At 39.0% G+C, this 123,184-nt stretch overlaps 3 protein-coding genes across 8 annotated transcripts; 2 read left to right on the plus strand and 1 right to left on the minus strand.

The window, feature by feature from the left end:
* The first annotated feature begins 1,105 nt into the window (after nt 1-1,105).
* On the plus strand, nt 1,106-53,540 carry znf704 (zinc finger protein 704). 2 transcript variants are annotated; one of them, XM_057354317.1, is made up of 9 exons: nt 1,107-2,085; nt 5,670-5,899; nt 32,541-32,644; nt 34,317-34,558; nt 38,560-38,660; nt 41,178-41,436; nt 42,705-42,815; nt 43,194-43,291; nt 44,984-53,540. In XM_057354317.1, exons 1-9 carry the CDS (start codon nt 1,840-1,842, stop codon nt 45,096-45,098), a joined length of 1,506 nt encoding a protein of 501 aa, XP_057210300.1. In that variant the 5' UTR covers nt 1,107-1,839; the 3' UTR covers nt 45,099-53,540. The 2 variants fall into 2 exon arrangements, with proteins under 2 accessions (XP_057210301.1, XP_057210300.1); XM_057354318.1 differs by lacking the exon at nt 42,705-42,815 and having other exon boundaries at nt 1,106-2,085.
* Nucleotides 53,541-54,699: 1,159 nt separating this feature from the next.
* Nucleotides 54,700-84,393, minus strand: tpd52 (tumor protein D52). 5 transcript variants are annotated; one of them, XM_057354025.1, is made up of 9 exons: nt 78,827-78,844; nt 68,326-68,374; nt 60,243-60,367; nt 59,935-60,083; nt 59,576-59,677; nt 58,117-58,143; nt 56,871-56,912; nt 56,468-56,516; nt 54,700-56,389 (listed from the first exon to the last, which is right to left on the minus strand). In XM_057354025.1, the coding sequence occupies exons 1-9, from the start codon at nt 78,827-78,829 to the stop codon at nt 56,267-56,269; spliced, it is 669 nt and encodes a 222-aa protein (XP_057210008.1). In that variant the 5' UTR covers nt 78,830-78,844; the 3' UTR covers nt 54,700-56,266. The 5 variants fall into 5 exon arrangements, with proteins under 5 accessions (XP_057210008.1, XP_057210009.1, XP_057210004.1 ...); XM_057354026.1 differs by lacking the exons at nt 68,326-68,374; nt 78,827-78,844 and adding an exon at nt 84,219-84,393; XM_057354021.1 differs by lacking the exons at nt 68,326-68,374; nt 78,827-78,844 and adding an exon at nt 65,507-66,120.
* A 1,135-nt stretch (nt 84,394-85,528) lies between these two features.
* Nucleotides 85,529-105,965, plus strand: zbtb10 (zinc finger and BTB domain containing 10). Its single transcript, XM_057354020.1, has 4 exons — nt 85,529-86,895; nt 92,150-93,056; nt 101,981-102,156; nt 103,216-105,965. The coding sequence occupies exons 1-4, from the start codon at nt 86,206-86,208 to the stop codon at nt 103,507-103,509; spliced, it is 2,067 nt and encodes a 688-aa protein (XP_057210003.1). The 5' UTR covers nt 85,529-86,205; the 3' UTR covers nt 103,510-105,965.
* Nucleotides 105,966-123,184: the final 17,219 nt, after the last annotated feature.

The raw sequence follows: 123,184 nt of genomic DNA on the forward strand, positions 1-123,184 counted from the left end.
ACCGAGATTATTTAGACTTGTCATGATCCTGCCTCACCTTGATTTTCTAGTCTTGTGGCAGGGTCATGACAGTCCCACGTGTTTTGTGTGGAAACGCATGATCATTGTTTGTTTAGGATGGTCATGCGTTCTCCGGTCTCGTCTTTGACCCCGCCCCCTCGTTTAGCTTCCCATCAGTGTTTCATTCCCGACACCTGTCCCTTGTTATATAAAGCCTTTGTATTTTCTGTCTTGTTGCAGTTTGTTTGTTCTATGCCTGGAAAGACGTAGCAGCCTTTCCATGTCCTGGAAAGCTTTGTGACCACAGCAAGTCTAGTCAGTGTAATTTTTGTGAAGTGGTGTCTTAGTTTAGTGTTCCTGTTTAGTCTGTGTCATTATATTCCCCTGTTTTGTTTTACCCCCTCTTGGGTTTTTGTTTGTGTTGTTTAAATAAAGAGTTTTTTGTTCTATTAACCCCTTGTTGCCTGCAATTGGTTCTCTCCGTACCCCGCTTGTGACAAGACTATTAACTATGTTTTTTGATGTTTGATTCTTAAATTATAACATTTGATCCAATTAATTCCTCAAATGTAATTGCTTAAGGATATATATATATATATATATGAAGCAACTTAATCGTAGAGAAAAATGTTTTTCCTCAATATTACAAATTCAGAATCAGAATTGCCAATGTTTACACACACAAGGAATTTGACTTGGCGACAGGAGCTTAGTGCAGAAGAAAGTGTACACATGGTGCAAATATACATTAAGATAGAAAAAATTAGAAATTAAATAAAAACAAAAATGCACTATATACAAAAAGTGAAAAAAATATAGACAACCTTTTTTTTTACAATTTGCACTATGTTCAAAGTGACTGTATTTTTTTTTAAGGGAGTGAGTCCGGCACCTCGAGACCCTTGGGAATCCCTCCCGTGCCGCGTGTCATTCATTTCGCATTACTCTCTCCCGTTTCTCTACGGGATTTTATCACCGCTTTCGGTAACGCTGGTAACAATAGCCAACATACCAAAATAACCACCTCGCAACAATCTCTCGTCATCCTTGCGTCATTGTTTTAATCTGAGGAGCGTTCTGTGCTCGTGTTTGGAGGGAAGCTGCAGCGCGAGCGAGTGGAGGCGTGTGTGTCGACAGCCAATCCGAGTTTACACTGGCCGCGCGAGCGCACATGTTTACAGGCGACATTCCGCCGGTACAGCTACTGCATCTGGAAAACCCGGATAGATTTCACGAAGCGGACTGTTTTTCGTACGACATCCGATTTGCGGCAAACGAGGATAAAGTTGCACATTGCAAACACGCACACAACGGTGGATGCGATAGTTAGTTTTCCCAGATTCATCTAACTTCTCCGTGTTTAATCGTCGTCGGTTTATCGCGTAAATGTCCGCGGTTTGCATTGTGCAAGAAACATTACGTTTGTCGATCCGAATCTCGCGCTCCGCTCCTCGTTTTCCACAGCCCGCCAGCTTTAAGGGAACGGCAAGGAAAACAAACAGGTCGACAGAAGAAAGATATCGGTTGCCGGTCGGTCGGACGGACGCAGAGGTTATCAAGAATAAATCGCTCGTTTGTATGTTGTAACGGTGCACCGGTCCCACGTCCTGAACGTGCAAGTGCACGCCAGCGCGACCGTACATGAACGCGGATCAAGCGGTAAAATACGCGGATGCGCTCCAGATCTGTGAAAATGTCGTATTATTCGTTCGTTCGACGCGTGATCATATTTGCAGAGAGCAAGGTCTGCGCGTTCGCGTTTTGTGACATTTCCTGTTTCTAAATCAACATTGCTGCACAGCGTGATAATACTTGGAGGATTTCACTGATACGTGAACTATGCATTCTCGGCGACTGGTAAAGCGCTCGGTTATTGGGAGCCGCGTGTACGCGCCGGGTTTAACGGGAGACGCGGCAACGCTCACGGGAGTCATCCAGGCTGTCAAACAGGACAACAGAGATGCTGCAGCCGGTCATCGGCGCAACGTGTACACGGTTCTTATGCAAGACGGCAGCTTGAACGAGTACACGGAGGAGGAGATCGCGCAGATGACTGCGAAAGCACCACTAAAGTCGAGTTTAAAGGTGCGTTTGTGTGCTCAGCTGGGTTGTTGTTGTTGTTGTTGTTGTTGTTGTTTGAGGCAGTCCATGCATCACTGTCAAACACAAACACACAGCATTGTTTACTGTGCATGGTGCGATTGTTTGTTTCACGGCATGGGCTGTGCACACAGTTTGAGAGATATTGTGTGCGAGTGGATATTGCTGTAATGACACTGATAAAGAGGGCCTGTGCTGTTTATCTGACTTTAGTGGGTGGATAACCGTGGCAAACAAACACTCTCTGCAGCATTCACACGCCAGCAGATGCATCTGCATGCGTGTGCGCGCGCGCCGGCTCTTTTTTTAGTACCGATTACACAACATTGTCGGCATTCATTGTTATTACAGTGATTCTGTTTTGTGTAAACGTGCACTTTTGTTTAACAGTCCTGTTTAATGTTTTTCTTAAATGTTAAATGAATGAAACTGAGCTCTGGATAGTTGCACACTTGGGTGAAATAGTTGCATGCGCGTAATGCAAAACACAAAGGATTTTTTATATTGACCTAATTGCAGTCATTATTAAGTTATACAGCCTGAGGTGCCACATCAAGAGGGTCAAAACGACACAAATCCACCAATTTCATACATTTTTTTTGGATTCAATTTAATTTCACTGTTTTGATTACTATATCTGTTATCAAAGTAGTGAAATTAAATGTAATCCAATTGTATTAATAAGTTAAATTTATTTAGTACAATACGCAATATTCTTTTGTTTGGATGTTTCTTTTTATTTACCATTTTATTTGCGTTTGTTTGTTTATTTATTTTGTCGCTACACTCCAAACCAAGCAACCATTTAATTAGCATTTAATAATAATAAAGTCCACTTTGCAAATTCAGTTACAGCAACTGCTACTGCAAACGTAAAGGGCAGGTTCATATCGTCTCTGGTTGCAAAGATGAGTAAAAGTTCAAATGTATAGCCATGCAAACAAAGAAGTGTTAATATAGGATGTGAAACTAGGGTACATGATCCCGTTGCAGCTGCTCCATAACAACAACAAAATGAAGCTCTAAAGAGGGTCATGCTCATAGAATCTGGGGCTTTGGCAGGCTGCCTGGAATCTCGAACCAGTGCCATTCGGCTTGGGAATGCCACTTGTTGACTTGTTTCATAGGGAGGGGCTTTGTGTTTAGTGGCTTTACAGTGTGGGTTCTCCAGACAAAGGCAGATTGGATTTTTCTGTCCCCTGTTGTTTCCACCGCTTAATATCAACATTTAATTAACAATCATGGCGTCTAGCTCTTTATGTACAAGGCTGTGATGCTGGTTTAAACTTCATTCGGCACAAACGCCTAACGATTGGGTCGTGATGGATGAAGTGCGGTACTCAGACAAGCAGCAGATGTGTTTGTTGTTGTTTACCAAGAGCACGGTAGTTACTTTTTGTGATACCTCACATCTTGAGTGTGTCTCACTCATACATAGTGCCAGTGTTCGTTTTGCTTATGAATATTCAAGTATAAATAAATAAATAATTTGTAGATAATTAAATCTGTGTGCATTCAGCTTTCAAATTTAATGAATTCTGTTATTAGTTCAGTTTCAATCAATTAAAATCCCTAACTTGTTGGCAAAATCTCATTCCAGTAGTTTGATTGACACATAAATTGCGACCCATATTAGATCAGTGGAGATGCTGCGTGCTCCACATGTGGCAAGGAAGCCGTGGCCGGTTTTAAAAAACGCAGTGTTTGTTATGGTGAGCTGGAAGAAAGAAACCTAATAGTGTGTGAAATTTAAACGTGAACTTGTCAAATGTGCATTTTTGATTTGTCGCTTGAAAGTATTGCACAACATGATACCGGAACAAATCTGTCTTCATAAAACCTGGCAGTTATCTCTTATTTACGTGAAGTATTATTATTCTGTCTCTGAGGTTTAAAGTAGTTCACGTGAAAACAAATATTCTGTCATTACTTACTCGCCATTAAAACCCATATGATCCTACTGTTCTATTGTTTACATGAGTAAAAATATTGGAAAAAGATTCCTGTGCAAAAACTCTAAAACAGACAGAAAAACAACACGCATAAGCACCAAAAAAGTACATCTGTGACTCTACCACTATAGCCATAATTAATTAAATGACAAAACCTGTATGTGACTCTTTCTTCTGTGGAAGACAAAAGAAGATATTTTGAGAAATGTCTCAGTAGTTTTGTGTCCACACAATGAAAGTCAGTGGGGGACAATGTTTTTGGTTACCAACATTCTTCAAAATTTCTTTTGTCTTTTGCAGAAGAAAGTCATAGGTTTTGAACAACACAAGGGTGATAAAATAATGATAGAATTTTCATTTTGGGGTGAACTATCCCTTTAAGTTCTTTACTGATACTCTCGAGCTTATCCCAAAATGGCAGTAAATCTAAATAAGAGATTCAGACTTGAAACAGCACACAAGTTATATGGAGTACTTTTACGTTTTTTGTTACCTGTTTGAATTATCACTCTTTGGTAAGCACTGAAATATTTTTTTTACATTTCTTCATTTGTGTTACATTGAAAAAACAATAGACTGCCGGTTTCAAATGTGGGCAAGTAATGACAGAATTTGTATTTCTGGGTTCGGTTCTATTAAAGGCAAAGTTGAATTTCTGCATCTCTAGCATCACAAACATTTTTTGCTGATTGATGAAAATTGATCACTGTTTGCAAACAGGTTCCCATGGTGGCATTGGTCAAACAGACAGGTATCTCACACAAAGCTCACGCTGTTGAGTGCGCCAATGTTGCAGTCTCTAGCTGATCTGGATGCTGTAGTGTTAAAAAGACCCGTAGTGAAAAACAACTTGCAGCGATCTCTGCATATTAGTTCATGCATATTAACAAGAAGTTGCATATTTCACCTTCTCTGACTTAAAAATGTTCCTAGTTTTAATACCTCCTTTAACCCATAGCCAAACACAGCCAATGCACAGATAATGTAAAATAATCCATCTGTTTTAAATTCATTCTAGTCAGTAACCTCACAGATGTTCAATGCTCTGGGTGATAAGCGGTTACTCCCTCTACCCGTTCGAACTAATCGAGTTACGGTAAGAAAATGATCTGGATTGTGCGTTGCTCATTGTTAATCACGCTGTCTGCTGCTGCATGCGGTGACGTGCGTCATCTTGGCCCCTGTTTGCCCTCTCTGTAGTGTGCGGTGTTTAGCGGTACGCAGCTTTAGTCACAGTGTAATAAAAAGACTATGCCATGTAGATGAGAACAAGCTGCTCGTCTTTGCATCAGTGTGGTCACGAAAGGTGGCTTTTTCTGCACGCTTGGGGGGGAAGTGACAGAGCGAGGGGGATTTATTTTTTCTTCTTTTGTCAGCAGTAGAGATCTAAACAAATAGGCCGGCTGATCAGCGAATGAGATTTCATGATCCAGATCATTGTGCTGGTGTTTATTTTGACCGATGTGTTAATTGCTAACAGCTTAAATAGTGTAGTGTTTAATGGTTGCATGCAAATAAGCTTCGACGTAGGAGTCCTGCAGTAAAGTAATCGTGGGAGCCACATGCAGAAAAGACCGGTTACGTGGTTAAGAAACTCAAATGTGATTTTCTCTGCAGAGCACCTGTAATGGTGGCCAGCGGGACGGGCCCACGGGAGGTCAGAATGGAGGAGTGCAGAGGGGGGAGGCGCCCTGTCTCAGTCCCGAGAGCGTGGAGGAGCCACGGTTACTGGAGCACAAGCGGACGGGACGAGCGATGGAGCAAGAGAAGGAAACTACCCGCTCTGTTTCTCTGCTGGAGCAGAAACGAAAGGTGGTCTCGTCCAGCATCGACGTACCACAAGTCAGGTAAGACTGCTCTGCAGAAGAGTGCCCCCTACAGGTGGAAATGAAAACTGATTTGAAGATTCTCATAAAAAATATATTGTTGTTGTCCTATGTCTTTTTTTTGTGCATGTTGTAGCCCTACATCCTAAAAAAGAGAGCCAAACTTTAGTGTTGGTAAGATTTTCATTGTGACGGTATGAAGTATGTCCAACATACACTCACCTAAAGGATTATTAGGAACACCATACTAATACGGTGTTTGACCCCCTTTCGCCTTCAGAACTGCCTTAATTCTACGTGGCATTGATTCAACAAGGTGCTGAAAGCATTCTTTAGAAATGTTGGCCCATATTGATAGGATAGCATCTTGCAGTTGATGGAGATTTGTGGGATGCACATCCAGGGCACGAAGCTCCCGTTCCACCACATCCCAAAGATGTTCTATCGGGTTGAGATCTGGTGACTGTGGGGGCCATTCTAGTACAGTGAACTCATTGTCATGTTCAAGAAACCAATTTGAAATGATTCGAGCTTTGTGACATGGTGCATTATCCTGCTGGAAGTAGCCATTAGAGGATGGGTACATGGTGGTCATAAAGGGATGGACATGGTCAGAAACAATGCTCAGGTAGGCCGTGGCATTTAAACGATGCCCAATTGGCACTAAGGGGCCTAAAGTGTGCCAAGAAAACATCCCCCACACCATTACACCACCACCACCAGCCTGCACAGTGGTAACAAGGCATGATGGATCCATGTTCTCATTCTGTTTACGCCAAATTCTGACTCTACCATTTGAATGTCTCAACAGAAATCGAGACTCATCAGACCAGGCAACATTTTTCCAGTCTTCAACTGTCCAATTTTGGTGAGCTCGTGCAAATTGTAGCCTCTTTTTCCTATTTGTAGTGGAGATGAGTGGTACCCGGTGGGGTCTTCTGCTGTTGTAGCCCATCTGCCTCAAGGTTGTGCGTGTTGTGGCTTCACAAATGCTTTGCTGCATACCTCGGTTGTAACGAGTGGTTATTTCAGTCAAAGTTGCTCTTCTATCAGCTTGAATCAGTCGGCCCATTCTCCTCTGACCTCTAGCATCAACAAGGCATTTTCGCCCACAGGACTGCCGCATACTGGATGTTTTTCCCTTTTCACACCATTCTTTGTAAACCCTAGAAATGGTTGTGCGTGAAAATCCCAGTAACTGAGCAGATTGTGAAATACTCAGACCGGCCCGTCTGGCACCAACAACCATGCCACGCTCAAAATTGCTTAAATCACCTTTCTTTCCCATTCTGACATTCAGTTTGGAGTTCAGGAGATTGTCTTGACCAGGACCACACCCCTAAATGCATTGAAGCAACTGCCATGTGATTGGTTGATTAGATAATTGCATTAATGAGAAATTGAACAGGTGTTCCTAATAATCCTTTAGGTGAGTGTATATTAAAAATGATTTAAACCTTGTATCTCCAAAAGTGCCTCTTTGTTTACAGGAATGTCATTTTTTATAATTAAAGACTGTGTTGTCAAAGTTGACAAGCTCTTTTTAACACTTTTTATTGGTTAAATATGTGCAAAACCAACAGACAAACATGAAGAGTGACCAATAGAAATAATTTATGAAAAATGGAGATACAAGGTTTCAGTCGGACAGCGACTGACTAAATATTGCAATATATTGTTTTGTATTTATTAATATCTGTTAATGTTAAATACCAGTATAGTTTATCAATGTTGTTTCATTACACATCAATTAATGTTAACGCATACAACTTCAGATTTTATAAAATATTGTAACATTTATGTTATGGTATAGTAAGACAATGCAATAATATTTGATAAAAAGTGCTCTAATTATCAATGTCTTTTTCAGTTCTTTAAGTTTCATTAAACTCTTATATTATATACTATAGAGTAATAAACACAAAGTTCCTGTGAATCGGAAGTTGTGGTAGTTTTCACTTCCGTATTCTTACACCGGATGCGACAGGCGTGGCGTGACATAACAACCGGCTTGTTCTTAATGGGTTTGTCGCACCGCATCCAGTGTGGACAAAACGTAAAATTATAATGGGTTCTAATGCGTTTCCAACGTCTTTTGTCTTGTCGCATCGCGCCGGTCGCGTCCGGTGTAGACACGGTGTTACGCATTTACATCTGTATGACATATCGCTTATTGCTCCCTGAACTCTCTGTAAGTCGCTTTGGATAAAAGCGTCTGCTAAATGACTAAATGTAAATGTGCAAATGACACAGAATATCGAATGCTTGTGTTTCCATTGCGAAATAATTGGATGTATAAAAACAGACGTTTTTTATAAAAAACGAGTTATCTGAGGCTCCGCCCAAGCCGTCTGACTGACGCCATTGGAGATGGATAGCCACTAGGGCGGATGAGCATTTTTAGATTTTGCCTGAAGATTATGAGGGCACATGAATTTTAAAAAGAGAATGACCCACACTGATAAGCTATTTATAATAAACACTGCAATACTCCATGAAAAATAGGACTGTTATTTTTCATTTCACAGGGACTTTAAAATGCATTTGGGGAAAAACTCAGCTCCCAAGCAAATAACAATATTACATTTTAGCTTTTGGCAAGTTCCACTCCATGTGCCTTTATGGTGATGTTCTTATTGTAGGTTTTTATTGTTTCTAACAGGATCGTTTTAGCATCAACACATTGACTGTTATAACATCATCAGTATTTTTTTTTCAATTGCATTGAATTCCCATGTAAGAGCAATGTACATAATTATACATAATTGATAATTGTCAATATCAAAGTACCATGGTATTACAACAGTTTATGTTGTTGTCTTCATGAGGTGTATTTTGTATTTGTGTCTGGTACACTGAGTGTGAGCACTAGGGTGGTGTGTGGTATTTGAGGCCTCGCACCTTACAGCATTTGCTCTTTGAAGATCTCTTTCTGACACCTCTCAGATATGTAGCAAGCATCTCACAGCAAGACAAACATCTTAAAGTGTTATTTTTCCTTTTTCTCACATGTAATTGGTATGCGCTCATCTATTTTAGCCTAAAACCTAACTTGAGTAACGTCAGACTTTCTCTTCTTTAGATCCCAGAAATCAATTTATAGCTGTGTGAAGTAGCCTACCATATAAAGCAGTCGCCATGTGATAGCTCTATAACTACACACAGGCCTGATAATTACAGAATATTTACATGTTGATGAATTATTGATCCCCTTGTAAAACTCGATTCTTCCATTCAGTATAAAAATTCATTTCGGTCGTTTAAAGAAGGTTGATCTTTTTTATAGCTGTTTATTGCCTACGATAACTTTTTTGTTTTGCTATTGGTTGACTATTGATATTGGCGGGTGTTATATCGATTCGCTCAGCGTTTCTGTATGGATGAAGCTCATTATTTTTAATGCTCGTAGAAAACAACGATTTATCCTCGATGTACAACAAATGATGTAGTTTGTCTTACTACCTCTACATCCTGAGAGATTGCACTGTCCAATACAAACAGTTTTCTGAATAAACAGTGAGGCTAGCGATTTATCATTACTGTACCCTGCTTGAATCCTCACAGATTTCCTTTAGATTTGTGTGTTTGAGTTGATTCAGTCTCACAGCGCATTTGTTGACTTGCGTCTGTGCTTGCTCATATATTTTATTTTCTGTGTTTCTTTTGGACGGCACATATCTCAAAGCACGTGTACACTTTAGGCTCTGAGGTCTATTAGACACAGAGAAGCACAGCGTTTAAATTTTCCAAAATAAGTGACTTTCGTTTGGCAGGGGTGGTCAGTGTAGACAAACACATGCAGAGGTCTAAATTGCGCGGTTTGGTTTCTTAAGCATGCTTCTTCAGAAAAATCTATTCAACTTTAGGCTAGATTTGCAGTAGGGACGGGTCACCATGGTTGACTAGTAAACTAGCTTGGCTTCCAGTGACTGACTAGTCGAGTAGTGATGTTCAAAAGTTATTTGTATATTAAATTGGTAAATTTAAGTTGAAATAAAGTTCAAAATTAAGTTTTGCATTCATTTTTACACAGTTTGTAGGGTAAAGCCACCTTTAAGACATCACCACTACAACGCATTTGGTTACTCGTTTGGGCAAATCCATGCAAATGTCAACCTTAAAAACAACAACCTTTCTTACTCCAAGGCCTCCCATTTTCTTCAACAATATTCAAAGGCCTCATTCCCAAAACCTCAAAATTTCTACCCAATGAAATATTTTAGAGCTTGACATTAACTGGAAAAACTTTATTTATTATATAAATGGCTGTTAAGAAATATCTTTGGTTTTAAGTTAATGCTCATTTGATCATTTATGCTCTTGAGTATGAGTATGTGTGCTCTACCAGACCGTCAAGAGGGAAGCGCTGAGTCGCGTCATTCACAGACCCACTGCAAATTAATGATAGAGGAAGTCATTCGCCATTGCAAACAATCAGAGCAAACAGCAAGACAACAAGAATGACAACCAAACGGTATGGAGAAGGATATGCTTCTTAACTTACTGTTCCAAGTTTCAGCGTGTTGGTTTTGTATCATTCTTCTTCGACAACGGCACACTGCACACTTTCTGTGTGTGTATTGACCCCTAGTGGACTAGTGCGCCTTTCTCGCGCATACGCTGTTGTATGCGTCACGTCCGCGCGGTCTCAGAAAATGGGCTGCACGCAGACGGGTTGTGCGGACGACCGCGGACCCTCCTGATGACGGAAGTTACGTCATGCGGGCGGACGCGGACGGCCAGACCATACTTGCGGCTTTAGTCACACATCCCCATTGAGCAGTTTGTGGTGCGAAAAACATCAGAATTAGCTTCATTGTGTCATTCTGTTATGCGTGTTTTCAGCACTTAAACTAATGAACACAGAGAGCACAGTGACAAAAGAAAGAATCGCATATAGATTCAACTGCTTTGTGTTTAAAGTCTGAAGTATCCTCTTAAGTGAATATGACCATGATTACTCTCAAATTGTGATTCATTGCTTTGAAACACTCGCTGGATCTATCTTGATGGTAAAGGATGGCATGTGAGGGAGACAATGGAGTGTTTAGGGCTACATCTCTGTGATAAATGAGCCAAGATCATATCTCTTGCTTTAATTGTCATGCGAGACCAGGCCACACATTCTTGATGTTTACTTTACATTTTGTCAGAGACTATTATCATTTCGATCTACTTTTCATTTAATTCTGCACTCTTGCGGCTATTAAGTGGTGAAAACCCTTCATAATGCAATTATAACATTGTAACAACGTTGTTTTTCACCTGCAATGTAAAATGCACCCACACAGTTAACACTCTGTCTTTTTGATGCACATCTGTAAACCGTCAAAAAATGACTTTTTTAAATCAAGTTGAAAACCGGTTGCACTCAACAGCACGACTTGGATGTAGCAACTCTTTGATATCACTTGTAAGAAGCCTCTTACTTTGTGTTTGATCAGCGTCCTGTAGAGAGGTGGTGTTTTGGGGTTTGGTGACCTGCAGGTCTTTCTTGTCAGCTGTTTAAATGTTCATTATTGGACGCAAAATGCCTTAGCTCATCATATTTGTTTTTACAGAATTACACCACAAGCATTCTGTAACTTGTATATTAGTTGACCCAGCATGATTATTGACCTCTCTTTTCCCCGGCCTCCTTGCTGAGAGGGAAGTTTATTAAACGGTATTAAAATCTTGCGTCTTGGTTCCTGTTTTCATAGGTATACAACATGGAACTACAGCAACTAGCAAGTAGCTAACAAGAATAGTCTGATCAGAGTCTCCGGACTGCAAGCAAGAAATTTGGTTTTGTTGGGTTTGCGTATCGCTGTTGTCCTTCTGAAACCTCATATATCCATATTTTGTGATTTTAATTAAATTATAATTCATTATTATTAGTCATCTTTTATGTTTGTCACTGCGTTTTGCACATATATTACCAATAAAAAGTAAAGTAGTCAACACAGTATTTAATCATTTAAAAAGTACATTGTTTTTAAAATGTCCTGAAAAACTGAATATGGACATACAAGGTTTCGGAAGGACAGCGACGGTATCCAAGTTTACAACATGATTGGTCACTTTTAGGTCAAACTGTTATGCGGACTGCATTTCAGGTGTATGTTTGGAATTTGTGTGCATCTAGCAGGTTACAGTTGAGGCTTGAAGGCGTTATAGTTTTTGTGCTTTTGAGGAAATCAACCTGCAAGTTGCTTACTTGAGTATTATCACATCATGTTTTCACAATTATACACATCTTTAAGCCTTTAAAATAAGAAGTTAGGTTGAATCCTAAGTCGACCATTGTGAGTTTTTTGAGATATGCCAATACCTAGTAGCAGGCTTGAGTAGTAGATTTGAACACATGAAAAGATACACACTCAACACATCACATTAATCATGGACAGTAAAAAATGGTGTATACTGGATAAAAATATATAAGTTGTATTGTTATTACTATTTCTTCCATACAATGTATTACACAGTAAATGATGACTGGTCATTTTACTGGTTGTTAGATGCTGGCTTTACATCTGAATGACTTTTCTCTAGGAACAAGGTACCAATGCTTTATAAAGCGAAGGAAAGGAATCATTGGCCAAATGTACATTGTAAAAATACCTGAAACCCCCCCGTAATATTCAGGCAGCTTGGGTGCCAGAAAAAAAGGGAAAAAAATGTTTTCTTGGAAATTACAGTTACATAAAAAATACGTGAAAATTCTGTAAAGTAAAACAATAAAATTCCGTACATATTTGACAGTTTATTTTTACAGTGTAAAGGCTTATCGGTCGATGCCAATAGTTAAAAAATTCAGAATATTGGCTGATTATATTGGTATGTTAATAGTTTGTCTGAAATATAGAGAAATATATAGAGTCCTTGAGAATAAGCCTCAGCATTACTATGGTAAAGCAAAGGACATAAATGGAAGCAAATTACTAGGTATCCTATAACTTCTCGGACCGCTATATTACTGTTTTAAATATGGGCGTGACCTTGCTGTTGCCTTTTCTACAACAACAAGATTTTTCCTTCCCTTTTCCCCCCTGTTGATCCCTTGTCTAAGTGGCGGGTGAATAAAGAGAGGGAGCTGCTCGGGTCGAACAGTATGCTTTCTCAGAAGATCAGCTATAGCTGCCAAAGAAAACAACGTCCCTCAGAGAGCGGATGGTGGTTGGGCTGCAACTTTAGGGAGCGTGTGATTACCATCTGAAAAGCTCCACTCTCTGCTGAGGCTGGACTTCTGTGATGCTGGACTCTTTCCAGTGGTCTCACACTAAACTTCTCTCAAGTGCCTGCTGTTGGTCCTGGGTGAATTATCACACTGTACACAGCGTTTTTTTTCTTTTTCTTTTCTTGGATTTCCCCGAACTTCACGACGATTGAAATAGTTTTGAGGTGCCTATCTGATTGGCTGAGCATGCAGCAAGCTAAAATGCATGCCTGAATGTGTGGCATGTTACTAGAATGGAAAAACACACTGTGTTAAACTAGTTTGCGCTTGTGTAGCTGTCAGTCAAATCATGTAGTCCTACTGGGAGGCAAATAAGATTGATTGATTTACAAGGCAGTTGATACTTGCCTAGCTTGTTACATGTTATTTCGTTTAACAGCAAACTTCTGTGAAATAGTAAACAAGGTTCCAAAAGTTTAGTTGCTTAAGCCAGTTATATACATTATTATTTTGTTTTCTGGTTAAAATAAAGAAATTCGTCTAATTAAATGGTGAAATGCAAGTGCAAAAATATTTCACTTTAAAATCAGTGTTCTGGAAATTAAGTTAAGAACGGCCATTCGTCAACAGTTTCTCTTTTATTGTCTAACAATAAAACCCTCCTCTACTGGAATGTGTTTTATGCAAATTTGTGGCTTAATTAAAACCCTGAAAATCAGAGAGGGGGCGTGGCCATGAATGCATGATGTCTTTCAAAGCAGTAATACAGGAGCTTAAAGGGATAGTTCACCCCAAAATAAAATTCGGTTATAATTTATGCACCCTCATGTAGTTCAAAACACGTGTGGAACACAAAAGAAGATATTTTGAGATAAGTGGTTTTGTGTTGATTCAATTGAAGTCAATGGAGGCTAAGGTAGTTTGGTTACCGACATTCTTCAAAGTATCTTCTTGCAGAAGAATGAAAGTCATACAGGTGTGAAATGACATCAGGGTGAGTAAATGATGAAATATTTTTCATTTGTTGGACAAACTATCCCTTTAAATTCTTAATCGCTGACTGAAGTTGCTAATGGAAAGGGCAGAAAAGTCGTCTGTGTAGATCAGAGCACAATCCCATTAGCATTTTATTAGAATTAGAATTATATTAGAATTTCGATTCAAGCATACTTCCCGTCATTTGGTTATGACGACCCCGATATAATTCCACCACGCTAATGTTGAAGCTGTCAACACAAGTCTGTGTACATTTATTAATGCTGTAAATACTGAAGTATCGCCTCGTTTTATGAGTTCAAACGCGTCTATACTGCAGTCAGGGGAGTAGGAACAAATGTTTCGCCTTCGTAACTTTGGAAATCACGTAACTGTAGATCATTGTGTAAATCAGTCAGCAGTGACAGCGGCGCTTCGGATGTAATTGCACCATAGCTCCTCATTGCGTGGTGCCTGTTTGAAGGTGTATTAAGGGTGCCTGTGGCATTCTTTGCAGCACAACAGAGAATGTAATATATGGTGACCTCTGTCACATCAGTAATGAGATCATATGCAATGCTTTTGTGTTTAAATTGTTGTTGGAGGCTTTGAAATGGGACGTCTCGCAGGCTGCAGCTGAGATGAGCGTGTGAGCATGAATTGATTACATTGACAAATGTGCTGTATGTTAAGTGTCATACAGAGAAACTAGTCATAATGAAATCAGTGTCAATATTATTTTTACATTTTTATTTTTAAATTAAAAGGATGTAATATGTCTTTTTAAACTACTAACATTTTTGTTCCAAAGCAAAAGCAAAAAATTGAATAATGCAACACAAATGCACCATAAGTATACTGTATATATAAACTGTATATCGTCGCTGTCCTTCTGAAACCTCACATGTCCAAATTTGCCATTTTTCAGGAAATGGCTTTTTTAATGATTGAATACTGTGTTGTCATAGTTGACAAGTACTTTATATTGGTTAGATATTTGCAAAACCCAGTGGCAAACATAAAGGGTGACTATAATAAATATGAATAAAATCACAAAATATGTAGATACAAGGTTTCAGAAGGACAGCAGCGATATACTATATAAATATATAGTTTTACTTTTTATTTAGGTTACCCGTCTCTTCAATCTGTTCTACAATCTTTAACTTTTTTTTGTCAAAACAAGTCATTTTTTGTTTAAATAAATGTTATGTTTAAATACACAGAAGTCATTTATTAAACAAGTACATGTAATCATTATTATATATGATTGATTATTATAATTACAACAACAATTTTGAGGGAAATATCAGTTTGATGAAGGGCTGTCAAATGATTAATTGTGATTAATCACTTCCAGAATAAACGTTTGTGTTTGCATAATATATGTCTGTGTACTGTGTATAGTAATTTTGTATTGATAAACACATACATGTATATATTTAAGAAAATATTAAAATGAATAAACGTTTACATAATATTTTCAGTTATTATTAAATATAAATGATTACATCTAAATATCGTTTGACAGCCCTAGTTTGATGTCATTCAACATCAAACCACATGAAGTACATAAAGTCACCTGCAGTTTTAAACAGAGGTGGCGATAGAGAGGCAAAAGTTACGGATTCTAGCTTTATAGGAAGTGCTCCAGGTTGAGATGCAGGTATTAAAATCTCTTTTGTTGAAATGTTTTGTCAGCTAACTGTAGTCTATAGTCTTCTCCCGATACCCCATCCTCTTGACGCCACTAAAAGGAACTAATTCTGCTTGAGGCGTGGTTTTTGGCAAAGATTCCCTGGCAGGGCCTGTCATGATGTTAAGATACTCAAGTGTGTCCTATTAAAACAACCCTGCATAACATTTCCTGCATTTCTAATTCAGTTTTGACAGCATAGTTGAGAACATAAATTATTGATCTCTGTCGAGCCGAAAGACTTTATTAATTAAAATGGAGATGTACTACTTACGTTCTCTGCATGGGGGCGTCATAATTGTCTTCAATTTAATTTGGGTGGCACTCATCAGTTTTGTCATAGTTCAGAGGGATGACGGTGGAGGTGGACTCCAGGGCAGATGTGGCTACAGATACCCAGGCGAGTAACTGGAGCAGTTGGGCGTTAATGAGATGCAATGTTTATCATCATCAGTCAGATGCTTTTTCTCTTATGCATGTTTGTCTTCAAATGTTCAAGTTGGCTCAAAATATAAATAAATAAAAATGGTTGCATAATTTAATTATTGACGGTTTACAACTGTACCCTTTCAAAATTATTTTCAGTTTTTCTGAATTTACTGTTTATGTGTTTAGGTAAAATGATCATTTTTGTTTCATTTTGTGAACCACTAACAATATTTCTCCCAAAATTCAAATAAAGATCTTGTTTCTATTTGCATTTATTTGCTGAAAATGAAAACTGGAGAAACAGGTCAAAATAACAGAAAAGATGCTGTGTATTTTTCAGCCCTAAAATACTTAAAATAAAACAAGTTCATAACTCGAATTATTCTGGAAACACAATGACTTTATTCTCGAAATTGATTGAGTTTATTCTCAACATTTTATTTCGACTTTCCCCCCCGAAAAACTGCGGGTTTAATTTCGCATTATAATGACTTTAATCTCAAAACGGTTTTATATATTTTTTATTGCTTGGCCCTAATACTCTTCCGTACATATTCACTTTTATGCAATACAACAGTAATATTTGTTCACGTGTCTGGTCATGCTGTCAGTCCTTCACATTTCATTCTGCTGCGTATACGTTTCTAAATGTGAAAGAGATAAAAAATGAATTAATTTTTATATTCATCCCTTACAACTGCTACAGTATATCCCCCGCCCAGCTTTAGAGCCAAGATCACTGAGCGTAAACCAGTGTAAGGATTACATGATTTTGATAGATTCCTACATATTGTAATATACTGTTCCATAATTCCAACTTTATGTGTGATCTTTACTGACAACAGACATTTGACTTAGAGAAGCACTTTAAAAAACTGAACTGCTTCTTTGATTTAGGTTGGTCTATGATATTCTTGGTCTCATGCACACTTTTTCTACTAAAGAGAAAAAGTTGTAGATGTTTAAAGAATTCCTGCTGGAAAACCACTTGTATTAAATGTAGCCGAACAGCCTGAGGTTTCTTTATATTACTCTGTAGGTCCAGAGGATGATCACTAGCTCTTAAGCTTTCAGAATCTGTAGCTTTCATGTCACGCACAACAACGCTGCAAATTTGCTTGTTAATTCCTAAACTAATTTAAATATTTAATTTTATTTAATTTTATTCTCAAGCGGTTTACAATTACACTTGATTTGATTTTGTGTCTCGGCTTCCAAGTCAGTTCTGCTGTAGGGATGGGTCATGATGGTCGACCAGTCGGTTACTGTTTGTATGAATATTTTATCTAGATTGTTTTTCTTTTCGTTTGGTTGCTGTAATGTTTTTCAGCAGCTGTATTTAAAAGAGGATGAACCGGCAACCTTTTGAGGGGGCTTTAGAAACATTCAAAATCTCTCATTTTTAAATTCATCCCATTTTGTGAGCAATGTCCCTCATATTGTGCATAATCCATGGTTCTCTGTTTGTTTGTAAGGATGATATTGGATTTGTGCCGTCAAGGCTTATTAATATTTTGTATGTTCGTTTAAAGGGACAGTTCACCCAAAAAATAAAAATTCTGTTATTTGTTCAGTTGTTGTTCAGTTACCAACATTCTTCAAAATATCTTCATTTGGGTTCAGTAGAAGAAAGAAAATCATTCAGGTTTGAAAGTGAGGGTGAGTAAATGATGACGGAATTTTCATTTTTAGGTGAACTATCCCTTTAATAAATCCTATAGATCCTATAGTGCCTTATCAGAAATGTATTTCTCAAATCTACATTCGCTCGTAATGCTGTTGAGTTTAAATCAATGCTCAGAAAAATATATATTTGAGTGAGTGAAAGGTTTTGATCCCGAGTTGTTTTTATGAGCTGCTTGTATTGTCATCGTCTCGCTGATCGTCACATTTTGTGCTCCGATTGTACTTCAGAGCTGTGGAGCCCTTTTCTGTCTATTCCTTTTTCCCTTTGTGGTTGTGACAACAGGTGAAGTCTCCCTCAACCCTCCTTCAAGGGACATGTGGGCTGTGTTGTGTTTTTCTTCTCTACAAAGACTTCACAGTGTTGACAGAATGCCTGTGGCTGGAGCTGTGTGCTGGAGTAAACAATAAGGCGGTCACGTGAGGGGCAGCGCAGCGGGTCTGCAGCATCTGTGGGAGAGGCTGCGCTCTTCTCGCAGGCTCTGAACTTTACCCCATTTGGAAGGACGCCGACCGACACTGCCAAACCCGAGAGGCTGCTCCTCCTCTCTCTGCGCTCTGAGACTTGTGTGCGCGAGAAAGTCGCTGTGTAACTCGAGGAGCTGTGAAAGTGACGGGTTAGTTAGCGCTACCTCACGCGCTAGGATACTGACAACGTATTATGTTTTTATATGTGTTGTGAGAAACGTGTTTGCCCGACAGCTGTGTGTGCCGATCACCTTTATGCCATTTGGATGAGGTGTTGGGTGTCAACCAGTGGTGGAAAATAAAGCGACCCCGCATGACTATGCTTTCACAATGCGTTTCGCCGGTGATAAAATGCACCTCGGGCCCTCAGAGAATCTAGTGGCTGACCTTACCCCCCTTTCATCAGTTAGCGGTGACTCTCAGGCGGGGTAGAGCGGTACGTGACTGCCATAAATGCAGCAGCCACTCGGAAACAATGAGTGCGCTTAGCTCCGCCCACTCTCTCTCGCCCTCACTCTGTCACTTCCTCCCTCCCTCTGTTTTTCCTTTACTTCCAGGTGCTGAGTGGCCGAAACCCCTCTCCATCTCGGTCTCTCTCTCCTTCTCGTTTCACTCTCTCGACCCCTTTGTCTCCCTGGCTCACTTGTTTTTCTGCTCAGTAAGAGAGAGATGTTCGTCCACCGCTGTGCAGTGCATTGTGGTACGTTGCCTATCGCTTTCACATTTACATAAGGAACAGTAGCTACCATAACCAGAACATCTGCCGCTGTTTACAAAGCAAACATGCACTGAATCGACATGCACCTCGTGTTCGCCACAAACGAAGACGTATTAGTTTACATGCTGTTTAAAGTGAACTGCTGTTATTAAGATGCCAGATGCCAGTCTCGAAAAGAGGTGTTGCTAGATTTCAATCTAGAAAAGATAAATATATACAGAACATTAGTTTTGTGCTTGCCTGTGCCTCTATGATGAGAGAGTGTACTTGGTTGCCAGGGTGTTGCTATGCAGTTTATAAAGTGGTCTGAGTGGTTTTTGGTGTGTTGTTGAATTGCTATGATTTTTGAGTGTTGGCTAATGGCTCAAGTCCCTAGATATGTCTTAGGCTGGGTGGCCAAATTGGGACAACCTCGTACCTCAAGAGTCAGTTCTCGGCTCGCAGATGGAATTGCATTATGCCTCAGGCGACAATATTTCAGGACTCTGAAAAACAATGGCAAGTGTAAGGTCCCAGAACAAAGCATATCTGACGAAATGGCTAGAAAATTTTGTCAAATAAAATTGATCATAAATTACAATTTTCTACCGTATGTTTTTTTTTACCACCATTTAAACCCTGGTTGTTATAATTAAACCGTGGTAAGTTCATGGTTTTGCTACGGCAACCATACTTCAACCATGGTATTTGTGGTAAAACCTTGTTTTAAGGGTAATCCATTCGTCGCCTTGAAATTATACGATTGTATCTGCGATCTGAGCAGTTTTAACATATTGAGCGTTAAAGTTTTTGCATTCCATTTGACTTTGTAGATAAAATCTTTTTTGTTTTCTAAAAAAAGGTCTCAAAATGTACACAACGTAAAAAAAACCCATCACATTATGTTAGTAAGTTCAGAGAATAAGAATGTTTTATAACTCAATTTTGACGAACATCTCCGATAGAACCTTATAATTCCAAGGTGATGATGTGGCACTGCAAAATAAATAAATCAAAATACCACACTGCACAAAATGATTTCTTTTAATTTTTTTGTCTTGTTTGCCAATACAAATATCTAAACATTTTTAAAGTGAGATAAATTTACTTGCAAAATGACTTAAGATACTAAGTATTGTTATCTAAATATATGTATATTTTCTCAGAAAGTTCATATATTTAGAGTTAATATTTGAAACAAGAAAAATATTTGCCAATGGGGTAATAAAAATAAACTTATTTCAAAGGGAAAACAATATTCTTTTTCTTACCCCATTGGCAATTGTTTTAAGCACTAACGTAAACAATTTTATTTTTTCAGAAAACAAGGTTGAATATCTTTTTCAATAAAATTGATCGCGATTTAAGAATGTTTCGAAAATCTTTTTTTTGTTGCAGTGTTTACCACTATAAGAAAACCATAGTTAATCATTTTCTTCAGGCATTGTCTTAATATGGACCACCAGGTGGAAATCGCAAGACCAATCGATTAGAAAACTAACAAAACACCTCTCTTGAATAAGCCATGCCGTTTAAAGTAACATTGATATTCACATACTTTACAAGCTGAAGTGTTCCTCAGACGTAAGCTTTGTATTGAATACGTCTGTGATTATTGTTGTTCTACAGGCTTTGTTTGTCTGTGGGGAATGGCTGAGATATGGCTGCATATAATGCTAGTAAATGAATCACGTGTTAATAGAAACACGATCCTTTGAGGTTCTACCCACAGTCATACTCTCGCACTTAACCAGGCAGCTGCCAATTTTATTATGTCCCTTAGGCTAGTCCACCGTAGACTCGCCTCTGTAGAAACCAGCGTAACTCCTCTAATAAGAGTCCAGAACATACACACAAGTGACAGGGTCTTTGTCTTGCCCCGAGGCAGTTAGAAGATGATGTTCAGTGGAAGACCACTAACAACCTCTTCCACATCCCCACCCCCCAAAAACACACTTTTACCCATCAGTCCAGTCTCATAAAGGTTTTTACGAGGTACTCCTCACCCCCCCCACACGCACACAAACACGCAAAGTAAGACTGGGAACGTCTCTGGCGTTCTGATGGGTCCTTTGGGAACTGCAGATATTGGTGTGGATGGGGGGAGGATGAGGACCATGTGCCGCTGTGAGGGATGGTGGACATGACAATATATACGGGACATCTATTTCGTATGCTTGGCGGGTTCACTGTTATTTTGACATTGAAGAGTTGACTTTGAAAGGTACATTGTTGCCCGTAAATCAAAGTTTGGGTGTCTGGTAGGTCATTCACTTTGGCTAATGTGGAGGAAAGAAGGCGAGTCAACTTTACCCTCACGAGACGGAGGTACATATGTACGCTGGCACTCGATTAGAATCACATCTCTGCTGGTAAACTCCCGTGTGATTTGTACTATAGACCAGAAAAAGTGTTTTGCTGCCTTCAAGTCCCCCTGGAAATGTTCTGCTTGGGAGTTCAGAAGTTTCTAGACGTGATGCATTCGGGTGCTTTTGGTTGGAATAAAACCAAATGAGGAGCGCTGTATATTTGTGTTATTATTTTATCATTCATGTACTTCCATGGAAGGATGGGAAATGTTTTTATTGCACATGCTATTAAATTAGCTCAAGTTCAGCGTTGAGGTGGGAGTTTACTTGAAACTCGCACCCAACGATAGCGTTGTTTATTTCTACGCACGGTCTGTGTTGTTTTAGCACCCAATTCACTAAAAGAATTATGCAAATGAGATGCGTCACGAACACACTCTGTGAATTCAATTTTCCCGTCTTGCGGACCAGTTCTAAGTGCTTTGCGGACGATAAAGCAGACTTTACAGGGACCATACAGCGCATTAAAATGTCTTCATATAGGCTTTAACCCGCTTCTTCATCATTTGATAAATTACGACTGCCGTGATTAACAGAAAACATCCACAGACATCTCTCTTCCGTTCATCTGCCGGGCGGTAAAAGCCTAATGTTAATTGCATCAAGTACGACTGACGTTTCGTGAATAGAGTGCAATCTATAAAAACAGTCGTATGTAGAAATGAGGCGTGCTTGCTCTGAAAAGACTTTATAATGCCGCTGTAGACTTCAATGACTCACTCGACTGCTGCGTTTTTTCACATGGTTGTCGTACTAGCTTACTCGTGTTTTTCTTGAGAAATAAAGGAGTGAATTGCTTACAGCAGAAATGCGCAGGCTTTTTCCATCGCTCATTAGGTCAGACAGAAACATCAATTCTGCCCGAGTCTGTCAAAGCAGTTGCTAATGGCCGCATCACGCCGTGGCTCTTAAACACCCAGCGCTGGTGCTCTGTCACGCCGTCCTCTATATCCCTCTCAGCTGGAGCATGTGATGCTCTTTATAGGGCAGGTGTTTTATATTTTGGTATATCTTGAACATTTAGACATTTTAGTGACGTAAGCAATAAGGCTGTGCTTTATCGTGACGTAAGTCACGGCTGAATGCCGTTGTTAGGCACGACGCAGTGTTGCTAAGGATGCATAGAGATACACAGAATCACAGGCGAAGTGGTCATAGCTGGGTCGTATTGGAAATAAAGTATGTGTAACCCTTACTATTAGGTTATTTAGCTAAATATATGATAGGTCAACAAATGTTGAAATTGTTGAATAACTACACAATTAATAACTAAAACAATTGTAGTAATGTATACTTTAATTCCTTAAAGATATTTGTTTATATATATATATATATACACTCACCTAAAGGATTATTAGGAACACCATACTAATACGGTGTTTGACCCCCTTTCGCCTTCAGAACTGCCTTAATTCTACGTGGCATTGATTCAACAAGGTGCTGAAAGCATTCTTTAGAAATGTTGGCCCATATTGATAGGATAGCATCTTGCAGTTGATGGAGATTTGTGGGATGCACATCCAGGGCACGAAGCTCCCGTTCCACCACATCCCAAAGATGTTCTATCGGGTTGAGATCTGGTGACTGTGGGGGCCATTCTAGTACAGTGAACTCATTGTCATGTTCAAGAAACCAATTTGAAATGATTCGAGCTTTGTGACATGGTGCATTATCCTGCTGGAAGTAGCCATTAGAGGATGGGTACATGGTGGTCATAAAGGGATGGACATGGTCAGAAACAATGCTCAGGTAGGCCGTGGCATTTAAACGATGCCCAATTGGCACTAAGGGGCCTAAAGTGTGCCAAGAAAACATCCCCCACACCATTACACCACCACCACCAGCCTGCACAGTGGTAACAAGGCATGATGGATCCATGTTCTCATTCTGTTTACGCCAAATTCTGACTCTACCATTTGAATGTCTCAACAGAAATCGAGACTCATCAGACCAGGCAACATTTTTCCAGTCTTCAACTGTCCAATTTTGGTGAGCTCGTGCAAATTGTAGCCTCTTTTTCCTATTTGTAGTGGAGATGAGTGGTACCCGGTGGGGTCTTCTGCTGTTGTAGCCCATCTGCCTCAAGGTTGTGCGTGTTGTGGCTTCACAAATGCTTTGCTGCATACCTCGGTTGTAACGAGTGGTTATTTCAGTCAAAGTTGCTCTTCTATCAGCTTGAATCAGTCGGCCCATTCTCCTCTGACCTCTAGCATCAACAAGGCATTTTCGCCCACAGGACTGCCGCATACTGGATGTTTTTCCCTTTTCACACCATTCTTTGTAAACCCTAGAAATGGTTGTGCGTGAAAATCCCAGTAACTGAGCAGATTGTGAAATACTCAGACCGGCCCGTCTGGCACCAACAACCATGCCACGCTCAAAATTGCTTAAATCACCTTTCTTTCCCATTCTGACATTCAGTTTGGAGTTCAGGAGATTGTCTTGACCAGGACCACACCCCTAAATGCATTGAAGCAACTGCCATGTGATTGGTTGATTAGATAATTGCATTAATGAGAAATTGAACAGGTGTTCCTAATAATCCTTTAGGTGAGTGTATATATATACTGTATATTCATTGTTTAATAAATAATAATAATAATTTCCTGATTTTTTATGAATAATTTTCATTTTGTATAATAAATATCTTAGTGTTTTGTCCATTTTGTACCATATATCCCATATTTTTAATATAACACGAGAGGGTATTAAAGGCAAATACTGTATAAATATACTACCACCCGGACATCAATTTTGGCCTCTACTGTATGCATATAGATGTATGTACACTACTGTTCAAAAGTATAGGATAATTTATTCATTCCTTATTCATAATCCTTATTTTCTAGATTGTAGAATAATAACCTCATTAAAACAACAAGATGATGAGAATTATGTTGTGGCCAAAGAAAACTAAAACAAATCAAAGTTATGTTATGTTTTTGTGTATTCAAAGTAGCTTCTATTGACTTTAAATTTGCACAGTTTGCATTATATATGACATTACATGCTATTGAAATCGTTTCCATCTATGCTGGACTCCTATTGGCTGCCCTTTTCTCATTATTTACTCCGAAAAATATATTTAAAAAAACATTTTTTATTTTTCTAACGAAAGAAGTTATGGTTTCACAATTAAAATTTTGTCTATAGAATAATTTCAAATATATAAGCAAATGCCTTTAGATGAAGTGGTTTATAAGATCACAAAATGTACATTTCAGTCAAGTGATCCTAAACTTTTGAACAGTAGTGTATGTGTATAGTAATACTGAAACACTGATATTGGCCACTATAATCTCTTTTCTTTCATGTTTTTGGTTGCTGTAATCCTGTCATATTTATTACCTGGCAGAATGAATGGATTTTTCTCAGCGTTCTCGCTTTCATGATTTCGCACGCTGCCTTTTTACAGTGCCAGCGTGTGGTGGTGTCAGATAAAGCCTCGCTTTATATTTCCCTCCTCAAATACTGCTGCAAATGAGCCCCGTCCTAAGTTTGATGTCGGCTGTAAATACCGACGCTCTACCCAGCATGTTTTTAACAGGAATCCAGAACTCTCCCTGTGAACGCATTTACCCTCCACGCATTCATGAACGCTCTTGAGCGCTACAAGGAATTGTAAAAACTCGACACACAAGACCATGCGGGCTGGGGACGCTGTAAATGGTCGAGTGGCCGGTGTAGCACTTTACAATAAGGTGCTATTAGTTAACATTAGTAAATGGATTAGCGAACATTAGCGAACAATGAGTTTTTCAGCATTTATTAGTCCTTGTCAATGTTAGTTCATGTCAATACAGTTATTCATGTTAGTGCATCAACTAGTGACGTTTGATTTTAATAATGTATTAGAAAATGCTGAAATGAACATGAATTAATTTTAATAAATGCTGCAGAAGTATTTTTCATTGTGAGTAGCTAATGCATTAACTAATTGTTAACAAATAGCAGCTTATTGTAAAGTGTTACCGCAGAAACACTGCTGTATTTTGTCCCGTCACAGATTAACAAGTAAACAAGGATATCCAGTATTAAGAGGAATCATTGTTTGGCTCCGGCTTCTGGCTGCAGGCCAGGTTTCACAGGCACAATGTTTATGATTTACTGCGGTGATCTGGGCCGCGTGTGTGAGGTAAAGTTGGGCTGGGTTTGGCCCGTTGCCAACCGCTGGGATTTCTGGGCCGCCTCAAGCGTCCCTGTGATGACCGACAGTAACCCCATCGGGCCCCGTGCAAGTGCTCGGCCTGCGAGCGTTGAGAAAACACCTCGGAGCGGATGGGATGAAATGAGCATGTGTTGGGAACATAGAACATACAGTACGTGTGTCGATGGCCCGCTCGACCTGTAATAATACAAACTAATAGACAGTGAATGGATTAATCTTGGCTTTAATCAAATTAGAAAGAGTAAATGTGCGCATCCCAAGGTTAATCACCTTCCCAGTGGAGCGTTCTGCAAGTTTGCGAGAGAGAGAGAGAGAGAGAGAGAGAGAGAGAGAGAGAGAAGAGAGAGAGGGAGAGAGAGAGAGAGAGAGAGAGAGAGAGAGAGAGAGAGAGAGAGAGAGAGAGAGAGGCTACCAGATCAGTTCTGTGTTAGAAACAAACTTGATCCATTTTTTGGGATGATGGATAAGGTATTTCGGTACCATTCATATTGCACTATATTCATGATAAAAAAAACTTGCATTAAAACACTCAAAGTAGTAAAGGTTGAATTCTGTATCAATGTAAGTTGCAACCTCCAAGAATATGCATGTGCACCAAGCATTGTAATAACATTACACAGGAAACTAAAAGAAAACAACCCATATACGCTTACGCTCTGTTATCTAGTTTTAACGGTCTGTTGGATTCATTTCATCTGAATGTTGCCATAAATAAACGCAGGACCGCATCTGATCACTATCACACGGTCTCCTATCTCAGTCGTAGCGCTGCTTGTTTAGAGCAAGTTACCATTCATAACATCCTAACGTGCATATTTGTCCCGTATCCTATGCAGATTTTTACGTCTCGGGTGGCCAGACCGTCCCGTGTGATAAGAGAGAAGGCTTGAGATGTGTGTGATTTAGAGGCCGTTATTCCGAAGGAAATGAGCATCGTACTGTAGTGACTGTAATAAACGATGGGCGGGCCCGGCTTACGGCAGCATCAAAGCCGCTCCGCTCATCCTCTTGTTCTCTGTGTTTGGGACGGGACGGGGAGGGGCTGCATGGGGAGGAGCCGCATGCTCGGGTTTTTCGGGGAATTCCCCTGCCCTTCTGAAACCGCCCTGTTGTTTCACAGATATCTGTGTTTACTGATGCTGAGATGCAGTTGTTGAAGCGGTTGTATTATTTTGTCAGGCTGTTTTTTTGTGTGCAGATCTCAACAGTAAGGATTTGTTTGTTTGTTGTTGTTTTTTAAAGGAAGGGAATTTTAAGATTTATGGTTATATTTATTATAGCGTTACTGCTACATTAAAAATAGAAAAAAAATCCCCCTCATGTCATTTCAAACCTGTATGGCTTCTTTCTTCTGCAGAACACAAAAGATATTTTGAAGAATGTTGGTAACCAATCAACACGGACCCCCATTGACTTCCACTGTATGGACACAAAACCACTGAGACTTTTCTCAAAATAGGCTTTTTTTGTGTTGCAAACAGGTTTGAAATGACACGAGTGTGAATAAATAATGACAGAATGTTCATTTTGGGGTGAACTGTCCCTTTAAATGAGCTATGTTATGCATCTGCATACAATGTGCAACCCCATGTTTCACTCTGGACTCGGGCCATTCGCATTGTTAAGGGGTTTCGTGTTTTGGCCACTACTGCCGGACACATGATAAATGCGTTTAAACGGTCCCTCATTGATTAAATCGAAGTTGACAGACATTGGCTTGGGAAAATGTCTGTAATCCAATGAGTTGTTATTATATCCCCTTAACCCCTGTTTTGTTTGAAACTAGAAACATCTCTGCAGTTACGTGCCAGTTACGTGGGCGCAGAACCTCCTCAAAAGACTCATTAAAGACAAAGGTCCAGATGTCTGGGAAAGGTATCGATGGATAGCCTTTCTCTAGCCACCCGCTCGCTCATTTGTCTTGCAGGTCTGGACAGCTACAAAAAGTTGGCACATCTGTCCGCTGAATCGCAACAGATGTCGACACACCGCCTCCCCCTCCTGGCCGGCCGCCATCTCACCCATTTACCTCTCTGACCAAACGGACCAAATGATGTTTGGCTTCCTGCAAATGACGGTGACCATGGGAAAGATTACAGGGCATTAGTTGACCCTTAGATCTGGGTAATTCAAACCCAGGCTTATTTTAACCAGAGGGTCATTCATTTCTATCCGTCTGCTTGGAAATGAACAGTAAGAGAGCACATTTATATGGCTCTCTCATTTCGGGTTGGAGTAAGAATTCAAGACGTCAGCCGGGTTCCCGTCAGTGAGATGGGGATGAGAGTTAGCCAGAGTCAAATGAGAGACAGCAGTGGATTTATTTCAGAGCAAAGCATCTGTTTGTTGAATCTGTTTCTCTTAAGGAAAGTAACTGGATATACAGCTGCGGAAAAATTAAGAGAGCGTTCCAAATATTTTTCTGGATGTATTGTGTGTGTATTGTGTAATATTGTGGCCATTCCTGTCCAGTTATCTGATGAATTTGAACTAAATCAAACCTCAGGAGTGGCATAAATTCATCCAACAGCAATGTGAAAGACTGACAGCATGACAAGACACATAAAAACTGTGATCAAATTTGAGGATATCACATAAAATATACATGTTTAACTTTTCCTAAATACATGTACACATATTACTGTTGTATTACTTAAGAGTGAATATGAACTTGTTTTCTTTGCAGTATTTGAGGTCTGAATTCCCCCCTTGTTATTATGGCCTGTTTCTCCAGTTTTCATTTCCTGCAAATAAATGCAAATAGAAACAAGATTTTTAAAGTATGAAATATTTTTAAAATCTAAAAAAAAATTCCAGAGTGGTGACGGAAATGATGGCCATGATGTATCTGTGCAAGTGCTGCTTTTCTGAAATCACTGCGCTATAAAACCGGAGTATTCAAATTAAAGGAAAGAAGACCCATTTCTAAATTAAAATTAAAATGTGGTTTTGGCGAGTATGTTAGACGGATCACACATTAGGCCACCCAGACAAAATTATAAGGAATGAAATGACAGTGGGTTTCGATGTTTTGTGACAGAGAAACTGAGGCTCTCGGACATGTAAGTGTGGCGAAAAGTTAATTTTGGACCTGGGTTATATGCCTATAAAATTAAATTTGCTCAATTTGCACATTTCTAGAAAAACAATCATTGGCAGCTTTGTACTTTAAATAAAAACGTGAAATAATAAATGCTGAATAGTAATTGTAACTAATTAGCAGAGATTGCTTATTTAGCCCAATAATAATCACTAAATATTACATTCAAAATCCAAGTTCAATTATTTAAGTTAAGGGTGTCACAATACCTTTCTGCGGAACTCAAAAGAAGATATTTTGAGACATTTCTCGGTGGTTTTCTGTCCATATAATGGAAGTCAATGGGGGCAAGTGATCTTGAAAATATTATTTTTTTTGTGCTCTGCAGAAGAAAGAAAGTGATAGAGGATTGGAATGACATGAGTGTAAGTAAATAATGAAAGATTTTTGGGTGAACTATCCCTTTAATGTTACACATATAAAATATCGCACACCTGTTTAAAGTTTTGCCTTAAAGTCGCAGTGAAATTAAAAATGACAATGCCCATTTTTTCATGAAATATTGCAGGGTTTATTGTAAATAGTTTATCCATGTGAGGTCATTCTCTTTTTAAAAATCGTGTGCCCTCATAAACTTCAGTAATGACTATCCATCTTAAATGAGACGCCTTGGGCGGAGCATCCATTAACTCCTCCCCTTCAACTGTCAGTCTGCTGCCAGTTCCATTTCAAAATGCAACGGCTGTTTTTATACATCCTATCAAATCGCAGCGAAAGACGAAAGCCACACCCACTATTTTTCTCATTCAAAGTTCCATTTCACTCAGAAATGCGTCAAAATACGGAAGTAAAAACGATCCCAACTTCTAGTTCACGGGGACTTTAAGAGTCACAGTTGTTACAAAATCTCACTCTGTCCTCCCAAACTCATTTTTATTTTGTGTAAAAATCGCAAAATAAACCTAATTTAAGTTGAATTTGACTGGTAGAGGCATTTAATATTTTTAAAAACATTTTAAAGAGATATTGTGATAATATGGTTATTGTGAATCATTTTGATAAAATAAATGTGTTCAAATTAATGTCTGTAGTTGTTTTCACAATGTGAGTCACAAAAGAAAGATGTCTCGCAACCCTCAGCGGGTAGTCCGTGGCAAATAAAAATCACTCTCACTGGTTGGTATTATAAGGAAATGTGGGTAATTGGGCAAACGGGAGAAGATTATTGGAGAAGATTATTCTGAAGCGTCTCTTCGCTGGGCTGTTGCCATAACATCCGGTATGTCTTGCGTGCACGGCAGATTCATTGTTACCCATGACTATAATACATGACGTATATTCATTCACGATAAACGATTAGCGGTCCAGGTGAAAACCTATTTGTTGGATCAGCCTGTGTGTATTGTGTTTGTGCGTGGCAGCTGGGGGGCAGTTAGTCCTCGCCGGTTCGATGATGCATCTACACACGCCACTTTATCCCCTGTCAGATGCATGTTGCTCGGCTGAACGAATCATGCACCCTCTCGTATAATTACCGCTCATAAACACAGCAGCGCTTCACTCCTGTGAATTGCTAAGGACACTAGTTAATGACTAATGCGATTTGGGAGTTCACTTTTTTCTGGAAGACTGGCAGTACATCACATGTTAATTACATACGATCGAATGCGTTTCTCAAAACGTACAGTATATCACCGGATAAAAGATGTTAAAGCTCTTAATTAGACGCTGTCCAGGAGCATCCAGCGTGGCATTATCTAGAAGATCCTTCACACCCGATGCGCTCTCCCAAGGTGACCAGGAAGTGACTGTAATGGGGGGTCCTGGGAAATGTAGCATCGGATGGGACGGCTGCCTGCTGTGATTTATCCCAAAGCCGTAATGACATCATTCTCACTTGAAACATAAATTAGGCTCCATCTAATGGAGGTCCAGGATTTCTTTGTCAGCCAGAGGTCTCTCTCTTTCTCGCTTATGAGATTTCCCGCTGTGCCATGAGCAGGGCATCTCGGATTTTCTCAAGCTGACAGCTGGAAAGATGTATTACACTTTCCGCACATCAGTGCACATCATTCTCAATCCTTCAATCACAGTGAGGAAATGGCATGTTCAGATTTTTACACATGCCCTTAGCTGTATAAGAACAATGACGCCTTATTCATGTTTGAGTTTTTGGTGTTTACAAATGTGTAACGGCTCAGTGCTGGCTTGGTGCCGTTTTTTGCGGACATGGATTGCGTCGATGGCTTTCGTGAAGAAACTTGGTGTTTCACTACGTCTCCGTGAGGTATGAGAGCATCTGTCAGGGCAGATGTTCCTATTCTGTCCATCATATGAACACTATGTGATGCAGGTTCACATAGTGAACACGCTGTTGTCTGAACAAATGTTTTGTCTTGTTTTCAGTAAAACATCTACATATTCTAAAAAGTAAAAAAGTTCCCATAAGTTTGATAGGTGACACTGTATAATAAAATATTTAGACTTGTTTGTAGCTTTAAAATAACATCATTACATTTTGAGGCATGATTGTTTACTTGTACTATTTTAAAGGGACAGTTTACCCAGAAATGAAAATTCTTTCATCGTTTAGTCACCCTCAGATCATTTAAACCTATGACTTTCTTCTGCAGAACACAAAATGAAATATTTTGAAGAATGTTTGTAACTGAACAACGGCGGTACCCATTCACTTGCATTGATTTTGTGTTCATGCAACAGAAGTGAATGTGGGTAGTTGACAGACTAATATGCAAATTTGTCCTAATCCTAATTTGTCTCTCTTATGCTATTTTATTTGATATATATAAATATCAATAATATAAAGCAAAGTAATATTAACAGTTTGTTTTCTAAATTCTGCTATTCGTCAACTACCCATGTCAAACTGACATTTCCCTTGAAATCGTACGTGACAGCGCAATTTATAAATTATAATAAGCTGTGAATTGGGATAATCGGACAATGTTTTCACCACTGTTTTTTATGTACTTAAATTTGTTTTTTAAACCAAAATGTTATACAGATTTTCAGTGCCAATCCTAGACGTTTGGGGGCCCTAAGCAAACTTATGAAGGGGCCCTTGTACAAATAATTAACATTAGATATAGGCCTAAACATAACTGTAAACTATAAAAAATAAATCAATAACTCGATTAACACACTTAAACGAATGAAGACTGAAAGAAAAAAACATTGAACATTAAACTGGGGTTAATTTTTTACTTAAGTATAAAATTAAATTACAATTTTGATTGACCTAACACGAGGCTCTGGAACCATCTAGCAACTTGCAAACGCTGTGTTTTTACCACCAAATGAGTGATTTACTTACAAAAATAAAGCATGATAAATACAGTTTTCACATCAATAATTCTCTAAATGTGATGGCACAAACTAAAAATGACATATTAGGGTCTATCATGGGCAAACGAAATATAGTGGACAAATACTGAATTTGTAAATCTGTAACGTACTGGAGAATTGTTTTGTAATTCATTATTCATAATTTGGCAAAACTAAATAACACTTTAAGATAGTACAAAAACACATGCCTTCTTGTTCTTTTGCTTCACGTTGCTCCCATTTTTTTCTCCGCCCAGAAGGATAGCTCTGTATTAAAGCCATGGTCATATGTAAAGACGCATATCAGCACATCATGCGTATGTCATTACCTGCTGCCCACTGCATGATATCCGAGTACAGTATGTAACAGTAATTAAATCAAGTATTAAAAAGGAAACTTCCAAATGATTACTTTAAAGTTTAATCTGCAAGTTAAAATAAAAATAGTGTCTTTTTTTACAATAGTTTTTAATTCGGTACTCAAGGGGGCCCCCTGGTGGTGCAGGGGCCCTACGCAACCTACGTAGTCTGCGTATAGGAAGGATCGGCTCTGCACTTTTTTTTGTAGATTCCGTTTTTTTCTGGTCTGCATAATATTGAAAGCACAGTGATGTCTCTTGTTGTACCTCACAGGAAGTCAGAGGAGGAGGTTGATATGGACAAGGTGACAGCTGCCATGGTGTTGACCAGCCTCTCCACGAGTCCTCTGGTGCGCAGTCCTCCTGTAAAAGTCAGCGGTAAGTAACTTCACCGTGATCACAGCTCTCGTGACGTCATTTTGACACTCTTGTCTCTGAGCAACAGAAATGTCACACTAGCATGCACTTAATCGTTTCCTGTTTTTAGTTGTTACATGCACATGAAAACTTGCATGAAAAAGAAGTGCACTGGTTCCACTGGCAGAAGAAGATCATGCTTTTTAACTTATTTGTTGTTATTTACCAATTATTTAAAGACTTTTAGGGGTGATTATCACAAAATCTTGGTTTCAAGATGTCAAACATAACTTTCTTAAAAACACATCAACACATTCCATTTTAATTCATTAAAAACAAGGTTTGACATGTTTAAAAGCATTCATTTAAAAACGTTTATGACAGTTTAACAATTTTGAATCATTTTTACAAAAAAGACCTTATACTTCATTAATGCCTTTTTATGTATGACTAATAAAAAAGTTTATTTTAATAGAAAATCATACATGTAACATTTTTCAATGACTGACAGATTGCAAACTGGCTTACAAATCCGATTCCATTTTGGCAACGCCCAATTTTTAACCATCCCAATCAGTACTCGAACAAAATCAAGTCCCGCCCTAATTTTTTCTCATTTCAGATGTTGTTTCACTTGGATATACGTCGCGATATGGAAAAAAAGACAATCGCTACTTCTGATTCATGCCGACTTTAAAAATATTACGGAGGATGAGAATTTCAGTCACGGACACTTCTTTTTTCCCACTATTTCCTTATTTTAAACAGTAATATTCTGTCAGTTATATTTTGTTATTTTTGCCATTTGAGAACATCTATTCTAGAAGAACGTCCAATTGTATTTCAGAATATTACAATTTTACTCTGTATAAACTACAAAATATAATGCACAAATTGGGGCGTTACTGTAATGAGAATTTCAGCAGAAAAGCTATAAAATACGTAAATAACATTTAAACACTCCCATGTTTAAATTATGCTTTGTGCAAGGTAGAGAACACAATTGTTTATTATGATCATTTTTGTGTAACCAAATTGTGTGTTTTATAACTTTTTTAATAGCATTATTATTATATTATTATATATTCACCCTGAAGTTGTGCGAAATCTACAGGGTTGTTTATACCCATGGTTGGGTAAAGAATGGACAAACCCAACTGCTGGGTTTAAATGAACCTGTTCAAAAAGCTGGGTTGTTAAACCAATGATTGGGTCAGATTTGGGCGTTTTTAGGTTCATTTAAACAGTTTGTCTATATATTACCCAACCACAAGTAGAAACGACCCGGCATGTTTCTTAAAGACAGATTTTTACGCCTTTTTAAAAATTCTTTCTGGCCAAGTTCATATGCAAACATGGATTCTCATATTTCAATATACTCAAGGCTATGTCAACCTGTTTTATGTGGTACTGCCTCTTTAAGACCTTGATAAAGAATGGTTATATCCTCAAAGTGCTTTTATATAGTATTATAACTCTGGCTTTTAAGTAATACAACAAGGACTTTAACTTCAGAACACTTTCATGATACAGGAGCACAGCACAGTGCGAGTTCTTTGTTTCAGCACTTTAATGTCTGTTCACTCCTCATTACACTCAGGTTTAGCGTTTTATAATGCTCTATGTATCTTAATGATGATGGGTATTGCAACGTCTCTGTTCGCCCTCAATGTGAACTGTTCTCCACACACAGAAGGTCTAAACGGTTCGTGGAAGGATGGAGGCTTCACCCCGTCCAGCTACAGCAGCAGTGGATATTGGAGCTGGAGCGCACCCAGCGACCAGTCGAACCCGTCCACGCCCTCCCCGCCCCTGTCCGCCGACAGCTTCAAACCCTTTCGGATGCCCAGCCTCAACGGCCCGCCGGACGACAACATCAACGAAGACGACGGGAACAGCCTGCTGTTCGACGAACCCATCCCCCGCAAACGCAAGGTGAGCCGCCGTCATCTCAGCTTCACTTATGGAGATTTGATTTGGCCTAACTCGGTTAACCGTTACGATTGGAGGAATAGATGGCGAAAGATAATGGATTTACAACGGGATGGGAAGAACGCCGCTGACGTCCCGCTGACCGTGTTCCTGGCACGGTTGGTGATCCTGGAAGTTCTAATGCAATTTGGAGTGAGGCGGAGACACGTCAGGCGAGCGCTGAATATGTGCCATACAAAGGCTTTGAAAATGTTTGAGATATGAAGTGTATGTGTGTCAATCAAAAATTGTGATCAATTTTCTTATTTGGCCCATGTGTCTGGACATTTTTGTTTCCTTTCATTCAATAAACAATACAGGTCCTTAAGCTGTCACTTGATGTCCGATATTAAGCCCTGAAGCAAACCCATCCGATCTAATATGAGAAAGGCTTATTGAAGGACCCTCCTGACATGTGTTTCTTGACATGTAATACTGTTCTTTCCTCTTTGAGATATGGATTTTTGGAGGTGCCTTTACTAGAAGTGGCAATAATGTGTCCAAAGACAATTTACGTGTCCTTACAAAGGCAAGTAAGCGGTGAACCAGGCCGCGTAGGCACCAATCTACTTTATCTTCTCATTCGTCAGACTAACGTCCGATGCCTCCCAGATTCTGTCACTCTTCCCTCATTTGTGGGAATGAATAGGCTTCCTTCATCTCCTTTATAGTCTCTCCATCGCAGGATTGCAGGACAACAGTGGTGCTGTTTGTCATCGCCTTGTTTCCTTTCTCTGTGTTATCAGTCCTGCGTGTAATGACAATAAACATGTATTGCCACGTGTATAATGTATATTATACGGCTTATATCAGGGGTCTTCAACCGGGGGTCTGCGGCCCATAGGGGGTCCGCGGTGGAACTGCAAGGGGTCCGCTAATTACTGTTTACTCACAGGCAACTTTTTGTTAAAAATGAAAAGCATGGGTACAGAAATATTACCAAATGTTCTCTTTAAGCTGCGCACGTGCGCGGCCTCATTGAAGCTCCCGTGCATTGCTATTTTAACCTGCGTGCGTGCAGACAAAAACATCCATTCAGGCAGCGGAAGCAAGCAATGGAAGAAACGTTACATCTGCATCATAAAAACCGGTTGGGTTAGAATCAGTGCATTCTCTGTCTCCCTTCCGATAAAAGTACGCATGAAAGGAGTTGCGTGCAAATAAAGTGCATTCTCACATGTTTCTGAACTTCTGTTCAAATTTGTTAAAGCGCTAATTTGACAGCCAAAAGACACCACACCGCTTCTGCATTGTAAACTCTGACAGAACTATTGTACGTGTTTAAAATCAATGAAACGCGCACCGTGTAGTACTGATGGTGCACGTCAAACAAGTTTCCCCAAAAATAATGCGGACTCGTTGCCTCATGTTGCTCTCTTTAGTCTGATATGATGCTCTGCAGAAAAAAACTCGTGTTAATTTTCGTGTAACAGCCGCGACAATGCTGAACCACGAGAAAGACAATGGAGCTCAGAATTATACAATAGCGGTGTGTTCTGCAACACACAGAGAAGCTGAAGAAAAATAATGACACTTAATAAAACGGCCTGATTTTACAACAGAATGCATAAAATCTGCACTAATTTCTTTCGCATCCAGAGACAACCCATACCTCCACTAGAATAGTCTTTGTGCCATTAACCAGAGTCAGTCATCTCATTGAAGCCTTAATAAAAACTAAGGTTCAAATAAATGTTTAATTGTCCATCTCACAGTAAAATGAAAATGTTTGATGCTGCAAATCCCTTAAAATAATCAAGCAATCTATATTAAAAACAAAAATAATACACAGAAAATATTTAGCCTATGTGAAACAATAACATAATAGTTTAAGGGGTTCCTTGCCCCGAAAAACGTTGAAGACCCCTGGCTTATATTATTACATGAATATATGTTCATATGGTAATGCTATATGCGCTTAACATATGCGATAAAAAAGATCGCTCCAAAATTATTTTCAGTTTTCTTCATTTATTTTATACAACGGTTAGTTCCAGTCCTTGAATCTGATTGGTCAATAGCTGTGTTTTATTCACGATAAAGCACAGCTATGACCACTTCACCCAATGATTCTGTGTATCTGTCACGGTATGGCAGAAGAACCCAGGCGCAGGCAGCGATGCAAAACACGAAACTTTAATAATTACAAACAAAAACCCACAATGGGGGTAAAACAAGAACATAAAACTATAAACTTGAAAGAAAAGACTTCCCACAAGGGGGCAAAATAAGAAAACAGGATAACTAACTACTACTTAAACAACAGAGACAAGACTAAATAATACAAACGACATCAAGACATGGGGCAAGGAAATCCAACAAGACGATGAAACAAGCAAACGACAAGGCAACATAGCAAAACGAACTAGCACAGGACAGCAAACACAAGGGCATTAAATAGGGAGACTAACAAAGGATAATTAACAAGGGACAGGTGTCGGGAATGAACACTAATGGAAAGCTAAACGAGGAAACGAGAGGGGCGGGCCAAAGACGAGACTGGAGAGAGCGCATGTTATGTCAGAACCAACAATAACATGTCTCTCTCCACACAAAACATGAGGCTCTGTCATGATCCTGCCACTAGATCAAGAAAGACATGACATGATGAGGCAGAATCATGACAGTATCACTATGCTCGCTAAGCAGCCACTCTTAGCAACGTAAATGAAACATTTGTTGCGTCCCAATTCACCTACTTATACTATGCATTAAAAGTATGTACTGTTTTTGTAATGGAAAAGTATTTACATTTTAGTGTGTAGCAAAACAATGCACGCACTGGGTCATACTAACAGGAAGCAGAAGTGGCCGTTGTTGCCTAGACAACATTGTGCCCATTAACTGTCACACACATCAAAATACAGCTCTTCTTTCCATTTAAGTATTTAGTTATTCATTGTTTCATATGTAATGTTAACACTATAGTTATATTTTTTAATTTAGTGACGCATCAATTATTTAATTTTATTAACGCAGTGGAGCGTCACCAAACTCCGCCTACTCGCCGTGAGTTGTGGGTAATATCAGCCGTTCGAGTGTGCATGGTTCTGCACTTCGAATTTCTACCGGAAGTAGTAGACCATCCGTTGTCATTTCTACCACCCAGTAGCAGACTACTATTGTCATTTTTCCTACTACGGTAGTCAATGGTGGCCAAGAACTGTTTGGTTACAAGCATTCTTCCAAATTTCTTTCTCTGTGTTCATCAGAACAAAGAAATATTATACAGAAATGATGACAGAATCAGCCTCATTTCTAGCGCTACACGGCCAGAATGAAAAAATCCTGTTTCAGATCAACTTGTGAAATCATTAGCTGCCTTCTATACCATCAGTCAGTGATATCCCAGTGTCTCTCCTGACAGAACGGTCCAGAGAATCTTTCCAAACTGAAGAAAAATGGTAAAGCTCGCCACTGTGACCTTCATCCGACTTCTGCCGAGTTGATCTCAACACAAGAAGAGCAGTCAGGTCGAGTTGTTATTAATTAAGAGCTGCTTCACGGCACGGGGAATTGAGACACTGTTGTCATCCAAGGACACTGAACAGGAAGGAGCTACTTTGTTTGCCAAACCAACACAATGGCCATACAGCGCAAATTAAATTTGCATCCTGACTGTGGTAAACACGCTAGCACGAGACAGCTGTGATAGAGGCATACGTCAAGAGATAAAAGTATTGAGACCCTTATCTTCGCTTACGCTCAACTTGAGTGCAGTTTTGACACGGACGCTGCAGTTCGCAAGAGACAATTCTGCAATTAGTGCAGACATGTTGTGCCAAAAATCGCATGAGCTCTTGAACGCCGCGCTGTTGTGTCGCTCTCAATGACGACCAATTACCAGCCTCAGACCAGACATCATAAGATGAGGGGGTTGCTGTGTCTCTTTGAGAACCCCCATCTCAGAGAAGAGCTCTGCTAGTTGAGCTTGTTTTCTCATGGTTTTTCTGTGTTTCTGACAGAACTCCATGAAGGTGATGTTCAAGTGTCTGTGGAAGAACTGCGGGAAGGTCTTGAGTACGGCTGCTGGGATCCAGAGGCACATTCGAACCGTCCACCTTGGGTAAGGCATACAGCAGGGCATCCAGTATATCAGTGCTTCATCTATTTTATTATTTCTTTAAACTAGGGCTGTCACAATATTAAGTGGCGCTTCGCATCGCACCTAACGACGCCCTTTAGCTGTTATAAAATCACTGTAAACCAAAGCTTCACAGGGCTTATTGCTTTTATAATACAGTTATTCCGTATATGTAGCAAGGTTTCATAATTTTTTTTGTTTTTTAATCAAAATATTTCAGTTTTGTAGTTCCTCAGAAACAGAAAGAACAAAGTGGTTGCCAAGCAATACAGACGCATGAACACACAGTGGTGCAGCAATGCCGTCAGCTCTGTTTTCAGAAATATTACAATGGTTTAGAACACGGCAAAACCAATCAGAATCAAGTACCAGAAGTAACTTTCACTACACTGTTATTATGGGCAAAAGAATTTACAATAACGATATTATTGCAATAGCTCATTTATAACTGTAGGCTAATAATTATCACAATATCTAGTAAATAATGCTATTTCTGAAATTCATTTTATAGGAAGGCAGAAAGAAAGATCGAAAGCATTGTGACTCTTAAGCCATTTTTTTTTTTAAGTTCATTATTATATGAACAGTACATTATTTACAGCACTAGGTTATTTTAGTTGACTAAAATGAAAACTTTTTGATTGTTTATTGTATTTAAATAAAAGTTTGGCCTACAATTTATTGGAAAGTCTTCCAAGAACTAAATGAAAAATTGAAATGTTTCCTGAAATAAGTTCAAGGCACAAAAAAATTATAATAATAAACAAAAACTAAAATAAAACTTAAATATAAATTAATTAATCTTACATAGCGACAAAATAAAATAAACGAATAAATAAAACAATGACAAAAGCATATAACAACAACGAGATTGCGGTGATCTTCTGTACGGTTCGCGGGTCTTAAATGCTGACATGTACGGTCATATATCACTAAACACCATACAACTATAGGCTATACAAACTATACGCAAAGCCTTGCCATCACATCCGGGAAATAAGTCACATCCGAGTAAAATCAAGTTACGTAACGTTACGTGTCTAACCAAATTCACAGAAAGCCTCAACTAAGTCAACTACGCAAGCTGCTATCCAATCATTCTTCAATCATCCAATCAAGTCTTCTATGCGGCCCGCCCTTAAAAACTGAGCGTTTCTCCAGCCGGCCTCAAAACCAGGGTAGAAAATAGTCTATTACTTATTGATTTTGATGTTTTCGAATGTAAAAACCATGCGAACGTCATAAGTAGACATCAGACAATAGTATAAAAACGGCCAGTTCACTGCACCTTTAATGTCATACTAAACCACCAAGTGTCAGTAGTGCTGGGAGATACGGGAGGATTTTCAAGGATAAAAAATCCTTTTTTTTCTAAATTGTAAAGTCAAGTTCATTGGAGGGGCGTGAGAAAGTCCGAGTATGTTTTGTGCCTTATGTAACTCGAAACAATAAAGACAGTACTGTGTACTATATTATACCATATTACTATATATACACAATACCATACGGCACCATACTCTATGCCACATAAAATCATTAATACCATTCCATATAATAAAACACTATACTTCACCACTATATTCTACTATACCATAGGCCCACTATACTATATTGTACTGGAGACCTACTGTATCATACCATAGAAAATCATACGTACTATGCCATATGGCATACTATACTTTACCATTCAATTCTATATTAAACTACTCTCTACAATACCATACTACAGTATATTACAAACATACTATACCATATTAATCATACACCCAATACCACACTGTACTGTACTGTACTATTCTATACTATAGTGCACTTTACTATTCCATATAATTAAATACTATACTTCTTCATTATATACTATGCTCTACTGTACCATACTATACTGAAGGCCTACTATACCATACCATAGAAAAAATCATATTCATAAATACTATGCCATATCATTACATACTTTACTTTATTATTCTATACTATGTTGAAATATTCTGTAGTATACGGGATACTGAAACTATTATGTCCTATACCATACCATACTACAGGCCCACCACTCTACCGTACCATACTACACTATACAATCGTTTTATACTGTATTCTACAATACCGCTACATACTCAGTCATTTAATTAGCTAAGTGTAGTGCTATACTTTTGAATTAGGATCAGTATTGAGCAATTGGTACTGATTAAGTATCAGTTGGAACTAGGCAATATATGGAATATTAGATATTATCAATATAATTCTGCTGAAAGTATAAAATGACTGAAGATCCTGAATGTCAAATAGTGTTAAAGATTAGGATTAATGTGCCAAAACTGGTCATTTCACTCCGTCTTTACATCTCCTGAGTAGCACAGAATGTCATTCTGTCAAGCAACACTGGCGTGGAAAGAGACAGAGGACTGAATGATGAATTAGTTTCCAAAAAGAATGTACGATGTGCAATACGGGGACGGGTTGGTTTTCAGCAAACAAATACTAAATGAAATACTCTCTCTCCAGGCGGAACTGTGACTCAGAGTGCAGTGATGGTGAGGAGGATTTCTACTACACTGAGATTAAACTCAACACAGACTCAGTGGCCGACGGTTTGAGCAGCCTGTCTCCCGTCTCCCCGTCTGTGCTGTCCCCCCCACCGACTCTGGACCAGAGACCGCCGGACGGGACCAACGGAGCGAAGAGCGAAAACAGCACCACCACCCCTCTCAGTCGCTCCGCTCCTAGTGCACTCTACCTAGTGCACGCAGACCACGCCTACCAGGTACCACCCACCATCATCCAATCGTCATGCTCAAAACGTCTTTTCATGCTCAGAACACATCCAGCACATAAATATTGTTAGAAATATAGTTCAGCTCGTCACAGATCTTCCGGAACAGGAAATGACTTCATTCGCTTATTTCCACGTCCATCGTATTTTATGAAATAAAAGAAAGTTTCAGTTGGCCCCCATATGACTGACCACAGGGGTTCTACTCTCAGGTCACGCTTTACATAAAGACATTTTCCACGCTCCCAAAACAGCACGGAAAGGTCACATGTACTGTATATTCACATGTTCCATCTAATGTCAATCACATTTCAAGACTCGATAAACAAACTAGAAGTCAGATCAAGGTCATAATTGTTTAAATGATACAAAGAACATTACTTAGTTTTCTTACTCCATGCAGGATGGTTTGATTTCATTTGTATTTTGTGGGAAAAATAAAGTAATATCATAAAAACGACATAAACAGTGACAAAATGATGTTTGCACGAATCATAGCCATGTTGATATAAGGGGACACATTCTTGCTGCCGTGATATTGCTTCTGGGCAATTCCAACGTTATGGACGTAACATTTTGCGTTATGGACGTGACATAAAAATGCTCAGCGAATGAATTTGTTACAAATATATTGAACCATCTGTTTATATTTGACTAAACCCTTGTTGATAGAGTCTAAACATAAAAAAGTCAGTCTATGAACAAATTTTCTATTTTAAAAAAGGGAAATTATCAAGCGTTGTGGATGTGACAAAAAAAGGACGTGTTTTTTGGGAGACGATAAACTTTGTAGGATTTCTGTGAAATAAAATGTACAATCCTAAAGCAATAATACCCAATTAATGGAGAAGGGATGCCTCTTTATAGAACATAAAATAGTTTTCATGTGTCCATTTATGAGGAATATGTAGCGTTATGGATGTGACAGTCCTGAAAATGGCACTTACCTGTCTATGGTACTCATGCACTAAAAATAAAACAAATGCTTTACAAATTTGAAGAGAGATCTCACATGGGTATTTGAACCACCAAATGTTAATATCTGTGCTGTTACCAAAGTAAAAACCGTTGGTAAAAACTTTATTTTTTCATGGTAAGGTTGACATTTTCACGGAATTGCCCTTCTACAAAATAGTTCACTAGACATTAAGTATGTAAATAAAAGGATTCCCAAAACCATATGTGGGGAAGTTCTTTGTATTCCCCCAGCCCGTAGAAATTCTAGATTAGATTAGTGACACAATCCTGTCAATCCACAGGCCACCGCCCCAGTCACCATCCCCTCCACCAGCACCACTGGCTTCACCCCATCCAGCAGCAGTTTCAGTATCTCCTGGCAGTCCCCACCTGTCACATTCACTGGCACTTCTGTGAGTACACACGCACGCAGTACCCCCATCACACACATGCAAATACTGAACTTTAATACGCCCTGAATTATCATCCTGTACACACAGATGAACCCTGAATCATTTTCATTTATGATCATAGAGATCTACATACTGTACCGTACAGTTTGTCCCCACCGAAAACGGTGTCGGTTTTCTCTTATACTGTATATAGATGTGTGTGAGAAGTAAGCTTCTCCCATTATCCACACTTAGACTCTGTGAATGAAGTATTCGCACCATGCCAGCTACAGACACGTGAATGCTTTGTTTCCGTCTCTTTAAATTCAGTTTTCAACATTTTGTGACATGAAATGGATGATAGCCTAAAGGATGTGGGCTCTCTTTTTTTGACTGCAGGCTTCACCAACCCACAGCCGGACGCAGGGCTCGGGGGAACAGCGCTCTCAGACCATCGCAGTGATCTCATCTCCCCCCAGAGCCGCAGGCTCACTCAGGTACAGACCGACCTGCACACCTACGACAAATGCAGTCTGAAGGCCACTTAAGATGTTTATTGTGTTTTTAGTCATAATGCACTTTTTACCAAAATGCTGCTCTTGACAAAATAAACTGTGTTTTAAAATGTCTGTTAAACCTCCATTTTAATTAGGAGGGGTCGGTGAATACAGGAAAACGTTTTTTTTTTTAATGGTTTATGGGTGTCTAAATGTAAAAACTATCTAGTTGCACATCATACAATTTGTGAGAAATGTGGTCAAAGTTTTGAAAAACGTTGAAAAAAAAAACGTTTTGCACATCGGCTAACACGTGGTTGGAATTTCATACGTACCACATCCTCCAGCGGCTCATACTGAGTATTAAAGGGACAGTTCACCCAAAAATGAAAAATCTGTCATTCATTTAACCTCAAATTGTTCCAAACCTGTGTAAATTTCTTTGTTCTGCTAAACGCAAAGAAAAGTATTTAGAAAAATGTTAGCAACTGAGATTTCTGGGACGTCATTGACTACCACAGTAGGAAAAATGAAAATGGTTGTCAAAGGTGCCCCAGAACTGGTTGTTTTCCTAAATTCTTCGAAATACCTTCTTTTGTGTTCAACGGAACAAAAAAATGATAAAATAATTTTTTCTACGTCATTTTTTCTGGTAGTCAGTGGTGCCCCAGAAATGTCAGTTGCTAACATTCTTCCAAATCTATTTCTTTTGTGTTTAACCAAACAAAGAAATGTATACGGATTTGGAACAACTTGAGGGTGAGTAAATGATGACAGAATTTTCATTTTTGGGTGGAGTATCACAGAGAATAATAGTTCGCGAGTAACTGAGGGCGTTTTCACACCTGTGTATCGATTGCTTTGTTCCGAAACCGGGGGTTAAATCGCTACAATATTTAAATTTATTTTAGTTCGGTTCGCATTCACAAGGCAATATTTCCAAACGGACCAAACTTAGTTAATAAAAGTCACGTGCGAGTAAACTCTCCTTCGATTGGTCAGAGTGCATCTGTTTATTTTCCGGCCGGTAACGCGAGTGATAATGAGCGTCAGCTGCGCATTGTCTCGCGTATCTCACGGCGGAGCTCGGGAAGCATAAAAGGAGAACCAGGCCTGGATTTGATGTTATGTTTTATTGTGTTTGTGTGGCCGGCAGTCGACTGTGATGTGAGCTGTCAGCACTTTACTTTCCTTTTGTTGTTTGTTTATTTTATTAAAAGTTTGGTTTAACGTTCGCCGGTTCCCGCCTCCTTCCTTCCTTACTTTGAACATTGTTACAGGGAGCCATTAGCAAAACAATCCCTTTTGCGTCACGCAACTTTACATAATTACCCATCATACATTGTGATACAGTCTGGTTCGTTGGTCCGCTGGGTCGGATGGCTTTCACACGTCTACTGAACCGCTCCAGAGTTCGTTTGCAATCGGGTCGAGACCACCTTGTTCAGGCGGTCTCGGAGCGATTGTTTTGGGGCGGATCCTAGCACGATTGCCGTGTTCACATATGCCTAAACGAACCGAACCAAGAGAGAAAACGCACCAGGTTCCGAAACAAACCCTTATGTGTGAAAACGCCCTAAAACTCTGAATTATGGAAGTACCCTCTTGACCTGAACGATTCTTTCTGTAAAGTGTTTGCTAAATATATTGTACAATATTTGTAAAGCTTGTTCTTTTTTTGTGGCTGTGCAGTAGGAAGTCACGTGGTGAGGGGAAGAAGTGTCGTAAGGTCTACGGGATGGAGAACAGAGACATGTGGTGCACGGCCTGCCGTTGGAAGAAAGCCTGCCAGAGATTTGTCGACTGAAACAGCTGGGACATGTACACAGGGTGGGCTCTCCTTGCATGCACAGCATAATGACAAACTTTCCTTTTCTTTGTTACTGACCACAGCCCCACCCTGCTTCACCCTAAACCCATGAGGACTCAGGGGTCAAACCCCTCATACCTTCACTCTCAACAGACGCACTGTCTCTTTCTCTCTCTTTGAAGATTCCCAACTCTCCCTTTGAGGCGAAATGCTTTGCACTGCAAAAAAAGGAAAACCTTTCAAGTGATTTATCTCTTTTTGTTTGTGTTTGATATATAAAGTGTTCTAGTCAGTTCCTGGAGGACCAGCCATGGCAAGACCAGCTGCTGTCCGAACTTTTTAAAGAGTTGAATACTCTCTTTGAGACTGAGAAAATGGAGCAGGGATGTTTTTTATGGGCACGTCAGTTTTTCTCCCGCCCATTTTACTAAAGGTTAAGGGTTGGACAGCCCGAAAACCCTGCTTCTCTTCAAGAATGTACCACCACAGGGGTTTGCTTTAGGGTTGGCGACTAGACGGCTCTCCTGAATAGGAATTCATCAATGCAAAAAAAAAGATACGGCAGGCAAAATGGATTGGTTTTATTCCAATAGGACGTTTCTTTCAGGGATGCGAAAAGTACCAGCAGTTAGATTTAACAGCAGAGAACTCAGTGGTTTTCGTCACAGGAATATCTTCTTGCTACCAAAAAGGGTTTTTTTACGTGCCATTTTTTTGCTTTTGTGTGTAACTGACTACACAATAAAAGACGTTCATTCAACTCCGTCGGCACAGACTCGCGCCGGAACTGCAGCCGGCGGAGAAACAAACTTATACGAGAGCCATACGCAAACCCACAACTCTGCGAAACGCTTCGTTTTTACCTCCTGTAGGTGAAGAGCTCTTTCTCTCACCTTTATTTGTTTTTTTCTTCTGACCTCAATGGCTCAAGTAGGAAGTAATAAACAAAAGCGAATGCCACGCCCAGTTCGCCACAGAGCACCAATCAGCACAAGCTAATGCTGATCGACAAGCCAGAAGTGATGATTGTGAGTTTTTGTTATTTGTCTGAAGTAGGTACAGTGTCAGTTGTGAGGACACGTGATGATGGCCGTCTCGAAGGATGGCCAGGAATGAAGATTGTTTCTTTGGTCCTGTGTGATGTCATAGATTACGGCAGCTCGCTTTTCAGATATCTGCCGCTGTTTTGTGGCCCTAATACGTAACTAACACATCATACACATCCTTATTGTGATTATATATAAGCTTCTGTTTGCTCATCACATGATTCTATTGCACTCTGTATGTATAAAGGTATATGGTCTCGGTTTCTCCAAAGAGAAATGTTTAAACTTGTATTTGACTCCGTTTTACTGTTAGAACAGAGAGAAATATTTATGTGAAAATATATCAGATCCACGATAAAGCATTATGCGTTACGTTTTTTCAATTTTTCTATATCCGCCTTCCCTGATAGTACACATACAGTACATCTGGCAGACATCTATTTGATGTATTTACATCTGCAAGACATTTTTTTTATGCATTTACATCTGCAATACGTCTCGGAGACATCTGTTGTCAGATGTCATATAGACCTCTAGAAGATGTCCGTAAGATGTTCATGATTTAGAATGTATGTAAAACTGCTCTTTCTTAGATGTTTATCAGATGTTTTTACGCAGCAGATGTTTTCCAGATCTTTAGCAGACATCTTACAGACATACCTGTCCTGTGCTAACTGGGTTTGGTCAAACAGAACAGATAGCCCCGCCCCTCAAATTTACATCACTGATGCCACGTGTTTACATTCTTCAAAGAAAGCAACATAGAAAGACTTATAGTTGTATCCTCATATTAAAATTAATAATAGAAATAAGTTAATATTGAAGAACTTAACGCACTTCAGCTTTAAAAAATGTATCCAAAAACATTTTACCTTTGAAATGGCTGAACTGCCGCTGGTCTTGTATGTTAAAAGTGTAGCCTATACTTAACTCCACAAACTTTATATGTTCATATGCCATCAATAAGTATTGAAGCAAGATATATTTGACTATTTCTTCAAACTGATCTATAATTTCCTTTTATTCACGTTCTGTTGACAAAATTCAACAATTATCGCAATTGAAAACGTCTCCGGCCCTTGTGTTATATCATGAGACTGGATGCACGGTTATGTTCAAGCCCCACACCAGCACCCAAGGGCTCCAGCGCTCACATCAAATCATCCAAAACTGGATTTAAAAGAACTATTTGTGGAAAAAAACCAATAGCTGCCAATATTGTCCGTTTAGCTGGTGTGAGGATGGTCTCAGAGGCTGGTGCTTCCCTCCATTCCCATCCTGGTGCTACCAAAGGGTGCGAGACATCTCAATGGAGGTTTTAGGTATAAGCTGATGTTTCCAATTGTTTACACTGTATAAATTGGGGAAACTCTTTCCATCATGTCTGGAAATTGAAGTAACTTTTGGGCACAAGTATCGGGTGCTATTTGGAAGATATCCCAGATGCGCTGGAATATAACTATACATTTTTCACTTAAAATACAGTATGCTCTTGCCTCGGATAAGATGACTTTACCGTACACAAAATTACAGTACTAAATGTTAGTTTGATTTCCAATGATGTATCACACACGTTACTATAGTGCTTATGTATTGGCTGCAGTTTTGTTAGGCCAGGGTTCAGTAGGGGTGTTCGTTTTCCTGTGCGCAGGTCATTTTATCGATGAAAATAAAAAGCTACACAAGACGCTTATCAGCTACGATGTGAATATGTTGTTTTTCAGCCATGCTTGTTCATCTATTTAGAGTACAGTATCGCCAACTTACACAGGTTAAACGCTATATGATGTACCTACAATACTTACAGTATAAGCTACCTAGTAAACAGTTAAACAGTATTTACTGCTGCTCATGAATATCAACTTTGGTCCACGTTTCATAGTTACGCAGTACCGAGTACACCGTGATCTGCGGCTTTATTGCTCGCTGGCTTTAGCTTAATGGTCTTCTCTGGTTCGATGTCAACATACAGTATACAGTAGGTAATAACCAAGATATTATGATATTATTATTATTACTCAACGTGTAACTTTTTTTTACTGTTGATCCATATTTTAAGCTACTTTAGCACAGTTTTATAGGTGTACAGATTCAAGACATGCTTCCTGTTTGACATTTTTAACCCGGGCCAGAGTTGTAACAGTTTGTAATTATGATAGGTTAGCCACTTTTAAAGACGCAGTACGCTTGCAGAAAGGTTTTGCCGTCTCTTCTGAACAGGTTTGAAAGCTACCCAAAAACGAACATTTGTTGTTAATTTACTCACCTTTACGCCGTCCGAGACGAGGGTGACTTTATCTTTAGTAGAAGAGTAAGGATTTTAAGAGTTATTTGGTCCTTGGTGATTCATGAAATGCAGTTCCTGAGACGCCACAGATGCTAGCAATGCAAAAATCTTATTTAAACTCATGCACGTATATGTCTAGTTGAGGGTGAGGGAATTAACAGCAAAATCTAATTTTACGGTGAATCATAAATAGGAATGCACAATATTATCGGTACGACGAAAGTGGCTCATAATTAAAATATCGGTATTGGTATAAATAGAGATGCACAATATTATTAGTACAACAATATTATCGGCCGATAACGGCCAACAAATAAAATATCGGTATTTGCCCGATATTAAAAATTATGCTGACATTCTTTGCTGATACGCAGATGAGTTAATTACATTTTAGAATCATTATCCAAGGCAAGCCTGCCATGATGCCTGTATTGATGCCTCTTTAAAAATAAAAAAGTGAATACACAAAATATTTGGGTTTCTTAAAGATATGAAAATAGCAATATACACTTATATAAAATAACTTTCTTAATCTTATTCTTTTCTTAATCTTTTATTACATTCTAACACATATTTACAAATGAAACCTCGGACTCTCAAATCACAAAATAAATATATAAATACAGTTTTTGGTAAAAAATGTTCCCTCTCTTTGCATGAGAGGAAAAGAAGACATGTACACCTACACTATGTATCGGTCGGCTAAAATGAGCTGAAAAATACCGGCAAGGCGAATATCTGCAAAAATGCAATATTGTGCATCCCTAATTATCGCTTTAATCTGATTAATCAGATATCCATATGTTTATCACTGGCATCATTGTTGGACTCGTGCATAAATATTGGTTCAGTTTGCATATCCCATGACCCAATGCAAGGCCGTGCTGACCGCCTTTGCACGAACGGAGTGCTTCATGTAACTCCAAACTACAACTCAGCAATAGCCAGATGGCAGATGGGCCACTCACTAGTCTGCTTATGTAACTGTGTGTACTTGTGTGTATGTTTGTATGTCGAGCCACAAACAGCAAGCGTGAGTGGAGGCCATTGACGGTACGGGACGATGTGGAAATAAAGCTACGTCTGCAGAAATTACTATGAGGTGGATCTTGCCGAGAGGAAATATCCAGACTGCACATTTTGCTGTATTTTTATATATAAAACAGCTCCACCCGGCTAGAACTTTAGTCTCTGTTGGAGAGTTTTTAATCCAAGCTGTCATCCGAGTGCCTTGTAATAGGCATGACGGTGTTGACGGCGATCTGCAATGCATACTAACAACAAAATAGCTGCCGGGTCCCCGTAGCGCATGATCAGGTCGTGTCTGTCCAGACTGCTTAGTTCAGGGGCGGAGAAAGGGGGACCCGAAATGTTTTTTGTTGTTTTCCGTGTAGGGGGAGTTGAATCTCTCCGAACTCTTTCAGGAATGTATTTGTACGAAGGAATACTGGAGTCTGACTGTGCCTTGGCGAGGTATAATACTGTGCGTAGAGACGCACAGAAAGCAAAGGAATGTTTCTGGTGTCGGCTTGTCTGAGTTCATTACGTCTGGGTATAAACGTGTGGGAATGGAAGCCCCTTTTTTACTTTGAGCAGATTTAAGGTCTAGCGTTTGCTTTCTTTCAGATAGTCTTTTGATGAATATGAAGCTTAGGGATGGAGGGGGTGGGCGTTTTTTTACCAGTCGTGCTTTGTAAACGACTTTCAGCTACAGTTTTGTAGTTGTTTTTCATCTCCGGCTTTGGAAACAGCGGAAAGCATTTAATCAACATTTCAGAGTCTGTTGATTACGGCTGTGTTTTATAGAGCGGGGAAAGTTTTTCTTGCAAGATGCTTAAACAGTGAGATCATTCATTATTCTCCGAGATTAAAACTTCAGCCAAACAGAGTAGATAGGACTGTGTAGAAACGACTGTACGGTTATGAATGACTAACTTGATTATATTCAGATACAAATTTATGAGACCACCTGCAGAGAAAAGTATGCTTTCAGTCCTATTCGTACAGACAATACAAATGTTCCTAAATCTAGCAGGCGATGTTAAACTCTTAATTTTGAGATACTTAATATTTAGGCAGAATTGCTCATATAATTTACATACAGGGCAATTCCTGAATAAACAATGATGAGCTTGGAGAAAAAAATGTAAAGTGATAGTTCACGCAAAAATGAAAATTATGTCATCATTTACTCACCCTCTTGTCATTTCAAAACTGTAGGACTTTCTTTAAAATATCTTCTTTTGTGTTCTGTAGAAGAAAGAATGTTGGTACCCATTCACTTCTATTGTATGATAAAGGGTACCTCCATTGTTCGGTTACCGACATTCTTCAAAATATCTTCGTTTTTGTTCTGCAGAAGAAAGAAAGTCTTACGGGTTTGAAATGACAAGAGAGTGAGTAAATGATGACAGAATTTTTACTTTTGGGTGAACTATCCCTTTAATACGAAACAAGTTTTTAGGACCTTAAGATAACAAAGAGCAACACAACTTGTTAGGTTTTTGAACAGAGCTATTGTAACTCTTTTCTATGTCAATTAGATACAAGTCAAAAATTGTAAATGTATTTTACATCTAAAAAAAAAATCAACAGATAAGCCTTCGAGAAGCTCTCTGAATGGATTATCTCACTGCTGACCATTGTCAATCAAGAACCATGTTAACCTCAAGAACTCAAAGACTGTCGCACAGGATTTTTACACTTTTTCAACTATTTGCTGATCTAACTGTATTTTTTAATACTGCATGTGCATGCCGAAAAGAACATAAAATATCTGAATGTTGTTTGTGATGTTTTATCTGTGTAAAGAGACGCAGGGCAGGCAGGCTGCTGTTACTTTAGGAATAACCTCTTTCAAAATGTGTTTGTTTCCATCACACAGCATCTTTAAATAGTGCCCCATTTTAAGGGCTTTTCCCTCTTGTGAAATGGCTTCATTCCTCAAAGAAACAGATCACCGATAAATTTCCCTCATGAAATTCCAAACTGGACTGAAGAACCGTTTAAACGTTGCATTGGTTCTTGCATATTACTTGAGTAAAAAAATGTGTATTTTCAGAGATTTCATTTTTATTTGGTTTCAATTCAGGGAGTTTCAAACTCCTACAGATCAAGCTTAAGCACTTAAACCGAATCATTTATAAAACCATTTTAAGCGAAATACTAACGCAAATGTCCACCCTGTTATGCACAAACACATTACAGCTAAATAGACTAATAATATAAAATGATTCCAGTTGGAATCACATGAGGGTGTGCAAACAATGATTGGATTGTCTCTTTAAGGGACAGCTTTTGACTCGGATTATTTTGCCGCCGTTCTCACACTCTGGGCCACAAGCCAAATCTGTGTGGTCTCTCATAAACCCGTTCTATACTTAGCATGTGCACGCATCCCCGATTTTATAGCCCGTTACAGGGGGAGCCGCCCTAAAAACCAAACGGATGCTGATGATGAAAGAAACGGCTTCTGACCTCAGTAGCAGACGTGATGATAACAAATGCAATACGTAAGCACTTCAAAATGAGCGCTACGTAAAGACCAGTTGAGTTGAGAGGGCCAATAAATGTGTCTGTTCTTGTTCTGCAGTCAGCCCCAACTGTGCTTTTTTCTGACACCTTTCTGTCTTATTGTACGTTTTTTTTTGACATTCCTGGTTTAAGAAGTACGTTGTCTGATGTTGAATGAGGGCATCCGATGTCCTCTGCACATGATGGAAGTCTACTGTGTAAAGAGATAAAAAAGGAAAACTCAGGATGTCTTCATCTTTGCATGCCGCTGCTAGCAGACGCAGCAGTTACGTTGTAAAGCCATAAAAGAAAAGAGGTGTTTGGGTGACCCGCGCCATTTCCCAAAACAATAACGTCCCAAATACCACATATATATATATATATATATATATCATTTGACCATTAAGCAATGTTTAGAATATATTCTTTCAGCTGTGTTTTATTCATTATTGCACATCGACTACATGTATTTCAGAGTTTGTTCAAGGAGGGACTTGATGTCTTTATGCCACGTGAAAGACATTGTAGATCCAGCCTGTTTTTTCAGGCGTTTGAAGAAAGATGATAATGGACTAACCTGAAATTGGTCGCTTTTAAAAACCGTTTTACATTGGGCATAATTATTTGAAGAATCCAAAGATTTTCTTTCAAATGATTGCAGCCCATCTTAACCTGATAAACTCTTCATTCTTGGGTTTTTGATGCAGACGCCGCGTGCCAGGTTAAGTGTAAGAGTGCAGCACAGAAATGTCTTCGTCATCGCTCGCGTGCACTCCCGCGGGGTTTAACCTTTGTAACGTATCCCTCAAAGCTTTCTTCTCTATAAAGCCATTATAATGCAATGAAGCAAGGTTTGAAAACCCTATCCTTGATTATAATTCCTGCTGAAAGCTGGTAGCCGACAACAATGAATTCTTAATGAAATGAAAACAAATGTAGCCCTTTTGTTAAGCGGTGTCAAGCAAGCGTCAGCGGAAATGAGGGCCTTAATTAAATGATATTTTCAATGCCGCTATATTTTGTCAGCGTGAGTGTCTAGTCTGTTCATTTGGATACAATTATGCAATTTTATGCTTTAGTGCACAGGTTCACATGGCAACGTATAGAAATCCTAATACGACTCAAAGAAATTATTTTTACACCACACGTCTCGTCTGTGGACTGTAGGGGGTAGTGATGTTGTCAGAGATGATATTACGTTATCTGGACTTTAAATACTGCAATACATGAACTGAAAAGCACTTGCTATGTGTATTACAATGTCTTACAATGTTAATGGCACTGTTTGTTTTCTTTTTCCTTTCTTTCCTCTTTCCAATGTTGAAAAGATCTTCACCTCCTAAAGGAGGAAACACTCGGTGACTGTTATTCTTCTTCTCTTTCACTTGCTGGCTGTACTAGTTTTTACTCGGAGCTCTGTGTGTAAATAGAAACTGCCATTGTAATTGTGCTACAGTGACAAATGTTGTGGTGCTTGTCAGTGCCGCTGTTGTTTATATTGATGAATATGGGGCCTGTGCTCTTAACTGTCACAGAAAAAATAAAAACGGATTTTTCGGCAGCTGTTTACTATACGATGTGTGCCGGTGTGTTTTTGTTCATCTAAATGTAACATGCTTGTTTCAGAAACGGGGCTTGATTATAATAGTTTGCAGACTGAATGTCTAATTCTTATTAGCGGCCTTGGGCCATAGACTGTGTTTCCTAACATCATGAAAGAAACCACAGCTTTCAAGTTTTCTTGACATTGCAGACCCCATGGTAACCTCTATGAGTCAAGTATTCATTAAAATAACACTTGTGCTATGACATCACATTATTTGGAAATAGCCTATGGTAAAAAAAACAATGAAAACCATCACAGGCATTCTAATGGCTTCCGTTACAATACTATTATGAACCATTAGCTGTTTACCATTTAACCCATTACAAAATTCCTTTGTGTAGTGCCTTCAGACTTTATTCTAGTAGGATTTAATGGCGCTGGTTCCCATAACACAAACACATTACCAGTAGAGGCCTTCAGAGACCCTTATAGTTTCTATCAAACCAATACAATTGCCATTACCAGTCATTTCTTTTTTCAGTACTTATATACACTATTACTCTAACATTTTAAGCAGCACTGTGAATAGATACATTAATTTAACATACATTAATAAAACTGCACGTGCCTTGTTAAAGCAGATTTACCACGCGTATCCAGAACAGAACGGAAGTACATACAATAGACACATAATGGATGCACTGGGTTGACAAACTGCAAAAACATTTACACTTGTGCTTTTTACAGAAACAAAAATCTTGAAATGCATGAAATTTGTGATGCTAATGCAATGCTCTACCAATTGACATACTGGAACACAATAATCTGTATACCTTTTGAGTAGCAATCATGGAGATCTTTTGAGCACTTTATGTAATGTTTATACAACCACTAGGTCACAATGACCTAATATCAAGAATCAGTTGAGGGTTTTCTTATCATATTACTGATATGGTGATGAATTAAAATGCAACGTTTTAGTTGCATGCATTCAAAGCCCCATTGATACTCTTGTTACATTAAATGTATTTAAATTATATTTGATCATTTGACTCCGACTTTGTCATTATGAAGTCATCTTAAGAAAATGTACATTAGGGTGCCATCTAGTGTTTTGTAGAGGTAGTGCAGCTCTGCGCATTAAAGCGTATTTTGTCCACAATAGCTGCAATGTTTCAAAGAATCAACGTTTGACAAAGATTGGTGTGTAATTTGCTTTATTAGACATCTGACATACAAACGAACAAATGTGGTATTTCTGTGCACTAGGTAATAGTCTTTCAGGATGTTATTTCTACCTAACAGCCCAATAGAGGCATTCAGTGTGAAACAAATTTCTCATATTTCAAAGGTGATGGTAAGACAATAAAACATACAACACCTGAGCTATGACGTCAGCGAAGCAGAACTTTGAGGGGAAATACAAAACAGGGTTTTTGGTCACACTGGGGGTTTTAATACCAAGAACACACTAAAATTTGTAAATGGAGAGTTGACTTTGTAAGTATTTCCAAATTGAATAGACTAAAATATCAATCTTATGTAATCGCCAATAAACGTTAATGGAAAATTAACAGCAGCAAGCATACACCTTTTGCAATATGAACTATATATCCATTTATATCAAAGAGAAAAGTTTGGAAAAAAAATATTAAAGCCTAAAACAAGTTTAAGATAGTCAAACTATATCATTTTTATTCGAAATTATGTAGTGCTGGAACCTAGAGCTAACACACATTTGACGATGTACAAAACAACAGGCGAGATATACAGTATATGCTGTTTTTTGGTCTACGGTTGGCTCTATAATGCGGTCCGTTGACATCATAGTATGTCATATTGTACCATACTATCAAATTCCAATGGTATCAGAGAAAAAACAAGGCACGGAGATCTCAGTGAGGACATGAAGCACTACTGAAATAAAGAGAAACAAAGCCCATCTCGTACCTGCTCATTTTATGACAAACCTCTCGTGTCTTAACATTCTTTGATCATATTTGGTGTTATAGTTATAATACACACACCTAATACGCAACATTGTTTAGACAGAACTCCTGTTCTGCATTTTTGGCATTTGTTTAAAAGTATGAAACTAAAAAAAGAGAACAAACACTAAATGATATCTATAGAACAAAGCACTCCTAAATGTAACTGAAGTCTTTTAGTAGTTAAACGATTTCGAGTTGGCTTTAAACGTTCTAGAAAATTTTCGCGAACCGAGAAAAATCTGATTTGAATATATATGATCATTTTTCTAAAGACTACAGGATATATCACTTGAAAGTGTAAAAAAACACCATCTTTAAAGAACAAGCCCAGCCTCTCGTGTAAGCTAAGACAACAGCACTGACCAAAGGTTAGGGGTCAGAGGTCAATGCAGCAGTGGACCGAGTCATGTATTGCTCTTATACGTCACACGCGCACACATCTGCTCCAGTGTAGGACTACCATGTCCTGTCTGAGAATGCCCCAGTACACAAATGTATATTTCTATGTCGACACTCGGGTTTAGTGGAGCATAAAAAAACTGGAATCCACATGTACCTGTGGAATGTACGAGGCATGCCGCACACGCCTAGTTTATCAAATCACATGTTCTGAATTGATTGTAAATTCAGAATATGTGACCATATCGCTGTCTATTTTAGCATATTATTCCACTTATTTTTGTTTTATCTACAGGGTGGCAGGATGTGAACAGAAGGTGGAGAGAGTAGAGAGGAGTATGGGATGATGGTTTGGAGGGGTGAGAAGTTTCGGAAGTGGATCTTTAGTGGGGTTCTTGATCTGGTGTAATTGTTCCCTCTGGCTGCTTCACCACTGGCTCTTCATTCGGAGTGAAGTCTGAAACCTCATCGATATCGCCGGTCGAAGGTGTGGGGCTCATCTTGGTCTGCAAAGCCATAAATGAAGCCAGATGGGTTTATGTTTAACTCGCACTCACAGATGAATAATGTCCACATTCCCTCACCTTTAAAGTATCAACTTTTTCCTCGAATGACTTGAAGGTGGGTGTGTTCCTGAAAGAGACGTGATGTAATATAAAACTTTTAAACTTATCAGGATTAGCTCTTAAAGTGACAGTAACCTAATAAACCTGATGCTGTCTCTGTTGTAATAAGTCTATTTATTAGCAAAACACTTCACAGTAATGCAGTCAAAATTGGGCAAATGTGAATAACACAGTGGTAAAATTCAATTTCAGTTACCAACATTCTTCAAAATATCTTCCTTTGTGTTCAGCAGCAGAAAGACACTCATTCAGGTTTGCAATGACACGCGGGTGAGTAAATGATGACAGATTTTCATTTTTGGGGGAACTATCCCTTTCATTTATTTTTCTGTAAACATTTCTTCTGTGAACGGTCTCTTACCTCATCACCGGCATGCTAGCAGAATGTTGTATGGAGCGTATACTACAGGTATCCGTCAGCAGTAAAGAAGAGCAGACAGGTGTTAGTTAAAGCCGTGAGTCACATTACAAGTGAGGAATAAAGCCATGCGCCCGACACACGACACTTCATGCGTGTCTTCAAACCATTATGGATTTAAGACTTTATTACGGGTATCACAGACATGGATTCACAGCACATCCATTACGCCGGTTTAAATAAACAGGGTGTGAGAGTATTTGCAGGGACTCAGCTGGGTTTAAACGTGTGATTGTCAGAGCAAAGGACGTGTTCAAGAGCGTGACAGCAAGAAGATTGTGAAAAGCTCATGTGGGATAAACACACACACACGCACACACGCACGCACACACACATACACACACTGCAGAGTCTAATGAGAAACAAGGAGATGATGCTACAGCAGTTGTTCAAGTTACATGAAGCGCTACACACAACAGAGACCACATTATAAATCTGGGATTTAAAGTGTAATATAACCCCACAAGTTGAATCATCAGGTTTGCACACACTTGTTCTTGCCGGCTCAAAGCACATGCTGTCTCAAGCATATGGGGGCATTTTGAAATTCACATAAATTCCACTTTTTACTGATGCTGGATAAAAAATGATGTGTCAATGTCTTATGTGTCAATTTTTCAACATTTGGATTTTTACATCATCTGAAAGCTGAATAAAAATGCTTTCCATGGTTTCTTAGGATAGGACAATATTTGACAGAGATATAACAATTTTTTTAGCACTCCAGAGTTTTAAATAAAGTTTTTTTGACATTTTTGCACTGGAGTGCAAAAAAATCGAAATACTTTGAAAATCGCCTTTAAAGTTGCAATGGGAACATGATCTTTACTTAATACCCTAGTGATTTTTGGCATTAAAGAAAAATCTATAATTTTGACCCATACAATGTTTTGTTGGCTTTTGCCACAAATACTCCCGTGCTACTTAAGACTGGTTTTGCAATTCATTTTGTTATGTATTTAATAAGAAACATGCACAACAGAGGCGTATTCACTAGTTGTCTCTGATGTTTGGCTTTCACATCGCATGTACACTCACACATGAGATAACCATTTAAAAAGACAAAATGTGCATGCATAAACACAGAGATAGAGGAGGCATGCTCAGACTATTCATCACACTACGGAACCATATAGCATTCAATATACTGTAACCAGTTTAAGTCTGAAGCAACTGCACACGCTCTTACCCAAAGGAATTGGAAAATGACTGTAATCTGTAAAATGGCAGAGGATTCGTTAGCAACAGTTAATAGTGTCGCCAGCATTGCAACAGGCTGTCGCAAGACGGTGAAACTGAACGCATGTCTGTTCACTGTGAGATGTGGGTGTCTACGGTTAATGGTTTTACTGTAGCTCAATGTCTCATGTCTTATGTGATTGAAACTGAGTCCTGTGCTATTTTGTCCAGCAGCGTTATGGTAAAGGCTTATATACTGAATTAATGGTGGTGGAGCTCACAATGGTTACGTTCACACACCGCAGGGATTGGAAATCAAGTTAGCGACAAGTGCTACTGTCAAACTGCCAAACAATTTTCTGCCGCTTGTCCTACAAGAATGTCTTTTACTGAATTCAGTCATGACATCTTTGTTCCAGCTTCAGACTACATAAATTTAGCCTAATTTTAGCAATATATGAGTATCATGATAAACCGTAAACGACAATGGACGCTGGGATGCGAGACTTGATCGGTTTGTTCCGAAATCATGTTAGAGACAAGTGCGACTGTCAAACCGCCAAACAATTTTCTGCCGCACGTTCCTACAGTATGTACAAGAATGTCTTTTACTGAATTCAGTCATGACATCTTTGTTCCAGCTTCAGACTACATAAATTTAGCCTAATTTTAGCAATATATGAGTATCATGATAAACCGTAAACAACAATGGACGGTGGAATGCGAGACTTGATCGGTTTGTTCTGTATAGTGTGTCATAGTATACAACAACAGACACAACGTCTGTGGGGAAAAAAAGAAAATTTTTGTGCTTCTAGGTGGAGTTATGCAATGGAGGAAAGGTTTGTGGAGTTACGTCAACATAACTCAGTGGTCATTGTTTGTTTACGCTCTTGTTAGTAGAGGTCAGTCGCTAGTTCTGCCATATCAGTGACATCATACACGGCACAAAATACGAAAAGCGATTACTTGAGTAACAACGTGTAGTCTGACGTTATTGCTTGTCTATGACACTGTGACAAGCAGAGCGGGACAAAGGCCCTGAGGGATCGAGTCACTGGCCTTGCACTGGTCTCGCATCTCTCACGGAGGAGCTCGTAAGCATAATAGGAGGAGCGCCAACAGTTAAGGATGCGAGACCGGTGCGACACACAGCTGACGCTCGTGATCCCGGCCTCGCGCCGTTCCCTCACGGCCCTCAAGAATTAAGGTATTATAATCCCATATTCTGACACAGTGACTATCATAAAAGACAAAAAATTGCGAAGTCTGATTCCAGCCATTAGTATGTGAACAACATCTTTTAGCACTCCAGACACAGTTCTTACAAGTGTTTTCTGTTGCTGTCTGAACGTAACCAGAGTGGTGCGAAATAGACATTGTTAGTAGATGATGATGTTAGTGAGCATTCATCCATTCCATCTGGAGTCAAGTAAGGTGTGTGCACATCTCTATAGGAAATTTCTCACCTCACGTCTTCCAGTTTTCTGGTAATGGCTGAACCCATGCTGGAAAATGCTGTCGTCGCCTTCTGTCCAACTTGAGACAGGGTTTCTGAGGTCTTCTTATACCTGCTCATCACAGACAACAGGCAGATCAGTAACCAACAGCATAACAACATCATATCATTTTAACAGCTGGAAAGAAAAGCATAAACAAGTTAAAGCAAGAATCTTCTCTGTATTTCTCTAATGCGATTCAGACAACCGGCAAGTATTTAAAGTCGTAAATGCGCAGCAGAAGTGGCAACAGATGGAGCCGCTCCTCCGCAGCAGCACGAGAGCCAGTGGGCGGCACACAGATGCCTGAGACAGGTGAGGGCACGTACGCGGTGGAGGTAGTGACTTCATGCCAGCTCTTGCTCAGGTTCTGTTTGAGCTCGTTGAGTGGATTGATACCCAACGTCCGCTTGATCTCCGCCATCTGCTTTTCCTTGGCTGCTAACACCTGAGTGAGAGTCTGGATCTCATCTTCAACCTGCAGCGCAATAGTATACAAAATTGACTTGATGTGGATAATGTGGTAAAATATTGCTGCAATTGAGTTTGTGGGCATCTGGTTCAGCTATACAAGATTTAAAAGTGGAATGGTGTCGTGAAATATCTTGACATAGAAAAGTACTAAAGGATGTTTAACCTTAGCGAGTTCACTGCGTAGTTCGGCTTGTTCTTCTTCAGTCAGGGCTGTGCTGGATGCAGATGGTCCTACTGTGTTCACCGCATCTTCACCCACTTCTGGGACGGAGTCTTGCCTCTGGGTGCCTACAGACAAACACATCCACCACCAGTTAGTTTAGACTTGAATTAGCTTCCCAATTCCCATGATGTCAAAAACCTTAGAAATATCTTACAATACTAAAGTAAAGATTATCACAACCAGTTCACAGGGTCTTTCAAACTAGTTTTGTATAACAATATAAATGGCACCCACTATGTATTATTTCACAGTTCTTATAACTTCAGTTGAACTCTAATTCAAAGTACAGTATAAGACCTGTTAGTTTGACAGCGAGTGGCAAGAATAACTTTATTAGGAAGTGTATCATCAGACATCAGGTCAGAGGCCTAAAAAGAAACAAGGAAAAAATGATAAAGAGGGCAGGATGAAGTCATGCGTCAAAGAGCTTTGAAAACTTTGTAAGATGGTTGTGATATGAAGGACACCCACCCAAGGGCTCCCAGATATCTGCAAAATGCACTTTGATGTACCATTGACATGACATGCCACAGAAATAAAACATACAGTAATGGATGTCATCATTTAACAAGCTGAGAAATAGAACGAAAGGCAAAAAATTCAGCGCTGTCAATCAAACTAAAGCAGTTCAAGATGGTCATAAACGGAGAACTGCACTCACCGCGTGAATGACCTGATAAGATCACGCTCTATGTCAGCTCTGGGATCAATATATTTAGCAGCTTCAGTAGCTGACTGTGTTAGATGGCAAAGATCTGCAGCTCTCATTCATTTGATGGATCTATTTTTATAAATACTTTAGCAAACAAGAAAAGTTCAGTTACCAATAAAAAATGCACAGGTGTTATTCTGCACCCACAGAGGATTCTGGGATTTAGAGAATTTTGGACAGTAATACACCTTATACTCATTCAATCAGTTTGAGCTGATGGGTTAAAATGAGGGTAAGTCGTGTTTTAAAGGTCCAGTGTATGAAATATAGCAGCATCTAGCAGTAAGGTTGGGAATTGCAACCAACAGTTTACTCCACCCCTCCCCCTCCATTTTCGAAGCCATATTGGGGTTTACACAGAACAAAGATTACGTCACATTTTCACTTTGCTGAAGGAGATTACGTATTTATGCAAGAAACAATAAATGTAGAAACAACATGAATTCCATGTAAGGGGATCCGCGTAGCTCATTCTAAGGTAAACGCTTCATTATAAAAGGTCTTTATACACCTATGAAGACATAGTTATATTGCATTTCTGTCAATAGATCCTTCAAAATATTACACATTGGATTGTTAAAGGGGTGGTGCAACAGTGTTTCATGCATTATGACTTCTTTACAATGTTAAACATGCTGGCTTCTCATGCTTACATGGTCAACTTGTGAAAAAACGAGTTGGACGTATCACATAGTATTTCTGTGCTCGAACCACCCCCCTAGGTTTTGGAAAGTTTTTTTCAAACATGAAATTCCCTTACGATTCTCCTGGAAAAGCACGCCCACGCGTCAACCAGCAAGATTGAGAAAAAGAGCACGCTCACGTGTCAACAAGCGAGAGCGAGAAAAAGAGCACGCCCATCAATGTGCTTCGTTTGTTTTACTGAAGTTCAGCTGTGTTTGTTAGTTCACTGCATATCGGTGAGGAATGTTATATAAATGGTGGATATAATGGTGGATTTGGAGATCGTTTGAAACTGATAGATGGAGCGGTCCCAGCGCTAAAAGATGCCGGACATGAACTGCACGCGGTAAGTGAAACTGCATCAAATGTCTGTTTTGTTGGCAATCGGCGCGTACGTGCATAACACGAACTTATAGTGAATCTTAGAGTTATGCGATGATGTATTGTGTGCTAGTGCTGTAGTTCCGACCCCCCGCATGCCTTCTAGGGGTACGTATCGGCACTAGTCTCACGATTCGATACCGATTATTATGTCAACGATTCGATTAGATTCGATATCCCGATGCGTTGCATTATCAATTTGAAATATTACTGCACAAGTAAGTCTGTCTCCCTCACACTTTAACACTCTGTCTACATCGCACGTGAGCACCGCTTTGCGACACAACGAAAGACAACAGAAACCATTAAGAACAAGGTGTTTGTCGTTCACATCTGCATCGCAAAATCGATTATTTTTGACAGCCGTAACGCCTTCAGGGGCTCGCTTGTTTTCAGAAATAATCGTACAGTTGTATCTGTCTTTTATAAATTTGACCAAACTAAATAAATACTCTTCGAAGATACGAAGTATGCAGTAACACTCTATAGGTACTCAAGATTAATATGAGATTAAACTGCGTGTGTTACCTCCACTTTGGAAGAAGCACATTGCATTTACAATGGCACGACATAGTGCATTTGTCGTTTGGAAGTTCTGGAAGAACCAGTAGTTCTGCCTTCCACTTTAGCTTAACACAAAGGTAAATGGGAACTAAAGTGGATCTTTTGTACTGTAGCTGGCTGTGATACAACAATACAGACCAGAAAATGTTTGGTGTTTGGTATGTTTTAAACATGGATCTTAAACCAATTGACAAAGTCCCTCTTTCATAGAAAGAAATGAAACAGAGACTTTCTGTTGAAGACCACTGCTTTTAAACATTCTCAAATCCACTCTCATACAAATCCAAACAACTTGAAGAAAGTAGGATTGTTCTACTTGCATATAAATCATGCATTTCCAATTCAATTGTTTATTCAAAGTCATTACATTGAACTGAGCACGGTGTTACATTATTACTTTGACCTCAAATCACCTTTTTAACATGACCAGAATTAACTCAGTACACATATCCCCAATATCCTAAAACAGATCACCTTTATAAGGGAATCTGGAGTTACACCCTAATACAGACTGATGGCAGTGGTGTGTCATCTGTGGGAACTGAATATTGACACTGTCATCCAACAGTCAATTTAAAAGAAACAGTTGAGCAGTATACACATGATCTCACATGACATCAGTCACATGCTCATGATGTCACTATAACTCGCTGAATGAGGAGGAGTGTAGTATTTATCAGTGCCATTCATTCTGTAAAGAAAAAAAAACTGTTTTATTTGAAAAGCAGATTATAGCGACACTCCCTGAGTACTTATCGCCTACAGTGAGGTGTTTTACAGTACAAACAAACAGGTTTAATGCTCGCAACATTCTTCTGTAGGGAGCTAAAAATTCAGTCATCAGTTATTCACCCTCATGTCATTTAAAAGCAGTATATGACTCTTTCTTCAGGGGAACACGAGAGAAGATATTTTGAGAAATGTCTCGGTGGTGTTGTGTCCATACAATGGAAGTCAATGGGGGCCAATGTTGTTTGATTACCAACGTGCTTCAAAATAACTTCTCTGGGATTCTGCAGATGAAAGAAAGTCATACAGGCCTGAAATGACATAAGGGAAAATAAATGCAGAAAGAATGTTCATTTTTGACTGAACTATCCCTTAAAAGTCCAGTGTGTATATTTTAGCGGCATCTAGCGGTGAGGTTTCGAATTGCCACCAACGACTTACTCCACCCCTCCCCCCATCCCTTTCGAAGCACTACGGTTGACACAGGACTAACACTGGGTTCACACCAAGCGCGAATTAAGCGTTTTGCGTGAGTAAATTACATACAAAGTCAATGCAATGACGCGTAGAAACGAACTCGCGGCAGGCAGTGCGAATGCAGCCAATTGGGCGGTGCGATTGCCATAAACGCGCGTCAATATCGTCTTTTACGTATGTTGAAAATATTTGTCATTTCGCGTCACTCATGCGAAAATAGCAAACTTTTCCTGCGAGTAATAAAGAGCGTGAAACGCAATTGTTTGCGTTTGGTGTGAACCCAGCATAAGATGTCGTAACATTTTTGCCGAGGGAGACGTATTTACGAAACACACTCTGTAGAGCAGTTTGTCCATTTAGGGCTACTGTAGAAACAACATCATGAATTCCATGCAAGGGGACCGGCGGTGTATGCAGATAGAAATAGCTCATTCTATCCAAGATAATAAAAACATAACATTTCATTATGTAAGGTCTTTATACACCTCTGAACACATAGTTATGTATATTATATTGTATTTCACAAATCTTTGTAACACCAGCAATACAAACATACAGTTTAATACCAAATGATAATTGCAATACTGGAAACCTAGATGACAAGCAACTAAAAAAATCACAACAACGGAAACTTTTTGCCCAAATTGATGCTAAAAACATTTCTGATTTGATCAGACACGCCTGATCAGTTGGCTTGATTTCATCACACAATCTGTCACAATTTCCCTTTTAAAAGTTTGTGGTTCAACGTCCACATCAGTCTGTCTGAATCTCCACACACAAATTTGTAGAGGCAAAATAACAAGATCACGATTCGTTGCATCTCTTGAATACCTATCTAAAAAAATCTTTCCAGCTCTGATGTGTCATGTCAGTATACAGGGTAAATCAATGACCTCCCTTCAGTCTGAATAATGAGATTGTGAGCACTGTGCAAACACATTTGTAATTTGTTAACCGAGCCACTGCTCGGGCATTTAGTGATTAACATCTTAATTGTATTTTAATACCACCAGTGGCTGTTGAATAAATTATAAATGCAGTTTTACTGTACGGTACAGTTAAGCATGTGCCATTTGGGTGCCTGCCAGTGTAGTCCTAATAATTCAATTCATATACAAGGAAAAAATTATAAAAGGGATAGTTCACAAAAAATTGATTCGCCCTCATGTAATTTAAAACATGGAAATGACTCAAAAAGAACACAAAAGAAGATATTTTGAGAAATGTCTTTGGTTTTGTGTCCATACAATGGAAGTCAATGGGGGCCAATGTTGTTTGGTTACCAACGTTTTTCAAACTAACTTCTTTTGTATTCTGCAGAAGAAAGAAAGTCATACTATTTTAAGATGTGATGCACTTTCGGAAGTTATGTCTGGTGTTTGCGCCCATTTTACCATAACTCAAGAGCTCATTGATGCTCCCACCTGACCAGCATCTGCTCCTGACACCTGCCCTTCTTCACAACATCAGCACCTGACAGGAGCTCTCATATCCACCCGCACGCTTTCATTAACGCTCTGTCACATTACATGTCCCTATCGCTGTTTAAACTGTGACAGACGCCAGTCCACACCTAAACACACACACACACACACACACACACACACACACACACACACACACACACAATCAGCAGCTGAACAAACACGGTTACCTCTGAACGACGGTACGGGTGAACCGGGAGGAGTGAAACTCTCTTTGGGTGACAGGTATAAGTAGCTGGTGTTCACTCCCTGCTCAAAGTTAAACGGAGACTTGTACTCCTCCACAGGTTCCTCCATTCTGCCCATGAACAGGAAGCTGCCCGGGCGGTAATTAATTTCATGTGACCGGGCGTGTGAGTGCTATTTGTCCGATCTTCTGGTCGCAGCTGCGAGAACAAGCGAGCTTGGGGATTCTGCAGTGCTAGCAGGGTTGCCGCAGGCTCACATGACAGCGGGCCCGAGGCAGCGACGAAAAGAGCGTTAATGAGTTACCAGAATGTCCTATTCCGGCATGAGACGACACTCCCAGCTGTAATGGTCCTTGTGGGGATTGTAGTGTATGGAGCTACACTTAAACTGGTTTCATAAAAAGCATCGTCTTTAGTTGTTCCTGCGCTGGACTGCCTCATGCTCAGCCCCCTCCATCCAACTTCTCATCCATTGGAAATGAAGATCCATTTGTTCTCTGGTCACATGACACAGGGGCAAGCCCATGAAAAGAAGCGGTAATCTGCCGTGGCCCAGATTATGACACAAATCCATTACAGAGCCTTCATGCATCCACACACAACTACACACCAGCTGCCCAAACCATTATACTCAGAATGAAATGGATTCGGCCGAGTGAAAGAAATTCATAATATGTGATACCTAAAGGCCAACACAGAGTATCATGTTCTCTTTCTACCGCATTATAGTGTATTCGGAGATGCTTTCTAGGTCTTGTCAATTTGTCGAGTTAATATTCTTGTAAATTACATTTACAGCAGATAACAAACTATGTAGGCCTATATGTAGATAGGATCAGCACAGACCTGGCATTCCAATAGTATATTTATATCTGGGTCACAGTAAAAGATTCTTTATGTTTCTTTACTAAGAACTGTATACTGTACTGTGAGCTTTATCTTTATAGAGGGTATGCATTGATGTCACTTTCCCACTTGAACACGCCGGGACATGCTCCCTTGAGTGGTAAAACTAAGGCAAAATGGCTGCATTCAATAGGAGGAACAAAAAACCGGGACTAATACAAGCAGCTGGACTCGACGGTGATCCTTACGACTACCTTATGACTTACAAAGGAATCAGGTGTTCTTTCTTAGACACTAAAATGTTGCACGGAATTGCGTTTAATGATATTGTAACCATTCATTTTGCCCAGTGTTTTACCACTCAAGCAGGCGCGTTCCGGCGTGTTCACGTGGGAAAGTGACGACACGTGCATACCCTCTATTGTTTGTGTATTCTGAGCTTGTGTTTTGATGATGTCTAAATCAAAATATTTTCATTTTGTTGACTTAAAGTTCACCCAAAAAGAAAAATTATGTCATCATTTACTCACCCACAGGTCGTTCCAAACCTGTAAAAATGTCTTTGTTCTGCTGAACACAAAGGAAGATATTTGGAAGAATGTTAGCAACCAAACAGATCTCATCCCCCATTCAATGCCATTTTAGGGGAAATAAATACTAGTCAATGGGGACCAGATTCACAAAACATTCTTAAGATGAAAATTCTTTTTTACTGAGATACTTTTTCTTAAAGGGATTCTTCAGACAAGAAACAAAATGTCTCCATGTTTTACTCACCCCCAAGGCATCCTAACTGAATATGACTATATCTTTTGCTATTAACGATCATGTCTAACTTCCGTTATCCCCCGGCTGCGCGTGAACCAGAGGCTTGTTTTTCTGGCAAATGACAGTGACGAAAGCTTCCGCACAGAGCGTCACCAGAACTTACGACACGCCTGCGTCATTTGCCAGAAAAACAAGCCTCTGGTTCACGCGCAGCCGAGGGATGACGAAAGTTAGACATTAATGTTAATAGCATTGTCAATACGGATATTTCTCTTATAAACGCATCGAATCCCTTCAGAAGACCTTTGTTAAGACCACGAAGCCGTGTCGAGCAGTTCTTTGATAGATGGATGCACTTTTTGGAGCGTCAAAAAACTGCCCCCCATTCACTCCCATTCTACAGCTTGGAAGAAAAAGGATACGTGGTATTATAACTCCGACTGCATTATTCTTCAAGAAAGAATGTTCTTACGAACTTCCTATAATTTCTCTTAAGAACAATCTTATATTTTGTCTTAAGAACAGTTTCGTGCATCCACCCCCAGATCTGTTTGGTTACTGACATTCTTCCAAATATCTTCCTTTGTTTTTAGCAGAAAAAATAAATTTATACAGGTTTGCAACAATCTGAGGGTGAGTAAATGATGACAGAAGTTTCATTTTTGGGTGAACTATCCCTTTAATACTACAGTCTTTCACCTTTTTACAGACCTGTAGCAGTGAATGTCATTCGGCCAAATAAGTACTTGCGTGAAAAATATAATTCAAAATGTCTGCACTTAAAACCAGGCGAAGCTTATTTCACGTCGTTAAAAAAGAGCACTTCACACACAGATCTAAAGTTAAGACGGACTGCTCCTGTGAGGGATGCCATATCCTGTCAAGCATTAAAACCATCATCCCATTCCTCTATAAAGTAGTGGACAGAATGCTGATGTAGTTTATAAGTGCCGTCAGTGTTTAAGTTCACATTCTGCTATAAACAAATGACTTGAAATACGGCAGAAATGCGTTCGTTTACATTGAACCGGAAGTTCAATGCGCAAAGCATCATGGGGCGTAGGATCTTGTGGTTATAAAACTACATCTTAGCATTCTAATGAGAATTGAGAATTTGCAGTTGTTGAAATGAAAATCTATTTTTAAGCACTGTATGCATTAGGTAATGTAGGGGTCAGATGAATTACCTGAACCACAGAGATCCTGACAGCCACCTGAGCAACCACCTGGCCAAATCTGCAAAGGGTTTTAAAAAGGTTAACACTGATGTGAGCAAACTGTCAATGACTACCTTTACATGCGCATCAATGACTACGTTTACATGCACCCTCATAATGCGATTTTAATAGAATTTTGGAAACTGTAAACTCAATCATTCGATCTAAATAATGTGATTAAGCTCATAATCACAGCAAGCATAATCCAAGTAACATATGTGGCGTACGCCGGTTTTAATCGCAATAAGAAGACATGTAAACACCTTAATCGCATTTATGCTGCTCTGACCAAGGTGCGCATGCGCTTCTGTCACGCACCTTCAGCGCAAATTCATGGTAAACATGACAGTCTAAAGTTTTAACATCAACACAACCCTCTGCCAGCAGTCTATGCTCCTTATCTTCGTTCAAAAACAGCGAGAACGCGATGACAGCATACATAAATGCTGTGGGGCCATTTTCATCATATTTCTGTATTTATCACAGCGCAGAATAACTATGAAACACATCCGGAGGAAGGCGTTTAGCATTTGACGCGATTCACGTGAACATACTCAAACGATAGCATTGTTTGTACTGTGTATTATAGCAAATAATCAGAATAATTAAAACTGCATGTAAACAGGAGTGAAGAGGTTTGCTCATGTCATGTAAAATGTTACTGCGATTAAGTCCTTACTCTGATTATTGGAAATAATCAAGCTTCTGGTTTGTGCGCGTTCATGTGTTTTGGAGGAGGCATGGCTTTGGACGGCGATTCGCGTGGAGGGAGGGATCATGATTTCAGGGCTAGCAGGCTAAAGTTAGCATCTTACCAAATTGTCTATTCCGCCTTTAAAGGTGCGTGCAGCACATGTGCACCTTGCCTTGATCAGAGCAGCATAAATGCGATTAAGGTGTTTAATCTTCATATTGCGATTAAAACCAGCGTACACCACATATGTTACTTTGATTATGCTTACTGCGATTATTTAAATCAAATGATAGTGTTTACATAAGGTAAAGTGAAACCAAAATCCTATTATAATCGCATTATAAGGGTGCATGTAAACGTAGTCAATGTTAAAATACTTTCTCTCCTATATCGGTTTATTGTTCAGAGAGAACTATAAGTGAGTCACTCACAGGTTGATTTCCCTGAAGAGTGTGATCACAGTAAACACAATGTGCCTCCGTGAATAACAAGTAGCCTGGTGTACCAGACGACCTGACATAGCAACACAGGCTCAACCAATGATGAGTCTGGGACGGGACTACCAGAGGAGCAATTGAGGAACCCTCCATATACCTCATCTATTAAAGGAGTCATTCTTTTGCTGTTTTTGAAGCTTTGATTATGTTTTTTGGGTGTTTAACAATGGACGTTCATGTTTCTAGTTTCAAAAAACGCTTTATATTTCACATATTTCAAGTCTATGGTTCACCACTGTCCCTCTTAACAAAACGACTGGATTTCTTCCGGTCTATATAAAATCCCTCCTTCCGAAACGCTCTGATTGGTAAAGCTGACCAGGTCTGTCGTGATTGGTTCCCCGCTTAGAGCGTGTGTCTGAAGATGTCCCACCCATACCATATCAGCGAGCTTCCGCTTCTCAGGCTGTTGTGATTGGTCGGTCCCCCTCTCAGTGCATGTGTATTCATAACCTTTGACTTTTAGCAATAAACAGTAACAATGGCATCAACTTCACTTCATCAGTTAAAAACATGCGGATCGATCGAAGTGTAACGGAGGTCTGCTAGTGCATGTGCAAACGTCAATCTTTGTTAGAGATCGCAATTTTCTTCCTACTATGGGGAGGGAAATGACATCGGACCGATTGGGTCAGACTGGTTATATTAATTAACACTAATAACAGAAGCGTTAGTTTTGCCTTTTAAAATTGGACCCAAGTTGAATAATAAAACAAGCAGATTGACTAGGAGACATTTGCAAGCAGTACTTCAAAGGACGTTTCATAGAAGTGTTTTAGAGGTATGTGCACTAGAGATGCGCGGATGAGCTAAAATGTCACCCGCATCCGCTGCTTCAAATAAATTATCCACCCGCCCGTACGTATAATTTTCTCTGATATAGATATCCGCAACCGATCGTCACTTTAATTACTCTAATTCTTTGTTTTAAGCATGATGTTATCAGATTCAGTGACGTTATAACTAATCTGCCAATCTCGGATACTAAATTAATACGCTGATCGTAAGATGCTTTTAAATGAACATTTATTTATAAAACAAAAGTTTGTCTTTGGCCAGATTAGCCTACATTTTCTTAATTAAATAAACACAGGCTTTATCCCTTCAGACTTTGAATATCGCCGTTTCCGTCATTGCAACACACAAACACACACGAATGACTGGATAACGGTAAATTTTCTAGCCCTCACAGTTGTTGCATATTACATACCCAGCACTTGATTCATCCTCGTTAACCACTTTGCTAAAACGCTCCCACACGGCACTTTTCTTTCTTTCTTTCTTTCATTCCTTTTTGTTTTGTTTTTAATTCTCCCTTTTTAATTTTCTCTCGGATCTGTTTCGCCTCCATTTCTGCTTTAAGAAATGGACCCCCCTCTACGGCTGACACGCGCGTATTTCTTTTAAATGAGTGCAAATTAGCGTCTGCCTGATGAAAAATGCATTTAAAACACATTCGTATTTTAGAGAAATGTAGTTAATATTTGTATCATTAATGACTGATCTCATCCACCCGCGACCCACCCATCAATCAGAATGAATTTTTTTAATACCTGACCCGTGGATGTAACCGCCATCCGCACATCACTAATGCGCACACACACAATATCAGTGTATTACACAGAAAAGCTTTCACAGCCGATGTTAAAGTCATGGAAGCTGTTATTTGACCGTTGGTTATCTTAGAATGTGTGTCGCTGAATTCTTATTACCAGCTGTAGGACTGTGATGAAAGTGAAAGTAATTAATTGCGCAGCTCAGTCAAATATTTACAATCTCTGATAACCAAACACTACTCCAGCGGCTCTTCCTCTTCTCTAAGGCAGGCCTCGCCCCTTTTATGGCGTATTCCTTTGGGCAGAGGTTTTTCAAAAACTCATCAGTGACATCATTTACCCGGGAAGTATAGGGCTGTAGTCCGATTCCAGCCGTTCTCTGTAGTCCTTGAAAAGCGAATTCTGTTAAAGACAATATCTTGCTTGGCATTGAACTTTGAGCTTTATCATTTTGCAGATATTGTTTATGCTCTAACAGCAACATTACGCACTAACTAAAGTTTGAAAACTGGCATCATGGGGAATGACCGCTTTAATGCCAATCAGTTTCTGATGCTTTAAACATCCTGTTTCACCTGGCAATGTACCAGATAACATGTAAAAATGTTCTGTAAATGTAATTTCATGTTGACTTTAAACCCAGCCGTGGCCACCACAACCCAGCTCCAGTTTAAAAACACACACATGCCATGATAAGGCACTGGCACACCCTCTGTACAGCAGTGACCAAGAGGGACTGAAATTACACATCGCTGCAAGTAGTCAAGTTATTATCAGGCACACTATTGAGCTGGTGTCACATGACCGTACATGAGCCAAGCAAAGACAAACACACGAGTACTATTGTGATTGTGTTTCCATGTCAATTAACACCCTACAACTTTTTACCTCTTACTGCACAACAAAAGCACGCACGTTGTACAAATTACAACGAATTGCGGAAACAGAACAGACCCATCCGCTCGAGAAAGATGTCCAACTTCCTATCTTGAAAAAAAATGTTACAGAGAAGTTATTTGAAAGAGGAAATGAGCACACATTTGTTCTGACAAAACTCTTTGATCTAAGGAATGGGTGAACTATTCCTTTTAACACTAATGATAGAGACATTTCTTCCTCCATCCCAGAATCATTCCCATAACCAGATAACCATAAAAAGAATGCAGCTGTGCACATCACAATGCCAATAGGACAGACATGGAAACCCATGACCTCATAAAGAGTCGTACAGCAATTTAAATCAACGAGCAACAAGGACAAATAGACATGAACCTCTCAATGGATGTCTACAACATCAGGAACTGGATCTCGTATGACTTCCATTTAATCTGAGAGCACAAGTTTGAACACCACGGTAAAGGAATAAAGACAGTATTTAAAGCACCTAATAAACCACAGCATCTAATCAATTATTGTGTTATTCCAACCACACCTCGTCCCGTGACTGAACCAAAATGGGAATCATGGGACGTGAGCAAAACTTTAGCGGCCTGAGCGGACATATATCCCATGGAAAATTATGGGTGACAACAAGATAGAGGAAGTTTGAAAGAAAAACAATGCAAGGTGGTAATAGGGGTGTGCGATATATATCGTATGCGATAATATCGTAAAACGATGTGCGAAATCACATTATCGAGTATGTCACTCACTTTTAATAACCAATCAAAAACCCGCATTCACTGTCTACGAATTCACTGCGTGCTGTAGTCACCTACTGCGCCGTCTGCGCGTGCGCATTCAGAGCGTGACATAGCAGCGCATCCATGCGGTCTTTATGACAGAAGTTAAAGATGAGCAAGAAAACAGGGAGAGAAAATATTCAAACACCAACAACCTCGCAACCTATGCTGGATTTAATTGCCAGACGTGGGTCGTCATCATTAGCATGGAGGTGGTTTGGTTTTCAAAGGTCAGACGTTATTCAAAAAACGGCAATCTGCAAACTTTGCCGAAAGTCTGTAGCCGTCAAAAGCAGCTCAACAACCAATCTTTTTCACCATCTTCGAACTAGCCATCGCCAAGAGTACGACGAAAGTGAAAATCTGCGGGAATCAACTGAACACGACCCGTCTGCAGCAGACAGGGTAAAAGCAAAAAAAACACGCAGCAAAAACATTGGGGGAATCATTTGGCAAACAAGTACCGTACGCAGGGTTCCCACACTTTCATCAACACCAAATTCAAGGACTTTCAAGGACTTTGTCAAGCACATTTTGGTCAAATTTAAAACTGTGTTTTTGTGCCGCCGCCGGGCACTTTGGGAGAAGGATACCATTTTTTATGATTTCTCTCTTCACAAGGACACCGCATTGAAGGCTTTGGCCTGTTGCTGTTATGGGTTCAACAATGCTGCCATATTGGAGAGGACAAGACATAAACAAAAGGGACCTTCTTTGAATAGAAAGCACAATAACGTTTACATTTCACATCGTTCTTTTGAATGATTTACAGTCTACGTGGAGTATAAAAATGTCTTGTCTCGAGTTACAAACCCGATTCCAAAAAAGTTGGGACACTGTACAAATTGTGAATAAAAAAGGAATGCAATAATTTACGAATCTCATAAACTTATATTTTATTCACAATAGAATATAGATAACATATAAATGTTGAAAGTGAGACATTTTGAAATGTCATGCCAAATATTGGCTCATTTTGGATTTCATGAGAGCTACACATTCCAAAAAAGTTGGGACAGGTAGCAATAGGAGGCCGGAAAAGTTAAATGTACATATAAGGAACAGCTGGAGGACCAATTTGCAACTTATTAGGTCAATTGGCAACATGATTGGGTATAAAAAGAGTCTCTCTGAGTGGCAGTGTCTCTCAGAAGTCAAGATGGGCAGAGGATCACCAATTCCCCTAATGCTGCGGTGAAAAATAGTGGAGCAATATCAGAAAGGAGTTTCTCAGAGAAAAATTGCAAAGAGTTTGAAGTTATCATGATCTACAGTGCATAATATCATCCAAAGATTCAGAGAATCTGGAACAATCTCTGTGCGTAAGGGTCAAGGCCGGAAAACCATACTGGATGCCCGCGATCTTCGGGCCCTTAGACGGCACTGTATCACATACAGGAATGCTACTTTAATGGAAATCACAACATGGGCTCAGGAATACTTCCAGAAAACATTGTCGGTGAACACAATCCACCGTGCCATTCGCCATTGCCGGCTAAAACTCTATAGGTCAAAAAAGGTCAAAAAAGAAGCCATATCTAAACATGATCCAGAAGCGCAGGCGTTTTCTCTGGGCCAAGGCTCATTTAAAATGGACTGTGGCAAAGTGGAAAACTGTTCTGTGGTCAGACGAATCAAAATTTGAAGTTCTTTTTGGAAAACTGGGACTCCATGTCATCCGGACTAAAGAGGACAAGGACAACCCAAGTTGTTATCAGCGCTCAGTTCAGAAGCCTGCATCTCTGATGGTATGGGGTTGCATGAGTGCGTGTGGCATGGGCAGCTTACACATCTGGAAAGGCACCATCAATGCTGAAAGGTATATCCAAGTTCTATAACAACATATGCTCCCATCCAGACGTCGTCTCTTTCAGGGAAGACCTTGCATTTTCCAACTTGACAATGCCAGACCACATACTGCATCAATTACAACATCATGGCTGCGTAGAAGAAGGATCCGGTTACTGAAATGGCCAGCGTGCAGTCCAGATCTTTCACCCATAGAAAACATTTGGCGCATCATAAAGAGGAAGATGCGACAAAGAAGACCTAAGACAGTCGAGCAACTAGAAGCCTGTATTAGACAAGAATGGGACAACATTCCTATTCCTAAACTTGAGCAACTTGTCTCCTCAGTCCCCAGACGTTTGCAGACTGTTATAAAAAGAAGAGGGGATGCCACACAGTGGTAAACATGGGCTTGTCCCAACTTTTTTGAGATGTGTTGATGCCATGAAATTTAAAATCAACTTATTTTTCCCTTAAAATGATACATTTTCTCAGTTTAAACATTTGATATGTCATCTATGTTGTATTCTGAATAAAATATTGAAAGTTGAAACTTCCACATCATTGCATTCTGTTTTTATTCACAATTTGTACAGTGTCCCAACTTTTTTGGAATCGGGTTTGTACTTATAATAGATAGTCAGACTTAGAAAATTGTTTGTTGTTTTGAGGAATTTAGAAAATTCACACTGGTCAATTAGTGATAGGACAGGCGCACGCTTATGATAGAATAAAGGACTGAAGCGGAGACAAGTATCACACAGAAGGGATTTCTTTTGCGATGACAACCGACTGGCTGTACATTATCCTGATTTTAACATGGCTACTTGCCTCAAGAGCAAATTATATCATGTATTATGTATTGATTTTAAATATTTTATTAAACCATTTCTAACAAATGCAAACCTACTGCAGGGAAAACATTTTTACTTTTGGTTTTTAGGCAAGAAAAAAGTAAAAAAAAGACAAACATTCAATTTGGTTTAATCATTTGTAAATATAATCTCATATATGTTGTTATTATTATTGTACAATGACAAGTACCTGGTAGTGTTGTCAAAAGTACCGGTACTTCGGGTCCAAGTCGGTACCTAAAAATAAAAAAGTTGTCGGTACTTAATTTTCATAAGACCCGGTACCACCGCCGTCCCGGGTCAACCGGGTACTGATGTTCTGTCTGACAGGTTGTCAGTCGGAAACTTTTCATAGACGCAATAAGACGTGATGAGCGGATAAGTGCAGCTCCGATCCACAAGAGATGCGCGCAGAAATACTTCAGATTCAAGTCATATCACGAAGAAAACGAACAGAGTTTTGTGGTGAAAGGAGGAAACATCCGGATTTAAGTTAACAATTCAAGCGGTAAGTTTCAAATTCTGTTCGCGTTTGCATTATGAATGTTGTATCATATGTTAAGTTAAAGGTTACGTTAAAATAAACGTCCCTGTTTGAGTGTTAATTTGTTAGCGCCAATGTTAATCCAGTCAAGTGTCGTTATTAATCATTTAATGCTTTTATAACTGTAATGGGGTAAAATAAATGGGAGGACAGGATGGGGTTTACAGTACCTATTTTATTTAGGCCTATCTGAAATCTATGTGCTAGAAAACTAGCATACTAACTGTATGACTAGCAATGTGTATGTCTTGGATAGATAACTCTATTAGGTTTAAAAAGCCACAATTAAACTAAATAAAAATCTATCTGTTGCATTTATTATTTTAATGTACAGTTACCTTAATGTAAGTAATCTTGTGTAAGTGCAGTATAAAAACTGATGTTTGTTTTAATATTGCATATGCATGTTTGTTCAGTCAGTTGACTTACTAAAGTTTATTCTATTTGTCTTCTACAGCAGCAGACTGAGGAGGATGTTCATCAGCATGAAAGACCCCAGTGAGCACACCACCGTTTCAGCAACAATTAACTTATACTTCATGTATACAAAATGGCATTGCTTTCTATACATTTATATTACCAATGAGTTTTATTAATAAAATTGTGTTTCATTTAGCATGTACTGGTGTTTTGCTTTGGTACCAAAATTGGTACCGAGAACCGTGGAATTTTACTGGTATTGGTACAGACTACTGAAATTTTGGTACCGTGACAACACTAGTACCTGGATGATTGTGCATTATTAGTTTTGATAATAAACAGATGAGAATGCCCTCAAGGAGCTTAATTCAAAGGGTTCTGCCTTTCAAGGGTAGTACAACAAAGGTGAGTTCACTTCTGTTTGGAATTCGCCTTTCATTTGAATATTTTTATTTTCAATTTATTTATTTAGCATTCAATGTGACAAGTAATCAACGGTGACCTGAGAGCGCTATGTACGCTCAATGTCATCTGTCAATCTGCGTAAATAGTGCTCTGGAAAGTTTCAAGACATTATAGCAAATAAATTGTAAATAAAAATATATGATATTACTGTATGATGATTATTATTACTGTTATATTCAAAATTAGGTGCAAAGCAGTTTCTAAAAGATACAGATCTCTGATGCGTGTAGGAATACACCAGCATTCAAACATTTCGTTCCATCACTGCTGATATGGTGAACTTGATAAAAAATGACTGAGCGACTTCAGACATAGCAAGCTCAAATATCCAAACCTCCGCCCAAACACACAGCAAAAGTTCATTACTGCAACAGATAACATTGCTGGGAGTATGTTTTTGTTTTTGATAAACCAATGCTATCTAGCTAGCATTTCAGTGTTTCTTAACATCCTAAAAACGATTCAAATTCTTAAGGCACATTTACTGACAAGAATAATGATAACTAATGGAATTATTCTTGAAATGAACGTAGCTGAAAAGAAACTTTTTTAGCAGTGGTTTAATACAACATATGTTTGACTGTATACGATGATCTTAACCGTTTTGCTTGATGCATAACCTGGTGGTGTACTCCACATCTTAACTTTGATAAACCATATTTTTATTATAGCTCAAGCATCGTTGAATTTGCACTTCTCTGGCATTGAGCGAGTTAAATAACTCCACGCCTCTGACTGATTTACGCAGTACTGCACATGATCACGATTTATCCACTCAAAGCCTCTTTTTTTAAGTTCTTCCCGCTTTCCCCCAGATCAGCAACGGTTTTTTGTTCTGGCTTCGGCAACACTAACCAATATTTTTAACAGCACTGCAACTAACAAAATCTAGTTTGTTTAATTTAAGCACTTTCAAGTACCTATGTCTGTTTTCAAATACTTTCCAGTCCTTGAATTCATATGTCAGAAATTCAAATACTTTCAAGCACTTTCAAGAAGAGTGGGAACCCTGCTTACGACAAAAAAAGTGGCAGATGGCAAGACATAACAAATGCGGTCAGCAATTACATTGCCAAACTGTACTGTGTCATTTGTTTACATTATAGTACTATATTTGACTGAATCTTAAGTGATTTAATTTTTTTGCAAATTGTTGAAAACTGTTACATTTTCTCTAGTATCTTTGTGTAATTGTACAGTGCTACTGTTCGCAATGTATTTTATTTAAGCTTTTTGACACATTTTACAGAACTTGAAGAGAGTCATTTGTTTATAAATGCAAACATTTAAAATTGTAATGTAAAAAATATTTTCATTGAGCAGTGTTTTGTAATTTCTTTGTTTTGCTATCTAAAATAATAAACCTTAAGACCTCTCTTCAATTTATTGTTTTCATTATTACTATTATGAGTAATCAATATTCTGTTAGCGTGTTGCAAAATTAAGCTAGTAGTACAATATAAGACTTACAAACATATTTTCTAAGGATGCATTTAAAATATCGTTTGGTTATCGTTATCGGCAAAATCCCAGAACACATCGAGATTTTTTGCCAATATCACACACCCCTAGGTGGTAAAAAATGTAACATCATCAAAGGGAGTAGGATCTAATCTAGTCTCGCGTAGCTTTGGCCGCTTTTATTGGTCAAGGCCCGCCCAAAAGACAATATGACTGACAGGTGAAGCTACCAATCCAGTATAGTTTTGTGCTGCATCATGTTTAGTGGCGTGGAAATGTCCCCACAATTACAGACCGATGTGCAACTAGTAAATCATTCATTCACGATCGTCTCCAAATTTACTTTTACAATGGCGCTTCAGTCTCCTAGAGCACCAGCTTAAACACACATGTAAATACACGTAACTAAAGCAAACTAATGTAAGCACAAAACAGCTGTTTAGTAAGTTTTATGCATTAAAACAGAAAATACACGAAACCTACTTGGCAGAGAACAATAGCATTACTTACCATTGTAGAACAGTGTGCACTTCGTCGACAGCCATGCCAATAATACGTTCCCGGTAAACATTTGTTTGGAGCATATCTCTCCACTTTTTAACTCCAACAAGCAGTTCTGGAGAACCAAACACAAGACTAAACCGTCCAACTGCTATGTCAGCGTCTGTTCTTTCATCTTGGCCCGCATATGCGGCGGATATCCCCTTCTCGTTGTGAGGTATTTTACTTGATCTTCCATAATAGATGTGAGAGGGCAAACAACAAGCAAAACTGTATCTCTATGGTACCCCTCCAAATTCTGGGAGACGGTCGGCCAGGCTTGAAAGATAAGACTTTTGCCATATCCAGTCAGCAAACACGTTAAAACATCTCTTTTAGACTCCACTAAGTACCTCAAACAAAACTCTTGGACGTCTTTTAAAGAATCTATACTATGAACCTCGCATACGTTTAAAAAAGCAGCGTTTAGTCGGTCTTGATGAACGCTCATTGTCACTGATGTAACACGGAAGCTTTCTAATTCGATCGGACCGCTTTGTTTTGTTTCCCGGCGGACCGTTAAAGAACGCGACACACACGTCTCCCAGAAATCCTGTGGAATTTAACCAATCAGACAACGACTTCGAACTCGTTGAAGTGTTTCCAAAAAAGTGTGCCAAATGTATCAGACGTTCAGACAACGGATCGTGGGCGTGACGTCTGAGGCTGAGACTAGATCTAATCTAACGTGGAACACATTACTGACATGGTGTGTAAAGGAAATTATCTTTTAACAATACCACTAATTCTGACAGCCCAGAGTTAAAAAAATGGATTTTTCCTTGTTCAAAATTAAATGAAAGTTATAAATCTGCTTGGTCACATGGCTGAACAGAATCTATTCCTGCAAAACAGTTGGAGACTCATAGTACTAAGTCCTCAGGCAGGGTCTGTAAATGAACACCCGCCAGGCACCAAATGCAAGTACATTTTCTATTTGGCCAGTGAATGCAAACTCAATTTATGCAGATGCAATGAGAGTCTGGGCTTATACATATTTTGGCATGACAAAAGTGTTGCCCAACCAACAAAATAATATTTTACAGCACATGTTAAATAATTTAATCAATAAGTTAAAACTGAGCATACTAAAAAGGCGCTTATGAAATCAGCTCTGTAGGCTAAAAGGCTCATTTCAGACCCTGCATGGCCTCAAGTTTCTCTCTTCAGTGTAATGTTAGTCAACATCCTAACCCTGCCAAAATTCTCAACTCTGTGTAAAATAAAATAAGCCATATATTTACATTTGACGTTATGACTCGACTCGCCCACTGTAGTTTTGTTAAAAAAGTGAGAAAAGATCTGAAAATTCTCAATAAAGTGGTAAAATATTCACATTTATGTTTCAGGAAGACCGGCTTGCATAATTTTAAACGACAAATGCGAGAAATCTGCCATATTCTATTAAAGCCCTAGCCCAACCAAAAATAATGTACTGCAATGGTTTAGGAATATTGCTGTAACACTATGAGGTTTTTGGCCTTCATAGATTTTATACAGTAAAGAGATGACAAGAAATCATACAGCATGAAAGAGGGAAATAGGAAGTCTGGAAATTACCCCAAGCCATGAACAATAAAACACTGACAGCCAATCAAAATCAATTCTAATTATAAAAGCTCACTCATTTGAAATGTAAAACTGTAATGTGCAAGCTTACAATAAACATAATGTTGGTTGTGATTTTATCATAATGTAGTTATTGTTATATCATCTTAAGAGTTGTCATTTTTGGTGTGAAGAGGCCTTCAGTCTTCTTAGTTTGGCTACCCCATTGGTTATTTGACAGATGACAAAGTACAAGAACATAGGGTGTAAATGTCCACTTTTAACTGTGGGGGGATATATACTGTAACAGATATGCCAAAACCGGCTCTGAAATTAAATTACAATGACAGCAAAATGTGATTTTGTGGTTCTCAAACTGGGGGCTGTTTCCCCCTGGGGGGGGCCCAAAATGGATCCAGGGGGTCCACAAATTTTGTGGCATTTTATGAAATTTAGAAATGTATCATACAATTTAGACCACCAACCAAAATAATTGATGTTCTAGCATTTTACCTGAATATGTTTTTGGTTTAATTAAAATTCTACGTTTAGGATTATAAGTCTTTATTTGGGGGGCCGCAAAACGATGCACTCCACACAAAGGGGGCCTTACAACGAAAACGTTTGAGAACCAATTCACTGTAACAGTATGTGTACACATCGTAAAAGAATTACAAAAATGTAGCCAGAGACCAACAGGGACATCAAGACAACATTTGAAATAACATCTAAATTAAATGATAAAAAAATTCTTTATACTTCAACAAGCCATCACAAAACCTGTCATTCCACATTCTGATGTTTTGAGAGCGCCATCATCAAAAACACATGTAGTGAAAGCATGTCTGAAAGAAAACTGTCTTAACATGCAGACCAGAGTTTCAACACTGCAGCGCACCAACAAACTTCACAGTGGAAATTTCCATCCGCTGAGATCATAAAAATTCTCTGGTAGTTTTTGGCAAAAGATAAAAGTCAGGTAAGCGTTCAACCTCTATATCTGACTGGTCTACTTAACCAATTAAGCCTAAATGTGTGACGTTCACATTTATGAGAGACCAAATTCAACAATACCTGTAAAGATTGGATTACAGGTTCCTCATTCCACAGTGAACTGCTATTAGTTTTTTTACTTCTCTGTTTCTATGACAGCAAGATGAGAAGAATGCATTGATCTAGCAAAGCACTGCCTAAACAGCAGATCACTACAAATCAAGTCTATTTATTTAAGATGTAAACTGACTTTCACAGTGTTAAAAGCAGGTTTTCTTATCCACAGGTCACTACTAAACAGGAACAGAAGGCTACACCCTCTGCGTTCAGTCTCTGGGTGAGAGGTTTCCCGTTGATGACTCACTCTTTATATCCTTAATGCAACAAAGCAAGTTTGTGCCACATCCTTACTACAGATTCGCTAACTAGGGATTTCTACGATGCTTCCAACAAACACATTGTGCATTAGCAGTATGGGATACACAAATAAATCTACTGGAAGGGGGTATACCTGCCCACCATCTCTAGGAAAATAAACGAAAGGTGTCTCTCTGGCTTTGTCTTGCAATCTGCTCATCAGGTCGCACAATGGCCTGTGGGCAGCAGCTGTAGAGAGACATGGGCATGCAGAAAAGAGGAATGAGCAGATGGCAGCTCTGCGTGAGAGAGAAGAGGGGTGGGGAACAGAAGATTCAGACAGGAAGGCTCTGGCTCCTGGAGTGGCTGCTCATCAGCTCACTAAAGCCCAGGAGGGATGAGAGAAAACAGGCCACTCAGATCCAAGGAGTGGGGAGGAGATGAGTAGACCAAGATGGACACAGAATGGTCAGAAGAACAGAGAGGACTACAAAAATAAGCTCTGTGTGACATTTAGTGATGAGGAAATTACAAAATATTAGATCTGCGTGGTTGATAATATATAACAAAACAGAAATGCAATGTTTTAACTTTTTGTCATTTGAGTTGGTTGGTATAAGGTAATTATAGTATGATATCATTGAATATCATCCTCATATCTCAGTTTTAGTTTGGGTTCTCAGGACTTTACTGTCCATTCTGTTGACTATTGTGATAGTTGTTTCTGTTATTTAAAGAATGTTTAAATTTGTGAAACATACATTTTATTAAATGAATATACACGGATAAAGATATTTAGTGTATTTCTCTTATACTGCAAGTAAACATCTTATTAATTATTTATTTGATTAATTAAATTAAATTTGTGACACAATGTTTGACCATTTTTAATGAATGACGCACATAAAATATATGAAAACTTGTATGACAATTAATCACAATCATTTTCAAAGGCCTAAAATATACAAATAATCACCATAATCACAGTTATTTACTTATTAGACAACTGTCAATCAAATTTCATAATTCTAAGTCTGACAGCCCTACACATACATAGTAGTGTGTCAACCACCCTATTGTTATTGACATCTAGCATCTTAACAACAACCTAACTTTATTGACTACTATAGAAATATATCAGACACTATAGATGGTTTCAGCGCAACAACAAAACAAAACGTTATGTGGCCCAAACTTAACTTTTGGTAAACCTCCACAAATAATAAATAATTGTTGAGTAGTTTTAATGTAATTTAATACAATTAATATATAATAAAATATTTATATAAGTTAAATATCAAATAAATTGTTATATCATAACCAAATACAGACCAGATGTTAACTTAGGGCCAGGCGCATGCATCCAATGAAGCCGTCTATAGAAATCTCAATGTCTTCAATATTTCTATCAGGTCACATTCTGGGACACAGCACACAATGCAGTTACACAAAGGTTTTGGGGCACAATATGCGTTTAAATCAATAGAATGTAGGTCAATGTGTTACCTCCCAGATGATAGCATCAACACCAGGTATCTCAACACAATCAGAGTACACACTGAACCACAAAAACAACATTTACACACTGTTAAAGCAACGTGTGCAGTGGCCAAAGAGGAACCCAGACTCAACAGATACCAACAGTGGGAACAGCCATCACAACAACCTTATGTTCCACATGTCTTCTTGAGATCCAATCTCTACATCTCCTATTTTAGTCAGATTCTCTAAATTAAAACAAGTTAAACAAGAATGAAAAAATAAAAACAAGAGGAAACATCAATAAATGATAACGATAAATAAGAGAAGGGAAAGGGAGAAAGCTGTCAAAACTGTGACATCTTTGTATATCAGAGCGTTTAGGGTATATCAATGACCACTGGTATGCCTTAAAATAAACAGATGGTCTACAAGACATTACAACAAAAAGCTAATTTTTCAAACTGATTCAACACAAATGTACCACCAAGATCAAGTCAATGACATTTCATGTGTGGAAACACAGACACACATTTCCAGCAGGTGTTTGAAGATAACAAATGGTTTAAACAGGCTGTCGATTCTGCAATGTAAGCCCACGCATGTTAAACAGTTACAAACATCCTTATTTATTACACCACAAATATGTTTTTCAGTTAAAAGATGGGAAACGATGGTTAGGATCTAGTAACGTACTTCCCAAATCAATTTTACTAGTGTAACGTTAAACAATCACATATTAGGTAATGAAATTCATCTCATTCTGAAAACTACTCTAAACCAAACGCAAATTTATAAATATTTCCTCTGACCAACTGTCACATTACCAACTTTCACACAAGAAATTAAATCGAGCACTTTTCTAAAAGCATCTGCTGGCTGTGCTAACAAACAAGCTAGCTAACTTCTGAAAGTTGAGTTCAGTTGCATTTCTTATCTAATCTTTTCCGCATGTCATTTCAGGCTCTCAGAAGATTTCAGATACCTTGATCGGCTTCCTCCATCCTGTCTTTGCGGATGTTTTATTCTGTAAGTTATTCTGGTACCCGCGGTCTTGCTTTCCCACTTCAATCTTGCAAATTTGAGCTCAAAGCTGCCACCGCAACTGGGCTGCTGCGCGAGGTGGGGTGGGGTCGTCTGTGGCGTCACGACGCAATGCACGTAGAGATGTAAACAGCAACGCGCACGAGGTCCCACCTGCGCGCCACAATAAAAGCTTATGCTGATTCTGCTGAAACAAATTCATACTGCAGTAATACGCTACTTAATGGCATTAATTTACATAAACATAAACGTATGCATTGATGTTGTCTAAATCGTTGTAAATATAGCAAAACATGCAGTTTATTAGTCAAAATCAAACGATAAATACAGGAATAATAAATGACCTAAAATAAAAATGGTGATTATTAATAACAATAATTAAATTAAAAATATTAGAAATTACATTTAGAAATAATCCGTTTATTTGCGTTGTGTGTAGTGAGTACCCTTTTGAGTAGAACTAATCGTTTTGTTTCGTATTTATGAAGTAAAACACACTAATAAAATGTTTTTGTAAGCTAACCTAAAACATGCTTCATGTGGTACCATCTGAATTTACTTAATTGTTTTATTTAAGTTAAAAATATTTTTATAATATGACAGAAACACCAAACTACATACACTAAAAAAATAAGTAAATGTTAAGGGTTGGATCAAGTATAAATAAAGAGTTGTGAATTTGCCACGATATAGATAATTATTACTAGAGACGTTGTTTGAAATAAGGGTGGGTCCATGAGGTTCACGGGGTGGTTTTAAAGTAGCCTACCCAATTTACAGTGAAACAAGACACCCGCAGAGGAATGCTGTTTATTACTGCCTTAAATCACAGGTACTGTACTGTAGGAAATTACGCCACCCACTGGGTGACAGTATTTTATAATCACACAGTAAAGTATTCATATATGTTTTTAAATATTTCAAGTATATTCTTTTGGCTTTTAAAACAGTCCTGTTATTTGGAAATATTGAGGAAAACAAACAAACGATAAAATAAAGAATAAATAAAAACCGTGTTTGTGGTCATTCTAATAAAATATTGAGGATTTATTTAGAAATGTAAACAAATGTATCTATAACGAGAAGACAACGCCCTAGAAACCTCTGGAGGCAAACTAATTAATTATAACGTAAAGTGATTACGATAACCAATCATTAATACTATAGTAATAAAAAAATTAAAAATACTAAAAAACGTAACCCCCTAAATTCTTATTTTTGCATATTGTGAAAAAAAAATCAAGGATTATAACTGGGTTCACTTTTTTACTTTAAAAAAAAGATTTTAGATATGTTATATTTAATACAAATAGTTTTAAATATGTTGATGCAAAATTATATCGAACAGCCTGTGGATCCATCTCTTTCACCACCTGCAAAATACACTCGTCGCGAAAGCCTTCCCACCTGTCCAGATCATCACGACTCGCGCGACAAACATGTAGCGACGTATTTAACGTCAACTCCACTGACACGCACAGGGGAGGGCATGAAAGGAATACAAGGACTTATTGCTTCTAGACGTGTAGCTCTATAGATGAAAAAGCATGCGGAAAATGGGTGCAGTCATCGACACAAAAGACCCCTGGCTGTTCGGCGTCACCCCCATCTTCCTTTAACACGAGCACCCCCCTCCCACAGCCCCCCTCGCTCTGACCGAGATGCATTGTGGGGGAAGTCGTTGCCATTCGACCTCTGCAGGGCCTGCGCGGACGCAGACGGAACCCTGAAATTCATTATGCCTTTAAAACCCCTATTTATTTCCGCATAACCTACATACTCTTACCAGGAGGCCAGAGCGGAAAAAAACAGGTCATTTCATGCGGAATACTTTATTTAAAAGAGCGGAGGACTTTTGGTGTAATCGGATTTAGCCGATTAGGATTTTTGTCGTGAAGAAAGTATAGATTGTAATTTATTTTAAGAAAATGTCCGGAGAGCGAAACCGCAGGTCGCTGGCTTTCCGAGGAGGTGGATTAGCCGCCACCGGCGCGAGTGCTGTCGGAGGCAGCAACGGGAACAGCTGTGAGGCCCCGGCCTGTCAAGACCGACATTTGAACGGGAACAGACCGGACCAAGAAGAGGAAAGGGATTTGGGGGCGAAAGGACCATCGCTGGGCAAAGTAGACGGTGGGGGGTCCGTGAGCGACAGCACGGAGCCGGAGGCAGAGGAGGACGAGGACCCGGAAGGGGGCAGTTGGACAGCGGAGAAAGATCATGACAAAAGCGCTTTAAACAACGTAATGGTTCAAACGGAGCAATCCAACGGTGGCTGTGGGTGGGCGACCGGCAACAGTGTGAAACGGGAGGACGAGAGCGCGAAAGCGGAGGACGGCAGGCGTGGAGAGGCGGAGGACACGAGCGCTAGAAAGCCCCTGGTCGAGATGAGACCTCAGACTCTGCTGCAGAAACACTCGCTCTTCCAATACTCCTGGTTGCAAGAGTTTCCCTGGCTCAAATTTTGCCAGGAGACGGGACTGATGTCTTGCTCCTGGTGCCATAAAATCGCCACTAACAACAACGACGAGTTGGTAAAAGGCAGTCGGAATTATAAACGGGCCTTGCTGCTGAGACATCACCTGTCCTCGGAGCACGGCAGGAATGACCCGACCAAACAGGTAAAGTTACGTTACACAGCGATTCATTTGACGGGAACAGTTTGATCGACCATGGAGCCGAGCTGGGGTGGGTTATTTTGATTTTATCCTAACGAAAGGGGATGTTTTTCTCCACCTTAGGGGCACGAATGGAATTTTAAAAGCTGTTTAGGGAGCTAACAGGTCTGCTAGCTGTAGACAGCCAGGTCGGCGGTAGCAGGTTAGCATGTGTGGGCTAACTTGTTTAGCGCTGTCAGTTGGTGAGAATAACGTTAGTTGAAAAGCTCTTTATTTGGCGGTTTTAAAGCGAAATCAGTTTTACTTTATAGTGATGAATAATTTACAGTTTATAAAAACAATACATTCTGTCAATAAATCATATTAGATATGCAAGCTGTTGTCTTTTTAAAGATGAGATGTTAAGTAATATTAAGCCTGAATTTATATCATAATGTACTCTTTAGTAAAAAATGTGACACGTGATTTGATATTTTGTTGAGACTAGTGGTTTTATCGTTCAGAATGTTGTCCGAATGCCTCAATGTGTTAGTGTAACACAGTAACGCTGTAATTATCAACCCTGGTTGTCATAGTAACTAACTCGATTGTCACAGAGGTCACACAATTGCAAGGGCTTGACCCAACTACCTTTGGGGAACCGCACCCCTTCCCAACCCCCTCCCTTTGCTGCCTTGCTGTAAAAAGTGACCTCTGGCACAACTCGCCCTCCCCTTTAGGGCACCTAAATTAGAGGCATTGTGTTAGGTGACTCCCCAAGATCCATAGATAGTGTGTGTCTGAAGTAAATTATGTTTTCTGTAATGACAGCCATGCCCGAAATGTGCAATGGACAGAGATAAGGTTTGAATACATGTATCACGTTCTGTTTTGCTACTATGAAAGAACCTACGATCTTTGGATATTTTGTAAACTTCAAGTTGCATAACAGTGAATTTTTAACCTGTGTTGTTCACTAGATCTCTTAAACAGTGTATTTGCAGCGGTCTTGTCTCCATTCAAGGTATTTTGTTTTGATAGTCGCCATTGATTGAAAGACGGTATAAACGTTACTTTTTATTCCTTATAAAAGTCACATAACCACATATTTTGTAAAATATCAATAGGCACACAGAAGGCACAGTATTACTGGTCCCATAAGGTTTTGCGGTATGGCAGTGTGCAGTCACTCTAATCAGGGTGACAGAAAGGGCTCCACTAACTCAATTTATTCCCCCAGTAATTAGGAAGGACAGGAGGAGGAGATAATCACAGCCTCCTTAGCAACGAACAGGGTTAAAAGGGATAGTTCACCCAAAAATCAACATTCCTCCTCATTTATTGACCTTCCTGTCATTCCAAACCTGTTTGATTATATTATTCCTTCAGAACATAAAAGAAGATTTAAAAAAATGTTGGTCTCTATTAGGCAAAACCAATGACACATTTCTTAAAATCGTCTTTTGTGTTGCACAGAAGAATGGGTCATATACAGGTTTTGAATAAAACGAGGGTGAATAAATGAAGACATTTTTATTTTTGAGTGAACTGTCTCTTTAAGACACTACAGCAGCTCTGAACCCTGTTAGTTCCCTTTCAAATGACCTCTGTCAGTAAATTTTAACTTTGTTTTTTCACATACTATGTATATGCAAAGTAAAGAGTTTGAGATATGTACATTTCTAGCTTTATTTATAATGTATGTTTGTCATTTACCCTTTCTATTCGTGTCTAAGGCAAAGAGGCACAAAGATCACGAGATCGTGAAAGAATAGTATCTGTCAACCCAAAGTAGGGCAATTGGTCAAACATGGGCATGTCTGGGTAAAGACTGACTGTTTTTATAGGCCACATCCTCCAATAGCCAGTTTCATAATTGTGATCTATTATGTTTTTCTGTGAGGCTACCGTCCGTCATAGTGGGACGATACATTTCTTTACTGTTCCCTATCCATCCAGTTTCTCAGTGGCCATAATTCAATTAACCACAGAGAAGAGTATCTGGGTTGCCTCACTCTTAAGAGCCTGGACTTCGCCCTTCAAGTATTCACCCCCTCTTGCCTTTGCGAGTGAGCTGCAATGAAGACTCTCCGATCTCCGCCCCTGCACTGTCTGCCACTTGTGAAATATGTGTGTAATGGGGGGGTTGTTGTCTTGTTGGTGCTGGTCGTGGAATGGGGGGGAGAGAATTCCATGGAATTTTGTATCGATGAGCCCTTGTCTTTGTTGGGAGGCCCAGATCCTGGCATTCCCCTCCCACACCTTGGGTCAAGCACACTGTTGCATTGTTCATGCATCTGGATGAGGGGACCAGGCGCTGGCCCCAGGGGCCGGGATGGCTCAGGAAGACTATGTACAAGGAAAACAAAACCAACGCCCCTGTTGTCTGAGGCACAATGTCCCCCATTACGTGCCAGTCGTGTAGTGTACTCGCAGCACACCGCTGGTAGGTGATAGAGGCCCTGCCTATGTTTTGCTGAAGGCTATGTGTTTAAGTTTTGGGGAGCTATTGTTGTGAATAGGACCTGTTGGAAGTATACAATAGGATGATGGGTGTTGGCGACTCATCGCCTGAAGAGTTTTTAGATGCGCTGTCTGTTTAACTGTAGCACAAGGGCAATGGTTTTGGTGGTGGTTGTATAATGTTCCTGTTTCACATCAGAATGAAAGTCTGGGGTAGGAAACCAGAGAGAGAAACCACAGCGAGTTTCATATACGACAGGTTTTTATCAGAAAAGATCTTGCTTCCTATTTTCTTTGATGTCTCTCTTTCTGAATGATACGTTTTCCCCCTGTTTTTCCGATTAAGAAAAGTGAACGTCTCGGTTATCTCACGATATCAAAGAGGGCTGTCACAGTATCAAATAAGTAGTTGACACTAGTATTATCACAATTCATGATGCTAGTTTTGATACCACAGCAAAAACGTACATGCTAATGAACACATTCTTTTATTTGGTAAGTATTTAGGTTAAAGTGATAGTTCACCCAAAAAGGAACATTCTTTCATCATTTATTCACCCCCATGTCATTCCAAACCTGTATGACTATCCCTTTAAAATGGCTTTATATTTTAGTTTTGCATCTACCCTATGAAATCACAATATTGGCATTGTAAAAGTACAGTGTTTTCCTTTTGTTTTACAGTTGTAAAAACACACATTGACACACTATAGCAAAACTGTACATAATAGCAATCCTTTTTAGAAATGTAGAAAAGCCATTGTAAAATGGTCATTTTAAAGGTTTAGTATGTGAAATTTAGGTGCATCTAGTGGTGAGGTTGTGAATTGCAACCAACGCCCCCCCCCCTTTTCGAAGCACTACGGCGGCTGACACAAAACTAAGATGTCGTCACATTTTCACTTCTTTGCCGAAGGAGATAACGTATTCACGAATTGTGCTCTGTAGAGCAGTTTGTCCGTTTAGGTCTTCTGTAGAAACAACATGGTGAATTCCATGCAAGGGGACCCGCGGTGTATGTAGATAGAAATAGCTCATTCTAAGAAAATAAAAACATAACACATTATGTAAGGTCTTTATACACTTCTGAAGACATAGTTATGTATATTGTATTGCATTTCTGTCAATAGATCCTCCAAAAAATTACACACTGGACCTTTAATGCTTTAAAAAGAGAAATCTTTAAAAAGCATCTGTTCTCTAGCACTAACGTTTTCACGTGGCACATCTGGAGAGAGGATGAGCTGCATGTGAGCTTAAATGAGAGAACGAAAGAAAGATAAAGAAAAAGAGGTTGGTTACTTTAGTATGTCCTGACAGTCGACTGGCTGCCACCTCATCTGTCCTCTCTCCGTAGCGTGGCTTGGCACACAGTCAGGCTTTCTCTGGAAAGACACGAGGGAACAATAGTGGGGACATTGTAACACCACAAACGGACAGTCATTCTCGTCTAACACCCCCTCTCCTCCATCTCATCCACATTCTTCAAACCTGTTCTCCTCGAGACAGAACACAACATTTGTGCTATTTATTATATTCTTTAAAAAGATCACCCAAAATTTACAATTCCGTCATTTTTTACTCCCCCTCAAAGTGTATAAAGTCATATGACAGCTTTATATGGAGCAATCAGTCTAAATTTTAATTTGACGATCTTTTTTGCTGTAGCTCTTAAAGGGTTACGCCCCCCCCCCCCCCGTATAAAAAATACTTTCTTTCTTCTGCATAACACGTAAGAAGATACTTTGAAGAATGTTGGTAACCAACCAACATCGATCCCCATTGACTTCCATTGTATAGCCACAAAACCATTTTCTCAAAATATCTTCCTCTGTGTTCCATAGAATATGCAGGTTTTGAACAACATGAGACTGAGAGTGAAAAAATGTTTTTTCTTATCTCATTTCTTAGTATTCAAAATTGTTGCATTGTATTTGGAGACATGCATTAACCAATGCCATTTGGTGTCATTGACGTGACTTGTCAAGTTTAAATTTAAGCACCAATATGTATAACTTTATTTAAAAAGCAGCAAGGAAATTCATTACATAAATGTCCCTCATATACAGTAGAAGAATGTTTTTGTAAATCTGTCACAGAATTCAGTAGTAAAAAAGTTGTAAGTACTTTCTTTACAAAGCTTCAGTGTAACAGTACTGAACAATAGCCCTGAAGCAAAGGACTGGCATTGTATTCTCTCTCTCTCTCTCTCTCTCTCTCTCTCTCTCTCTCTCTCTCTCTCTCTCTCTCTCTCTCTCTCTCTCTCTCTCTCTCTCTCTCTCCTCTCTCTCTCTCTCCGTGGCCGGATCAGGCTACAGTAATAACCCCATCTACCAGGACAAGCCCAGCCGTGTGGAGGAGGGGGGCTGGGAAGGCCTCCGCCCTGAGAAATAGATTTAATCTGAATTACTCCAGCAAAAAAAAATGCAGCTGTGTGGTAGGAGGAGAAAAATGCAGGGCGGTATACATTTCTGCATGGATTAGGACATCTGCTTTGCAATCCTGAAATATATAGTACGTTCACTCCCATTGGTACGTACCGGCTAGATCTTTTTTTTTATTGTGAGAGCAGATGATCACGGGTTGATGGTGGGATCGGACAGTAGCCAAGTATTACTTCTCTTAAAGAGCATTAAGTAGGAAAAGGCCTGTGAGGGTGGGGGGTATCGGTGCTATAGTTCCCACAATATTGCAGCTTTGGAGCCTGTTAAACCAGTTCTCCTTTTGGAGTTGTCACCATACACCTGTCTTTTACCTTGTGTTTACACTGTAGACTGATGTCGTTTGTCATTTTTGTTTGTTGTGAATCCACCAGGAGATGGAGAGGCCAGAGGACACAGAAAGCCTGGAGGTGGAGGACTACAGGAACAAGCCCAATGAGAACTCCTACTGCTACCAACTGCTGCAAGAGCTGGACAAACAGCGCAAGAGCGGCATCCTGTGTGACGTCAACATCGTGGTGAGCGACCAGGTGTTCAGGGCGCACAAGAACATCCTGGTGGCCGGGAGCCGCTACTTCAAGACCCTTTACTGCCTGACGAAAAGCGAGAGCTGCGACCAAACGACGATCACGCACCTGGACGTGGCGGCCGTGCAGGGTTTCTCCGTCATCCTCGACTTCCTGTACTCCGGGAACCTCTTGCTCACCAGCCAGAACGCCATCGAGGTGATGTCCGTGGCGAGTTACCTCCAGATGACTGAGGTGGTCCAGTCCTGTCGCGCCTTCATCAAAGACGCCCTCAACATTAGCATCAAGCGGGAAGCGCCGGACTCTGTGGTGGTGGACTACAACAAGCGGCGGACGGTGGCCAAAGACTGCCATGGTGCCAACAAGAAGCCCAGCAACTTTTGGGCCACCAGCATCCTGTCCAAGTTGTCCATCAAGGCCAGCGGACAGGTGAAGGACGAACCGAGCGATGTGGAGGTGTCAGGAGGCGAGTGCTGTGGCTGGGGTGGAGAAAACTCTTCAGAGTCCACAGAGATGGAGCCACAGGGCCCGGGGCCAGTGTTCGTCTGGAACAAGTCGGATCCAGGCACCGGGCCTGCCGTCAAGAGAGAGGTCCGTCCTGAACCGGGCAGCGGGAGGAGAAAAAAACAGACGGCCAGACGGTTCGTCTACAACATCCCACCTGAGCCGGAAGAGGGTTTTGATGAGGGCATGTTCATCCAGCCTTCTGCTTCCTACACCAGAGAGGACTACTCTTACATCTCGGAGAACGCCGGTATGTTACCCATAATGCCTTTCTGTACTTTTCAAACACAACAGGGTGTCTGCACGGACACCCTGGGGGGTGCTCTTGAAACCAGATCCAATTCAAATCATTAGATTCAAATCTCATGAAGGTAACTAACCCAACCGGTGCACAAGAAAATACTTTAGCAGGTTGTGGTGGTTAGGTTATTAAAATGATGTCGCCACCCTATTTTTAGTTTGTCATTCTGTCATACTACTTCATGCCTAGTTGACGAAATCTTCTTAAGATGTATGACAATAGTGTCTTTGACACCTCTCACCCACACAGACACACACAAAGAACAGAATGTGTTTTCTCAAAGCTGTTGGTTAGTAATGCTTTAATCGTTGTTTATCAGAATACGCAGCCTTGAGAATGAGGTCGTGCCGTGTTCAAAATAGCACGATATCGTACTACCAAGACTAGATGAGAAAGGAATTTGAAATGCAGAATACATGCAAATTATGCATACATTGGGCTCCAAACTTCCATATGTACATTAAAAAAGTATTTGAATATAGTTACACTGGAATGGTGAGATATAGTATTCGGTTGTTAAAGCTACAGTTCAGAACAACAATCAAAACAGCAACAATGGCGTAGCTTGATGACGCTGTGAAGGAGCGTGGAATGATGGGATCTGTTGTCTTCAACTCAACCGCTGATGGCCATCAATCAGAAGGGAATGAGAAATCATGTTAGTGGATGAGGTAAAGTTTTATAAATGTTGCGAATAATTGTGGTCCATAAATAAGTGACTGCTCGAAACAAGCTAGTGGCATGCTAGACACCACTTCTGCATTTGTCCACGACACTGTTGTAATGCGGTTCTACGTCAGAAAAGGCGGTAACAAAGGGTAACGCGGATATGACGCCATTGACAGGCGACTGCACATCCCTGTGTCACTGTTTAGAATGCTGATTTGCCCACGATTTACAAGTAGTAAACATTTGAGATATTGTAAGTACTCAGCTGAACAAAATATATAACACTAGCCTAGTGGTTTTTGGATATTTTACTGCAAAATTGTTACAAACTGCACCTTTAAGTGGTGACGTCAGGAATACCGTTTCCGGGTCCAAGCATCTATGCATTTCAAGCGGGGCTACAGCTTAAACAGCTGTTAATGTGCACCGTTTACTCGCATCGTATATTTAAGCAGAGCATTTATTAACTCACAGTATACACTACAGTTTCCATGCTTACGGAATCTCCGACATCAATATTTGAATAAATGATGAAAAATGAATCACTGACTGGCCATGTGGGATTTCTTTAGGAAGATAAAGGTTAGGATTGTGGTTTTCCGATAGTTTTACAGCTCGTATATTAGCAGTTTTTGTTGTTTGCCTATAGCATCTTATTGAGCGTTTGGACCCGGAAACAGTATATGACTTTCCATATATGGTGGTGCGTGACTTCAGACTAAACAACCGAATACTGCCTTATAGGGATGGGCGGTATGAGCAAAACCTGTTTTTCGGTGCAATTTTATTTCACGGTAGCGATATATAAAACACTTTATAGTTACATAAATAGAAACCCAAACCATATCACACTTATTTGAATATTAAGCTCCTGCTCCTACTTGGTATTTGTTTGTGGCTCCTTTTGATCTGTGTGTTTATATGTCTCTCTGTTTCTTTGTCAGTTCAATTTAAATTTATTTTGCATCGTATCAAAGCAGCTTTACAGTAAATATAGGGAGATAAAGCACAGGCAATAAGATAAATAGTATGAAATAAATATAATATAATATGGTATTATTACAAAATACACGTATATTGGCAGTACTAACTGTGAAAATGTCAAAATATAAAGTAAAAAATTCTATAGGCGGTTTTATCGGACGCACAAGCCTGGCCACAAGTTAACTTTCGTCCGTGGTTGGTTATCGGTCTGGCTAGTTGTGGCTAGTAGTACTGGCTAACTTATTTTATATTAAATTTATATTAATATTAATTTATATTGATATTTTATCTTGTATAATAATTGTATTAAATTGAACTACTCAACAGTTATTGATTCTTTGAGGAAGTCTACCAGAAAATTTTTGATTTTGACATTGATGGGGACATAAAATTGGTCTGCAGAGCCGCACTGTCCCTTAAGTTTACCGCCATTTACTTGACTTATTTAAACAATATAATATTTAAACAATACTTCAAATAGTTTTATTTAAAATAGTTTTCTACACTGTTTTTCATTGTTGTCACTCTCATTGCTACACTGTCTATTGCTGACTACAGCAGGATCAGTTTCCTTAGAAATACACCAGAATATACAATTAGCCACTCAGTATTAACTACTGTATGTTCAACTGCATCTACAGTCTGGCTAAAAACTACTTTTTATATAAATACTGAAATATTTATGCCTACATTGTTAAAACCTCTGTATGTATGACTGGGTGCTTACTAAACTTCTATAACAGTGCAACCTTAATATAATGAATGAACAACAAATAACATAATCATGTTTTGTAAGCCTTATCACCTGTGACCCTGTCTCTCCACCTGGGCCACCTGATAAAATGACATAATTGGTGGTTCATGGTATCTGAACAATTCAAAGCTCTCATTTTAAACACACACTGAGAAACTATACTGTAGATAGGGGATTGTCATGCATTGAGAAAAACACTGTCCCTGAATCGATATGTGATGCAACATGTCCCGTATTTTTGTAAATAAACAGTTGGTAAGAATATTTTCTTACAAGTAGCCTGCATAATCATGCTCATCGCGTCTTGTTGACTGAGCTTTGCTTTGGCGTTTTTTACAACCAAATCAGCTGCAGCCTACGACACAAGTTAGCGAGACAAGGCAAAGCTAATCATAAAGCGACGTGAGTTATGGAGGCGGGACTCATTGCAGAGAACGAGACTTTAAAGGGGTCATATGACACGGCTAAAACAAATATTATTGTTTGTTTTAGATGTAATGTAATGTGTATACACCATTTAAGGTTCAAAAACGCTGTATTTTCCACATACCATGCATGTTTGTATCTCCTCTTTGCCCCGCCTCTCTGAAACGTGCGGATCTTTTACAAAGCTCATCGCTCTGAAAAGCGAGGTGTGCTATGATTGGCCAGTTAATCAGTGTGTAGTGATTGGTCGAATACTACAAGTGTGTGACGGAAATGTAACATCTCTTACCATATAGGAATTGTACTGACAGGTACACCCACCTTACTTATGTATACATTTGGGCGGTCTTAGTCAAATCATACCACGAACTGACGTGGATTTGTGGGGGTGTGGTTACACGAGGCGTTTCAGGCAGGTCTGGGTGAGCATTCGCTTTTAGATAGAACGCATCTTTTGTTCCCACACTTTAATTTTTGCAATTGTACGTGTCTAATACATGCATGGGCAATTTATAACACACCAAAGACACAGAAAAACACATTCGCGCCATATGACCCCTTTAACCATTTGTGTACAACAAATTGCGCTATTTTTACAGAATGCAGTTGTAAAAGATGTTTAAGTTCAATTAAATGATTTCTGGATAAATGAATGTTAAATAAAATAAGTAATAAGTAAAAACCACAAGACACAGACGGACATCAGAGGTTATATATAAATGTATATTAATTATTTGTATTTGTATATATTATTATATATAAAATTATTGGTAAGGACAATTTGTTGTTCCCTGGACACGTCCCTACCCAAATCGACGCCCTTGCCATATATATTATATTAGTGATGCGTAAAATTGATGTAAAATAATTGTCTGTTGGACATTAATTGGAACGTTGTATTAATGTTGCCATTCCTAAAAAAACGGATATAAATTTTGTATGTAGGATATTTACTGCGAAGTTATAAGTCAGACCATTATATTAAGTAAGATTTGTGAATTATAATATCTTAACCATAAACCCAACATCAGCAAACTGTCACACTCAGTCTCGTGAGTTAACCACGTCCAATTATTTACAAACCACATTATATACAGAATAGCAAAATCCATTTTATTCTGTCACAACACTTTCATACCGCCCAGCCTGACTGCTTTACATATTGCATTCTGTAATTTTAATAATGTAATAGTGTAACGGGGTAAATACAGCGAATTGGAATACTAATCTTTTAAATTCTTTTCGCTCATTTATTTTTCATTTTCTCCTCATTCTTATACATACATACAGACACACGCCTCAAACTTCATCTATGGAAAGCAGCCAGCAACCGTCTCGCATCACAATCACTTTTCTCTGGGCCCCGTGTAGCTCAGGGCCACAAGACCATCTTCTCTTTTTAATTAGAGCGGCCGGTCCATTTTCTTCCTACCCTTATTAAGGGAGTCAACCCTCCCGCCGCCTCATACCACTGAAATCTGCGTAGTCTCCAGCCCACCGAGCTGTCACGCTCCAGACTCTCTGCCCCCATTAGGCAGAGATGAGTGGTATTATGTCTTAAATGACGTGGTTCAGAGAGAAGGCTTTCTGTCGCCGTCTTCGGCTCCTCTAATGCAGGATAATACAGTAAAGGGAGGGAAGCATTCTACCCTCAGGCTTCCTTAACGCTCTCAAATGCACTTAGCTCATATTCCTGAGGGCACTTTAATGTGCCAAGCTGATGGCTCACACCTGCAGGGCATGCGTGCAGGGGTTTGTTTGACTACACGTGTGTACATATTAGGGGTGGAGCCGAACCCGAATAAGGTATTCGGAAAGGCACAAATAGCGTGTTTTTTACTAATACTTATTTCGAACAAATACTTGATACTTGAAATACTTAAAATATTTGTATTCGGGAACAAGAAAAACTTTATATCAAAAAGCTGCGTTTTCGCAGTGCATGCCCGCATGAGTGAGTGAGCGAGTGACATTCAGGAGTCGGGGGGGGGTGGGGGGTAAAAGAGGTGACTGACACAGGCTGCTCCACACAGCAACAGAGAAGGCTCGGCTGAGTGAAAAAAGACTTCACTGCGTGCATCACTATTTTTGTTGAATAGATTTTTGTACCTTAACTGGGTTCCGGAGGCAGTTTATAACTTTCGGGAAGCGGAGTTTGATCGGGAGATTATTCCTTTACGCTTCTTTATTGACGTCTGCAGTCAGGTGCTCTCATGTTCGCTCTGTTTACGTACACTATAACGTAAATTAGAAGTGTAACGCAAAAAAACTGGATTTTTACACCTATTTTGAATTTTACTCGAATACAAATACAAATACTCCCCCCCCAACAAATATGCTTACATACGAGTGTGGGTTTGCATCCATGTTGACAGCCCACTTTTGTCTTTCACTCTTTTTTGTGCTTTATAGTTTTGGTGTAGAGCAAAAGTTATAAGTTAAACCGAATCGCTCTACATATTCAAATTGTAAGTCACGACAAAAGATCTGGTCTTTTCACACAGTGTATTAACCAGCCGTGGTGTGCGAACATACGTTGGGGTTTTTGCATGCAGCAGGACATTTTGTGAGTCGTTCTGAAAGTGGACTAATTCACTAATGTAACGCATCTCTGTTCACATTGTGAACTTAGTTTCATTGTGTTTAGTCAGTTGTAAAATAAAATTAGTTGATTCATTCACGTTGAAACCACATGAAACTACTAGTGCTCGCAAATTGATTAATCGCGATTAATTGATTCCAGAAGAAATGTTTGCTTATATAATACTGTATGTGTATGTGACATGTATATTTATACGTGTATATAAATACACAAACATACATGTATATATTTAAGAAATATGAGCAATAAATATTTCGATTCGTATATATAATGTCAATTATATTTAAATGTATTATATAAACACAAACATATATTTTGGAATCGATTAATCGCTATTAAAGGGGTCATATGGCGTGAATACGTGTTTTTCTGTTTGTTTTTGGTGTGTTATAAGTTGCCCATGCATGTATTAGACACGTAAAATTGCAAAAATTAAAGTGTTGGAACAAAAGATGCATTCTATCTAAAAGCGAATGCTCACCCAGACCTGCCTGAAACGCCTCGTGTAACCACACCCCCACAAATCTACGTATACGCAAGTAAGGTGAGTGTACCTGTCAGTACAATTGCTCTGGAACCTGATGTTCCAAATATGGTAAGAGGCGTTACATTTCCGTCACACGCTTACAGTGTTCGACCAATCACAACGCACTGGTTTACTGGCCAATCATAGCACACCTCGCTTTTCAGAGCGATGAGCTTTGTAAAAGATCCGCGCGTTTCAGAGAGGCGGGGCAAAGAGGAGATACAAACATGCTCGGTATGTGGAAAATACAGCGTTTTTTAACCTTAAATGGTGTATACACATTGCATTACATCTAAAACAAACAATAATATTCGTTTTAGCCGTGTCATATGACCCCTTTAAATCTGCTAATTAGGGATGCACGATAAATTATCGGCCATATCGGTATCGGCCGATAAATAGTCATTTTTAATGTTATCCTATCGGCCGATAATAAAATTTAGGCCGATATATTTTAGCCGATAAATCCTAAATAATTTCCTCTGGTTAAACTTCTTCAGCTGCACGCTTCTCACAGTTAAAATACAGTACAGTACTGTCTTTCTGTCATGATCATTCACTTACTGAATTCACTTACTACAAAACATTGCTGATGTAGGTACAGTATGTAGATATTAATGAATGTGTATATTATAGGAACAAAAGCATATTGTTTAAATCAGATTGCTTACTGAATGCTTTCTGTCTGGAGACCTGTTAGACACGTGGCTATTAACAACATTTTTCTGGGTTGCTCTGGAAGAACATCTATAATTTGTTTATTAAAAAAATATATACACCAGAAAAGTGTGCAGGTTAAAGAATCATTAACTAGTGTAAAGTAGGCTTTTTACATGATTTTCAGGGGAAGAAAGAACTAATGGTTGCCTTGTTTCTGCAGTTAATTTTTTTTCAAACAAAAGCAGTCGTCCACGTTTTGATTTTGTTTCAGTCTTAGGGAATTTTATATTAATATTTAGATGCTGTATATCGGCCAATAAATCGGTTATCGGCTTCCAGTGTTAAAGAATTAGCGGTTATCGTTATCAGCCAAAATAAACATATCGGTGCATCCCTACTGCTAATTAATACATCAAGAATCGATTCTGAATCAAATCATAACCCTTAGAATCGATTCTCAATCGGATCGTGAGCGACCAAACGATTCCCACCCCTATTGCACAGCATTCACTTTCAGTGTGGACCGACCAATTTCTATCAACTTTTTATAAGTCCAACTTCAAAATATTTGTCCAGATGCTATTGGGTAAAACACATTCTCAGGCGGAGAAGTCTGTCTGTTCTCTCTCAAAACAAACAGGCACACACTACCCCTGATTCTCTCTTTTGAGGTGTGCTGTGCTGCCAGGGGCCGTCCCGCCCTAATCCTGCTAATGCAGCCCAACTATCTGTGCAATTCCAAATATTGACCCAGGCAGAGCGGACCCACTGCTGAGGTACTTACAATGGGATCTAACGGCTTTGGCCTGCCTGCCTGCTAATCCAGTGTGTAAGACGATCCACTGTTAGGGCTTCACCCATTTATTTACACATCATATCTCTTTCACACACCCATACAGACACATTTACAGTCGCTGCCTTACGCAGATCAGATAAGCAGATCGGCGTTTAACAAAGTTTATAGTTATACACTGTGTGTAATGCACTGCAAGGTTTTCGAGTCCTTGGTTTGTTACTCTCAGAGTTTACAAGAATGCAAACCCCCCCCCACAAATGTGAAGGTACATCAGTTGGATACACCAATGCATTGCAAGCACGTGGTTTTGTGTTACTTTAACGATCGCAAAACCTTTTATTCCCATTCGAGATTTATGTGTCATTGAACCGGTAAGTATCTAGCTTTTAACTTGCATAAATGACCAACTTGAACATTTTATAGCTTTAAGCTAATGACTGATGTAGCGCCCCCGTGTGACAACACTTGAGAATGCACTGCACACTTGCATCACGCCATGAGTCATGTCCCGGCACATTTCAAGCTAAATCAGTCCTGCATTAGCTTTAAGTGTTTTCTGTTTGCGTCCAGTCTCTTTCAGGCCGTAAAGGGCGGAGTCGGCTAAAACCCTGAGCCCATTCACCACCGGCCGCCCATTGTGTGAGCTCACAGAGCTGGCCCAGCAGGTCTCATCCAGCCTGCCGTAAGAGCCGCAGAAACGTCTTTGTTACACATTTGCACGATCCTGAACAGTCTCATGACTCCGGCCAATGAGAAACTAGGTTAATCGTTAACTGTTTTTTAGTACCCGACGAGCCCATAGCAACAGATTGGACTTTAATTTTGAGGCTGACGACGCAAACAAAGCGCAAGGTGGTGTTTAAAGCCTCTATCGAATTTCCAGGTGATCTGGCTCTCGTCTTCTCTTGGCAACCTGCTTGACGACCCTTTTGTTTAGCCCTTACCGGCTCAAACAAAGCCCCCCAACCCCTGTCTCACATGCTACAGACAGCTCTGGTGTAATTGTCATGAGGAGTCACTCCCGGGGGAACTGGAGTGAATCTTTTCGAGAGTATTTCAGCCCTAAATAAAGGTCCGGGCTGTTTGGGGCATTTCTGCGTGTTGGTTTTTGAGTGGTGGAACGGCAACAGGAGTTCTGCTTCATACACAGCTTGTTTATCAGCGCTGAAATTGCATTAAACTAATATGGTTATGGCTCCAGTTTGAGGTCTCCATTGCAACTGAGACACTTTCCCATTTAGTTGTTCCTTGGAGAGGGATACACACACCTGCACGCACACACATTGTTTTTCTCCTTCGTGTCTATCAGCCACATAGAGCCACTCTTTACAAATCACATGTTACAGAACTGCCAGTTAGAGCAGATAGTGCCGCCTTAACACAACTCGAGCCGAATTGTTTACATCTGCGGAACTGCTGTGAATCTGATTGTTTGTGTTCGTGTGGATTCTTTCAGGCGAAGCATCTGAAAACGCCATAAATAAGCTGAAATGTCCCCACTGTAGCTACATTGCCAAGCACCGACGAACACTAAAGAGACACCTGATCATCCACTCGGGCGTTCGCTCCTTCAGCTGCGACATCTGCGGGAAGCTGTTCACACGCAGAGAGCATGTCAAGAGACATTCCCTGGTAAGACCCAAACATCCAGTGTCATATGAGCCAGTCTCGACAGTAAATATCACTTTTCAGACCAAAATCAGCAGAACAAAAAAAAATTGTAGATAGAAATTTTTTATAACATTAGCAGCAATAATACTTGTTAAGCAAGTGTAATATATTTAAGTTATTTACCCGAGTTTTGTTTCTGAATGTGATAATAATTTGTGTCTAATAAATCGAATAACTCTTATCATTACAACAAATGCTACCTAAAAGTGTAAGGATTTTAAAATGTTTAAAACAATAAAATACATTTATTTTCACTTGGTATTCATTTATAATTATGAAAACATATTATTTTATAATTATTAGATGTATTTTATTTTCTTAGTTAAAGTTTATTTATATATTTTTATTGTGTTTTAATTCACTGCTTTAAGACATTCTCTCATAGGGTTTAGCTTTCTTAATTTTAACTTTGTGTTCAAATATTTCGTTTTATTTGTCAGTGACAGATCTATTCAGTTTTTATTTGCATATTTCTTGAAATTTATTTTTGTTTTTTTAAATAAATCTGTTACTTGAATTTTAGTTACAGTTTTACATCTTGACTCAATCGTAATCGTGAACCCCAGTTTCAAGTATGTAAAGGTGGTTCCACCCCTAATAATACAATTGCAATATAAACAACAATATTCATTTTTTTCACATTTAGTTGAGTGTTTAAATGTTGTGAAAATGCTATTATGCAGAAAATCTTAACATTTCCCCCTGGAAATCTTAAAGGTTTCCCCAATCTTTATACTAGTAAAGATTTTCCTTGGGCACCAAAAATATCCAGCTGACAATTAAATTAAATACTTCTTATTTGTATTATCTATTAAATTATGATATGTGAATTTAATTGCAGAAAAAATGTAAAGATTATGCATGCAATGGACTATAATTATATATCTGCCCAATGGGAATACATATATGAGTCAAGCCAGCCTAGTACTAGCCCACCCCTCATACCATCCGCTAATGTCCTGCAGGTTGGGATGCACAATATGTTTTACTCACATACCACTGGTGATATCTTGTTTACAGGTGCACAAAAAGGATAAGAAATACAAGTGCATGGTGTGCAAGAAGATCTTCATGCTGGCGGCCAGCGTGGGCATACGGCACGGCTCTCGACGCTACGGCGTGTGCGTGGACTGCGCCGACTCCCACCAGAGCTCGCAGGAGGGTCTCGAAGGCATGCAGGACCTGGAGTTCTCCCGCGACGAGGACTTCGAAGAGGTGGGAGACGAGGACATGGAGGCAGAAGGGGTGGAGCCAAACGAGATTGACCAATCCAACTGCACGGGTGACGCGGGTGGCACCCCTGAGCAGGACTGACTTAAACGTAACCTGTTTATTAAAACAAATCAAAATGCAAAGAAAAAAATAGCTGGGATACAATCAACAATTCCAAAGTGCTATCAAACCTCTTTGTTGCACGTGAAGTTATGTCAAAGAGTTCTATAGCTTTGTTAGAGAGGGACTCCAATATTTAAAGATTGTTTTATGTGTCTGGGCCTAGTGCCTGTCAGAGCAAGAGGTATAATGATATATAACTAAAAATCAGGTTTTTCTGTGATGTATTTGTTTCTTTTGTAGGGGACGAGGGTGTACAGCATTTTTCGAGTTTTAATAGGCCAATCATATTAAAAGAAATATTAATTATTTAATTTATGAAGAAAGATATCATGGTCTTATGAAATGATAGAATTAGATTGTTTTTGTATGTCTGCTTTTTTTTGTTTCAGTTTATAACTGAGCTTCCTGACAGATTTGATCGTATATTGCTCAAAGGCGCATAGAGACAAAGTAGGAGCATTATAGAAATTCCGCCTACAGGAAGATTTGTTGTTTCCTTTCTAGTTATATATGTTGTCATGAAATATATATATTTTCCTTTTCCCTGCACAGATCTTGGAACCAAAAATCTGTTTTGTGACTAATTGACCACAGCCATATTTATGATTTAAGTTATACGGGCTGTTAGATCGTGCCAAGCAGAATGCACACCAAGGTTTTGCAGGACACAAACTACTGAACATGCTGAGAGAGCGTAAAGCAGAGAAATATGAAAAAAATCGAAAAAGACAAAATGTTAAAATATAAGGGGAATATATTATTGCTAGCTTTATTTGAATCACAGCATCACAGTAACACTTTATAAAGCATTTTGACATTCACTTAAAGCTTGAATTTTGCCAAATGATGGAAACGTTTGGTGCTGTAACGCTTTTTTTTTTACTATTCTTATTTTTAAATACTGGACCTACAAGCTGTATATGATGTTAATAATCGTAAAGCCTACTCAACTCAGTTATACTAATCAGCTTTGTATTTTACACTGTTCTGCTAAGGAGCCTATCAGGTATGCTTTTTGTCCGTTTTTAAAGTCTTTTCTATTAAATGCACATTCACACACGTACATACCATTCTTGTTAAAACTACTGGCAGTGCTTGTATAGATGGAACGACCTGATGTCCTTGACCCTTCGGAGTTGGTTAGTGGTACTGAGCATACTTGTAATCACTTGAATGACCCGTGTAACGTTTCGAGAGGAAAGTTGTTCATTTTGGTCCCCCTGTCCCATAACATTCATAATGATTTTGATTTGTCTCTTGTCTGCTGAGTGAAAAACACTTTGCTTGTGCTAGCGTAGAGTGGAAGGTCTATGAAAAGGCATAGACAGGCACTTACTGCTCTGCGTTGAGTTATTTCTTATTTCCCCAAAGCCGGTCTGGATGGAAATAACGTTAATCTGTTGTTTTATTCCGTTTATTTTTTATTTCGACATTTCATTATTTAATGTTATATATGTATTGACTCCGAAATGCAATCAAGACTGTTAATTTCTATTTGTCCTACCAAAATCATTGTTTAATTGTTAAAAGATTAATGTAAGAAAACCAGGTTAAATATTTAGCGTTGATCCTAGCTTGTGTATGTCGTCGGATTTAAGTGTCTTTATTCTAAAAACCAATCATCCACTTTACCATAGATGCATATATTGTTTTATTCGTCCTTCTTTTTTTTCTTTTTTTTTTGAGGTTCTGTTTTTGTTCGTTCCTTGTGTTTTTTTTCTATTTCATTTTAAGCACATATTTTATAAAAAAAACATGTTTGTGGGGTAATTCCTAGGAGCAGGAGTTTGTGTTCATATGCAGTGAATATATTGAAGTGCTATACTGATACAGAAATCGTCTATCTTTCCCTTTATTCGAGATGAAAGTGTATTTTAAAAACTGTATAGAAGATCCTGTTTGTATTACTTACCTTCAGATCACTGTGGGAGGGATATTATATACGTGTATATATATATATATGAAAGTTTATGAAATATATATATATATATATAGCTATTTAATGTGATGGCACACTGCTGCAGATTTAAAAGCTTGGCCTGGCTTTCACTGTTCTCACTGACCACGTGCTCGATCACCAATCACGTCAGCTCAGTTTTCCTGTTTGCCTGTGTATCTGTTAGACGCACGACGATGAACTTTCTAGATTTTATGCTGTATGTTGTCAAACAAACATAACATACAAAAAGAAAAAAAAAACACTACAGATGAAGGTTTTTCTCCAGCTGTATTTTGTAAAAGCTGTTTCAAAGATGTATTTTTCAACTCTCTTACAGTGATGCAAACAGGGCCGCGGGCTCACCTCAAACACAAATCAAATCAGGTGATTCTTTTTGTTTTTCAAGGTTTTAAATGAATACGTTTTCCTTCTCTTTCAATTGTACTACTGTTTCTCTATTATAAATTTTAAAATAAAACTTTGATATTTCCCTCTGTTTTACTGTCTTATTACAAAAGTCGACTGCCAAGAGTTTATTAGCTTTGACCGACAACGGTTTGAACGTCCCTGTGTATATTTGCTGTTCTGTTGCGATTTGTTTTAAATTACGTCATCTAGCCTTGTTAAACAAACTTGTTGAACGATATCGACTCCGTGGGTGAGAATAAAACTAAAGCTCCAAACTAGCAAGAATCCACGTACATTGCCTACTGTTGCAGCCAGGCCATAGTTCCCTATAGACCAATTTGGAGTCGACGACACGGTTACGTCACTGCCAGTTGCGCGCGCATACTGGTTGCAGAAAAACAGTGGAAACAAAGCAGCAATGAGTGAAACGGAGGAGACAATTTCTTCAAAAACATGTTTTTGTGTTGTTGAATGCCAGAATAGGAATACCAAAAATTATGGTATTTTCCTATAGAATACCGTCGTTGAATATGCCATTTTAAGCTAAACAAGTCATTAAACGAACAGTCTGGACTGACGAAATCATCCGGATCTGTGTGTTTTTTTTTTTATTTCCGGTAAGATTTTCTATCATCTTTCTTAGTCTAACTATTTTGTATACCGTATCCGTGTAATTCTCTAGTCGTTATAATGGCTATCTCTTCCGGGGTTTTCTGCAACACAAGTTGTGTCTTGTTTCGGAAGGCTGCGTCCTCCGGAGGTCTCATTTGAAGTCTGCTACGTCACCGAGGCTGTCTCGTTTCATAAAAGCAGATAGGACCCTCGGCATGCACCCTTCTAATGCGACCTACTTTCACGAGAATTCGGAGGACACATGAGGTGTATCCTTCGTTGCTAGAGATTACCCACAATTCTTTGCGGCGGCCAACGACAACGTCTGTTATTTGAATAAACGGCCACAGCTGCACATTCAATGTTAACAGTGTTTAAATGTTAACAGTTTACAATTTGTGTCACTTTTTTAAATCTTAGCAGGAATATGTAGTAAATAGGGTTACAAGTGTTTAGTGATTTTTAAACGTTTTAAAACAGTAAGGGAAAAATGTATATTTGTTTAACTCTTTTGGCATTGTTTAGGGTAGAAAGTAACCAACTTTTTACCACTTAAATCATGTAGAAATCATTTTAATTAATTTGACAGGCGTGCGAGTTTAACGTGTTGACATAGCAACGTGGTACTTCCTGTTTCCTTTTCTGCCAGTATGTCCTACAAGGACGTCTCATTTAATTCTAAATTGAGGATTTCACAAGGATGCAGCCTTACGAAACGAGACACAGCTCAAGATGCGCGCGCATCCCGAATGTTTACAAACGTATAATTAGCCTATAGAAATGCTTCTCTGACAGCGCTGTTCATTCTGGGGCAGTTGTGGCCTAATGGTTAGAGAGTCGGACTCATGACCAGAAGGTTGCCGGTTCGATTCCCAGGGCCGGCGGGTAACAACTGAGGTGCCCTTGAGCAAGGCACCTTATCCCTACTTGCTCCCCGGGCGCTGCAGTGATAGCTGCCCACTGCTCCGGGGGTACGTGTGTTCACTACTCTCTGGATGGGTTAAATGCAGAGGTCACATTTCGTTGCCTTGTACTTGTACATGTGCAATGACAATAAATTGAATCCAAATCCAAATCCAATTATCATACGCTCTACTGCCATCTAGTGTCTGTATTCCCGTATACGTCTTTATCACTCTCAACCGGTCAAGAAGGGGGCCGAGCGCTACTAAGGGGATTCATGATGCCTTAAAAACTAGCTAAAACGAATACAAATTAATACATTTCTTCGTGTTTGGTTATGATCGTTCTAGTAATACCAAGCTCTGTTATATTTTGAGTAGAAATTTGTTTGACACTAGTAAAGAGTATGTTTATCGTGGTCTGAATGAAGAATGAGTTTAGCATTGGAGTTTTTTTAGAGAATACTGTCAAGGATCAAGTATCTGTACTTTATCAGTGTTTTTACTTGGGAAAAAATGTACCTTCCTATTATAAAGCATAGCCTCAAGCTTTTTACTCAACTACATTTGGTAAATACATGTAATTATTTCTCAGGTATTTTTACTTAAAAAACCTTCCTTGAGTAAAAGTAAGAAAGTCATTTTTTATGTATCTAGATATCAAATGTAGTTGAGTAAAAAGTGTAATATATATAATGTAATGAAGTAAAAGAAAACACTTGATACTTGAAAAATGTACTTGAATACTCTTTACAAATACTCTTTTACGTATACTTTACACCTTTGGAGTATTGCATGGCATTTCAAATAATTTGATTTGTTGGTTTAAATAAAAAAATAGTCTTGTCAAGACGATTATTTACAAGAAACATATACAGAATAGACATTTCTGTACAGTAATTAAACAAAACAACAGATTACACTAAATAGTTTACATATCTGTATACATATAACTACACATAAGACACATATAATAATGTAGGCCTACAATAAACTGTACAATAAAAGATATTAGATAGATTTGAGATTTTAATGATATTCTATAAATTGGCACAGGCAACTGTAGCATTTATTAAAATGTATTTTTTTTACCTATTTGAATGTATCATTTCATGTTTCATTGCTTTATTTTGCATTAACAGTGCAGAAAAGTTACTAGATTGACAAAAGACTTTAGACAGTTCTTCTTTTGGCCACCAGGCAGCAGCAAATCCTTGTTTTCACTATTGCTGGAAATTAGTCAGACAATGTAGCGATCTATTCTGTATATGTAACTGATATATTCACAACAGGTGTACGACAAACTTTCCGATCATGCTTTTCGAAAGTTATTGTAGGCTGACATTGCTAATTATGACATCATTTTCTAATAATTTAGTTTGGTGTGATTGTGCATTGCTAAATACTTTGAAATTGTTCTTAAATGATTAAATTCCAGAGAAATATGCATGAGTATTCCTTAGTGAAATCACTTTGTAAATCTTTATGAAAATTCAAAGTAAATAATGTGTTTATAGATTGGTTTATATAAAAAAGTGGCATTATCTAAGATCAATAGATTTGGTGTCTTAAAATGCATAACACATTTTGTTTATGAACTTGTAAGTGCGTTTGTTTAGCCAAGTTCATTCATTTGAGTGAATGTTTGTGTATAGCCTGTGTGTGTGTGTGTGTGTGCGTGTGTGTGTGTGTGTGTGTGTGTGTGTGTGTGTGTGTGTGTGTGTGTGTGTGTGCTTGTGTTTGTTTATGCACCTCGTTGCTGTGTGTGTGCGTGTGTGTGTGTGTGTGTGTGTGTGTGTGTGTGTGCCGTTCAAACATGCCCCTGGGCAGCCACACACTGGCTCATTCTCCTGGCTGTGTGAGAATGGATGGCTGTCTTTGTGTGGGTGTCTGTCAGTGCTGTTGTGTGGAGCTGGCCCCATTGTGCCCGACCACTGTCCCTTATTGACACAGGACCTTCTCTTTGCCTGTTCCCATGCTCCGACCCTCTGGTTTGGCCCTTCAGCGCCTGAAACCGGATCCTCAGAGCAGTGTACTGGTTCCATTCCCTCTCTCTCTCTGTCTCTGTCCCGGTGCTATTGTTCGCTGCCATATTTCATTCTCAACCGTGGTCGGGCGAATTAAAGAACAGCAGGTAATGGTGTGGTCACAGCTGCAGTTGTTGACAGTGGCTTGTGGCGGCCGTTTATTGAGGGCAGGAGGAAATGCTTATGGTCCGTTTTCCTTCCCTTTGTGTCTCTCGTTGTATGCGGTTGTGTCTTGTGTGACGGCATAGTTTCACACGAGCTGATGAGGTCAGATAGGGGACGGGGTGTATTTCAAGTCTGTTTTGAAGGTATGTGAGGAGATTATCGCCCCGGACCTCCCGGGCTGTCAGAGGCAGGTGGGATGGTTTGCAGGTGTTAAGAGATCAATCTCAGCAGGATGACACTGATTCGACTCATTGGTTCTCTGATTTTTGTGACTTATTTTTTACTTGTGTAGTTAATACATTAAAACTCAAATTGATATTCTTTATCATCTCCATCATGTTGTACCTGTCTTCGCTGGAAAAACTGGTTTATTTCATAATACAAGATTAAGGTTTGAGAGAGAGTATAGTAGTAGATCTCATTCATACCTTTTATTATGCTTATTTTTTTATTCATATGTTTTTCCATGATTGACATTATATTAATTTTCATGAAGTTCATAAAATAGGTACAATCTCTCATGCATTTGGGTTTTTATTTCAGTAACAGAGTATAATTGCTACTTATTTTATCATGAAATGCTCACCCTGGAATTTGTGTGGCTCAAACATCATGTTAAATAATTCCATGTTGTTATTACTCATTAGTTACTATGTAATAACACATTGAGTAGCCAAATGATCTTCAAATTATGTTACAGCATTTATTCAAATGTCAAATCAATGAGTTTGCTATGTCATTTTAACAGTTTGACTCATGTCTGAGAGACTCTTTTAAGCTTCTTTTAAGGAGGAATCTCTTGGCCCGAGTCACAAAAGCAGCTTTGGTTCACACGCTTGCTGGATGTTCTGTATTGTGAATCTCGCGGGTCTGTTTTGAAGAGCCCGGCGCTCCCCTGCACTGGCACACTGGGGGCATTAGCATGTGAAAAAAGGAGGAAATAAAGTTGTCAAGTTCACTCAGTCCACATTGCCTCCCCCTGCCATTTTCTTATTCCAGCTCTGTTTTCCCCTTGAATAGGAAGTCAAGGGAAGGAGACAAGCTCCACTAGCACCCTGTGCCCTCTGTTCATTACACACACACACACACACACACACACACATATAAACAGATGAACACATGTAAAGACATGTCTGAGTCACATTTGATCAGAAAAACTATATTTAGTGGAAAGGAAATTAATTGGGCTGATCAGTTTACTTGTGGTGATGAACTTACTACTGCATGTTTCTTTTTTACACTGTAAAAAAATCCTATAAAATTATTCTGGCAACTTGGGCGCCAGAAAAAACGTAAAACAATTTACAAGTAAATGTACATGTTTTTTATTTTATTTTACACCCAATTTGTTTATTTCTGTAATTTACTTTTTTCACCACATTTGAAAAAGTATTCTGTAAAATAAAATGTATTTTTTACAATACTGTTTATTCTTATTTGCACAAAAATAACAGAAAATAATTCATTTAATCAAATAAACAAATAGCCTAAAAATGTACGTTAATTAATAACTTTTTTGATTAGTAAATTAATCAAAATTTACTTGATTTGATTAATAACTTAATTAAAAACGTAATTAATAATATAAAAATAATAAATAAAAATAAAAGAATCACACAAATAAAATAAAATAAATAAAATAAGGGGGGCCAAAAAGGGCAGACTAGTGTGTGTTTGCCTTGACAGCAATTAATCCTAAATGCTTTTCAACCACAATTACTGTTGAAGAAAATTAATTTGAAACCCTGAAAAGCTTTATCAAAAGTTAAATGCACAGAGAGACCGTTATTACAATGTTATAACCGTTTATAATAGTAGTTATAACAACGCTTTTTTAAGTTTGAACTGTGGACTTCAAAAACCAAGAATTATTTAAAGACACTTTCCAACTCAGAGCTTTCCTTCTTTGGAAGATCCTCTGTCGCGTCCATGTTTTGATTACATAAACACACATATGCATTATTAATAAATGTGTCAATGTGTCTGCAGTTGAGAGATGTATGCCATACAGGTGTGTTTATGTCTGCATGTGTGCGGGTGGGTGTGCGTTTGACAATCCGTCAGAGCGTGTTTGTGTACATAGCACAACTGCGTATGCGAGCACCCAGCCATGTGTGCGCACGTGTGCAAGTGCGTGTGTGTGCGCCTGGCGAGGTGCTGGTTCCCACAGCTCTGATCTAATTCGGCTGTAACCAAATCTTCGTGTGAGCGCCGCGCGGCCTGCTCTCCCCCTCCCACCGGTACCGCGTTTGTGTGCGTGTTCGTGCATGTGTGTGCATGTCAGCCACTTCCCCTGTCGGTCCCCCAGGCCTCTCGGCGCAGCGGCTCGCCCGGATAGGTTTACTATGTCAACTCTGGGAGCCGGCAGCCGCGGCCGCGCTCACATGCCCCTGTGCATCCTGTGTGCACACCATCCTGACACCTTATACCTGACATTCAGCAACTGCGGGAACGAGAGAACAGCAGAAGAGAGGAGAGAAGGAGAAGGCGCGGTGGGTGGGGGGCGTCGGGTTTCGTGACATTTTGCCTGCCGGGACCATTGGGGAGAGCACGGGGACGAGAGTGTGTGTTTATGTGTGTGTGTGTGTGTGTGTGTGTGTGTGTGTGTGTGTTGGTGGGGGTTCACAGACAGGGAAAAAATAAAAACAGATGTGGAGGAGTGTGGGAGAGCTGTGTGTGTGTGAGTTGAACAAAGGCTCGGTTGACTGAGTTGAAAAACAGGAGTCCCTGAAAGAATGCTTGTTAATTATGGACCCCCGGGCCTTTGGGGGGGGGTGCTGGTGGCGGAGGAGTTTCGTTTGCTTGATGTTGAGCATGCGTATGAGCAGTGTTGGATTATTTTCAAAGCGACTCTGGTTATAAGTTGAAAACATGTTTAGAGTTTCACACAGATCGTAACGGAACAGTTTGTTCCAAAATGAAACACTTGTGCAGACTCATGTTGTCCCAATGCGATGTGAACTGCAAGTATCCTTTAAACACTTAACCCTTGTGTGCTGTTCGGGTCTCTGGGACCAGTGTTCAATGTTAAATCTATAGAAAATATGTTTTTTCAACCTTAGATGTATATATACATATATAGGGAATTTGTCGAACATCACATGACCAAACCAGAAATCTATAGATTTTTGAGGTAATCTGCTAAACTAGTTGTTTTCATTTGTGTTGTTTCATTCTACTGTTATAAACAAATGTCAGTGAGAAGACGAAAAATAAAGAACTTTTATATATTGATGTATGGACAAGTTCATCTTTAGTATCTTTTTCTAGATGCATTTTGAGTAATACAGCTTTACTTTTATAAAGCACATACAATAGACCTAAAGCGGATGCGATGAAACCTGTTTTCCAATTTCTGCATGTGAAAAGCTTATTAGTTCAAGATAAACGTGTTTTTTTACCCATATTACTCATTTGCGCACTTGGCGGCCATGTTTGAAAACTCCCCCGGGCAGCTATTTCAGTTATATATGAATTGAATGGGGGAAGACATATGTGACCCAGTCTGTGAGATATGAGATAGAAATGAGAAAATGAGCATCAAAGTTTGATTTTAACCATTCATTTCATAATTAAAGCTTTCCTGTAGCTCATGAGTGTGGCGCTAGCAATGCCAAGGTCATGGGTTTAAGGTCATTTGCACAAACTCAAATACAAATTTATAGCATCATGCAATGTAAGTCGCTTTGGATAAAAGGTCTGCCAAATGCATAAATGTAAATGTAATTATTTCAATATTTGACATGGCCTTATTAAGTCAACATTAAAGGGATAGTTCACCCAAAAACGAAAATTCTGTCATGATTTGCTCACCCTCTTGTCATTTCAAACTTGTATGACTTTCTTTCTTCTGCAGAACAAAAAAGAAGTTATTGCTGGGATTCACAAATTATGTCACTTTTCTAAAATCGCTGGACAAAAATTACAATGAAATAATATATTTCCAAACATTTGGACAACTTTTTTTTTTCAATGTTGCTTCAGTTACCGCACAGGTTGACAACTCAAGTCTTTATTGATTGGCTCTTTTTTTCGGGAAGGCAGGACTTTTATAATAATAGCAGTAACACATCTTGTTAATATCTATTATCTTTGCCCATTTCATTTTTTTTTTCTACAAAAAATAGCACCTTTTTCCCCACACAGAAATCTGATACATTAAAAACATGGGTTCAACCTGATCTCACAGGAATTCGTAACTATTTTACGAGGTGGCTTATTCGTATGAATTTGTACGTTGTGAATGATACAAAAAGAGATTGTGTTGATGGGTTTCAAAAATGACACAAGAGGTTTAACCATATATGATGTCTACGTTAGGGATAAAGTAAACATCTTTAAGCAATATTTTTATGTCTGTATCGATTCAAACAAAAAAAATGATGCTGTGGGTCCATCAGACCCCGAACATTGGCAAATACATGAACAACCACGCATGGGTGAAGAAGATGGGTTTCGTCATTTTTGGAGCTTGAGTGCACGTTCACCTTTATCACAAAAAAGCGTGAATATTGTTTTTTTAATGTAAGACTTCAGGATGCACAGGTACACATATGGACAGGTTTAGTGTGAGTGGTATTGTGTATATAAGTGCTTCCCAGTAACTCTTACACAAAGTGCTCTGTGGTAAATGATTGCCATCGGCGTCTCATCTCAAGTAAAGGCTCAGTTACACTCACAGATCTGTCAGTCAAAGAAATCTGTGATTCCTGTTTTCCGTCAGGGCTAGTCTGTTTCATTTTAGCTCAGGGCAAACACACACACACAAGGACACATAAACACACACATCTCCAATTCATCCCCGTCAGCCAGCCCCCTCAAATAAACATGATGTATTCACCTCCTACTATGTGAAACAAACAACACACTCTTGTCTCACATACATCCCCCGATCTTCACCCTGAAATAATTGCAGAATAGGACGTCTGCAGCACTATACTTCATTTCAGCGTGTGTGTGTTATGTGTGTTTTCTTGCCTGTGATGTGCAGATGGAAAATGACTCAGTTTTGGTTTTCAGAGGCGTCTGGCTGTGAGCTCTGATGTACTGAGCACAGGTGACAGGAGCTACCTCATAAACCATCAGAATGTTTGAAAAACGCTGTATTTTCTGTGTATACATTGAATGTTTAAAGTTATTCTTCCACTTCAAAACAAACATGTAAAGAAAATTGTGATTTTGATATATAGTTATTATTTATTAAATCAATACACAATCCACACAACTATCCTTTAAGGCAGGGGTTCTCAAAGTTTACATTCAAAGGTCCAAATCTGAATTCTCATCAACGTCAAAAGGTCCAGAATAAATTTTATTACAAAACTTGTTTTAATAAACGTGCTTATAATTTTATATAATAATTCAACTTTACATATGATAATTGTCATATCCATGACTCATCAAGTGTAGCGTTTACTCTCTGAACTGTTACATACACAGTAGCTACTGCATTTTAAACTAAATGCCCCTTAAAAAGATCTCATTTACATATTTTTTGTTTCTGAAATAGTACTTTACAGTAACTTGTAGTCACTTCAACCGAATTTCTAAAATTTTGAATTATAACTGCAATACACTGTTATACAGCAGAGAATTATATTTTTTTCTATATGCACCAAAAGCGTCTGTCTGTGCACCAAACTATGTGGATATTTTCAGATGAACTAGGTTCATGTTCATGTCCGGACTTTGAGAAGGGCCGCTTTTAGTCGTTAAAGAGACAGTTCACCCCAAAACAACAATTCTGTCAACATTTTTTCATCCTCATGTATTTCAAAAACTGTATGACATTCTTTTTCAGTGGAACACAAAAGAAGATATTTTGAGAAATGCCTCAGTGGTTTGTGTCAATACAATGGAAGTCAATGGGGGTCAATGTTGTTTGGTTACCAACATTCTTCAAAATATCTTCTTTTGTGTTCTGCAGAAGAAAGTCGCATAGGTTTGAAATGACATGAGAGTGAATAAATGAACAGGCATTTATAGCATTTTGTGTAAAGGGCTTCTTGTTCAGAAGTGTTTTATTTTACCTTTAAAATGGTATAAATTGTTTACATTTTCTAGTTCTTAACTTCTGGTTATGATATTCACAAATAGTATCATATGGCTCCAGAAGACTTGAAAATAAAGTCATACAGTATGCTACTCTTAACATCATACACAAAAAGAAACATTTTTGAGCAAATGAGTCGACATTGAATAAATGATGACAAAAGGGATTTTTGAGCAACAACTAATCCTTTAACTCTTCAGATCATATACACAACTCAGCGATGCTTGTGCGTGTGTGTGTGCGTGTGATTGGCATCATGTCTTGAGGGAGTCTTGGCTGAACAGAAACTGTGGTGAAAACAAACCCCACAGTTCCGCTTTCTCCCTCTGCACACTGACACATGAGCACATATCTTCCTCCACTTCTGTCTGTCCGTGCTTGTCCTCTTCTCATTCAATCTGTCTGCTTTACCCAAACAAGCACTCAAACTCACCGTCGGTTACCCGTTTGACTGGGGTTGTGTCACTGGCCTGTTGCTATTGAAAGCCCTCCTAAGGTCCGGTTCAAATACACAATGGCCGCAGCGCTCGCCACGTCCCCTCTCCTCGTGTGCGGAGTGACACATGACAGCACTCAGAGGGCCCTGAACCCTCACAGGGCCATTCAGGACTCTTGGTTTGATGCCGTGACTCACATGAGCTCCAGACTATAGCGTCTGAATGGGCGGAAAAGAGTAAAAGACATCAAGACCTCTTGCCTTTGATTGCATGGAGGTCATTATGACTTAAAGTCGATAATGAAAAATGTTTAATGGATACAGTTTTTTACATTACACAACTCACTTAGGGTCAAATGTTTTGTGAAATGATTGCCAAATTGAATAAGTAATGTCCAGGGGAATTGATTTACCAAATAGCTGTGCTTCACATCTCTATTGCAGTTTTGGTATTCTCACATAGTTAAACAATCGCACTGAAATCAATATTTCAGTTCCAGTAACTTCAAGGATGTTTAAAGGACTTGAAATGTAGGAAGACACAATTGTAAATAAATATGAATTATGCGATTCAAATAAAAATTTATTACATTTTTGTATTAATTTAATATTTTATTTAATAAAAAAGTAATATCTTAACATGTTATATTATTTTATATTAATATTAATAAATAAATATGTGTTATAAATAAACATGTTTATTATTTATATTATAAATAAATATTTAGTGATGCACATAAATCTTATTACATTTATATGATATTTTAATATTTTATATTAATATTTTAACTGTTTAAAATAATTTATATTAATATTCATTTATATTTATTAACTATACAAAAATGTTTGTTTTGTGATGCAAATAAATATTTGTTACATTTTATATCATTTTAAAATGTTATTTATTTTAACATTTTAACATGTTCCATTACTTTATATTAATATTAATTAAAATATATTAATTACACATAAATGTTTATTTTGTGATATAAATAAATATTTGTTATATTATTTTCATATTTTTTTTATATAAATATTTAAGATGTTTATTTACTTTATATTAATGTGATTTATGATTATTTATTCATTATTTATTTTGTGATGTACATAAATAATTGTTACACATTATGTGACATTATTTAAACATTTTATTTACTTGATATAAATATTTATTAATTGCACATACATTTATTTTGTGGTGCAAATAAATATTTGTTACATTTTTATATTAGTATTTTATCATTTTATAATGACCTTTTGTTAACATAAATTAAAAATGTATTTTTTATACATAAATATTTATGTGTATGCATTCTGCTTGTTTTCTTATTTTTCTTTAAAAAAACATTATTATTCATAAAAAGTGTGCTGTTGGGCCAGATTGTATGTTATGCATAACACCTTTTTTACTTCTAGGCCTATGGAACAAGCATGGAACACTACAAACAGCCACAATGAATTATGGGTAAGATGTGAGATCACTGTAGAGTTACAGTTACCCTCTACTGTCTGTTAAGCCTAATATATTTTAAAGTATATACTGTGCCAGCAGGCAAAGACACCAAAGGTGAGGTGTAACTGGTTTACTCAGGGTGTAAGAGAAAAGCAACATAACTGATGGTCTGTCACAGATGTATCAGGTCCTTGTTTCAGGGGCACCGGCTCTTTTCCCAGTGGCTGCTCTGTGCCAGCTGTCTTGGCCGCGGAGCTCTCCGGCTTTCCCAAGCTCTAGCCTGTGGGAAAATCCACACCGGCCAATAATTGATTCCGCCCTGCCAGCTCCATTAGCGCACAACACGGTCAAGCGGCCAGTGATCTACAGACAGCCTGTGAGCGAGCGAAGCTACACCCCCCTCCCTCACCACCAACTTTCTTTAATCTCTCTCTCTTTTGCTGTGGAAGTCTCGTAAACTTGACCTTCCCAATTAGTGGCTGTGTGTGAAACAAACCACCACCTGTCTGCACGCCGGGCCACCTGACTGTCAATGTTCAGACTCATTCACATGCTCATGCCAACCCGACGCTCACGCACGCAGGCACACGTGCACGCTCGACACACTTAAATGAGACTGCTGGGCACACACACAAATGGTCGGGTGGGCACATGCAGTCCACTCAAGACCACTCTTGACAACTCCTGCACTGCCCGCTACTACTGTATTATTATCTTGCTAGTGAGCTTCTTAAACACTTGCTGGTGCACACATAATTCCAGAAACATAATTCCTTCCCTTTATAAGTCACTTTTTCTTAGGACATCTTTAAAAGGCACATTGGTCAGATTTAGCAATCTTACAGAGACATTATTTTTGTAATTTTGTCCCAAAAGTAAGTTAGAAACACGCACGCATCATCTTATCTGTCGCTTCACCACACCCTTTTATCTGACAGATCGAGCTCCAGTGTCGGGTCTGGCTCTCATTCACCCCGTGTCTAGCCTATGGCGTTCCCCACAGAGCACCAATTTCACCCAATCACCATCATTTCAGCCTTTCATTTACATCAAAGAGAGACGCTGCTGCTCCTTCGCTCTCATCTTCTTTTCCGTTCGCTATTTTCATTCCTCGCGGCGCTCCTGGTGGAGTTCAGTTTCGGGCCTCCTCACGCCAGTGTAGTTTCGAGTTCTCAGCATGATCGCTGTTACAGTGCTGTTGAGATGAACCGCTCACGTCAGATGGTCTCACTGTAGGTTGCAAGCAAAATATTTTGAAAAAGTAAAACTAAATGAATATTTTAAATAGGCTGAAATGAACATATTTACAAAAAGTAAAACAAAATGTCCTTAAAATCAACCATTTAAAGTATTAAATTAGTTGTATGGTGCAACAACATGCACGATTATTGACTATTGATTATTTAATATTATTATTAACAATTATAATAATAATAATTATTGATTATCTCTTTGATTATTATATTATTTAGTAACGTAAACTTGGTTATATTTAGTAACTTTTTTACCAGTTTTCTTAAGGTCAGTATATGAAAGGGGTCGAAGCGAGAGCTCGTATCTCCGTAGAATCCTGTGCGATTGATCCAGAACTGACAGCAGCCTAATTGGGGTAATTACACCCCTTTAAGCCAAGTGACCCACACCCCCATCCCCCCCCCCCCCCCCCCACCCCCCCGTCAGGCCTGAATGTGTCCCCATTAGTTTCCTATGAAATATTAAGTGCAGTCAGCTGCACACACGAGAGATGAAAGGTACGGCTCTGCTTTTACCAATTAGGGCACAATGGCAGTTCTCACTGCCTGTGCATCTGTCTGTCTCATGTGATCAATGAAGGAGACAAAACGGCACGAGGAGGAGGGAGATGATGGGAGGATGTGTAACACTTACCATGCTCATTCAGTTCCTGCATCACAGACTCACTTTCTCAAAAGGTCTTATACTGTACCTTTTACTATGAATTTTGTTTGGTTGTTGATTTTTCTCACCCTTAAGATTTTTTTTTGCATACTACCATCGGTTTTTAAGGAGCCTGTAATGTGTATACAGAATTGTAATTCTATTAGATTTTCACAATATTTGGGGGGGGGCTAAAAGAAATGAACAAAAAAACAACATTATTGAAATGTTATTGAAATGTTATATCAGTCAGACTTTTTGGCCCATATATCACACTCCAAATATGAGCGTATAGGGAGGCAGAGAGAAAGTTTGTAACTATTTTAGCCTTTAAGGCAAATGTAATTATCACATTTATAAATACATATCATCATAGTTTTTGTATTTACTGTCTCATTTACAGTCAGGGTGATTTTTACAACACAATCTTACGAGAATTCATAACTATTTTACTAATTCTATTTTACGAGGTGGCTAATTTGTATGAACTCGTACAGTCTTATTCAGGTTTTAGTACAATTTGATTTTACAGCAGTGATGTGAGGTTTAGGGGTGGGGTTAGGGGGGGCTTCATTATTGTTTTTCTCTAATAAACATGTTTTGGAGCACTTCGGATGATGTTATGAATGCTGGTCCAGAAGAACTTCCTGTTTCAGTTTTTAACACTACACAAACGTTTGAACAAAATACAACCAACAGAACATTTTTAACGTAATGTTAAACAAATATCTCTGAGATTACATATTAAATCTTACATATCTAAGACTCATTATAATAATAATAAAACTCACACCAAAAGTGCTTCTGGATCAGTGTTTACATCTTGCGAAGTCATTATATGATTCACATCATGTATACAAATTAGCAACCTTGTCAAATAGTTACGAATTCCTGGGAGATCAGGTTGGATGTTCATGGTTTCCAACATAGTATGTTAAAGTGTGTTTATTTTGTGTACACTATAACGTGTTGTTAATAATTACAAAATTTTTATTTTGGGGTAATTTTGACTTTGGGGTAAAATAGATTTTTCATGCAATCCACCTGAATCCACGAATCCAGTTACAATAATCAGGGCAAATTAGATCTTTTCAGGTTTGAGATCGACACCATAAACACACACAAACAGATTAGTTGTGTGAATATAACCAAAAATAATAAGTTAAAATACAACTTTAAATAATATGTTGATAGACCAAAAGTAATTGAAAACATGATTTTAATAAAGATTGTTTCTGTTATGCAACACAATGCTACTTTTGTGTGTGTGTGTGCGTGTGTGCGTGTGTGTGTGCGTGCGTGTGTGTGCGTGTGCGTGCAAGAGAAGTTTATTGAACATACGAAATGATGCCTTTTGAAAATGGAAAAATGGAAAAAGGTTTTCTGTGAGGGTTAGCTCAAAAAAATGTGATTAGGTCAGTATAAAAACAATAGACGTCTATGGCGAGCCCCCATGAAGACACCAAAACAAATCGTCACTGTGCTTCTGAAACCTTGGATGTTCAAATTCACTGTTTTTCAGGAAATGGTTAGATATTTGAAAACCCAGTGACAAACATAAAGGGTGACTAATAATTATGATCTATGACAAAAAAATAAAAATCGCGAAATATGGAGATACAAGGTTTCAGAAGGACAACAGGGTGTCCAGGGAATAAGTGTGAATGTGTATGTTTCAGTTAGCAGCTGAGCGTCTCTCTCTCTCTTTGTGTCTGTATATGTTGTGCCACGCTGGGTCTCAGATGTGCAGAGGGCACACAGCCGCTAACAAACTCCCCACACTGCTGTCAACCCGTGACATGGGAACCACCAGCCCTGCGCTCAATCACGTCTCAAACCATCCCAGATACCACAAATTCCTTCATCCCCAGCCGCTGTGAGAACCACACATAAAAAGTAAAACGACCAGAATAGCCAGTGTGGCTCAGGACACACGGCCCTCTGAATACAGTACGACCGGTCCTTCACGGCAATACAGTGGCCCCATACACAGTTATCAGTCACTAATGAGTTCTCACAGAGACTCTGACATTTCCACACGGCCCTCGGCGCAGCGTTATTGTAGCCCACGGAGATAATGTGTTACTTGCGTGTTGATGGTCCAAAATGTGTGTTTCTCAGGAAAGCCTCGCTGCTGGGACGAAAGCTGGCCGACAGCTGAGCGAAACACTTTCCCATGTCGTCAGGGGTCATGGGATCAACCCGCAGGCCGCTCAGCAGTTGCTTTGTCCACACAAGGATGGCTTGTTTGTGGCTGCCAAACTACAGAGAGAGGGGAGAGAAAAGTGAAAGAGAAAGATGTGTGATTGAGAGTGTCTCTGTACTGTATACACGCCCTGAGGATGACATACTGGGCATGTGCTGGTGACCATCATATTGTTCAGTATTTCTGGCCAATGGGAAGCTCTTGCTGTGAATATTTGGTTATTTCATAAGTTTGCTATATAGACGCCTTTACTGTTAAAATTCATTTTATTCATGAAGTTTAGGTTTAGGGTAAGGTCAGAGGTAGGTATGGGGCTTTAATATCACAATAAGTTGCTATCATTTATATCATTTTGATAAATGTAAGGATTTACACTTCTTTATTATTGCATAATGTTTAACTCACAACAATACTGAGGTGCAAATAGTAACGTTATCTGCCACTATTTATAAGTAAATAGCATCTATTTCTGCTTAATCCAAAGAACATACAGCTATTTTCAGCTAGTGTAAATAACATATTGCTAAGAAATGCTGCTATTTAAACTTAGTGTAAATAGCATCTGTCGCTTTTTTCACTTAGTGTAAATAGCATCGAGCCGCTGCCTATTTTAAACTCCTTATGTAGCCGAATCTGTGCTGGTTTGTATTGGCCACCTCCAGTTTTGCCTTTGTTTTTCCTCCAGCTATAATGCTGTGACCATCCTACGTCACGTAAAGAGGTCTATAGGCCTCTGTAATGTATAACCTTCTCTTGGTTAGAGAAGGTTATATGCATGGCAATCAATTATGTTATGTTTTTAATATTCAGGTATCATTCTGGTACCGTTTCATCAGACGCGCGCGTGCCTGACCCCCAGTTAACTTCTGGTTTCTGTTCGGCTAGTGTCTAATAATATAACTATTTATATTTAATTTAATTTATGTTAATATTCATTTGTATTATTATTTTTACTGTATAATAATTGTATTAAATAAACGATTTGTTGAATTTTCTTGTATGTTCATTTTATTAAATAAACAATTTGTTGAATGGATCCTGTAGTTCGGTTGCTGTCAGGGTTCCTGTTTAGTGTGTCTTTGTTTTCTTGTAATTGTTTCACTCTTCTCACTTGCCACCTATCATTCCCTTGTTAGCCTTAGTGTTCTCACCTGGTGCTCGTTAGTTTTTCCCCATTTATTCACTGCCACTTCAAGTCAAGTCAAGTCTTGTATTCTCGTCTTGTTGAGTGGATGTTTTCTCTGTGGACTACTTTATACCGTTGGCCACGGGACTCTCTGACCGCCAGCTCAGCTGTATCTGCCAGTTCTCGAGTGGGCTTCTGCCTGCTGTCCCCGGTTCCAGTTCCTTTTGATTCTCCAGTGCATTTGCCTGTGTGTGTGTCACTCTTTGTTACCCACAATTGACTCCATGTTTCACATTCCTGACAGAACGATTGCACCAGAAAATGGACTCAGTGGGGATCTTCTTAGGTCACCTTTCCATTTGTCCTCCAGGCCCGGACACCATGCTGTCAACACCACCCAGCTATGAGCCCGAGGCCCACGTCCTCGACCCA

This window comes from Triplophysa rosa, linkage group LG16, assembly GCF_024868665.1.
Source record: "Triplophysa rosa linkage group LG16, Trosa_1v2, whole genome shotgun sequence".
NCBI lineage: Eukaryota > Metazoa > Chordata > Actinopteri > Cypriniformes > Nemacheilidae > Triplophysa > Triplophysa rosa.

Excerpts from the sequence above, each read along its gene's own strand:
- znf704 (XM_057354317.1), top strand. The coding sequence starts at position 1,840 with ATGCATTCTCGGCGACTGGTAAAGCGCTCGGTTATTGGGAGCCGCGTG. Across the intron at positions 42,816-43,193 it reads TCACATTCACTGGCACTTCT|GCTTCACCAACCCACAGCCG; the intron begins GTGAGTACACAC and ends TTTTGACTGCAG. Across the intron at positions 43,292-44,983 it reads AGAGCCGCAGGCTCACTCAG|TAGGAAGTCACGTGGTGAGG; the intron begins GTACAGACCGAC and ends GTGGCTGTGCAG.
- tpd52 (XM_057354021.1), bottom strand. The coding sequence starts at position 65,642 with ATGGGCAGAATGGAGGAACCTGTGGAGGAGTACAAGTCTCCGTTTAAC. Across the intron at positions 58,144-59,575 it reads AGAAAACTGGAAGACGTGAG|ATTACAGTCATTTTCCAATT; the intron begins GTGAGAAATTTC and ends GCCATTTTACAG. Across the intron at positions 56,517-56,870 it reads GCTAGCATGCCGGTGATGAG|GAACACACCCACCTTCAAGT; the intron begins GTAAGAGACCGT and ends CGTCTCTTTCAG.
- zbtb10 (XM_057354020.1), top strand. The coding sequence starts at position 86,206 with ATGTCCGGAGAGCGAAACCGCAGGTCGCTGGCTTTCCGAGGAGGTGGA. Across the intron at positions 86,896-92,149 it reads GGAATGACCCGACCAAACAG|GAGATGGAGAGGCCAGAGGA; the intron begins GTAAAGTTACGT and ends TGAATCCACCAG. Across the intron at positions 102,157-103,215 it reads ATGTCAAGAGACATTCCCTG|GTGCACAAAAAGGATAAGAA; the intron begins GTAAGACCCAAA and ends TCTTGTTTACAG.